Source organism: Cygnus olor, chromosome 17 (assembly GCF_009769625.2).
Source record: "Cygnus olor isolate bCygOlo1 chromosome 17, bCygOlo1.pri.v2, whole genome shotgun sequence".
Classification (NCBI taxonomy): domain Eukaryota; kingdom Metazoa; phylum Chordata; class Aves; order Anseriformes; family Anatidae; genus Cygnus; species Cygnus olor.
The window spans coordinates 9,342,472-9,486,650 of NC_049185.1; the positions used below are offsets into that span (position 1 = coordinate 9,342,472).

At 36.6% G+C, this 144,179-nt stretch overlaps 1 long non-coding RNA gene across 1 annotated transcript; it reads left to right on the forward strand.

Annotated features, from left to right (window-relative positions):
* Positions 1-9,268: 9,268 nt before the first annotated feature.
* On the forward strand, positions 9,269-53,306 carry LOC121079643. Its single transcript, XR_005825121.1, has 3 exons — positions 9,269-9,465; positions 34,571-34,687; positions 53,223-53,306. It is a non-coding gene; the product is annotated as an uncharacterized LOC121079643 (long non-coding RNA).
* Positions 53,307-144,179: the final 90,873 nt, after the last annotated feature.

The following is a 144,179-nucleotide window of genomic DNA, read 5'->3' on the forward strand; positions in this document are numbered from 1 at the left end:
ATAAAGAGTGTATAACCAATGCAATATAATGTGTATAATCTAATTAGGCTTAGGACAAAAATTAGCGTTAAAATGCCATAGACATTTTAACACATCAAGAGTAAACGAAGCTTACTAGGCATAAAGGAGTATATAAGGATAACTTAACTGAGCAGAGTGGAATTGAAGATTTTCTGATATATTTATAGATTACTGTCCTAATTTGGATTTCTCAAGGGTAAATATGAACTTCTCTTCCTGATTTGATACATATTAGAGTATTTTGGAAAAGCCTACTTATTTTCACTGTGATCAGTTCTGTGTTTGTCTAAGGAGAGGTGTTAAACACTATGCCCACGTAAAGAATCAAACTTTCTTTAAAGCTTCTTATAGCGTGAGAGCATGGTGGCTCATGAAAACCAATGCACCAGTATGACATAACTTTCCTATCTTTAAATGAAGTTTTAATTAATAGAGGAAGTTCTGTTCAGGTGATTTTGGGGGCTTTCTATTTCTCTCATTAATGTTTACTGGAAGCTTTCCTTGCCTAAAGAGGATGTCACATGTTCATTGAGTACTCCAGGACAGAAATAGTGATGAAAAGCAGCCTCTTTTTTTTTTCTTTAGTTCTCTTATTCCATTAAAAAAAGGAATAGAACTCTGTGGAAAACAAGGATATATGTGGATTCTTTCATAACGTGGAGAAAACTTGTAGAAGAAACAAGGTTAATGAGGTTAGAAATCAATTTTTCTAATATAAGAAATGCAATCTAAGCTTAATTTTAACCAAAGATTTGTTAAGCACTTGGCAAGCAAATATGGATTTTTACAAGCATTCTGTTTCAATTTTATGTGCAAATGACATTTGGCAGCAGTAATTGAACTACAGAATGACTTTCTCATATATTTCTAATTTTGGTTGCTTGTCTCCAGCTTTTGGAACTCTCTCTAGCTGTGCTTGTAAACTTTCTTGCAGACAAATTAACTCTGCAGTTGTCTCCAATTGCTGCTTCTTATTTTTCTGATTTGCAGAGATGGATATCTTGTTGGACATGCATTAATAGAACGTGAAACTTTAAAGGGGGGAAAAAAATGCTTTTGATCAGATTCCCATTTGGTGTAAGCAGAAAAACTTAAGATTGATTCCACATAGAGCTAACCCATAGGAAGCCAATACTAAACAATTCCATTGGCATCAAATAACTTTATTTTTCCTGGAAAGATGTCTACAGTAATATACAACGCAAACATTGGATAAACTTGGGTTTCAGATACAGAGGGGGACTGAAGAGTGCTGCATAAGAATGTTTTGGAAGTCAGAATTGGGCAGTGTGCCTTTGTATGGCATAGGAAAGCTGAAACTCTTACTCTCTTAACGTTCACACCATGATTCAGAGTTGCCAGAAGTGTGGCAGTTGAAATCACAGTATTACTAAATGCAGTGAAGTTCTTGCAGTTAATGATAAGCCCAGGACTTCATGCATTCTCTAAATTGGTTAAAATCACCAAAATTACCTTCCAAACAAATACGTAGACAAGAGAGAGAAAAGTGATTGTTTTGTCACTTTCTTATTTTTTTTCTGGTTTATCCTGTTTAGAAAGATGAGTGCTTAAGGGTACAGAGTCTAGGCAAAAATAGTGAAGTTAAGTCATATAGTAGTGTATAATATAAAGCTCTTTCATATTTTTTTCATAATTTTCTTCGTTTTAAAAATAAATATATATTTTTTTGTAACCCAAACAAACTTGGTGTAACCTTTTGGGGTGGGGAAGCGGTCATGGAAAATTTCTAATCTGAAAGAAAAAAAAATCTGGTGAAATTTGAGAAGATAAATGCTTGATTTTATTCACGTATAAAATAAGACATTCATAGTCTAAGTTAATTGATTGAAACTTTATGGTGACCTAGTAATGAAACTGTGTCTAATACGATCAAAGTCATACCTGAATGTATTTTTCTATCTACATGCATTCCAATAAGAAAGCAGGAACGCCTCACAATCTTGCTAATATCTTTACTTAAAAAAATATCTTAAAAGTAGACTATGTGAGCCACTTGAGAGATCACAGCCTAGAAGACTAGCCTATGGTCACTTGAATCTGTAGTGTACAGAGGAAATGATTTGGATGCTTGCATATCCCAGACTTGTACACTGGTCTCTAGACTACCTTTTTTTCTTCCCTAGGTCCTTTTCTGCCTCCTAGGTAAATCCATGTGAAAGCTCTAGCAGGCTGTTACCAGTGGTGAGTGCTTTTTAAAGTCTGAACTAAGCGTGCTCTTGAACAAGGACTGCCTTTTTCTCTGATGGCACAATGTCAGTAGTAACAAAGCCCCGAATGTCTCTTAGGCCAAACCTTAGGCACCAACCTAACAAAAATAAATAAAATACAATTTCTAAATTCGTATTACATTATTCTCTCAAACTTTCAATTTTGCTTTCTCAGCCTAATTTCAGTAAAATGACTATAGTATTTATTTTTTCATTCATTAGAGCCAATTAATAACTATGATCAAGTATCATGATGAATGTTTCCTGGGTGAGGATCAGCAAGAATAGACCAGCCTGCCTCTATCTCAGAGGGCAAAGGAAATCCTCTTTTTTCTATCATCAGTGACTTAGAAAAACAAGAGGAAATTGAAGTCAGAATTTTGGTCTGGCAGACAGTCTAGTCACGAATCAATAGAAAGATGAGATAAATATTAAAGAAATATTATTCAGCCTAAAACAAGAACCAGCTGCAGCTGTTGAAAGTGGTGATTTTATTCAGAAGCTTGTGTGGAAGAGTTGTGTGGTGAACAGCATGCAGCAGAAGATATATGATTCATTTCACTGTGAACCCCAAGTGCTAGGTATTTTATTACCTTACACAGGGAGTTACTTCCAGAGGTAGTAAATTTTTCATTTAAGCTTCCTTTGTTGGCTATAATCCCTTTGATTTCTTCCTTTAATTAAATCATACAAATTTTCTGGCTGTTTTTCCTTTGTTCTGTTTAACCACTCACAATCTTTTTAACAGTGATTGGTAGAGGGAAAATAAACACCTGACAAATATACCTTGGCTGCAAAACCAAGTACGGTAAATCCTGTGACTGAAATACCAAGTTGTACTCTGAAAGATATTTATTGCATTTAGCCACCCCAGAAGACAGATATGAATACTCTAATCTCCCTTAGAATCCCAGATTAGATACAGTAATATGATAGATACAGTGTTTGGGAATGGATTCTCTTCTACATATTGAACCTCTGCTTAGTAACCATTCTGTCAGCTTATGCAATTTGAATGTGCCAATATTTGTGTAATCGTCTCTGGGTGGAAACTTTATCTCTTGTTATATCTAGTGTACTTATCTATTGATAAGACATCTTTATTATTTCTCCTTCAATAACGCAATGTATATTATTGCTGCTTCTGTTCTTATCCGGTCCAAGTTTCTCTGACTTTAACACGTACAAGGAAAAAGGCAGTTAATGGTTAACTGATAACTGGTTTACTAGATAGGATGTTTTAAGATTTGTATTGATAGAAAGCTTTTTTTTTGGAGTTGCAATAAGTTAACTCTTCAATGAAAACAAAAGTGTGCTTTTCATAACCAGTTCAAAAAGCTTTGCTTTTGTGTTCCCAAATTATGTTTTTCTGTGATACTCCAGGAATCCAGAGTCTGTAAGACTGAACTGAGCAGAAATTACTTGTTTACCTATTAGTGAGCCTAGGATTGTGATGCTTATTAGACAAGCACTAAGCAAGGACTTCTGTAATATATTACCTGTGCTCTAGTTTGAGGAATGTTGTAATTCATTAGCAACTCATTACAACTCTTGGAGCAATACCCTACAAGAACTTCCTTCTATAACAGTGACTAAGATACAGGTTAGAAAACTTTTTTTTTTCCCACACCATTCTCTGCCATGAAAGTACATTGAAATATAAAGGTAAGGAATAGCTGCAACCAAACAGTAATGGATTCATAAAAATCTGTGAACTAAAAAGCAAGTCTTGTACTCAACTGCTGAAGGCAGTGTAGAGTAAATAGAGAATCATAACTGCATTGCTAAAATAAATGCTTCTTGAATGTTTGTTTTGATGTACGTGACTGAAAATTCATTGGATATCAATACATACTTTGAATACAGCTGCATCATAGACATCTTAACATTCACAGTCTCAGAGGATCTCTGGAGATTTCTGAAGACACATCTGAAGTCTGTCAATCTATTTCAAGACTGAGATGAAGTATTTAATTTGACTTCATACCATAAAGAATTATTCAGTAGCATGAGCATAAACAGTTGATTGTGAGTTTTTTGGAAGAGCTTCTGGCTTCAGGTGCTCTTAGAAACAAAGGTTCATAGGGAATATCTTCAGAATGTCACGTGCCTCCTTGAAAGAACGGAGACTGTAAAAACACATAGTGCCTTTTTCAATTTTTTTCACAAAACATGTTACTTTGAACCATTTCTAAAACTATCCACAGATTTTAAACTGGATTATATGATTTAAATTTATTATAGAAATCAGTGATTTCTATAATTTGGTAATTTAACAAGTAATTATAATTAGAACCTCCTCTTTATTTAATAGTAAGGTAGTAGTGGCACTACCTCCATCATACATTGCTGTGGAACAACATGTACATTTTAAAAAGAAAAACTGGTGGAAAGGAACTTTAGTGATGTAGCCATGTGGTGACCAATGATTGTTCCAGTCCTACCCTACCTTAAGGTGGTGTGAGTACGAACATACACAAACTTTCAAATCATTTCTCTTAATGTTGTCTTCTTAAGGACTTCTGGGCTCTTGTGAATCTAAAGTTACAAGCACAATTCAGTTACTTAGAGTTGTAGGGTTGAAGGCCATTTCTCCTTGTAGCTTTGGTTTTCACCAAAGATCTTCTATGATGCAGTAACCCTGATTGCATTTTTGGTCTAGTCTTTAGTTTCTTAGATGCCTATGAGATGCATAGTATTATTTTTATTTTCAGTGTTAATGAATTCCCAATTTAATTCCAAATGTACATTACATTGTTAAGCTATCTGCCCTCAAATTTCCAAATGTTAGAACTTCCTGAGGATTTACCACTTGGATGTTAGAATGGTACATTTTTTCATTTAGGCTACTCAACATTTTTATCTTGTATTGTAGGTGCATCCTGAGGGATTTCTCTGAAACCAAGAGTGCAGGTTCCGAGTTAAAATGGGATAGGATGGTGACTGCTGGGGGGGGGGGGGGGAGGGGGAGGGGAAGACTGGTGAAAGGAAGCCTGCCCGCAATTGGTCTAAAAACCCAATGCTCTCAACTGGCTTTGTATCATTTCTTAGCTGATGAAGTTTTATCTTGAAACTTTCTCTTGTATTTATTGTTACAAAAGTGCAGTGTAAGAAAATGAAGTGGAGGAAAAGCAGATCGCTCCTTCTGACAAGAAAGTAGCCATGAAAAGCAGTTGAGGTCTAGGTATATATCAAAATTTCTAGTAAAAACTGAGCTGGAGGGAAGCTTTTAGTTGAGATATTAAAATGTTTATAGTATGTAACTTCCATTTTCATTCCATATTATGTTTGACTTCCTGGGCCATTTAGCCTGTACCCTTATAATGCAAAAGGTTTTACTTTCAGTGTTTCAATGAAAACACTGGGGAAAAAAGTGATAAATCTTTTTTTTTTAATTAAAAATGTCAAACCAAAACCTCGAGAAGCTTCTGAGGCTTTTACTTTATGCCTTAGATGCCTCATCTGTAACACACACGTCAAATAATACTTGGTGTGATACTTTTTTCACCCAAACTTCTCAAAGCATTTACATGCTGATTGCTAGCAGTACTTGGAAAATTATCTCTTTATATTCAGCCCACAATGCAATTCCTTTCGTTATTGGTTTAAGTGTTCTTATCATACAATGATCCTAATTGGTCTTAAATTAATTCTGTCCTCTGGTTATGAGAGAGAGCAAAAATTTATGGATTATATGTTTTAGACTTCTATCCTTGTTTGCCTCTGAAATTGTAATAAAGTAAAGGATCCAGAGATGCTTTCTTGTCATGTTTGATAAAACTACAAGAGAAATTATTTCCCCTTCCAAAACAGCCCACTGCTTTTATTATGTATATTAAGATGAATGCCCTTAAATCAAACAGCTTTCAAGATTAATATCTAAGATTAAATAATTTGTAGTGGCATCCCTTCACTAATGACAAGGTGGTGCTGAAGAGACCATACAGTGGAGACCAGATAGCCTCTATGACTTTTTATGCAAATCTGTGTTTTGTATTGCAGTGAAAGGGTAGCTGGATGTTTTTGTTGCTCTTTCTCAGATAAGAGCTGGCAACACTTTAGAACTGCTTTACTACAAGTGCAAACAGTTGTGTATTTATGGCCTTGTTCTTTTCTGCATTGGTTAAAAAATAAAAATAAATAAATGAGAAGGGTTGAAATGGATAACAATTTCCATACATTCGATGGGTGAGGTCCTTAGATTCAGCTGGTTATCCCTAGAGGTGAACATACACAAAAGTATGTAATGTGAAAGCCCTTCTGGCCTTAAGCAGTACAAAGTCATCCTTGGTGGATAAAACTATTCCTGCAAAAGGGTTCTCTGCTGTCCAGCTTATTGCATACAGCTTCTTGAGAGTAGCGTTAAGATATTGAAAAAGCAATATATTTAACAGAATACAAGGAAACTTATTTGTTAAAACTACACTTTCTAATGTTGATAGAGCCTGTACAATATCAATTAAAGAAAGGAAATGTAGAGAAAATTGAGACTATTTATTTATGGGTCTGTTTAATGAGGGAATTGCTGCTCTTTGCAATTTCTAAAAGTAGAACATTGTTATACTGCCGAGCCAGTATCGTCTGATTTTATTGCAAATTACTGGAAACAAAACTTATTTGAAATTAGTGAGTAGTTTGAAATATCTTTACCATTTAACATAAAGAATACGTTGAGCCTGTTTACCTGTATTGTGGTGGAGGTGCAGTCCTCTGGATTGTTCTGTCTGCATCTGTGACTGACAACACATGTGATATATTGTATTTCTATACAGAATACTTCTAAGCCTTGCAGTTACAACAGCCAGGTTGAAAGCAGGCTGTATGAAGGCACTGGTGCTGTAATAGTAAGCCCTGCGTGTTTACACAGTGTCCTATTGTCTGGCATTCTGGTACTGTTTTTATAGCTGTGGGTGATGCACATTGTGGCAATGTGGGACACTGTCTGCTGTGACTGCCCTGAAAACATGGAATCTCGTAGAGATGCAGTGATGGCATGTTAGCCCTGTAGCCTACCTGCTGTTTTTCCTTTCCCTGTTTATCAGTCATTTCAGCAGAAACATAAGAAAATAAAAGTGGAAAAATGCTGCACATGCTCTGCATGTGTCTAGATGAGAGGAGTAATAAATACAGTGGTGATCGCTATTTTTATCAAAAGAAAGTCTGAGTTTTATATATATAATATATAGTTTTATCTTGGGCTGTATTTTCATTTAGAATAAAAGCTCCCTAATGCTATTCACTTCTGGTCCATATGGAAAATCATAATGCATCACTTCTCTTGACCTGTTGGTTATGCTTTTGGTAATATAGCACAGTATATAGCTTGCTCCTTTTCATGTGTTGCAGTGCATTATGCTTATTTCATGATGGATCTGAAAAGACTTTTTTTCCCTAATTTGAGAATTTATAGGAGGGAAAATATGAAGTATATTGCTGCATCTCAAGTATCTCAGTTATTTCTTCAATGGAGATTTACGTGAACTGTAAAGACTTTTGCATCTAAGAAAACACTTGTTTGCTCATTAGAAGTGGTTTATTCTACGAATCCTCAACTCTCATATTTGATCCTATAACTCAGTGTATCTATTCTGTAACTAGTCTTTCTGCACCAAATAAGGTTTGTTGCAAAAATACCAATTCTTTATTTGTATGATTTCATTAATGATATATCATCTCTGAATTAAAAGTATTTAGGATTTAAAAAAAAGGTTACATTTCTCAGATAGCATTAGCTATTTATTTTTATTATCTCCTATATTTTTAGCGTCTTCTGCTGCCAATGAGCTCTCTCCAGCCTATCATCCCAGCAGCAATTCTGAATTTCTCCTGGCTGCTTCCTATTCTACTGAATTTTCTCTGCATAAATCCTGGACAAAGTCATGGGAAAAATCTGTACTGGCTAGGTCATAGCAGAGCAGAATCCCTCTAAACAAAAGGAGTAAAGGAAATCTTGCAGTTAGGTTCAAATATTGAAAAAGAGATCGTGTATAAAGTTCTGCTTTCATGTCCACTTCCGAATGTTCTGGGAAGGTAAGAAGTGCTTGTGCAAGAATGTCTCCTGCTGGTACCAGTACCTTAAGATTTTGGTCAAAGAAATAAAACCTGCATGCTCTGAAGGCGTAGTTTCTTTTCTTTCTGGGTTTTGTAACATTAAATCTCTACAGAGACTCCAGTTTCTGGAGTAGAGTCATTTTGTTATCGTTAAAGCGTAGATTTTTTTTTGTTCTTGTTGGAGGCTTTTCATCAGCTCTCTGAGAGTAGGAAAGGAAATGAGAATAATACTGACAACATGTTTTTTCCCTTGAATTCTGTTACCCTAATCAGGAGTGTGTGGGGTAAAAAGGATTGGAAAGACTTTGAAAAACTTCATAAAGTACTATTTTTTTTAAGATGAAGAGAAGTTTTATAAATGAACATGTTGTGAGGGAATGTAGTCAGTGATATTGTTTAAGTATATTTTCTATTCATGATGAGGGATGAACAATATGCTTTAAATTCAGTGAAAAGTGGGAATGCAAATGAAGTTCTTTTGATTAAACAATGGTTTTCCGAGGCATTTGAAGCAATGTAATTTGAAACAGGACGTTGATTTAGGCAGCCTATTGAGGATATTCTGCATGGTCCTTTCTGTGTCTGCCCAGAGGGGAGGGAAAGAAAATGGATGGAAGGAGATGGCAAAAGAGTGGGAGGTTGTGAAGGGTGACCTTGACTGGCTGCCAGTCGCTCTCCCACTCCTCAGTTGCATCCCCTCCTTCCTCCTCACACCTTTCCCCTGAGCCTTTGTGGGCCCTTCCATGGGCAGCAGCTCCTTCAGGGCACATCCCCTGCTCCACCATGGCCTCTCTCCATGGGCTGCAGGTACACATTTACCCCGGCACTTACAGCATCCCCTTCCTCTTCCTCCTCTTGACATGATGCTGGCAGGGCCGTTCCTCACAGGTTTTACCTCAGCCCTGGCTACCCTGCAGCGCATGGCCCTTCCCTCATGTTGCCCCAGAACCTTCTGGAAGTGGCCCCGGCCTCGCCTCATGGGGCCCCATGGCCTGCACCTGGGCACGGGCACCTGGTACAGAGGTGGACAAAAATAAGCTATCGTTGTTGAAACCTTCTTAGCAGGTACTGCAGCAAATGCTGAAAAGACGTACAAGTAATTGTGTAGGTCATTTTGAGATAAGAATGGAGAGGAAGGTAATGATTAACTCCATATTCATTTGAGGTACGTGTTGCCTGGGGCTGCCCTGCTGGTTGCAAGCGCTTCCTCACGTTTGTCATGGATCAGAGCGTTAAGGCCCTTCTTCACTACAAATTGGAGCTGTTTAGTAGGCAGCCTCAGGGCTGATACAACTGCGTTAGGGGCCAACTCTTAAGTGTATTAGCATTAGCAACATGAATACGTTCTTGGATTCAGTCTTAGCTCCTACATCATACCTGAGGCTATAAAGATAAATATACTGCTTAAATGTTGATAAAGTTGCTTTATTTGAGATAAATGTCTTCCAGAAAACAAAGTCTAGGGAAGGATTAATTAAGATAAGCTCTGTTTACATCAAGTAAAACTGAAAATCAATTCTGTTTGCTTTCAGATTTGATAATGGAAATATACATTGTTTTATTTGTCAAATGGCACAATTAATTATAGGGAAGATTTTTTTTTCTCTAGGACTTCTTTATTACTCTGCTTACACTGCTTACAATTAATCCTAATGGAGAGATCAGACTAAAAATTCATGGTCTCTTGTAAATTTTTATAACCTGATTATTGCTTTCATGTGCCCAATGCAATGATACTTATTTCAGGAAATAGCTTTCTAAATTTCACATAGTGGAGGATAGACCAAAATTTTTGTTTTCCAGTGTCATTTACCTATACCAGCCCTGTCAAGGTATTCCAAATTCTAGACTTTGTGCTTCCCAGTGCTTGTTCCTCAGTCTCACTTGCTCCCAAGGGAATATTGAGCTTTGTACCCTTCAAGGTTAGAGCATTGAAGTTTCAACTGCAGGACCAAGCTAATAGACACCAAACTTCTGTTAGGTGTCTATTAATGTGGTCAAAACGTGTACTGTTGCTGCTTAATCCCTTATGTGTATTGCCACTTATGTATTTGATTCATGTAGACATGTAACATGAGTTCTATCTTTTAAAGTTGAGTTCAGGATGACTGAAATACTCTCAGAGAAGTTGCTTGCTTTTGCATTCACTTAGCTTCTTGAAATGCAAACAGCTAATGGCAGAGAAGGGACAGGGAAGAAAAGAAAGTTATTAGCCTTGTATTTCATCTTGTTGTTCTACAGACCTTGATGTGTCCTTCCAGTTTATTGAAGTTGTGGTTACTTTTGCAGTTATGAAGGCTGACATTTTTTGGAATATCATAATTCAGCAGTGACGCTGATGTGTTGCTAGCAAAAAGTCTTGCTATATATAGCTAAGTGCTTATATAATACCTACCTCCTGTTCCCCTGAATGAGGTGGGAGGACTTCTATGAATCTTCCAATATTTTGATTTCATTTCAGTAGAAAAGATATTCTTTATTATTTTAATGGGAAATGTCACGAATTGGGATGTCTTCTTTACCAGGACGTCTGCCAGAGAGCAGCTCTAGCTTAATGTGAGTGAACAGTAATGACCGTTGCTTACTGGGGACGATGTTAGCAAATGTTCTTAGTAGAGATATCCTTAACCAGTGCCAAGAGTTACAGCAGTGATCAGCCAGACTTAAGGAGTCAAATTAGTCAAAAGAGAGGTTGTAAACTCAGACCTACTACTATATCAAAAACACATTAAATGCAGCAAATCTTCTCTTATATATTCACTATGATATTTCATTGTATGAAATCGTGTAGGGGTTTCTCTGTTTTTGTAAAGTTCTTTCTAATTCTTTGATCCAAAAGGCTTCAATTAAGTGAGTAGTTAAAACTTAAATGATCGGAGGGATCAAGGTCAGGGCAAACTATCTACTGAAGTAATTTTAAAAATTTTAGTAGTCTCCAAGTATTTCCTATGTCATTCTCAATTTTGACATAAGGTGTGATGAGATTCAACCCAGTAAATAAAATGAATTGTCATGGACTGATCAAGGAACGCTAACTGCTTTTTTTTCTTGTTTTTACTGAGCTCATAATTGTAATATATGCAATATATTCAGGCTGGTACAGTGATCATGCAGGTCAAGGCTGTCTACTGGGGTGAACACAGCCTAACTTGGCCTGTGTCAGCATGTTGCCTTGCAACAGAAGTGAGGGGGTGTATCTGTTGCTGGGCAGTGGGAGGAAGAGAGAGGGTCTTGGGGCTCTCAGAGTCTGTCAGTGCTGGAAAACATTTGCTGATCCCAAACTAGAACTAAACCTTAAGAGTTTTTGTGTATCTTACAGACTGAATTTACAGACTGAATTTTAAAAAAATAAGTAAAGCTGCAGTTTTAGGTAAAGAGATATGAAGCTATAAGATGAAGACATAAGATGCATTGTATACAGAACTGTTGCTCCCTTTTGAACATAAGTTACAGAAAACTTCAAAAGCATGGACCAAATATGCGTAGAAAAAAGTCTGAAGGCTGTAGCTGCTCTTAACTGATTCTGAAAATGTAATGCTTACAAAGGACACAAAGTTGATTAAATTACCATTTCATTTTTCCTTAGTGAAGGTATTTTATATTACTATTAGTAATTTTCTGTTTTGACAGTTAATAGCTACAGCATGAGTAAAGGTAACTTCTGTCATATTTTTTCACAACACTAAACTTTGTAAGTCTTCCAATATATTGATGTGAAAAGCAGACCTACATTCATTTCTTCCACTCCCCAAACTTCAGCCTCTCCTCCATCAGAAAGATTTTGCAGAACTATTTGAGTTATTTGAAATAAGGGTGGAAGTGAAACAATGAGAGAATTTTTTCCTAAAGTTAGAAAGTTCAAACTACTAGTATCACAGAGCTTTGAAAAATTTTGACCACCACCACTTTATTACTTAGTACTAGTGGAGAGTATTTATAAAGACATGAAAATCAGGAAAAGTGTTTTTATAATCTTAGCTCTATATCTTTTAATGAAATCTATGATATAAACTCACTAGGAGATGCATTAGGACGCAGTATTACTGTGCTTAAATTTCTACACTGTTACAGCATAATTGAATCATCATACTTAAAGAATGAGAATCTTGGGATATTGTGTCTCATCAAATAAATTAATCTACCAGAAAGCTATACCAGCTTCAACTCAGTAAAACAACAACAACAAAAAAAAAACTAAAGTTTGGGGCTCACTATATTTTGGATAAATAATGTGAAAGAAAACATTTATTGATTTCTACCAGCCAAATGACGACTTCAAACAACATATCCTAGCAAGAATACTAAAACTTAAAGTTGCTTTTAAAATAGTTCTGTAGAACAGATCTAGAGGGGAAAAAAAAACCACAAACCTGCCAACAAGCTATAAATGACTATTTTGATGATGAAACCAGATCATTCAGTCTGTGATCACATCTCCTTTGTTATCTGTTGATTTTTGTTGGTTTTGTATTGTTTGGGAGGAGGAGGGAGGCCTACAAGTCTGGCACAGTGTTCTCATTTTTCCTTTTATAGCATAAGTAGATTTTAATCACTTTGCATACAGCATCTAGTTCACTTAGATTTATAGAGAGAAGCCATAGAGTGGTTACAGTGTATTTTGACAGAAGAAAGTGACTTCCTACTCCGCACTGTCCTGCCCTATCTTTTTCGGACTTTACTAGCAAACAGGGACAGATATTTCTGACAATGAATGAAATTGTTTTTCACTGAGTTTTTGTTATTAATAGCTGCTTTACAAGAACGTTTGCAATGCAGGAGTGTTTCTGTGTATAGTAGTGCTTTTGCATGAGAATAACTTTGCAAATTATGCTAAATAGAAATAGCAAGAAAATTCAATAGCTCTTGAATCTATTTTTATTGTAGAGTTGGAAACTGAGAGGTTTTATAAAAACCTTTAACGAAGAAAGCATATTCTGACTGGGTCTGCTGTGCTTACCCAGAAGGTAACACAGGCCAAGGTGACTTGATTCGCAGTTGTGTGTGCAGTGTTCTGCATCTGTAGACTTGTAGAGTTTCTATATAAGTCTGAGATTAAATATGAAAAGCTCTACTTTTGGGTCAAGAAAGACCACAATAAATACAGCTCTGAGCAGCTCTCTTCTGAGAGCGGTTATCTGGGAGGAATAAGTGGAAGACCATAGCTGCAGATTTTAGGAGTCGGTTACTGTATCTGTTTTCCTTTTGAATATAAAACATGGATTAGACTCAGCAGACTGCTCTGTGTTTCAGCCAGACATTTCTCAACTAGGCAGCAGATTGGCCTCTTGTTTCCCTCTGTTGTGACTGTGGATTAGTGCTAACAGATGGGCACAGGGTGAAAGAATTGCCAAGCTTGTGTTTGAGGACTGAGCTAAATGCCCAGATTCCTTTGTCATCCTGACTTACAAAACGTGAGTCCCAAGCCCTCCCTTCTGAATCCAAGATGCATGCGTGTTGTGAAGACACTGAATTTTATTTTAACAGTGATGGTAAAAGTGGATGTTGGAGGGGATATCAAAATTTCACTACCCCTTTTTTTCCCTTCCTCTGATTTGTCTCTGTCCCAAAACTTGCGTTAAGAGAACAGTTGGCTAAAGAGAAGCTGAGGGGGTGTGTGGGGCAGAAGGGCAAAGATGTCAGCCTGGAGACACTGACAGAATGGGGCCCCATCCCTGGAGGGCTGATGGAGGCCACCCACCAGACAGAAATGGCTGTACTTGAGCCAGTTCCTGAGGCAGGAGGCTCAGGCCTCTGGAGACCATTTCAAAAGGAAGAAATGAGGGTGTTGGGCTGTGCAAAAGGGTCTCCAGGACCTTGTTCTTCTGAGTGTCACTTGTTCCTGTTGGGGCAGCTCAGAAGTTTTACAAGGCATTAGCAGTGGCAAAACTCAAGCACAGAGGATGTGTACTCCTCGGCCAGGTAGTGACAGTCCTCATTTGTCCTGTGTCTGTGGAAGCTTGGGCACTGCAGCCTCTGACCCGAAATACTGGTGTGATTTATGGCTGTCTTCAGTTCTGGTGCTTATTACAGTGCAGACATGAGACAAATCAGTCATCCTTAAGGTTTTGTTACCTGATGTTGTTTCTTCCATCCTGGCAGGGAAGAGGCTCACTAATACTGAGCTGTCTCAAGGCGTGAAATGATGTAAATAAATAAATATATTTGTTAAACTAGTGAAACGGGAGGAAAGAGGACTCTTTTGAAGTGGCAGATGCATCTGTGTCTGGTATTCATGCTCATTTATTACTGTTCTTATGATCTTAAATAGGGTAATACCATATAAAAAAAGCCAAAGATTAGAAGAATCATTAGTGCTCACTTGTAATTACAGTGAATTAGCTAGATCTTGCATACTGAGAGAGCTATCACTTGTAATAAGAGTGTACCTATTAAAGAAAAAATGAAAGTCATAACTGAGGGTATCTTTTTGAAGAATACAAATATCTACAAATACTTCATAGAATAGTAGTTCTACAATAGCTTCCCAGCTATTTGGTGGTGGATATGTGCAAATCCTCCGTATAACCTGCAGCAATAACAGCTACTAGTGTGATTCTGAGAAATACCACAAAAAAAAGGCCAGAAGAATAATAAGAGAACTTTTAAGAAGGATGGCAGTGATCCAGTAGTACCATCCCTCCAGGACACCATTTACCAGTAATATGTATAATACTTAGCTGAAAATACTGTGGTTGAGATGGAATTGTATGCTGAATCCCAAATGCTTGTGTGTGTGACTTCAAAGGCCCAGATAGCTTTCTTATTCTGAGCATCAGTTGCTCCCTGAGATTCTGACTAGACTCCAGCAAATTACCACCTCAGTGCCTAACTCTTCCTCCTCACTATTTTGTTGCAAAATAGTACTGCAGTATTATTTTGCATTTGTAATTAGCTTTTTGTGTCAGGCAGAAAAGATTATCTCTCTGGTGTTTTTAATCAGTTATCCTTATGTTTCTTTAGCAAGGGACAGCCGAGTGAAATTGCTACTGTTTTGTGTGCAGGAAGGTGCCCTGTGGTCTTCCAGTAAATTAAATCACACTACGATTAATGCTCCCAGTCAACAAAAATCCAGTTCATCTAGCTGTGAATGTGCAGTGTGGAGTTAAAGGGCACCTTGTCCCTGCAGCGCTCATTGCTTTTCTTGAGGAGAAAAAACTCCTGGTTCTCTGAAGTCATCAATAGAGCCATATGTAGAGCCACATATAGAAATGAAGAGATTATTTTGATGAGTTATCATTTTTATGAGCTTAACTACTGGTGAGAATTATAATTCAGAAACTTCAATCAATGCTTTAAATAAATAGTAGAAAAATCCCCTAGAGGTCTTTTTATGGTCAGGGTAAATGGGAAAGATTTATAGCATCTAAGAACGTATCGAACAGGAAACAATTCGGTAGAAGTGCTCAAAGGACTGTGTGCAGGGAGCAATGTGCGTTAATGGGCATCACCTTCAACTTTCAAAGGAACTATATAGCTGGTTGCATAGTAGGTTGGAGTAGGTTCTGCTGACTTTTCAAAGCATCTGTGGGTGAACTAGCATGATGGCATGATGACTGAACTCTGGGAGAGAAAACAGATCTTACTAATTAATCAAAAAAAACCCCAAAAACCACTAAAGCCAATAAGTAGCAATTCCATTAAAAATGGCTCAAACTTGTAGTCTGAAACATTATCCAGGATAGTCCTTTTGCCTGTACAACAAACAAGTATCTATTGGAATTCATATGAATGTGGTAGAAATTGTCCAAAAACTTTTATCAAAAACTAAGACCCTGAATATGTGTTAAGTCTACTGTCGTTCAACACGCTCCACATGTTGTGATTAGCAATCAAGTACAGCACAAAAACACACAGAGGAAGGTGAATTTCAGGTTTAATCAGTTTAGGGTGTTGTACACTGTATTAAAAACTTGAATTCTTTTTCCCAAACTTGATTATCAAATGGAGAAGTACCGGTGGGCCTCATTAACTTAGTGAGCTCCCTTGTATGTACATGGAAGGTCCTATGACAAGTCTGTTTTGTAAGAGCCTTTAAAATAAGCAAGAACACAACAAAATACTCCCTGGAAATTGGCAGAGATGCTATGTAAACCTAAATGAAGGTTTTTTGTGTGTGTATGTGGTGTAGGAGGCTGCTCTTGAGAGATGCCTTAAAGCCTTCTGTCAATAAGGAATTTGTTGCTTATTATTGAGGAAGCTCCTGAGGAATAGGCTGACTTGCTTTGTCACACGTAGTAGGTAGAAAGTCTTGAGGGATGTAAATCAGATTAGTTCTGCAAGCCTGTCCTTGCTTATTTAAAGCTTAACATGCATTTCTCTTCTGTTGGGAATTAGTTTGCACATGGAAATAGTCAAATAAGAAGGATAATATACTCTAATATACAGACTACAACCAGGATTTTGGCATTTCAATCCTTTGGATTTACTTGAAAATGTTGGCTTTAACTCCCTTGCATTAGTTTCCCATGCATGATATTTTTTTCCTTTGTTGAACGCTTAGCCTGTCCGTAAAATTAGGTCCAACTTATGCAAGCTCAATATTTGTGACTTTTGTGAATTGGTTTACATGTGCAAACTCAAGCATATATAGGACCAGAAGAAACAGAGCTTGAGATGCGTATCTGGGGGGAAGGGAATACCAAGTATCTATTTTCAATACTGCCTGAGGAGACTGACTGGCTCGAGACAAGACCGGCAATGGTACTCAAGTTAATCTGTAAATAGCTGCTCAAGCAGAAGTGCCTGCTTTAAAATAAATAAATAAATAAAAATGCAAAAATAAAAAGCAAAAAACATTGTGAACTATGAATTCTATAGAGCTAATGTGCAAAGGAATACAAGACATAATTAAAAAAAAAAAAAGCTTGATTCATCAGGTTGTGTTGTGATAGTTATTATCAGAAATTATTAGAGGAGGATGTTTTTTCTTTTTTCTCTAAAATGAATAAATAACAGTGGCAAGCTCCGAAGATGCTTGCAAATCCGGAGCACTGAGTGGAACTCTAAGCAAAGGGTAACGGACAGCCTGTTGCGTCTTTTCCACCCAAAAGTCAACAGATTATGCCTGCTGTGAGAATGCCATGTTAATCTTCTTTTGTCTTCCCTCATATCCAAGTCATATTTAATATAGATGGTTTACTGGATCTCTAAACTTAATTGACAAGCTTGTAAATTTATGATGCAAGTTGTCCAAGAACGTAACACTGAAGAGAAATACGATGGTCTGCTTGGCTTTTGCCTGATATATTTGGCTGGTCCAAGGTTACCCTGGAGCTGGAACAGTGTTTTGAAAAAACAGTAAGAATTAAATGCTCTGAAGGGCAGGAAATGTAAGAAACAAAGTGATAGAATAAAAAGGTTCTGCTCAGTGTTTTTCTGGTGTTCCTGAAATAGTAGGCATTGTACTGGAGAGACCATAGAGCTTTGTTACAATTCTATTAGAGAAACAAAAGCAAGTGTTCTTGTAGCTTTGTGGTTGTATTACGGTCACAAATTTTTCACAAATTTGGGAACTTCTGTGGTAGATGAGTGGAGACTCCAAGCATCTTCTAGAACAGAGCAGACTTTTCTGTTTGATGTCCTGTCTGTGTTTCATCATAACTTTAGTCAAGATGTATTTAGACAATCTGGAAAAAAGGGGTTTAAAAAGTAGGTGGTTTTTTACACACCATGCTGTATATGAAGTCCAACAGATGTAAGTTCAGCTACTCGAGGAATTATTTTGGCAGCCAAAGTTACTATGCAATATGTGTTCTCTGTCAGGTCACTGCTAATTTCCTAAATGCAGTGAACTTAAGACCATTATATGTTGGAGTAGATGCTGCCAGACTTCTAGCTTTTTTTTTTTTCCTGGGGGTCTAGGTATTTTGAAACCCCAAATTCTCTTGGGTATCAGGTTTAAACTATTACGTGTAGGCTATAAAATACAAGATTGGCTGGTGTAATGATGCTGTCTGAAGAATATAAATGTTTGATTGACATAGAAGGTGGATGTAAGGAGCTGGGGGGAATGTTTACTGATTGATTGAGAATGTAATATTTAAATCTTTTTTGATTATAGTAGTCAAATACAGTATTTTCATGGGGAGCGTACTGTCCTCTAGAGACTTTGGATCCCCATTCTCTAATCAGGTTGATGAGCACATTAAAATGCAGATAGAGGAAAAATCACAGAGTTGATTATCTCATGTGAAGCAGCTGATAGAGGAACATAACTGGAGCACTTCTACAAAAGCTTCTTTGGGTCAATAGGAAGGAGTATCACATTTAAAGATGCAAAAGGAAAAACTATAGCATAACAAAAGTACAGCAGGTATTTTGAGAAAATTGGTTGACTGGCCTTGTCACAGCATTTCGTTGCAGAACATAGGTGGGAGCTTCTGTAGAAACCTGCATGGTGTTTGCACCAGTTTTGGAATGGGAGACAAAATATTATATGCTTTAAGCTTAGCTTTTCAGTATGATAGGTGAGATACTATGGTGTTTCTTTCACCTTTTTCCATTCTCCTCAAATTGTGAAAATAGGTTTGAATGTGATGTTTAAATGCACAAAAAGACATTTTCCAAGTGATCCAGGATTCACATAAAGAAAACAAAGTTCTTCTGAGGAAGGGCTTAAAAATTTATGAAAAGAAGTGCTCCAGCTCGCAGTGACTTATTTTTAAGTTCAGAGACTTAAATTAAAAACAGCCACTTTTTGATGTAGCTCACTCAACTGAAGCATTTTGTTCAGATCACAGACATCCTAGCGATCTAACAGTGAGTAGTGCTGATGTGCCCAGAGTTCCCAGTGATTACTGGAAAGACTATCTTTATTTCCTGTTAAAAACCAACACCTTAGCTACAGGTAGGAAAATGGAACATTCTGCATTTGTGTTTTGTTTAGCTGGTAATAAAGCTGCTCCTGCAAATGAGAGCTGAGAGTGCTCACACATGATGTTTGCGTTTGGTCTAGGAATGTTGAAACATAACGTTCTCAGGAAACAGTTTGACCCTTTGTATTATGGTGAGAAAATCCAATTTAATCTTCTGAAACAAGATATATTGCAGCCTCTGCCAGTCTTGCTGCATCTCCCTCTATCAGCAATTAGATCACCTGATGAATGTAAAGATCTCAGACTACTGCACTTCATACAGTAGTCCCTGCGTTGAGTCCAGGAGTTCATGTATGACCAGTGCCTACAGAGTTATCTATGGAAGGATGTCAGGATCCTTCTTCCATTCCTTTGTTCACTTTCCACCTTTACAAATCTGCAGGATTTGTACAATCAGGAGCAAGTGAATGGTTGTGAGGAAAGCGTGAGCTGAAGTCTGATCCTTGTCCTTTGTACATCAGATCTGCACAGCCCTTCCCAGCCAGATGCGAGCCCCCCGCCACGCACAACAAAAGGCTGAGGGGCCACAGCCAGCGCCGAGCTGAGTCAGACCAAAGAAAGCCTGCAGAGGAGCAGCGTGCTGCCAGGTTGAATGAGCACCTCACCGGTACATTCACATGGCTTCCAGCCAGCTCAGTCCTGTGGCAGAGCCAGCTCATCCCCGTAGCAAAAGGCTGCGTGTGGCACAGGCTCCTGTACCCACAGAAATTTTCGTAGCTTTCCTCATACTCTGAGCTAAGCTTACAGAGAGTCTCTTGAGGGACCAGCCTTGGATTTTCCAAGTTGGCCTATACATATGTGAAAAGCATGCTAGGCTTGAGCAATGGTTCTAATTAAATACCTGAATAAATATTTAACATTATGATATTAAAATTTGCCATCATGATGATTGGCTCATTTATGTAACCTGTCTGAAAGCAAATATGACTTACAATTTGCTGTGTGAGTACCAGTAACCAGCTGCTTTTAATCACTCATGCATTGAAAAGGGCATTGCACAAAAATTGCTGAATACTTTCCAATAACTAAGAAATTGGAAATAAATAGATGTTTAAAAAGTACAGAGGTTTGGTGAGTAAATTATTGTTGTTAAAAATAGAACAAATAATGACCGAAGAGCAAGAATGAACTGTCAGCATTTTGTGGAATTTCCTGACTAATGTAAGCTACAAAAAAACTTTTCTTAAAAGCGAGCAAACTGGGATAGAGTTATCATGAGTAATGAGCTCAATGAGTGAGGTAAGAGAGCAGAGATTTATTGTGGGTTGATTAAACAGAATATATTCATCCTGACCTTCTTGAATCATGAAAGTCTTGTGACAGTTTGCATTTCACTTGTTATCTAACTTGTTACTTTTCATCAGCTGCTCATACACTGTGTATGGGGGAAAATAGAAAAAATGGTGAAGTTATTAGAGTCATCAACTTCTTTAATTAGTAAAGACTAAAACAACTTGGAAGTGGATGCTAGAGGATTTCAGACTATCTTTCCATCTTTCTAATGGAACACTTTTCCTTTGAGGCAAACTCCCAATTTCCAGTAGAAAGACTTCATGGCAAAATCTCCTCCTCCCCTGTGCAATTATCTATCTGCAATTGCCACGTAAGACTGCTAGGTTTTGTTTAAAATATTTGGCACGTTCCAACCATACCATCCATTTTCACTGTTAGACTTGATTTTTGACTGAGTCCTTTTGCAAAAAGATCTTAAGGAAGAATCAGTTCTCCTTTATTTTTCCTTCCTGCTCTGAGTATGGAATGCCTGTTACAATGCCTTTTTGAAAGCTCCTTTTCACTGGCACAAATGTCTGCTGGACTGATTTGTAGCTGTATAAATGTGGATTTAAACAAAACCCACAAAACAATGATGACTTGACAGCAAAAATATAGAGCTAGATTCACAGAATCACTGAAATTTAAACTGTTTAAAATTTTATTGTGTGGAAGTCGGAATGTGCATAATTGCTCCTCTGGATAAAAGAGGATTTCCTCAATTCTTTTTACTTGCTGAAGGAAAATTCACACATGGCCATCCGTCAGTGCAGTGTCTCTACAGGTGATAGGCTGACATAACATACATTGGCCAGCTTACTCACTCTGGAAGCGGAGCCTGTTCTTGCAACTGACTCAAAGCTAGAAATAAGATACCAGCCTAAATGTCTCATGCTAATTTAGTAGTTGATGGGGAGAAAGGAGGGAGGGAAGTGTAATTTCTTTTTGTTACACATAGTACCTAACATATATTTACCTTGATGCATTTATGAAAGTAACTTTTGGGCAAAGCTCCATTAGACTCCAAAAACTATCTGCACCAAACCTATGTTATTTGTATTGTAGTACAAACTGGATATATGAACAAAGGATGCAGACATCAGTTAATGCTTTGCAAAAAAAACAAAACTAACAACAACAAAAAACCAACCACACAGCCAAACAACTGTGATAGCAGTAGCCAGTCCCTGCCTCAAATAATTTAGAGATACTCATGTCAGCTGTGATGACTAAAACTAAGCTTTCTTTAGATCAGTTGGCTTAGAGCTGCCAGAAATGCAACAGCATATGCTACAGAGTAAATCCAGGAATACTGGTAAATATTTGGCTTTGGCTGTGATGACTGAGTTTAACGATATTAGGAACTGGGTCTTCAATAAGCACAAGTACTGAGAAATGATAAAAGATAAAACTATGAAAGTTTATGCCACACAGCACTGGGGAGAAAGAAATGCTGTTATCCCTGCTTTACAGAATAGCAATGGATACGCAGAAGTTGTTCTTGCTGCAGATAACTCAAAGAGCTGCTGTAGAAGTTCAGGCAAACTTCTCTTGCTACAGTTGCTCTGTGGCTACAGATTGAAAGGGCAGCTGAGGTCCCACTGAAGGTCACAGCACACACTTAAAATATTCAAAGCTTTTGAACGCAATTTTTTCACCTAGCTCCTGTGGTAGCAAAACCTCAATTGTAACAAGGTTAGGGATTTGGCTGCTCTGTGTTTGCTGTCAGAGTGAAACAATTATTGCTATCACAATTGTAAATGAGTCAGATGGAGATGGAGATCAATTGTTGAACAAATTAGCAACAGTATTATCAAGAGAATAGAAAGGTCTGTGATAGTACACTTTGTTATCATACAGCCCTAGAACAGAAGACACAGAACACACAGATCAAAATATAATTTAGATCTCAATCAAGAGCATCATTGTCATTTAGCTACGTTCAGTGAGAGCAGAGAGTAGAGAATTCGTCTATATTTCTTTAAGCCGAAATTGTTTTCTTCCGGTATGTGACTGGAAAGTTAGTCAAGTATATTGCTTTATTGGCATATAATTCATGTGCTGACATTATTTCTATTCTAAAAAAGTTAGTAAGCAAAAATCATTCCATAAATTATTTTTTCTTAGTAACTTTTCAGCATGGGTTATTAAAAAACTTGGATTAATTGTCCAAGAAATTGGAACCTAAATGTTCATAAACGTTGATAAATGAGAGCTTTATAATTTTTTTTTAGTGGGGTTCCTAGAAGTATTCTTAACTACTCACACTGCTAATGTAATGATAAATGTTTGATATGTTGACATGCAGAGATCCATTTAGCATCTCAGGAAACGGTCAGAAGCTGAGGCCGCCCTGTCTGTGCTTGAAACTTGGCAGGTGAGGCAGGCAGTCCAAAATTAATATTTGAAGCTTCTCTCGGGGTCTTTGGGGTACAAAGGATATATCTCCCTGAGGGAGCCTGTGATGAACTGAAGTGTCTATAGGTAAGTTTGGTTGGTTTTGAAAAGTGTGTTTTTTATGTGTTTTAATAGAAAAAGATAATGTTAGAGGTAATGAACTGACACAAACTGTTTACAAAGACATTGCACAACACTGCAGGGTGTTTGGCAGGAGTTTGGAGAAGCTCCAGTGGAAACAATGGCAACTCTTGTGTTAAGTTGTGCTCCTCCTTTAACTTAAGATATGTAAATAACTTGTATCATTGTTTGGTGCTAAGGAAGAACTACAATGCAATAGAAAAGATATTCTAATCACTACATCTAATTACACTGAAATGAGAACTACTGAAAATTTCAAGTGGTAATTATTCTTTTTATTATATTTAATCCAATCAAAGCCCAAACTGCCACGTTCATAGTTTAATATAAAGAAGTCTGATGTAGGGAACATCTAAGAATATGGAACCTTCTGGAGCTTTGGTGCTCTAATATTTTTGCCATCTTCCTTTCACCCCAAAACATGTTGGACAAGCATTTTAACTTAATCAGTGGTTAATGTTTAAAAACTCACGACTTTGTACAAGGCTTCCATATCTTTTTAAATTGGCTCTGTATTTTCTCAACTTAGTTTTATGTGACTTTATGCTAGCTGCCTTTATGCTATACACAGTCTAGGTAATTGCTTACTTGGTGCTAATATGGTTGTAAGCCAGAAAATTTGCATGTTGCTCTTACAGAAAAGGTCCTGTCTGAAATGAGGACTCGGGCTAAACATTCGTGCACACAGTTATATGCAATCATTGCCTGAAAAAGCCATCTAATTATAGTTAGTGCCTTTGCTAAACATTGTTCTAAACTATTAAAACTGCTATAAAACCACACTATAATCCAAGCTAAGCACCCCACATACTGATAGAAAACTATTGTGCTGGATTCTAAAGTAAAACTCTAAAGGGATTAGTTTCTCTGCACAACTGAAGCAGATAAACTGCTGAAGCTTAAACCCTACACGGGACAGCCCTCCCTATGGTACAGATTTTTTCAGAAGAGAACTTATGCAACAGCTTTTCCCTGTCATTTGATTTCATGGAAAGAAAAATGCTGCAGGAATTTGAGAGCCTTTGCAAGTAGGCATTGAGTCAGCTGAGGCTTTAGCCTTGATAGATTTTCTGTGTGAAGAGTACAGTGCCTGCTACAAGGCACATATATATAATTCTGTTGAAATCTGAAAGCTGTTCTCTACAGACATCTTCAGAAATGTTACTGAGTGAGGGATGGGGCGAAGGACCATATTCAAATACTGTCATGGGGAAACAGCTTGAAGTCTGCAACTCCTCTCATGTGGCATGGCTGCTGTTCCCAAAATTCCTGAATACTTGTCAGACTATAGTTTTTGATTTTTTTATCCTGTTAGCCTGGAGGTTCATGTTTTTCTTCTTGTTTTTCCTTCCTACTCTACCTCAGAGCCTTAGAAGGAAAACTTCCTGAAGAACTTTCGTAGCCTTACCTCTGTTCCCATCAGGGTAGCCCTCATCTCAAGTCTGAGAATGATAGGTAACAAAATATTTGTCCTTCTGGATGTGAACACCTTGGAAGAGTCACAACTCTAACGGAAACACGTTCATCACAATACTGATTTATCTTTCACTTCTTGTCAGAGGTCTTTGAAGCACAACATTGAAAGACGTGTTTCTTGTGAAGCAGCACACTATTCCCTCTTCCTTCTCTTTTCTTTGTTTTATATCAAGGGTTTGGTACATTTATGATGATACTTTGTGGTTTTTTTGTTTGTTTGTCTTGTAAGTTCATTTGTCATATGGAAGACAAATTTTGTTGCTCAACTTTATAATAAATGTCATATTTCTTTTTTGGCCAGATTTTTATAGAGCCAGGTGTATAGCTCATTTTGGCTTTCACTGATTAAAATCTGAAAGCACCACCACACTTGGTCCTCTCTTTTCCATGATTTTCCTGTTTCAGTTTGAGCTCTTTCCTCTTCGTAGCTGATGTTTCTTGCTTTAGTCACTGTATCAGATTTATTTCAAAAACAACAAAGTTGAAGCGTTTGCTTTCACATTGTCACCTGTTAAATTCCCTTTCCCATATACTTAATTTCTGCAGGGATACCATATACTTAATTTCTGCAGGGATAGCCAGATCCTAAGGCTGTCATGGGATCTTTGAATTCATTTGAATGTATGTATTGCAAGAGTTCCTGCTCCTAAAAGCACTGAGGAAAACAAAGGGATAATAAAGATTTCTTAATCTGTGCTTGTGAAATGACTACAACTTACTTGCTCAAGTAAGAGAATCTAATTCTATAGATTTGATTTACTCTGAGACAGCCAGTAAGTGCAGCTCTGCACTACTGGTCCCTGTTGGAAAAAGGGTGGCTTTCTTTCTTTCCTTTCAAGGAGAGAACTTCTCTTTGTTTGCCTTAGCTCTGGGACAGCTTTTTCCTGGGCTATTTCAGCATCCAGTGTCAGAAGAAAACAATGTCCTTTGGTTGGACTGCAGTGGAGTTCCTCTGAACTTCCTGCTGATTTGTATGCTTTGCAACACTTGGCTTTTCAGATTTAACATGCTTAGTACTTTTCTGTTAATTTCCTTTATAATAGGATTTTAATACATAGAAAGCAAACAATCTCTTTGGAATGTTTAAAGTCCTAATCTGTCTGTGTAAATCTCTTATTATCTAAGCATTTTCTAACGTTGATAGTAATTTTCAAAGCATTTTTTATGGCTTTCATGGGAGTTCTGATTTGCATTTGGTGTCTAGGCATGTAGCCATTTAAGTCCATTATAATGTATTATTTAAGTACATGCTTATTAGCATGAGCAGTCTTGCGGTCTTTTAGTCTGGAAGATAAGACTGTTGAAGCTCATAAAATGTGGAGAGGTATGAAGATGACTAGAGATCTTACCAACTGTGAAACTGACCACAGTGAACATAATGGTGGCATGGTATGGAAACATCGGTAGGAATATTTCTTGTAATTTCAGTGGAAGAAAGGTGAGCAAATAAAAGACCGAAGTCAACTTCAGTGGAGTAATAACTTCAGCAACATATAATTTAAACTTATTTAAATCTATTTTTCAAGGTCTTTAATCAGGAATTATCACTAATGAAATCAATATTTTCCCTTTTCCTTTTTGTTGTGTTGCATTTCTCTCTGCTGCATTCTGGACAGTACAGGTGTCATTTTCTGTTGACTTCAACAAAATAATTTCTGATATTTATGGAAAAGTTCTCGTCTTTATTTTACTCCTATGTTAAATGCATATAAAGTCTTGCTTTTTTTTTCCATGCATGTGCATGCTTTGAACACAATTGTCCCTCACACAGAATGAGTTTCAAGAGTTCAAAATTTAAAGACCTTTTGAAAGATTATCTTAGGCACTGATCCGGGAGTTGACACATCACTACTTGGACCATACAATCTCTTCTGATTTCCTACAACACCAAAGAATTAGCATGTTTGTTTCAGCATGTTCTCTTCTGCAGGGATGTCTGACAGAATTGAATAGAAATTTAGATTTTTAAAGCCTTTATGAAGTTAAACTTTGTTACTAACAAGCAATTTAAACAATATAGGGATTTCTGTATAGCATTTTTCCTCAATTATTTAATAGCCCGTAAGACAGCTAAAGTGCTTTTTACTTTGCTCTTTCCATACAGAATAATAACAGCCAAATGAATTTAAAGGTCCTGCAAATAAATAAAAAAACATTCTTATGCAAAGCTTGATGCCAAGACTCGTTGCTGAAGCATATGACTGAATCTCGTTACTTAAGCACTAGAAACTACTTTATGTAACTGTAGAGAAGGTTTTGTCTAATAACGTATAAGCCTTCTGTCTTTGACATAGAGCCATGACAATGATCTTAGTGAAGGATTATGGGTGTTGTGTTAAGCAGAGGAGAAAGCTACTTTTAATACCACAGTATTAAGCGACCACAGTGTACTCTGTAACAGCACAACTTATCTTAACATGTTTAGATTTAATTAGGCTTAACAACCTGAATTTGTCCTATTTTAACAGGATTTAAAATCAACTATCCAGAGGTTACCAGTTGTGATTTGAATTTGTCTAGAGCCTGCACCAGTGGCTACGTAAGTCACTGAACAGATTACTGTGGGCTTTGGATCAGGCTGATCTGTGCACAGATGCACACCCTGACATCAGCGTAACAAATGGCAAAATACATATTTCTGCAGCCCTCCTGTTATCTGGCAGCTGTTCCATTAACATCTTTCTGAACCTACAAGACTACTACCCAGTTAATGGCTCATAATGCAGATATGTAATTGTTGACTGTTTCCTGCTAAGTAAAGTAATCTATGCTCTACTCAGTTATTTAACTCTTCACTTTGCATTTCTGGAATATAGATCAGAGCCCAAAAAGGAGGGTTCAGCATCTTCCTTTTATTCAGAGTTAAATCTGCTGGCTGAATGCATGTTTATAATCCCTCTAAAATATTTTAGAGATAATTGTTTTGGATTTGTCCTAACTGTTTTTTCACTATGCCTTAATTTGTGTTGTTGCTCTGATCAAATGTTTATTTTTCTTTTTTAAATTAGTGTAAAAACTAGGATATATATTGATGTCCGTTATGTGAGAGAAACTGTCTACCAAAAGGGAAGGTTCTGAAGGAAAGTGTCAAATAGCTATGGATAACAACATCTAGAATAGAGCAGCATTGGCAAAGGGGTTCACAAAGGAAAGGCAAACACAGAACTGGCCATGTGTCCCAAAGTTTTCATAAGCTGTGAAACTTCCCTTGCAAGTTAATCTGAAGTTTCCTGTTAGAGTGTAGGCCACAACCATCTTTTTTGTTTTTTTTTTCTCCAAGAGAAATTGTTTAAAAAAACTCACAACACTATAACTCTGCTTCCCAAGCTAAATTGTCTCCATTATTTTGGAAAAGAAAATACAGTAGTCCTTAAAGAAGCTGCAGTACAGATGAGTGCAGGTACTATTCAGCTCCCTACTGCCTTCCTTTGCTCTCCTTCACTCTGCAGCTTGTAACTCTGTGCCTTGAACTTCTCTGTCAGGAGAGGCTCTCTGTCAGGAAGAGCTTCAGAAATTAAAATCACATCCCCAGAGAGAGAACGGCATACTGAGCAATATAGTTCACTGATATACTAGTACAGAGCATAATGATCAGAAATATGGAACGCTGCTGGTGATCTTTAGTGGAATTTACTATTTATATAAGCTGAAGTTTAATCATTAATGGATGGAAGTGTGGGGTTTGAATGCAAAAGATACAATAGCTGTCCTAGTTTTTCCTCACTTTTCCTTTGTTTGTGTGTTACATTTGAATAAAATTGGAGTATATTATTCTGCAGAACATGCATGCGCACACACACAAAAAGCGTATGCATGTATGTTCTCTTCTCAGGAAGAAAACTATCCAACAATTTCAAAACCTGATACTTTTGTCTGGATTTTGTGCAGTGTCCTTTCCAATACAGCCCAGCAGAAAACTTATGTTTTAAATTTGCTATGAAAAAAGACACTTATTGGAAGTAAGGGATGACATACAGCTTTATCTGCCTGCCTAAACCTCCCCTGTTTGGACCTTGTTTAATCAGTGGCTAATTTAAAAAAAAAAAAATAAATTACTGCTATATCAGCCACAGAAAGAGTGTGCATTCAGTGAACACTTGTGAACTGTTGGATTCAAAATTGAAATTGTTGTTGTCTTTGCAATTCATGTAGCTTCTTCGAATAATTTTCCGCACAAAGCCATTCAGAAATCCCTGAAGGTTTCTGTAACAGCAGGGGTGAGTGCAGTGCTCAGAAAGTAAATGTGCTTTGAAATGATTGAAAGAAGTTTATTTCAGTTGATATATTTCCATAGTGATAAAAGTCCACAAAGTATACAAATTAAATTAAATTAGTCTAATCACCTCAGGGCAATGCCAACCATGCTAAAGTGAATGCCCGAGTTTTGTTTCCAAAAGCTCCAACTCATAGAAACGCTTGTATTGCATATACAGTTGTCTCCCTAACATCCATAACATTTATCATGTTATGATGTGCATTCTTTGCAGTGACCTCTTGACTTCCTTAAGTGCTTTGTAGTAAGACATGATGTGAAACGGTGTAAGCACTGTAATGTTAGGGGATGGTGATGAGGGGGAAAATATTAACTACCTATTTGTGCAGTGTCAGCTCTCTACCTCAGAATTCAATTTAATATATCACCATTCTCGTTGCTATGTATTAAAAAAAAAAATAATAAAAATCAATTGTCCTCATTTTCCACGAATGTTGATTTAGCTTTTAATTCAGTAAAATGATTCCGTATTCAGCAGAGCATGTGCTTACATCCTCTTGACACTCTCTATGGAGAGAGAAAAACTTGATCCAGAGATAAAGGTGCACATTTCCTTGTTCTATTTCCTTGTTCTGTCGCAATATTTTTGTGTGGCCTTGAACAAATCAGACTGTTCTGAAGAGCATTTTGGTATCCCTGCTTCACTTGCTGAATGTGTGTTTCTAAGATCTTTTTAATGTGATCTTTGCGTACCAGCACTCTTTCTTCTTATCTTCACTTACCTTTCTTCTGTTGTGGATGCAGTTGTAACTATAAGCTACTCAAATACTAGGGGAATGAGGGCTTGAAATATCTTCGTATCTTAGGCGTAAGTATGTTTTAAGTATATGCTTAGGTACTTTACTGAAAGGGAATCAAAAGCTAGAAAATCTGTAAAATCAGTACCTCCTAATTTTCAGGATAACTTCTTTAAAGTAAAATGTGCATTCCTTAAAAGCCATTTATAGTCAGATTGTCTTTTATTTTCTGAATTCAAGCTTCTGTGGACATCTAGAGCTCCGTCAGTTATCCTGTGGGGTCTGCTTTGGGGAAACAAAACCACTTGTCTCAAATTTGCTGAACAAGCCCAATAGTATTGTTTCATGTACGGTACTTAAACTGGTCTGCTGGTGAAAACGGGAAGCACATATATTATGTATTATTTTTTTCTGTTATATGAATTCAAATTTAAAGCCTCTAATATTATTGCTGACATCTTTATGTTGCAGTGTATGTGTAAAAAGTGTCAACTTCAGATTGGAATGAGTGGGGGAAAAAGCTATAGAGTTGATGATTAGAAATTTAGGGCAAAGTAAAAATTTATTGAGAATTTGGGTTAAACTTGGTAAATAGTATGTGCTAGAAAAGTCAGGTAGAAGCGTGAAAATGTAAAGCGCTTTGATTTGATATTTTGTTAATGTTTCACCTCAAACACCAAAAAGTTCCCTTTCAAAAGTGAAATTTCTGGAAGTGCCCTGTTCACTCAAAGAGTTGCATTTGATGTTTTTATACTTGAATTTGAACCATTTGCTCTGCCCTAATGTGTTCGTAAAAATGTTCTGGTACAAATGGTTTGATAATCCTACTATTCCCTTATTTCAGCATTTAAACAATGCAATTTTTTTCTAAGGGTTGAAGCATTTGAGACTTTAAAACAGTCTTTGCTTTGAAAAATAGATTTGACGTAACTTTCACTGGTGGCTTAAAATCTGTGGTGGAAGTTGAGCTTCATCTCTCTAGCTGCAGCAAGCCAGTAGCACCCAGTTTGGATGCAGGCTGTATGGTGGTGCTGAGCACTCTGTCAGACTTGTTGGTACTCTAATGTAAAACCAGATGATGCCCCCAGGGACACAAGAGCATGCAGTACGTCACTGGCGATACAAGAGAGCTTTATAAATTGCAGAATTGCAGTTACTATTTTAAGCAGCAAATTAAAGCCGCCCATTAAAAATGTTGTGAAATACGATGTTATCTTCAGGTTAGAACAGCTTTCTGATGACATGATTTTAGTTAGGTTGGAGAATTTCAGCCTATTGTTAATACTCATCATCCAGTAATTGAAGATGGATATATCATTAGATTTTAACAGTTTTTCAATAAAAATATATTTAATTCAATGTACAGTAATCAAATCCCTTCTCACTTTGAATTAAAATGATTGGTAAAGCCTTGGTTTGCAATTAAATGTAAAAAGGTTTCTGAGTTCACAAAAGGCTGATATGGAAGACACTAACTGTTTGTCTAGGTATCTTTCAACACTTTAAAAAAAAACAAACAACCAAACAAAAAACCCAAACTAACAAGCAACCAAAGCCAAAAACCCAACAGTTACAAGACTTCATTTCTGCATTCAGAAATGTATGTACTATTGGTGTTTTTCCCACAGAAAAACTGCAATGTGATGTTGTACATACAATGCTATGGTAGTTCTGTTTTCCATGTATAATTGGATGACTGATTTAAATAGCATCTCTGTGATAGGAGAAATAGGCAAACACACAATTTTCTTCTTTACTCTTGATAAGTGGATCTGTCATTGAAATGATGAGGTTTTTCTAGTGCAAAGAGAAGCAAATATTCTATTTGAGAATACGATGTGATTGTGTGAGTTTTTGGTAAATATTTGAATTGGATTACTGGTCAACTGTGACTGCACTGTGAAGAACAAGACAATATTTGAAGTGCACTCATCTTGGAGTTAATGTTGCATTAGTCAGAATCTTTCAGGATGGTAAACTGGCGTTTTGTTGCTCTTAGCTTACAAGTTTGGCTCGAGAACCTTCCTGCATACCAGTGGCTTTTGATTCCCACCTCTGGAGGCACGTTTTGTACCTTCACCACATAGCTGAGGAGCTGCAGTTTTGTTTGGGCTTGATCATTGTTGACCTACATTCTAGCTAGATTCAGAGGTGATTTGAGAAGTGTCTCATGCAGGAATGCCTGTTGCATTTTCTAGGTTTATAATCAGTGATTTGATGAATCTTCTAACACAATGACTGACCTTTCTTCTCTCACAGCTCCTCTAGAAGTAAATTTTTCAGGCTGCTAGCCTGCCATGCACGTCACTTTTTTTGTTTGTTTATCATTAAACATATGCTGAAATGTAAGGTAGGACAGATGTTTATGTGTGAGCTGGATATATGGCGAAGGTACCAGTAAAGTTGTTCTCCCTGGGCATTCCTGAGCTCTTCCACTAAAAGAGAGCTCTTAGGAAGCTTCTGTATCGTCACCATGATCAACAGCACTGGTTCAAGCCCAAGTATCCAATACTAGTTCCAAATGATAGCAGCTCTGAAGTACATCACAATTTCAATCATTATCTCTGGGACGAATCTTAATCTAACTCCTGTGGTATTCAACTGTGTGGCTAACTAAAGCCTCAAAGAAAGAAAGAAAAGCTGTGGTGTAAATATGGAAAACAATTCAACAGGTGCTCCACTATCTTTTCAGCTAAATTGTTTTGTAAATGTTTGAGTTATATAACTGCAGCAGGCTTAGCTGAAGAAGCAACACTAAATTCCTCCTCAGCTAAACTTGTCTAGGAGGCACTGGTGCCTGAGACATAAAACCATTTCTAATTAAATTTGAAAAATTCTTCCTCTGTACTTGTCTGCTGAGCAACAAATCTCACTCGTGCGGCTTCTTTCTATGTGGCTACAGTAAATCTAAGCCTTTTTTAGAAGCAAAAGTTTATCTTGTTTGCCTTTAAAGATTATAACATTTAGAAAGTAATTCAGTTCCAGCAGGTGCTGGGCTGGATTTGTCTTTTATTTTTTTAATTTTTATTGGTGGTTGTGAGGTTTATGACTTGGGAAACGTGAGAAGGAAGAAATGTGATGATTACTGTTTTTAAGTGATGATGAAGAGGAGAAAAACGTTTGTACTGTTGACCAAAAATGTTTGAGAACAAAAAGCTTCAGTTTGGATATTTCAATATGCAGGCACATTTATAAAGCATAAATTGGTTATTAAAAATCAGATCTAGGTTTTGTGAGCTAAGAGGATTCATAAGCTAATGTTTTTGACTGATACCAGCTTTATTCACCTCTCTGACTTACGATTTTCAAAGTGGTTGCATTTGTCTTTTTGAGTTAAGGTTGTGCCTCTTTTGTGTGCTTTGACTGAATCACTGTCCCAGAAAAGCATTAAAGGGATGCTGCATAGCTGGAGGATCACTTTTTGAGGAAGATGCATGGTGAGATCATTATAAAACACCCATGGCTTTTCACAAGAATAGGAGATGTTTGGAGCTCTAGTTCCACCTTGTATATTGCTTTTAGCCAATGGATATTTTTCACAGCCTGCCAGTAGTATACAGAATGTGCAGTACAGTAGCAAATTACTGCTGTGTCCCACTTTATCTTAATGCTTTCAAGGATACGAAGTGTCCATTCTCTCTATTTTTCTTTCAAGTCTTTTGCTTTCTAATAATAAAGGACCACTCTCCCTTTATTTTTAAGGGATGTCTGTACTCTGTTCTTGCTTGAATCATTCCTCAAGGCTTCAGCAGACCTGAACTAGACCTCTCCTAGACCACAGCTATTCTGACCCCTAAATACATTTGAAGGGTCCAGGCATAGTGTGCACTGAAATCAATCCAAACTACTTTTGTATGGCCAACAAAACTTCCCCAGTCTCAGAGTAAGCAAGAGAGATGTAATGTTAAAAATAAAATGCAAATGTCTGAGTTATTTGAATATAATCGCTTTATTAATTTAACTGTCTAACAGATACTGATGACAGTGTAATAATAAGGTCCAAAATGTTCTTTCTCATTAAAGGGATTAATGAACTCACATCTTAAGTATTTCATTTTAATTAATTAGGAATAACTTATACAAGAGAGAAAAGTGCCAAAAAAAATATCCTATTGAGGAGTGGAAAATTAGTCTGTGAATGAGGGATGCCAGATGCCAAGGCTTTCATGAAAGGATGCCTACAGTTCTCTGTTTCATGTGTAGAAAGCTATTGGGTGACTGGATATTTTGAAAATTTCAGCACCGAAGGCATTCCCACTCATTGCTATCCTATATGCTGAATATTATGTAATCTCTATAGCAAGCACAACAGGCACTTGCTTCAAGACAAAAATGTTATCCCTGCACATAGGTAATGTATTAAATAATGCATTAAAATGTGATATTGCAGTTTTCAGTTGATTTTTTTATCAGTGAACTGATAAGGGTTTATTAGTAATATAGCTTTAAATTTCTCCATAGTTTCAGAAAGTTGAAAAACTGAACGCAACTATTTTCCTTGAATTGTGAAGTATGGATTCCTTTCTTGAACTCTAGATCCTTCAAAAATTAAATTTCTAAAGCTGTACTTCCAAAACACTCATTTCATAACTATTTATGCTCTCAATTTCTGAAAAACAAAAAGTGCTTGCTGTCACTATTGTTTTTTTGCCTTTCAGAAGGTAACAAACAGTACAATGGAAACAGTAAGCATATTGCTCTAAGGAAGCAATTTCAGTTATGAGAGTGTTCCGATCTCTTACATCCAAACTGAACATTCATGACTGACTGAAAATGAGCATACTGTATCATTTTGTTTTATGCTTTGTTGGTTTAACTTCCTTCAGCTGTCATACCTGGAATTCAGTATGTGTTGGCTTCAGAATCTTGTTAATGTCAAAAATAACTAACTTGGAACTGCCGAAACCACGATTGATATGTAAACAGGTAAGTCTTAAATCTTCAGGAAATGCTGAGAGAAGTAAGTTAGGAGTGAGTGGTTTGCAAACAGATGGTTTATTGAATTAAGATCAGTCTGCAATGTTGTTACAGAGTTAGGATAGTGCCTAAGGAGTCCTTACTGGTACTACAACTTTTTTTTTTTAATATTGCATGCTGTAGGTGCACTTAAGGAAAGATGCTTCCAGCTGGAATTTGAATGGACAGAAGAGCAGCAGACTAACCTGAGAGAAAAGGGCAATGACTTTCCTGAAATTAAACGGCAGCTTAATGACACAGGTAGGAATAGGGTTTAAACCATCTGTTTTTTTATTCTTGTGCTGTGAGAGAGATGCCAGGCACATTTCAGACAGCTTTTTATCTTGGATAGTAGCTGTTTCAATGTTGTTTTGGGCTTCTGCCTGGTTTTCTAGACCTGGAAATTGTGCAATAACCAATATGTTGTGCAGGTGATACATGCGAGTCAGGCTGAACATGCATTTGGTAAGAATAAGCTGCCCTTCTTGGGGATGTTGCCTTTATACATCAGGAACGAATGCTATTTGGGCTGAAAATTCTTTCTCAAAACACTTTGGTTGAAATCAAAAAGAAAACTTATTGCACATAAATGGAGTTTACCCCAACAGACAATTTATAACTATTTTTATACTCTCTATAGAATGCATGGCTATATGTATATATTTTTAGAAACTAAAGCGTTCTTTGAAATATTTACAGATCACTGTAGATTTCAAAGGCTTTTAATGTCATGCTAAGGTAATACACACGTGCAAGCAAAGAAAAGTTAAATTCAGACTCATCTCAAAGAGTGACAGGATATGGTCACAAAAGTTCTGTTACGGTAAATTTGTATGTGGTCAAGAGGACAGAATAATAGACTGGAAACTGGGAGGCCTGCTTTTTCCTTCTAATCTGCTTGCTTCATAGTTCAGAAAACTGTTTTATGGATTAAAAGCTCTTCTGAGCAAAACCTCTTTTGTCCTGTGTATTTGTCTGTATAAATACACATTATGTGCTCATCACCTTTTTCTTATGGCCTGTTGGTCTGACGGTTACAATAACAACAAAAGACAGGAAGGACTGTGTAAGCTTTTAGGCAGAAGCTGTATAGTATGGGTGTAGTATAAAAGAGTAGATTTACAGCTCTAACATTCAGTCCTATGTCGTAATAACGTTCCTGGTGCAGCCTTAAAAGGAAGAAGTGCCAACAAGCCTTTATGTAGGGCTGGGGTATTTGTGCTTTCTTGTAATGTTGAGTAATCAGCATTACAATATATTTTTTCTTGTCCATTCTAAATGCCAACTAGAGGAAAACTGTGCCTTTTAGGCAGGTAAATGTAATTTTGAATATGTTGTTGAGTTCAATAACACTGGTCATTTTGACAGATAAAAGAAAATTAGAGATGGGCGACAAAGCCTAATGATAGGTGCTGAAGAAACTCTTTCACTAACATTCAGGCAGTGTTTGGGAAAAGAACATAAACTGGTGAAACCTGGGCAGTTTTTAGCAAATTGAGGGTGAGCAAAAGACAGAGCACAGTGCCACCTAGTGCCTTCGGCAAAATCAGAGTATTCTCAATCAACTTTCAGGTGGATAGGAATTTAAAATAAAAAAATAAATGAAAATATAGGAAAGTGGAATTAATGTGTTAGAGTAAAAATCAGGGGGTGGGGCCCTTCATCGGGGGCAGGTCTATTGTGACTTCCAGGGAGAACTGCCTGAGTGTAAGAAATGTTGTCAGTTTGAGTAGATCCCTCCCAAATCCCTTCTTACTGTTGAAATCTAGGGTGTCACCTGGACAAAGAGAATGGTGCTATGTATCAAATCTCAGTACAAATTTAATTTCCCAAAGAATGTTAGAAACCATGCTTACATTAAGGCAAGCCCCAGCACAGAGTTAGCCTCCTGCTGAGAGGCCAGGTCTGCAGGTCCACCTGTAAGCCACATGGCAGTCAGAACTTTGCACCCTATTTTATCAGTCTTTTTTCATGAACATGATGGAGTATATGTAAGAAATTATGTGAAGAGAGGGTGAATATTATATAAAAGTACACCGCAGTATTGTTAGTAGTGTGATGTTTGTACTGGGAATCACAGATCAAGTCTGCTCTTTGGATTGAATTGTCCTCTGGACCTCTTCCTCCCTTGACAGTGGAAAGAGGTGGAAGTGACTGTCTCCTTTTGTTTCTCAGGTGAGTGGAATGAATCCCAAACAGAGAACATATCTGGTTTTGTATACATATGTATGCATATATTATGTTAGGCTGCTTCAAATGTTCAAATTTCACATGTATTTTTGCATGTCCAAGGCAGAGGAAGCAGTAGCTAGGTGACTGCATATAGAGCAAATACAGTAGCTCAGTCCTGTGTGTTATTGTGGGATGATAATATTCATGTGGTATTATAATAAGACTGGCAGAATGACAATCTCTACACTTCTCAAATTCAAAGGAAATGAGACAAGCTTGAAGCATCTCATAAAATGCAATTCTGTTTCACTAGCAACAAAGGAGTATCTTTGTCATCTCGGTAATGCTTAAGGATTAGGAGTTACCTCTCATATTAATGGATCTCATCTCCCCAGAAATGAGCTAGTTAGAAGTGAAGTAGTGGAGGATCTCTGAATATAGTACTAAGGAGTGAATTTGCTTAGAGATGAGTTTAAAAGGAGACCTTGGCCAAAGACATCTTAGTTTGGATATTTACTCTTAGAATCTTTATAGTCAAATCCCCTTGGACCGTCTGCATTTCAGTGCTCTGAAACTTGGGAAAATAAAAAGTCATAACTCTTCTTTTTTGTGGTTAGATCTAGTTCAAGTAAAGGAGACTAATCTTTACTGTAATGCCGTGAAATTGTAAGCTGTGTGTAATATAGAGTTAAAATAAGTGAAATTCCTCTTTCTGAGGAGTCTAAAGTGGTTATGTGTTAACTACTCTGCCAAAGGTTTAATTTTAACTTTATTACTTATCAGAACAACAGAAAGGAAAAAAAAATTATAGCAGTTTACTTTCCACAAGTTATGCACTAAGTTAATTCTGTTGTGATTTGTAGAGTCCTGCTATTTGATACCTGCTATATGTATTATTCATCCAAACTATTGTAAAACTCCAAGGCTTCCATAATCTTAGCAGTGAAAGTCTTTGCTTTAAAAAAAAAAAAAACAAACAAAAACAAAAAAGAAAACACGCAAACAAAAACCCGACTTCTAGCTTTTTGTTATCCACTCACTCCTTCTGTACAAGGGCAGAAACAATATGAAGGTGGGTGATCTGTCGGACAATATGGCTAATATACAGTCCAAGGGAACAATAAATGAGTAATAAAATTATTCATTACAATTGTTCGGTATATGTTTAAAAACAATCAAAAAATCTAGGAAAAAAGTACAGTAAGGTCACAGAATAAAAGTGTGCACCCTTAGTATCAGTCCCTTTAGCTACCTCATTTAAAATAAGCAGCTTTGAAAAAGAAAAGAATAAGAGGAAAACCGCTTAAGATATTTCAGTTTCCTAAATTACCTTCCTGCCTTGATTGGTTGCACCAGTACTGAGATCAGAAGAACTTAAAAGATGTTAATTAATATATTTTTTATTACTTGATTTACTGAAATTAAATTTTTGTTCTTGTGACCTTTGTCATTCACTCTTCACCCCCATTTGCATTTATCAGAGTTCTTCAGTCAAAGTACAAAGTGAAAACTGCAGCACTAATTAAAAATGATCAGATAAAATAGATGTGCATTAAATAGGATGGATGAGTCTTTCATTTGCTCTGCCTTGAGTGCCAGAGCCCTGAAGCACTCCAAGAGTCCTCTTCGTTTCTTGTTCAGTCAGCCCACTGGGTGCTCAGACAGCCCTTGCTCATGGCATATAGCTTGTGGCCTTAATTAAATCACAGATGGTAGGTGGCTGTCCCCTTAAAGAATCAATTTGACTTCTTTTCATCTATTAGTTGGTTTGTATTTGAGGGCTTTGATACATCCTGGAGACTCACATCTACCTTATTACAAAGATCTCCTGGAATAGCTCCATTAATAGATGGGCGGTATTGCTGAAAATGATCTTGACTTTATGTAATTGAAAGTTGTAATGTGTCATTGGAGATGGTATGAGGTTTGGCAAATTAAGGGCTTTGTTGATATCACTTGTACCTCCAGACTTTGCAGAAAAATAAGTGTAAGTATGCTACTAAAGTCACCCATTACATATTCTGTTACTACAATCTTTTAAAAAGTGAAATCAAGGATTCTAGAGTCTAAAGCTGTGGATGGTATCAGTAAACCACTTCAGTTGAACCGGGGCCCTGAACTCCTGCTCGAAGGCATGTTTTATAACAAGTTAAATGCTAATGAGAGTGGGCTTGTTACATAGTAGGGTTTCACCTTCTTTTGTACTCTCTGCTATGCTGTTGCCTGACTCTGAGCCCTTGCGTTTGTGTTTTATATGGATTAAAGCTATTGCATTTATTCCTTAGGAAATACCTGGAGCATGAAAGCTGTTATATTAAATTAGTTCATTACAGTATTACATGCATAACTGCATAAACATCCATTTGGCCCTTGCTTTGATCACCTCTGATCTTGGCTTTTACTGCCACTGACTTCTACAAGCCTTTTTTTTTTCTCCCCTAGCGTGTTTTTTAATTCTAATTTGAAGTTGTCAAGAGCAGGTTCTTTTATTTCCCATGATAATGGCTTGCCTAGTTTTTTAATAGTTTTGAACTTAAATCAGTTTTACTGGGGGCATTTTTACATCAATGTTGAAAAAGGCATTGATGTACTGGCAGTGTTTTGCTGCTGCTGTGTGTGATTCACCTGGAAAAGCACCTTTGTCTGTCACTGAAGGGCACTGCATAAATGTAATATAATATTATTTATTTATTATCATAGTACCACGTTGCAAGCTACCTCCCGAATACATCAGTAACGAACCTACCTTGTCAGTTTTATCATCCCAATTTTCCTTCCTTTTTCTCCTTGTGTGTTTTCTTTACTTATGACTCCTTGTAGCATTGCTATGGTCTTACTCGTTAATTAAGTGCTAGCATCTTGTACTGAATCTACCTGTTTTAACACTTTGGGTCATTCATTTATTAGTTTATACTTTTTTAATGGATGTTTAGAACCAGTGGAAACATTTTAGTCCTGCATTTGTTAGTGTCAAGATTGTGTTTCTAATCTTAAAGATTTATTGTACTTGCTGTTAAATCCCAATAAATGTAACACTATGTGATAAATTCACTTATGGTATGCATGATTAAAGCAGATAATAGGTTATAGCAGACAACAAGCAGATTTCCCTAGTTAATGTCTGAAAACGTAGGCTAGAAAACTAGTTGTTAGTAGCATCAGACTAAAGAAATGTTAGATGCCTGGGGATTGAAAGCCAAGAGCAAACATGGTGGGGAAAACTGTAGACCTTGGGCTTGATTGACGTGGTGCCTGTATTGCTTGAAGCTGCAGGAAACACTTCTCAGATTTTCTGAGATCTTGCATATGGTAGTGAAAATGTGGCTCTTTCCATGACCAGTCCTAGGATTGTCCTTAAAATAAACTACAGGTCTACCAAATAAGTAGACATGTCAAACCTGTAAAAATGTGCTGGGAACACTCATTCATTCTAGCTGTAACAGTGATCATGAAGAAGACAGCATAATACTGCTCCAACTTCACTCCTAGCAAAGGGATCAGCAGACAATGCGGTAGTAGGTGTCTGAAGGGGAAGAGCATACATTTTAAGTTTGAGTGAACATGTTAAGCCAGTTTCAAGTGTTTATATAGGCACCACTTCAGGTGGAGGTTAAATAGGGCTGTCCTCACTTCTGTTCTGGATGGTCACTGCGGTGAGGGCAGATCTCCCTGACGGAGGGAGATAGTTCTCAGAGCCTAACTAAGTCTTTATCTCATCGTTTAGTTTAATCTCATTGCTTTTATTTTGATGTCTCTTCACCTGCTGAAGTGATTCATTTTGACAATACAAAGTGCAATGGGTTTAAAACATTTCTTAAATGAACAAGGAAACCTGCTGATATAAGCTCAGAATGCAAATATCAAAGCTTTCTTGTTGTGGCACTTCTACTGATGAGATAAAGCATCTTTTTTATTAATTTTTTAATTAAAATTTTTTTATTTTAAAATTTTATTCATTTAATAAATTTTATAAAAATCTAATAAATTTTATTAAATTTTTTATTAAAAATCTTTTTTATCTATATTCATTATTAGTCAGGTTAAGTTCAAACAAAGAATGTTATTTTTGGCTCTGAGGATTTTTTAATTTATTTTTATCCTAGTGATGTGAAATCTGAAGGAGGTTTCTTGTTTCATGTAGCATTTTCCTTTCAAATGGTAGGGAAAGGTGCCATTGCAGTAGATGACAGAGTTAATGCAGTATGGACTGAACTGTGTTACTGCGAACAAAAACATCTCATGCAGTATAATGTGATGTGTAGTTTTAGATAATTTCCTCTGGCTTTTGTAACTGCTGTGCTACAGTGCTGAAAGTATAAGTACAAATTTCCACTGGATATTGTCTGGCAAAGCTGAGACTATGGAGTGGGAAAAGAAACCTCAAACATGAAAAAAGCTTAAGAGATGAATGGCTTTAATACTTTTGTGAACCATTCTAAATCTACTCATACTAGAAATGCATGCAATTATCCATAAAATAAATTGTCTTTGTCTCATAATTGTCTTAGCTAATTACCTTTTTAGCAAATTAAAAGGTGAGAAGACTGAATACTTATGTCTACATTTCTTCAGCAGTGCTTGCTTATATTGTTCCTTTGTTCATTGATGTGAATCTCCAGTTTAAAAGTGTTAGATTTCCATTTTTTCCTGGTACCCCAAGCAAAGCCGGCCTGTGCAATCTCTGCTGCCTGTAAATAGGAGTGTTCTATAATTGATGAGATCCACAGGGCTCTCTTTCTACAGCATTCTTTCCAAATGGGAGAAAATATTCCAAATAAAAGCTGCTTACAATTAAAAATCATATCACACCTTTACAATGCTTGTAGTGCCCTCAGGGCTGGTTTTCTTTTCTACCAAAGCTGAAGACTGACTGGATTGAAAAGAAAATGTGTATTACAGGACTGGAAAGAAGCTCAGAGAAAGCTTGTTTTATCACTAAGTGAAACATATGAGAATGCCTGTAGAATTAACTTGGTTATCCTGCCTTAACATTAAACCTTTTATGCTCCAGAATTTGCACAAGTCCTGATCTATGAATAGGAAAAAAATTAACAGCTAGAAAGGTAGAGATCTAAGCTGCTTAGAATTGTTTCATCTTGTTTGGATAAGATTTATCATAACAGCATCCCAGCCGGGAGGCAGAACCATAGCAGCACGACCAATGTTCTTGCTGTTTTCCATTTCTCTGGCAAAACTTCCAGATAGATTAAAAAAAGGAGTTAGAAAATGACATGAATTTAAAAATGTGACTCTTTGTCTGCCTGTGAAATGATACAATGTGCCGTGTAGTATTCAAAAACTTACAAAACATAATTGCGTGTATCTGACTGTCAGCAACTGCTTTGTAATCATCTTGGGAACCAACACACAGAGGGGCACATTCTGCCCAAGTCTTGCTCCACTAATTAGCAATGCCTCAGAAGTTCATTTCAACAAAAGAACCCCAATTTTTTATACCCCTGAAAAGGGTCTGCACTCCAAGTGAATTAGGGAGCTTTTTCTATGCAGTTTGTTCAGTTTAAAACTTGAACAGAAGAAATATGAACATATTTTCAGGCTTGCCCCAGAGCACTCCTGTTGTTCTGGCAGTCCATGTGGGAAGCAGGGCTCTCTACCACTCACTGCCTGAAATAATATTCCTTGAAAAAGAAATCAGCATCCAAGTTAACTTACTTCTGTTGTTATTATTCCTACTTCAAAGCTGTATCAGAATTATTGTGTGATCATTTGCTCTGTACTATCTGCACAGATATATCCTCTCTGACTTCCAGAAGCAAATGCAATAAAGTAGAAAGAATCATCTTTGATCCTTTCCCACTGGATTACAGGATAATTTGTCTGGCCTTTGAACATGCATTGAATTATAGGAAGGCACGTGATAAGTAATTGCACTGAGAAAACCCCTATAATCTACTCCCCAGAAGGAAAACAGCACTCTGGTTTTCATTTATATCTCCAGACCACACAGATTAACCCAGCAGTAAAAGCCCCCTGTATTCAGTTAAGAGGTTTTTGGGCCTGGATGGGAGAGGAGTTAGAGGTTACCTGACTGGGAGCCTGGGTCAGTGCTGCAATATAGGTCACCTAAGTCAGTGTTGGTGCAATATAGATTGCATAATATGCCATAAAGATTGAGTACTGCTGTTCCGCAGATAGCACTTGTATGGTCCTTTCTCTCTTTATGTAACTTCAAGCAGAGTTTTGCCCAGGGAGCTTTGTACCAGATTGGCACTTTTTTTTCTTCCCCTGTTGTGTTTGAGACTGAAAATTTGGTCAATCCAAGGAAGGATTGAGATAAGGCAACAGAATACCCATATGAAACATAATCCACTACAGAATTCTGATACTAAAACCAACCACATAACAGTATTGAAATACTCAGTGCCCTGGAACTCCCCTTTAGCTAGAATTGTAAAAGCTGTTTGAGCTTGGAGGAAAAAATCTGCCTCCTTTGCGAGTCCCTATTCCTACTCCTTATTTAAAGAGCTTTGAGCCAGTGCGCCTAGAGGGTACAAATTAATTAAAATCAGTAGAGGTTTTAAAACATGAAGGTGATGCAAAACAATGTTAGAGGCCAGATTCTCCGGTGGTCTGAACTAATACATGTCAGTGACTTCAATTAAGCTATGCTAGTTCCCTTAACATCAAAGGATTTGGCTTTAAGACTTTGTGATCTGTCCAGGGACCTTCTGCTTAAGAAGCCGTTGAGCCAGAGAACTACTGAGGACAGAGTGAAGGTTTCTGAATTGGTATGTCAAGATTAGTGGTTTGGCCAATGTTTTTTTTTTTTTTCAGACCAAACCTTTTTTCTTTATTTTTTTTCAAGGGGGGAAAAAAGACCATTTTGGACTAAAGTGATGCTTTTTTGCATTTCTCATCTTGCTTATCTTGCAAGTCTAGCCATCTCCATTGACCCTATTAAAAGAAAAATTGGAAGCTTTTTTAAACAAAATTCTGAATAATTTAGTAGCTTTTTTTTTATATTCAGATTGTGAGCCCTTACTTCGTCCATTCTGGCTTGCTTGACAGGGGCTTATAGGAAATCTGTTTGAGATCTCCCTTATGCTGGAGTTCCCTGCCCTGAACTTACTTTGGCTGCTATTTGCCACTTCTGTCAGACTCTGTCAGTATCTCCATTGCAGGAGCAGTAGTAGTAGCTCTGTCTAAGGGTCTCTTTTTTCACCCCAATAATGCCATGCTCTTCATGTTGTTTAGTGTGGGTTAATACTGCAGTTCCAGCTGCATGCCTGGGGGGCAGGCAGAGCTGGGTGGCAGCTGCAAACTAGGTGATGTTAGATTTGATACATGCATGATCATAAGGTACGTAGGATATCCTGGTGCTTTGAGCATGTGATATTTGTTTTCTAGGAGGTATTCCTGACAAGTGTGTTTCTTTGTTTCTTTACTCTGCTGTACAGTTCAGAACACAGAGGAATTGTTGGATATAAAAGTCCAAAGGGGAGAATCAAAGAAGGTTTCCTTGGTTTGTTAGACTTCTCCTTTGCTTTCACTTTTGGCCTCCTTCTTAGCTAAGTGCTGTAAGAAAGCAATGATAAACTATAACTGAAGAAGAGAGGGGTCCTAGGTAACGCTTTAGTCTGTAAAAACATGTGCTTCTTCCAGCTCAGTGTCACCTTCGTGAGAGTATCTGCAATCAAGGAATAACAGTACATCTCTTTTGTCAGTTAGCTGTCTGCTTCAAGATAGGAGTCCAGATGTCTACCAGAAAACAGATGTACAAATTACAAAAAAGATACATCAGCTACATTATTCAGTGAGTAACAACACAAATTCTGCTATATCCCTCTATGCATTAAAACATGTCTGCTTTTTTCACTCAAGAAAGCACTTCTGTTCAGAACAATGACATACCACTTTCTGTTTTTGAAATCTCCATAATTTCCTTGGCTAATAAACATCCTAATACTTATTTGAGGATAGTTATGGTATACTCCTGTTCAGAAGCCATCTGTTTGTTTATACACAGATATTCTGTGCTATCACTTCTTGTCAGTTTTGTTATTTCAATTTCTTTTTCTTTCACTATTTACAGTCATGAGAGGCATATTACTTCTTGTCTTGCTGACCTAATGTTAATACTACATGAAGATTTTGAACCTTTAAATTTGACAAATATGAAGGCGCTGTGTCTCTTAAAGGTCTAAAAGAAAGAAATCCAGAAAGTGACAGAAATGCAGTGACAAATACTGGCTGTCTTAGAGATGCCAACAAGAAGTTATCAAGACTAATGAAAATTCAGTAACATCAAATACATTTGCATAGTACAAACGAGTAGAAAAGCCAGTGACAGAAATCTCTCGGATAGCAAAGGATGAAGAGGGGCATGAAGCTGGTGGTCCAGGCCTCACATTCATCCTAGAGAGCCTTGGACAGCCAGAAGGCCTCTATACTTCCACTGGCATATCTACATGGTGGGAATAGAAATGATATGAAGTCATGCAGTCTATCTTCCCCAAAATACTCAACCTTGGGTGCCCAAGATGTGTGGAAGCTATAGATCCAACTGGGAGGAGGGGAGAACTGATACTAACAAGTCTGTATCATGTAGCTTATTTACACTTATGGGTTTCCTTCTTCAAGCTAAAACCAAGGTCAGGATAACAGCGTTAAGCAAGTCAAATAACTTAAGCACTGTGACCGGTAGTAAGAAGCTACAGAGCGTGGGTTAGTAAGGTAAGACTGGAGTTATTAGGGACCAGTGCCTTTAATTGGCTTTTCTTACACGGTTGGTTCCCTTCTTTCTTGTTGAGACTAATGTGAGGACTGCAGTCAAGACTAACTGTTGACAAATGAAGCATAAAGTTTTCAGGTGAGCACTAGATGATCCAGTTTTCCCGAAAAGATGTGATTTTATGAAGAGGTTTTGTATTAACAAGGTTTGGTATTGTCAAGTCATTTTGTGATGATGAGTCTTTTCTTTATAACAAGACCAGAGTTGGGTCTGGTGATCAATTTATGGTTAGGCAACATATGATCTGGCATGCTTGGATTTGGGAAAGATGTGGCTTGCTGCCTTAGTTTTCGCAGATACATCTGTTATCTTGTTTCTTAGCATTTTGGCTGTGTTTATGTGAGTATTTCATCATAGTATTTCATACTATGTGAGTATTTCATCTGTCTCTATGCCATTATCATTGTTACCTAAGTAGCCCAGCTTTCTTGCTGCACACCTTTTAGATCGTGAAAGCTACCAGATTTCTGCAGTAAATGTTTCTTCAAGTTCCTTAACGCCCTCATTACCTTTTCAGTAAATAAGACTGGTAAATTTTATCATGGATCACAGTCAAAATTTGCATGCCCTTATTTTACTGTCCTTTACCATCTGCACCAGTACTTGATTGATTGGCAACAGATCCATTTGGGATCACGAACGTAGAATGTAAAAGTACCTTTTAGACTGGTAATGAAACCTTGTCTTTCCATGGTTAAAATAATTAAGCTCTTATTTATTTGTGGCTAGTCAGGTCTGCTTCTTGTTCTACTGCCTGATGAAGTTGATAAAAGTGTATTTCCTGTCTTTGACAACTAACACTACTTTGTTTCTAAGAAAAAAGTAACTCATGAAAATGTTGAATGAAATTGTTGGGTAGTAAAGGTAGAAAAAATACTTTCTGTTCCCTCTCCTCCCCCACCTCCTCCCAGTCCTTTGCATTCAAAAGAGAATGTCACACTTAATACTGGAAAATTACAAAGATACAATTACCTGTTATTAGCATATTATTAGCCTACACAGATATACTCACTGACATGGTCAAAATTTCATATACTCTGTCACCGCCTGATGGCATTGTAGCTGTGTCATGCTCTTTCAGGAACTTTTTTTGTCGTTGTTACTTTTAGCACACCCTGACTTTGAGTCTTGAAGTCCTTTATTTCCAAGTAGATGGTCAGGTGCATAATTCAAATAAAAATTTATTTGAAAAGTCCACCAAGACAGAAAGCTTATCTTCCTAAGATACTTTGTTGTATCACTTCTGACTTCTTTATATAGTATGTTGCTAGATTTTGCAAACCATTAATTTTTCTCAGTGAAATCATTGTGGAAATTTCATAACATCTGAGGATGAGATAACCAAAATAACTCTCAATTAGTAATGAGGAATTGAGGAACAATAAGATTATGGAATTCCTTTAATTTGGAATGGATAAATATGATAGGGAATTTTCAAGGGGGGAACATTCATTGACATGTGGTTTGACAACACCTTGCAGTTTATTAACTGGGAAGTGATATATGAAAAATGGAGCTCCAAAATAAATTTAACTGAGGGGAAATGGAAGAGCTAATGGTTATCTATCTTTCCCTGCCACACCTGCAAATATTGATTAGATGTAGTTCATTGAGAGTGAAAGGCGAAGATACAAGTTCAGCTGGATATTGGACAACAGGTTTTAAGGAATTATGAATTTGTCTATATTTTGAATTTCAGGAACAATTATCTGGTAAAATCTTGAGGTCTGGAAAACAAACAAACAAAACAAACACAAACAAAAACAAAAAATCAGTAGTTCCAGTAGGCTTCTACAATGTGAAGAACTAAAAGAAGACACAGGAAGGAGCTAATATGGCTTCATCCTTAGTGATATTCCTTGTCCCTGTGATCTAGACTGCTTCTCAAGATTTGCTAGAGAGAAACTGAGAAGTTCTAATACTAGTAATTTTAAGAAGTCTGGGAAGTTTCTGAAAATGTGAACTCTCAGTAATAAAGATAGTGATGAAACGAATCTCAAATGAGAAGCATGAGATTGATTTTTATACAACCTTATAATATTTTGACTTTCCATAAAGGTTTCCATATTGATCTTTAAATAGAGAAGAGATGTATTTTTACCACAAGGACAACTGAAAATTTATGGTTTGGAATAGAAAAATTTTGTTGTTTCCTATCCTTCCTGTAGAACTGAAAACTTTTAATAATGCCAGTGCTTGAGTATTGATCAATGTCTGGGATTATCGGTCTGTGCCAGCGTTTTCTGATCATCCTCATTTTCATGGAGTGCTGTTCTGCCTGAGTTTTCTCTCAGAAGTGGGATTTAATATTTCTGCATTTTTCAAATAGAAAGTCAGTGATGAGATCTACAGTCATAAGATGTTGTGCTGGCTCCAGGAGCAAAGAGCTCTTTGACATCAGCATGTGTGGTTCTATTACAGAAAGCAAACAAGCAGCTGCTGAAGGCAAGGAACGGTAGGGTAGCAACAGGGGGCTTAATTATGCCCACATTGCACAATATTTAGGTGCACCTGGCATCCTTTGGTAGGGTATGAAAGTTTTTATTACAAAGATGTCTGAAAAAGCTATTTACGATTCAGCAAACACTCTGAAAAGGCATTTTATCACTCTAAATTCTAATTCAGTGAGTCTTTTTTTTAAGTGCACCCAATAGGTGTCAGGTGATGCTTCTGGAAATAACAGACCTGACACACTGGAACTTTAGGTAAAAAGCAAGGTTACCTAATTACCTGCAGGAATTATATTCAGCTATGGTGCATTGTTCATGTGGAACTTATCTCAGGCAGAATGTGTGAGGTGAGTATACAGTATCAGACAGGGAAAGTGGGAAGGAAAAACACATCAGTTTGGTGCTGATAGCATTCCCGGAGAGACAGGGTGATCTTCCCCCTCTTGTTTGGAGCTGTGCATCCTCTACTGGAGCACCTTTCTTCTGCATCTGACGTAACTGTCCTGTTTGAGGGTGTGTGTGGTTGGTTTGCTTTTTTGTTTGCTTGCTTCTGTTTAATCTGACTTCTGTTCCTTCTTATTGCAAGCAGTCATACACTTGTTTGCCTCTTGTGCCCTGAATGAGCTCAGCATTCAGACTAAGCAGATCTTTTGTACTCCTGGTGCTGTCGTTTCCTGATCCTAAACCTCTGAGTCAATGGAAGGATTGCATTCGTTGACTTTTGGTAGTCCTGTCAGGAAGCTGGACAGCTGAGGAATGAGTGTTACAGGATTATGTTCAGTCTTCTATCAGTTTAGGATTAAACAAGACAGCAATATTTCAATGTGTATGTGTACAGACTCAGTGATATCTTCATGTTTTTTTCTGTCCCATTTTAAAAATGAGTAAAATAAATAAAAAAAATATAATAATTAAAAACAAACAAAAACCTCCAATAATCTCCTTATCTCTGTCCATCATATTTCAGATTGGTTCAAGAAAATTTGGGCATTCTGAGCAAATGTAAATTTTTTTTTTAGTTTACATAGCCTTATTGAAATTTATCTGAAAAATCATTTCCCATTTGATTAGAAAAAAACATGGCTACTTGTATAGAATGCAACATAGATTTTAAGCCAGGAAACATGGGCAGGGTGACAAGCAAATGCTTATTTCCTTTTGCTGCAGTCTTACCATATCTAAGAAGAATTTCTAAAATTGTCAGTCATCACTGAGAGGGATATTAGTATTCATAAATGATCTTTAGCATTTTTATGGTATTTCTGTAAAGGTGAACTTTATTTTGGATTTTTGTTCATTAATGTCAAGAGTTTTCCCCCAAGCCTGACATGTCTTTTGCTTACTCAGCACATTAAAATGCCTGGCTTTGAGTCTACAATGTGTTAAAACTCTGCTTTATATTTTTCCAGGGCATAAGGTGTAAGTTTTTTAAGAAGGTATAGGAGTTTAAGGAAACTTAATGCATTCTTACCTTCCAAACCCTTGAGGAGAAAATAGTGTGCCTGTGTAAATGAATTTAAGTTTTCCTACCTCTTATTTTGAGAAAGCAATAATATTCTGAGAAGTTCTCACAATAGCAGACAATCCTGAGTAACATCAAGAGAAAATGTGACCTACCAATAACTTCTGAGGGGGGTGTGTGTGTGTCTACATATATCTATATTTATATAAATATAAAATATAAAGCACTTTTTCACAGAAGTAGGAGGAAAGGAATCTTACATTAACCAAACACTTCTTAATTTCTTCAGTATGCTCAAAGCATCTCAGTTTTGAGCTGCTAAAGTTGATCCAGTACTCTATACTGTCCTATCATTTCTCTGGAGAATTACAGTACTTAGAAAAAAGATGACTGTGGCAGAATTCTAACATGATAAAATGTATTAAGCTCAAAAGGTAAGAGCTCTTCATTTAAAAAAAAAAAAAAGTTTTAAAGTGAGTAATGAAAAGCATCATTCCTACACAGGTCATTATTTTACATGTGAAGTTCTCATCACCTGAATGGCTTAATTTATCAACCTAGTGGAAAGAGATCTTGTTCTACATCAGACTTTTATATTCTGAATTTGTTGGTGGAACAACATCTGAGATTTTAAGGACTTAATAGTTAAAATTCTGAGTTGTCGGGTTTTTCTTTGTGCTTTTTTAATAGCCTGGCATACTTTCCATAGCATAAAACTAAATATCTTAATAGAGTATTGTTAAATGACATCATCTCCAATTATTTTTTTCCTTTCATTTCAAACTGAAAGATATAAATTTTACTCTGATAGTCTATGTAATCTTGCTCCACCTTGCATAATTTTGAGTCTATCCAATTGTATTACACTTTAAATGGAGCTTGAAACATGTCTAATTTAGAAAATATTTACATATAATCAAGGAAACATGACAGGGAAATCTATTTAGTAGCAATGCAATCAGCACTGTAATTGATATTGGAAATCTTTCTAGGAGGACACAGTTAGTTTAGCAAAACAGTTATGGCTTCATATATTGCACACAGAGGAAACCAGCAAATTGCACTGCTCATTTATTTACCACCTTCATTATTATAAATAATATTATTGTGTGGATGCTGTTTTTATCCATTTAGCAAATTTGCTTTGTCATGACTCAGTAGACCAAACTGCATTTCTGCATTTAGTGTTTATGATACTCTTTTCATCACTCACGTGATGTGGGGGGTGACATGGGACATAATCAAAAGGGGGAAAAAAAAAAAAAAACAAACCACCAAAACCAGAAAAAGTAACTGTTTTGCTTTACAGTTGAGTGTGCACAAAGAACTCATGCAAAGGACAAGTTGCACTTGAGATCCTCACACTATCACACTTGATTCAAAATTGTATACTATCCTGGATTTTGCCAATGATTGAAACGTTATAAGTGTTTAGGATATGGAGTCAACCTTTCCCCTACCAATTATTGGGAAATCACTCTGGTTTCTTACTATGATCCTCAATGCCCTATAATACTTTAAAATAACTGGGGAGAAATGGTCTATTTTTGCATCCTGTGTTGTTTTGCTGGCAATGTTGGGAGCTAACTGTGGTTGAGGGGCACAGCTCAGCTGCTAAGTGAGCACGCTGATAAGAAGGATGACAAAGAAGAGATTTAGAGCTGGTTACTTCTAGGGTTTTCCTACTGAAGGAATTTCTTTCTTCCCTTTCCACCTTCCTCAAAGACATCCATCAGTGTTGTGTGAGTAGAACTTTGCCTACACTTTTCCCTTAATTCCTCAGTGTTAAATTTGTAGTCAGTTATATGGCAAGTATAATTTTCTTCTCACTTTCTATAGTGTACAAATAATAATGTACAAATATTGACGAAGCTAATTTACTTGTAGGTGATGTTTTATTAAACACATTTATATCATTCATGTATCTAGCAGTACACTGATTCTTGGATAACAGCCATGTTTTTAAAAGCTAGCACTAGGCTGATGCATTATGTGATTTGTGAATCAGTGCCCAGGAGATGAGGGTTGTCACTTATTGAAACTATCTGTGAAAATAATAGATATGTCTCTAGGCTTGCGATGGATATTGTTTATTTCATTTTGTATTTTAGATATTTCAGTTCACTTCTTAAGCACACAACTATCCATTGTCTACTAAAGGAAGTAGAATATAAATCAAATCATTCTGGCTTCTGGGTTCAGCAAGAACTCATAACTCTTCTTTTCATTTGATTGTTTTTCACTTTAAACATTGACACGTGCAGCACTTCTTGAGCCAACTGCTTAAAAGTTTCTTTCACGTAACTTAGTGACAGGCTAAGTAGCTGTACTAGTGTAGACGAATACATCTTCCCTTTTTTTTTTCATTGCTATGGTTGTGTGAATTTAATATAAAGTTACAAATATGTTGGAGGTGAAAGCAGCCGGAGTTAGATTTAAAAAGCAATGAATCTTAATACTGGTCCAAACAGAAAATATAATATGCAATACTCACTGCTCTAGTGAGACATTGAGCAAAACATAAAATGATGATAAAGGCATAAAGGGGAGGCTTAATTTTGCCGGGGGGAAAAAAAAAGGTGGGATTCTCCTTGTCTAGGAGTACTTCAGGAGCTGGTGAATCAAGTTAGAAAAGACTCTTGTTCACCATTAGTTAATGAGCTGTGACGAGGGTTAGGGTGTTAAAAACACAGATAATTTGAGAGAAGTGATCTGTACTACTTAAGCAAAGTGTAATGTATTTTTGTAGAAATTGCTACAAAGATTTAAAAATATTTAGCATTAAATATTCTAGGAAAAAACTCTAACTTCTATAGGATAGTTTTTAACCAATTATAATAGTGTCATTTTCTAGTCAGTTTTCTTTATATGAAAATAATTGGTAAAAATTATTTTAAAACAACTAAGAATCTTTTCAGGGTCATTACACAATAACTAAATTAAAAAAGAAAATCATTGGATTGGCTCAGAAATGTTTGAGTCAAATCTAGTACAGCACAAGGATTAAGAGAATATTTTGCATAAAGAAAATGGGTATGTTAGTTCACTCATTAGTCATGGTTCTTTTCATGTTTTAATTATCATATCTGACTAGTTGTTTCACAACAGGCAAAGGTCAGTGCCATGAAATGGCAATCTGCAACGCTGGCTACCTTTGGATAAATGCGTACTATCATTCTGATGCATGTTGTTCAAGGAGGAGAGTCATTTTTGAATGATACCAATGCTATTCTATTTAAAATGTCCAGAATAGGTGTTCTGAACTTTATTTTTTGGTTCTCACCTATAATTTTTTTCAGCTATTTTTGTTTCTATAGTACTCAGGCTTTCTTAACTAAATACTTCTGGACCAAAAGAGTCCTGATATTACAAAATACAGTCATAGCCTCATACAAATTTTTCATTTACTGTATGCATGGAGGATTACTGTTAGAGTTTCAGAATGATTTAAAGATGCACTTCTTTGGACCCATACTGGAAACTTTTTTGGTTTGCAGAAACTGGAATTCTAACTTTGATCCAGTCTGCATTGCTGTGGTTGTTATAATCCTATATACTTTTGTGGGAATGAGAAAACACTTCCAGCATCTTAAATGTCCACATGATTTATGTGCCCAACTCACAAGATTGTGTGTGTTTTTTGGTTTGTTTTGTCTTTTTCTACTGGTAGACACATATTATATACAAGCTTTCCTCACAGTTAGAAGTTTCCCTATGGAAAGTATATTGAGTTTTATGTAGCAGTGAGGTCATAATTCAAGTTGCACCCTTGTACTCAGAATCCTCAGCCCATATCTTTTGAGTTTATCTCAGCATCTCACTTAGAACAATCATGCTCTTAGCCAGGATGTCAAAGCTAAGAAGGAAGCATTTTCCTTTTTATTGTGTAGATCTCATTTAGATGAATTACAGAAGGGTCACAGCTTTTCATTACAGATAATCACTTTTATTAAATTGCAGACACCATTGTTTCTTCCTTCATACATATTGACAGCCAGACTGGAAGTAATCCAAGCAGCTTCATTTTTGCCTGAAGTAGCAAAAGAAGTAAGAAATTGCCTCTTTTAAACTCTATTTCAAGCTACTATTGTTTAAGATTCCTAAGAAAAGTACAGAGGGTAAAGTCAGTTAGTAAATTATTTTAAGAATCTAAGAGAGAATCTAAGAGATACAACTATAAAGAAAGCTTTAAAGACACTTCCTTACAGCCTGTCTCAACATCATAAAACTACTTAAGCATTCTGGGTGTATTATCTTCTCCTGAACCAGAATAGGATGTTGATGTGTTCATCAGTTCTCTCCAGAAGACAATATTACATCAGTTCTACCAACTGTTTCTTATATCACTTAAGGTAAAATATGTATGCTGAACTACTGTAAGAGACCTTTTAGGAGCTCTTTAGCAATGGTAGGGTAGGATTCCTCATACCCTTTCATTTTCTTCATACCTCATTTAACAACTATAGTTTTTCCAAATTTTTCATCCTTTCTTTGGAAATATATTTGTTATTGAGTTAACTGGACAACAGAAATATATTTCCATTGATCCCCCTGACTGAGAAAACAGGTTTATGGTATTTTATTGAAGGGTTTTATTTAATACATGTATACACAACAGAAATAATGGATTAAAAACTTCCTTAAAATGCTTCAGGAAAAAAAATCATGCAGAAAGAGCACCATTACAGAAGTCCCATGACTTCTAGTTTTCACATAAAAAAGCTCTTCCTTTAAGCATGTAATGGATTGTGAAGTACGAGCAACCAAACACAAAGATTATAGTACCAGAAAGTCAATATGAGTGTTTTATGAATCCAGATGGATATGAAACAAGAATTGATCTCACTCTATAGAGTCCCTTTCTGACCATGTTACATGCCATAACTCAAACTTCTGTTTATTCTGTTTGAACTCAACATGGAAAAAAATCCATAAAATGAAATGCAACAGTAAATAAAGAATGTTAGTGCTTGGAAGAAACATCAAAACTGTCAGCACCTGTAGAAGAGTTACTTTGGGAAAACTGTTTATCTTTATGTCTCTTTTTATCTTTCTGCCTCTTATTGTCAATTTTGAGTGTATGGAAGCTGCAAAAACTTCAGTTAGTTTCTCTTCAATGTGATACATGTTATTTTCTGCTCATATACAGTCAATGTTTCGGTAATAGCTCACCACCTGCACAAAAGGTGATTTCTGTAGTAAATTACTCCAAAATTATATAGCCATAGGGAGGTAACGATAGTGGCTGCGGCAGCAAGCATTCTTTAAAGCGTTTTTAGTACTTGATGTCATTAAAAATGATGTTGGTAGTGCACATAAAAGAACTGTACTTTGTTTTTTGAAAGTGAGCAACAAACTATTGTTTATTCACTGAGCTTCTGCAGTTCCTATACACTTCAAAAATACAGCCTTATGTTTTGATAGTGTCAGGAAAATGTAGGCATAAAGGCCTACGTTGTCCAGGAGTGTGAAGTGGTTTTGCTTCATACATTTCAACTGAATTGAGCCAGGCTTATAAGCTAAAAATAAAAGCCAGAGCTGAAATGAAAAGATGGCTCAGCAACCAAGAGTCATGGATTAAGTGCCTAACTCACTTCACATGACACGAATTACCTTTAACAAATTGCACTCAGATTTTTAAAAGCATTTAACTTAAACATGTAGTTATAGAAAGTTTGAGACTGCCAGAGCCCTAGAGAAACCAGAAATATACAGAAGTTGTAGCACAAGCCACAGTTTACTTTGTCATAATCCCACACCCAACAACAAAATATTTTAAAATGTTATAATTACTCATAGGAATCCCATTGTTGGCAAGTTTGTTCAGTTTTATTACTGCAATGCAAGAACCACTTCTAAAGATATCAAGTAACTTTCCTTTTTGGCTTGGGTGCTAAATTAGGTAGGTTCTGTAACTTCAAATTCAGATTAAAAAATTAGTTTAGGAGAGGTCAGAACCTGGTGGAAATTGAGGAGTGCGAGTGAAAAGGAGGGAAATGAAGTTATAGTTCACTATCAAATTCTTAGGATACATGAAGGAATATATTTGGATCAAATCTGCATTGCACGTGCTCAGGTAGAAAGTAATTTCTAGTTCTGGATCAAGTTTTGTTAAATGGCTTGATTAAACAATTAATAATTGTCCTTAATCATTTTGCTGATTTAGCTGTGAATGATAAGTTCTTATGGTATGGTTTTCTCCAAAATCCTTTGAATACGTTTAGTATTTCAGTTGTCTCAACATGCATGTTATACAGCTGTATAGTCATATGAGCATCACAACACTGATCCCTGTGATCCCTGAAAACCTGCAAGGTGTGAATGTCTCATGATTTCAGTGCCCTGTCCCATTACACATACTTGAGCAAAGCAGGTGCATGCATGACCCTGCAAACCTCTTAAAGACAAAGATGTCATGCACACTATGACGGTCAGTGCTTCCCTGTAGGAGCAGAATGACTTCCTGCTGTTTATCAACTGATGGTATCTGAATTATAACTTGTTTTTAATTAACAAGCTTCAGCTTCTTTACCTTGATGATAGATGCATTGTTTCTTTTTTTCTCAGAAAATATATGAAGTATTACAGATACAAGTTCTTTTTTAAAAAGATATTGAGAACCAGATGTGCAATGAGGTGCTCATTAAACATAGGAATGTATGCACCAACATGAAGACTTCACAACCATGATTCTCCTGCTGTTCTTAAAAGATAGCTATTGGCGAGAGCTAGTTACTGCTGTACTTTCTGTTAATTACATGCATTTTTCTTCCTTTGTCTCCTAATGAATAAAGAGTAATTTTCATATTCCTTTATATGAAATCTTTCTCTCAGTGGAGATGTTTGTTAGTATAATTGAGGTGTCGTTTATCCAAGGTAGTATCACTGCTGCTCAGTGACTGTTATGTGCATATATTTCTTTTTGCAGGATGGTAGAGCAAACCAAAGAACACTGGTAATTTTGCAAAATGAAAGAGAAGCCCTCTCTCTGATGGGAATTTGTCAAGATATTGCAATTACCAATGAGCACAGGGATGAGCCATAGTACAGCAAACCCTTCCCAGAGAAAGGGATTTGATTGGCAGCATAGTCAGGTTTCTATCAGGAACAAGCTCCCATGTACCAGTAGTGTACTTTTTTGCTTGTAGAAATTTTTCATGCTGTATCTGCAAGGATGATGGCTAAATAGGCACTGGAAAGAATATATTTTCTTTTCACAATATGAATTCACAGTGATAGTTTCTGTTTTTTCTTTAGTGTGTCAGTGACATGAGCAGCAGGTTTGCTGACGGCTTTGTGTTTTTCTCCTAGCCAGTCCACAAAGGAATGGAATTACAAAGCCAATTATTAAAAGTAACAGATCTTTGTGTCACTTCAATAGCTTACTGTAATTTTCAACAAGAGAGAAGAAACTTCTGTGCTTCTCTCTTTCCTTTGTGTTTCTCATTAAATATCCTTCAAGGCTAGCAGACCAAGAGAAAATAACTATCTAATATATTATACACCGATCTGACAGCTATACAACAAATTGCCTCAGTGCCTGTGTTACTTGAGTAGTAGCTCAATTCCTTGGAATTAACCTCAACTTTAAAAATCCCTGAGAGTCTCCAAATGGCTGATGCTCAAAAACCAGAGCAGCAGCAAGAAAACTGTTAAGGAGATGATCTTCCTTCCCCTTCTCCAAAGGCTTACATTGCTGTCCTGGAGATCCCTAATGTAACTATGTGTGAGGTGATGATTCTAAGGTAAAATCCAAATAAATTGTATTTTGGATGGCTCTATAGGTATTCTATACTGGAGGTTCAGCTACAGATGATGGGAGGGGGAGCGGTGGGAGTGAAGGGGGTGGAATTATTGGAGCTCTTTCTTTCCATGCTCATTCTGAAGTTTCTGAAACACTAACCTAGATTTTGTAGACAAAAATAATCTGCATTAAACTTCCTTTTCCAGTTTATTGATGCTCTTAAACAGGTGTATTCCATCCTTTTCCTAATACAAAATGTTTATGATGAAGATTTTCTATTCCTGGAGATCATGGGGAGCTGGAACCAATTCTGTCCAGCCACCGATTTTCACATTTAGGAAGCATCCTTTGTGTGAGATGTCTATTTCTCTGTCAGATTCAGCTGAATTTAGCCAACTATCAATAAAAATTTCTCATAATGAGAAACAGGTAGCAGATGCTGTAATTTAGACCTCATTTTCTCAGGAAAAGTGGGTCAACAGTGGCTTAATCCTTTCTTTAATTTTTCAGATAAACTATTACAGATTACAGGACGTAGTACAAAGAGGCAAGATGCAAATAAAACTTCTGTTTCCCTGCATATACTTTGTGATGGATAGTGATGGGCATTGCAAAGTTCTTTTTTGTGGGGCTGTAGACTTTTATCCAAATATATATGCTTGTATATATATAATATATATAACTTCTTGACTTGAGCTGCTATTCTCCTGTTTACTGCACAGTGTGAATCACTTTGGAGTATATTAAAATGTATGACTCCAGACACATGGAAACTGAAATGCTAGCAAAAGCATATTAAAGTACTGCAAATACCAAACACTTGACCCAGAACAGTCAGGCTGGGAATCCTTTCTGTACATATTGTTCCCTTCAAAATCTGGATTGAAATAAATCTTTTCTTCAGCTATGCAATAAATGGAATTCTGTGTATTATACACACAAACTAATTTGTAGCAGGTAACATTATTCTGGGGGCATCCATAACAGCTATGTGGCCTTTGTTCTTGAACAAATAGATTTTTCTATGTGTAAACTTTATTTTAGGTAGTGGATTACTCTCCTAATGCAATCTAATATTCTGCTGCTGATGCTCATAAATCCAGGACTGGTCATTTGAACATGGTAGCCAAAGTTACTGTCTGGTGGGGTTCCTGTTAAAATAGTTCTTGCAGTTTTGGTCTGGTACACATAATTGTTTTTAAAACAGTAATGAATATCAGTTGGTAAGAAATAAATGACAACTTTTCTCCGGTTTGGGGCCTATAGGGTCAGGGTCCTGTGTGCTTTTCTTTTTGTTTAAGATTACATATCTGAAGTGTTGGGTCCATGCTGTCTGAGTAGTCATGAATATTAATTTATATTAAGCACAAAAGTGCATTTCTGTAATCCAGACCACTTTGGTTCAAATCTAAATAAAAGTTTTGCAAAAAAACTTTTATGAACTTAAACTGCTGGTCTTATCAGAGGTCCAGTTAAAATTATAGAAATGAGAGCTGGAGGCTCAAAAGTCTCTAGCGTATAGTCAAGCAGTTAGTCCATATGCATTTCTGTGCTATGTCCTTTGATTGCATAATGGTGAAATAACAAATATAGAACATATAACCTGTACAAGAAACATTAATGGGGTAAGAGAGCTTCTAATCATTCCAGCATGCCTCTTCCTTCTCTAAAAGAGATTTAAAGCTTCTCTTTTAAAATGGAGGGTGTAAGGGTCAAACAGGGAGTAGCTCTGTAGGAAAGGAATGTGTTCCACTATAAGATATTCTGTTCTTCTAGTTTGAAGGAGAGTAGTGTGTTTTGAAGCTTTTTGTCTCACACACCCCTTTTTGTGGGTGTGTGTACAGCCTTTCCTGAGCTTCTCCATTTGATTTTGATGCAAAACAAAATATGGTTTGGAATTCTAAAAGTAAACTTTTGTAGCATTTGCTGAGTTGCCTGGCAGCGTGTGTAGCTGTTGTTTGGGCTACTGGAGGCTGCCCTGAAGATTTTCTAAATATATCAAGCTGGTTTATGCCAATGAAGCTCTACTGTTGTGAGTGTAGCTGTACAATAGCTATCATGAGCTATAAAGCTTAGCCCAATCTGACTTTATTTTTCTTCCATCTTTGTTTGAGGTGCAACACAGTACCACTGCAGGAGAAATCTAGAAAATTTTTAGTTTGGGAAATTGAAGTTGGAAATTTCCAACTTCATGCGTATGAGAGTGATTAAAATTGCAGCCAGCAGAAAGCCATTATAACATCCTTCTGAAAGCCGTAGTTGATTGCAGCATGCTTTTTAATATATATGGTGATTGGGACCAATACAGATTTTATTACTTTTGCTGTAAAGCAGAAGATTAAACTATTCTAAATTGCTTTGTTTAAATGTCAGGTTGACCACAAAACAACTAGCTTTATGTATATACTATAGACTAAATGTAATTTATGTGATAAAGTCCCTGTTGAATTCTTGTGTTTGTACAAGGGAATGATCTATTCAACGCTGTGTTGTATTTTGATGAATCTTCATGTGTCAATACGAAACAAGATCAGAAGGTAATCTTAAAGGTACCTTATCACTCTAAAATTCTTCTGAATTTTAATTATTTATGGACCATGACAACTATCTTTGCAGTTTAATCCAATTGCTTGTTAATGAGGGAATATTGTAAATCATGCAAGACACCTTTGAGATTACGAACATTACAGTGTAGTGGAGAATACAACCACTATGAAAGAAAAAGGACATCCACACTTTTGATGAGTTATGACTACACATAAACACTTTCAGAATATGTAGTATACTTGCTGGCACTTTTCCTAAACTACAATTCTGTATATTCACAAATTGCTGCTGAGGAGGTTAGGCCTGAGTTACAAGAAGTTGCAGTTAGGAGGTTTTCTGGGTTCAGTTAAGCAAAGCTGTGGCTCTCCCTGGTATTGGCGATAATATTGTATCAAGTAGGAGCTTGGGCTACAGATATCCAGACTGTACTCAGTGCTAACATTTCTGTGATTCATCACTCTGTAGGGATGATGCTTTTCTGTACTTTCTTTCCTTAAATTAAATATTTCCTTGCATTGAGGCAAATCTGAAAGAAAATTTCAGTAAACTTTTGTGTATTAGAAGGGCGTTCTTATCATTACATAATCAGTTACTACAGTGGAAATGTCAGAGTCCATGATCCCCAAGTCTGTGCATTCAGAATCTAGTGAAATTCAGAAGTAAAAGTTGCACTAGAGTTTTATATAAATTCTTTTCAGAATGAAGAATTCATCTTTTCCCTTGAAGAGTCTCAGAATAAGATAAGGGGATTTTGATAATTTTCTTTTCTTTATAGCTCTCCCAAGCAAATTAATCCAAAGAAAGAATAGCTGACAGCATGACAAATTAAATTATCCACAGATGATATATCTGACAAGTGTGTGAACATTGTCACAATAGGCTAATAATGGTAAAATATTAGCACTCAGCCAAAGGCAGAGTGACCTGTGCTCCTTTTTTGGCTACAGACTGCATTTGAAGTTGGATAGTCTTCTGCATAGCTTATTTTATCAGACAATAATTGAACAGACCACTTATGAAATCATTATTTTGAAAATAGATTGTGAAATTTTTCAGACACTACAGATTCAGAAAACTTAATATATGAGAAGTATCCTATGTGTTTTTAAAATAGTATTTCTCTACCTAATTAAAAAGAGGGAAGAAGGTGGATAGTGCCATGTAACATGGTCTACCACCTTGCTATAGCCGATCTGTGTGATTCCACAGTATTTAGTTTCAAAAGCTTTGACCTTCGATATTGAGGGCAGTTTTTATGCTCCTACGTTGTCTTCTATTTTACTAGATTCTCATAAGCATGTGCTCTGTGACATGTATATTTCTAGCTCTAACAATCAACTTCTGAAATTTAGGGACTCATTTTGATTTATATCCACGTTTTACTTTATAAGATGGAAGGTGATAAGTTAGCAAATGTAGGTTGGAAGTACAAGGTGGTAGTTTGGAAACTCTAGGTTTTGGGTGATGCTCACAAATTCGTGCAAATAAGAGGAACACAAGCTATAGGTGTACAAGGAAGAAAAGCAACAATATAACAACTATTTAATTTATCAACACAAACCAAATTTTGGTTCAGTTAAAAACTTCTGTTCAAATTATTTTGCCTCCAACTTTTTGAAAGAACAGCTGTTTAGTCCATACAGCTAAGCCTCCTATGTGCTGTTCAAAGTCTGTAAATATGACAGATTAAGATTTTTTTTGGTAGTCTTTATAGAAATCATGAAAATGTACTTAATCTAAAATGCAGCAAGATCCAGGAAAGGAATTTGGGTAAATTAATTCAACCCTCATCAGATTTTAGAATTTTTTTCTTAACCTTCCACTGTATGGAACTAAAAAAAAAAATATTTTCTTGTCTGTGTTAAAATCTACACTTGGTTTCTTTTGAGTTTGCTGTAAGGTGCATGTAAATTTCTTGAAGACAAGGAAGTGAAAGTTATTTCTTTGCCATGTAGAAGTAGCAAGACGAAGGGAAATCTTGAGATAAGACCTACCACTTTTCATAACTCTACAGTGAGTAACATATCTTGGCCACAAGTCTGTTTCTCATCTCGCACCTAACAAGTCATCTGTTGATTGTGTCAATACAATTAATTGGAAAACAAGCTGCAGTTTCTAGATCAGACAACTGACACAGTCTGGAAAAAGAAAAGACTGTCCTTTTAATAACTTTCATTAACCTGATAGCCATCCTATTTCATGTCTTAATGTTCGTTTTTAAAGTGACTCTGTATGTCCTGAAACTTACTTGAAAGAATTGAATTATTTTAGCATTATAAAGGCAAAAGTCCAGAACCACCATGCCAGCTACTCTTTATTATCAGACGGAAAAAACAGTCATTAATCATCATTATAGTAAAATCACACTTTAAATATAGTGTGCACATTAATCTAAGCACCAAATTAAAAAGCCTGTATTGCCAAGTGAAAACCAAGAATTTAATCTTCTGTTCTTTATATAGCAAACAGATCTTCTATATCAGAGAAATTCCTGTGTATGAACTAGCTGATGAGAAAAGAACCTACAAAACCCCCATGTTTAATGGGGCAGACTGCAAATTAAGAAGTTAATGATTCCAGGTCGCTTAAATGAGGACGATGCTATTTGGCTCCAGTGTTCTCAATGCTTATTTCAACTTTCCTGTGCTGTTGCAGGTTTGCTTGCTTTAAACAATAAGCTGTATTTCATTTCATTTCAGCAGTGTAGAGGAAAAGAAGATGAACGGTCCTTACTGCAGAGCTGTTCTGAACAATACTAACCCATAATTACTTGGAAGTCCTTGGTAGATTGGCATTCTTTCTCCTTCTTGAATTTGTTTTTCTTTTCTTTGAAAATTGTTTTTCTACACGAATAGCAAAGAAGCTACTCTAACTAGAGGTGCAAAAAGTATATTATAAGTCTTTTTGTCTACCTAGAATTGTTTGCTAATTTCCCATCCAGTTTTGCTTTCATCTTGTTTTGCACTAATTTGGCCAGATATTTTTCTGATAATATTTTTGGCTGAATTTCTGTGGAGCAAGCTCAAACATCTTTGTCTCTCCTTTTCCTTCTCTTATGGACAAAAAAAAAAAAAAAAAAACAACACTTCTGAAACCTTTGGGTTTATAAGCTACTGAATTCCTAATTTTTTTCTGATAATATGACAATAGAAACATCCATGGCATTAGTCCCCAGCCTCTCAGTTCAGCTGCATTTTGATTCAGGCCCTTAATGCTGCCAAAGTTTATCTCTATTCGGTCAGGCCAGGAGAATATTGAGTTACTGTTGACTCTGTCCTCATGATGCTGGAGGGGATGAGGTGTCCTTCCATACGGTGTAGCAACGCTTCAGCATGCCTGAAAATCTACTCCTAGAGTTTGCCTATCTTCTTTGAACAGGCAGGTGGGCGGTATGCTATGTAAGCAAGGATGAGAATTATGACAAGGATGACATCTTGACAGAGGAACTAGCCTTTCTTCCAGAGAGACAAAGCACATCTATTTCTAAGCTTTTACTGGGTATGTTTCTTTCAACTGCATGAGTTCATATTCAGTGAAAGGTTTATTGTACTACCAGTTCATTATGTTCTGATTTTATCGTACAGTAAGATGATGACTAAGGTGATGAAAAGGCAGGTAAATTCAATGTAAAATTTTGTTGGATATTATGTCTATAGGCATTTCTTATCCAGTGACTGAAGACCATGTTAATAAAACGATATACAACATAGATAAAGAGTACAATGTGCAGCACAATGGTACTGACTGTGATTGAAACATAAGCAAGATCACTAGCTACGTCAGTGTCACATCGAATTATCATGCTGATTTAGGTTTTAATATTTGCTAAATTTGATGGATGTAGATAGTGTTTTGTGAGGCGATAATATGGAGATTTTTTATATACATATTTAACAGTAAAGATAAAAACAATAAGCAGGCACAACTGAAAAATATTTTCTTTCAATTTTTTTGGGCATGTTTCACAAGAATGTCTTTGACTCTTTGTAGATGCTACATTTTAGGTGTCTGAACATCACATTTTTCTTAGCTTTGAAAACAACGGAATGTTCCCTCATTATGAACATTTCCTGGATTCTAGAATAGACAACAAAAAAATGATCTGTGAATAATAGTGGAGGTAGTTTATGCATTTATATATGTAGTTAATAATAAATTAGTTTATAATAAATTCTTCCTTGTTGCTTTTGGAGAGTGTAGAGGTAGTTGGACTGACCAGTCTACCACACACGCACATGCACCTCCAAATGAGAAACGTATCAGATTTAAAACTTTTTTTTTCTGGCCAAAAACAAGTATGAGAGTTCAAAAGGTAATTTCCTTTTAAATTGCAAGAAAGAAAAGGACATCAAAAACAGATCAAAAAAGAGATGACTACAAAAAGATGTCCTGATAAATGTGAATCACTGGCAAAGTTGTATTGATTTTTCTGTTAGAACTAGCTGCCTCTGATGCCTGATAACGAGTAATATGTAACCTTAAAAACAAAATATTTATACGTTGTATGACTGTTAAGGGATAAATCACAGTTACACATTTAATGCACACATTTAAAGCGATTCCGTGTTTACATAGTACAGTTTGTCTTTTTAATGCCCAGTCTCTGACTTGAGACTTTCTTTTGTAACTTTTAACTCCTAGACCCTTTCCTTCTTTGTTTGGTTATTATGGGAGTTCATTTTGCCTTTTTTTGCCAGTTGTTTCAACATGGGAATGATTTATAGTGGGCAAATTTTTTTTTTCTTATAGTATTATTAAGAATATAAATCAATAGTATTATTAAGGATATAAGTCTTTGGATGTGCTTTCCGGAACTATTCATAAAAAAAAAAAAGTCATAGACAATCCTAGCACGACAGCAAGCAGTTTTCAGACTCAGTAAATTATACCAGAGAGATATGTTGCCACTAGTTGACGGCAAGCGCTAATAAGCATGGTAATTTACTTGGATTAGGTGATTTAACTAAATGAAGCATATGCACACTAAAAACATTCTACCAGCGTGCGTTTGCTTTATTAGCATATATGAATATGTGTTAGTATACTGATTTTTAATCTTTGTACTGTTAGTAAACTTTTTCTCATCATGCAAGCCAGGTCATAGGGGAGGATCTTCTCTTGGCAATGACACAAAGGAAATCTGGGTGTTGTACTAGATCGCAATCCTTATGGTACACCACTGCAAAACAATGGCAAATGCCATGGCCTGTCTCACAACAGACTTCTAGAGTCTGTCAAGAGACATTACATGACTCCATCCTCATCTGCTAGTTATAGTCATTAGCTTCAAGTAATCTAGTTTGGAAATCAGTATGGGTGTAGATCACTAGCATGATCAGAGGAAAAAAAAAAGTCATATTTTATAAGGAAAAGCTAGAAGATGGTGAGTTTTACATCCTGGATAGAATAAACCTAGCAAACCTTGTTTGCTACTTGAACATGCATCAGAGGCTTCATGCCATGGAGGAAGAAGGCTATTGAAGTTGAAAGACAGTGGTGGCACAATAACAACTGGACATAAATCAGTAACGAAGATATTTGGATAGGAGGTAGCAAGATATTTGTCCTCTAAATGTATACAATTGCATAAAATTCTCCAATGAATCAGAGCAGCCCTTATCAGTCAAATCTTGATTCTAAAACATGCAAGAATTCTCCAGTTACTGAGCAGAACCCCCAGATTTCTATCTCCCTTCCTTTTGAGATAATAAATATCTCTTTTGATCGAAGAAACTTTCTAGTAACTGACATTGTTGCATGGCCTGAACGTTTTACTTCTATCAGTCTCTCAGCAGGCAACGCTGAAACAGGGCTGACAGAAAACCTTGAAGGTGGTAGAAGCTACACAAAAAATCATCTTGGTATTTTTTTTATTTTCTCCCAGTAATAATGACAGACAAATGATGAATCTCTGTATCTACTGCTCTGTGGAATTCTAAAATTTTTGCTAAGAATACGTTTGAGAAAATGTGACTATTTTAAAGCTGATCCTGGGATTTTGTAGGTACCTCAGGAGCTTCTTACACAAGATCAAATCCTTCGAAGGGATTTGTCCAGGAATACAGAGGTAGGTGGTAACCTGTTTATAAACAGTATCACAAACCCTGAGGAAGAGCTCCAAGAGTTGTACAGCTTTGGTTTTCCACTGAAATGCCAGAAAACTCCCAAAGCACTGCTGAGGACTTATCTAACTGCAAGGGAGTAAACCACTTGGTAGCCCATGGGCAAACAAAGCAGAGCAAAATAATAATTGGTTTGAGTGGCAGATCGATTGCATTATTATACTGTACTTGTGGCACTGAAAAACAGATCAAAAAGACAATTGTAAACAGCTATTTTATTTCAAGGGTTTCCACGCTGATGTTACCAACAAGGCGAAACACAATGTGTAAAGAATGACAGCATTGTTCTATTTCATAAATAACTTTAGTGTATGACTCCAATACTTAGAGAAGAATTGGTACGAGTTCATTCTATATATTAATGTTGAAAATGGGAGTTTGATTTTGAAGCATAAGTTCTCCTAAGATTTTTTTTTTCTTTTTAATAAAACAGAAAGCTCAATAAGCTGTTGCAAATCCTGCAGAGTTTTAGGAGACCAGGGTGACATATCTACACTAATTCTTGAGAGAGGCTTCTTAATCTCTCAGGCGTTATTCCTTGAGAACAGAATGCCCTGATAAAATAATTTATAATTTTCCCTTAGAAATCTAAGCAGCAGAACATTCTGTTCCCTTACTTCTGTAAGCTGAAATGGTAATATTAATCAGAAAACTAGTTTTCCTGAGCACAGACCAGATTTTTCCATAGATGAGGTGATTTTCAGGCCTGTGCTGTGATGGCTCTGATCTGCTCTACAGTAGATCCTGCAGAGCTAGCATTAAGTACTTATGTGCAGAGTCAGATTGTGAAATACAAGGACACTTTTAGTCATTTTGGATGTGAAAAAGGCCAAATAATCAAGGCAAGTATCTAAAATTTGTCATCGACGTTTACAGACTTTATTATTAAAGGATCAGCATTACAAAATGAATGTTGACAGCTCTTGGCCTGGTGCAGCACTGGATTAAATGGGGTTGACTAAGCTCCTCATACAGGACATGTGGAGTGCTCCGAGTTTCAGCCTTCCTATATCTGTTTCCAGAAAAATAGCTGTTGTTAACATGCTAGATTGAACAGCTAGATAGCTAGATTGAAACCATTAGGTTATATATTCTCCATTAAAATTTTCTGATGGTCTAACCTCCCTCACAATTTCATGTTTTACATATAATAGTCTGTAAATTCAACTTTTCACAATTGTCTTATCTCAAAGGCAGAAGTGCCTGGAAAGTGCCAGATATATAGAAATTATCTTGTGATATTCTTCTGCTAATGCTGAAAGGTGAACTATAAAAAGTTCAAAATACTCTGTGATGTTCTATGGTTGCTACAGCCCTCACCTTCAACTCTTATTAAGAAAGCTTCTAGTATATTTTGGAAAAAAAATAAATCAGTCACATAAAAGAGCAGTTTAGCTAAACTTCTTAATGTAAGATGTTGATGTTTGTTTTACAGTTTAGCACGGGCTTAAAAGTGCTTTACCTTATTACTATATGAACAGATTTTTATAATATTTATTAGTGTAAAGTAGCCTGAAAGTACAGCAGTAGCTATAACAGTAAAGAGCCTCTTTGTCCATTATCTTTTCTGGCTTCATGTTCTGTGGCTTTTAAGTTCTTTTAAGTGTGACTATACAACTCTAGAAATATTCAGCATCACTATTTTTAGAGGGAAACAACTGCTCTTATCTTTCATTGTTTTGTGGATTGGGCATTTTAATTCTTCACCTCATTCAGCTTTCGGGGAACAATTCTGATTTACTCTTTCATATGGACAGCTAGACTGAAACCAGTTTTAAGTGATAGCATTGCCTTGTCGCAAGAAGACACACAGCGTAATAGAACTGCTGATACAAGAAATATTATGAATTTTTCTGGAGGCCACATTCATGAAAGTGTAATTTGAAAGACAGCAAAATTGAAACTCCAGAATTTCAAATTGATGGGAATTTGATGGGAATTTCAGTGTCTTTCAAAGATGATATTTCTCTAAATCCAGAGATTTGAGTAGGAATTAGGCCTCAACCAAAGGGGTCTAAAGTATCTTTTATTTTCAGGAGAGATTAGTCTCTGTTTTAGAAAGTTATACTCCAGCATGAGAACTCTATGGAAAAGATCATTCTCTATTACAAAAGGAGCAACTTGGTTTATCTTCCCTGCTAAATAAGAAAATCTTCCCCGCTGAATTCCCTGAGCTTTTCTTTGAGAGCAGCTACGTGGTGGTTCTCAATGTCTTCCAGCCCTGGTCTACTTGGAATGCATAGCATAAGTTCCAAAAAGCTGAAGTTTATTAAAGGGATGAGCACAAGCAACCTTTAACCCCAGCAGAGTAACTTCAAACCTTTAATGCTCAAATCTGCATTTAGTTTTAGCAGTCAAGGCTCATCTGTAGTTTGCAATTCAAATTCTGACATTTGCTGTTATTGCTTTTTGTTGCTGTTGCTGTGGAGTTTGACTTTCTCTCCTGTGCTATGGGAAATAGGTAGAAGCTTTCAAGCGGCATCACAGAAGCATAGGTGGATAGGGCTCTCTGCGCAGCAACTATCTTGTATGGTAATTATACAAGTGATGCATGATTTTTGGTTTTGAGTGTTAGCTTGATGAATTCTGCTACTTTTTCCAGTTTACAATATTTTGTGTTTATGGTAACTTGTGGGGCCCTTCTCTTCTAACCACAAGATTCTCTCCAAATTAATGTCTTTTTTGTTTGTTTGTTTTGCTCATCCCACTGATTGTCACCGTGCATATTGGTCTCTTAGAAGAACTCTTAAAATCACCTTGATGTACTTGGAAGTCATTGTTTGTATTGCCGTTTGCCTCACATCTTACTTAAACTTCTCACATTCTTGATCTATCAGATCTTAGCTATTCCTTTGTGCTTGGAATCTGTTGGTAAGTAGTAGTTTCACAAAACAGCCCAAGATAGCCTGCAGCCAAAAGCTGATGTTCCCAGGCAGCCTACACCTGCTGTCAAGAGCTGTTCTCCACCGCAACTAGTCAGAAAAATAAATGCACATAACTGCCTGCTTATTGTACGCCAGTCCCTAAATTATAATTATTATAGTGCTCACATAGTCACTACACCAGTTAGAGCTAAGCCTAGGATGAGCAACAGAGTAACCGAAGTTATCTGACGGTGCTAGACACTTCCTCATTTAGCACTTTTTTTGCTCCTGTTTTTCTGTTTCATTGATTAGTATTATTTTCAAAACACTAGTGCCACATGCAAAAATTTTTTGATGATTTATAATTTTTATCATAGTTCACTAACATTTAATGTCTTTCAGGCTCTTAGATGAAAAGCAATAGGTGTCAATATTGGTCAGTATTTCATATTGTGTGCAATATTCCGGGCTAAACCGAGGAGTGAGCAGTTACTGGTGATTTCTGCAAACGGTTCAGGCAATATTGCAGGCAACTGAATTTGAAAATTATCACTCATGTAAAACTATTTAAAGCTAGAAAGAAACTGAAAAATGTCATTTGCATCTGACTGTCTAAGTTCTAGCCAAATCTATCTTATGGAAAACCTGCCAGAACCAATATTAAAATATTGTTTGACAATATATGTAAACTCTGTAGGATACACAACAGAATGAAAGATAAAAATCAGAACTAAAAGTATCCTACAACAATCGTGGTCTGTAAGATATTTTTCTTATCAGATGTTATACATGTGCGGTTAATAGTCTGAAACTTTATGAATACTAATCTTCAGACATCAAAGTAAGACTACTGTGTAGAACAGCGAGCTAATCTCTGAATTCAATATACACAGTGTACTTTTAATTTAGATAATGAAAGGCGTAGGGTTTTAACCAGTATAAATTTTGCATAGAAGTAAAAGAATTGATAGTTTTACTATCCTGATTTACTCTGATGGAAATGCTGCAGCACCACATTCTTTCTCTTTAACCCTAAAGCTTTTAATCTTTTTATAACGTCTATTTTATAAATGGATCACTGATGCTTTTAAGCTGATGTTTTAGGGTGCCACTGCCAGACACATCACTCCTGGAAATTTTACTTATTTCAGTGTATATTTTACTTAAGAAGGACAACTAGAAACTGTCATGTTCTAAAGCATCCAAGCCTTGTTTTCTAACGTGATTTAAAGCTTTGTGTTAGGAATTGATTCTCCAGTCTAAGACCTCTCTTTCAAGAAACGAGTAAGACCTATTTTTCAAGGAGTAGATGCTCTTAAAGATGTTTCAGACTCTGCTTTTTTGAAAATCCTTTCACTGAACACAAATGAAAGCTGAGTAGCACTTTGGAGAAGCTTGTTTACTTTGGCATCTTTATTTGAACCTGTGCTGCTCTTGATACTGCTGCTGCTCCAGCCTTGGCGTGCTCCCGGTGATCTTTGTCTCTTACAGTAGATGAAGAACAGATCTATATTCTTGCTAGTGGTATAGGAACACTGGGTTTGTTTGCTGCAGCTCACTTTATGTAATTGAGAAGACAAGATGTACACAAAGTAAAATGAAGATTTCAGCAAAACATTACAGGGATTGAGTTTATATTTGATAGCCAAAAGATTCTTTTCTGTCCATAGGTAGCTGGTAATTAAACAGGAAGACAGTAAATAAGCAATAAGACAACTATTTGATGTTTTGTAAGGATTAATTTGTAATTTTAAAATTTAAATTAAAATTTTTTGTATTTTAAAACATAATTTCTACATTATTCTTGGCAGATTAGTTGTTAATAGAAATGTATTTTCAAAGCTGGGCATGTTTTCATATCAAAATTTACAAAATATGGAAAATGCTCCAATTAGGCATTTTCTTTCTCAAAAATAACATATGGTACATACGTGATTTTGTTGGTTTAAATGTTCAATTACAGTGCACTATGTCGTGTGAAGTCTACATACTAAGAGTGGAAAGAACTGTTAAGAAAAAGAAGAAGAGCAACCAACCCCCTGGAAACATAAGCACGTCTGCTTTTTTTTTCCTTCAGAAGAGTTTATCTTTTTAAATATATATAAATGCTGGATAAAATTGGACTAAAATAGGTTGAAGACATTGCACACGTGGCTGTAAGTAGAGATTTGATTAATGATCTCCATAGACAAAAAAAAAAAAAAAAGAAAGAGACATACCTCACAGCCATTGAACAGCTTAGTCTTAGAGAATGGAAAATAAAAGTGAGTTCCACCTGGCAGTGCTCTCATGCACAATGTAATGAACCAGTGAGTAATTAAATGGGAGAAGAATGGATGCAGGACATTTTTGGGAAATAGTTGAAAAATCAGTAATTCTTTTCAAGCAACTTGGACAAAAAAGTTGAGCTAATTGCCTTTTGGAATAAGCTGGCATAATTTCAGCAGTTTTTGAATGGCAATAATGGAGTTGTTATTAATTAACCATATGAAAGAATCTGGCCTTTGGAATCTGTTGATAAAGATATAATTGAATCATTATGACTTTTAATTCTAAAGTGTGTAATGCCATGTACCACCCCCAAAAAAAAAGTAAAAATAAAAGTAATATAGATGTTTCATACCAAATTAAACAGTTCACAGTCCTGCAGATATATGTGCAAAGGTACCACGAGCATGGCAAGAAAGCTTTACTTGCATTATTGGCTGAGTTATACATTCCTGCTGTAATGGCATCGCGTAAAGTAAATTGTCTCTAGCAAACAACGGTCAGACTGGATGAGAGACTTACAGCTATTTTTATGATCAAAATTACAGCTGAAGATGAGAAGTTATATTCTTTTGTCAGTGTAGATACCTAGTGTTTCCCAGAGCTTGAAAGCAAATGTGCCTTTCCTGGTCCAGAGTTTTAATACACCACTTGAATCTTGTCATCTGTCACTTATAAAACTCACTCTCAAACCTGGAAGCGTGGAAAGGACCAACTTGTAAAGCATTATGTGATGCATCATTAAGGTATGTGAAAACTGCCAGGTGTTGCTGAACACCCTCTGCTCATGCTGTCCTTAGTGGGATGCAAGCGTGTGCTACCTCTCAAGATCAAATTTAATTTCTCTAGTTTTCCATCTTACACCGATGAGATTATAAAATACCAGGGCAGAGTTTATTATCAAGTTGGCTGTTAACTAGCAGATGTTCCATAACGATAACAAAGACTGCAGATTATAAATTGTCTGACTATTAACATATATCTCAGTATTTACAATAATGCATTGGAGTTAACTGCTGTCTCTCTGCAACATCTTTAGCCTAAAGGTTCCATATGTAAGAAAGAGGGAGCCAGGGCAGTGTTTGGTAAATTGTAGTCATGTAGGCATTCAGCTTTACTAGAGAACATAACAGCAGTTGTTCCACAACATCAACCAACTGAAATAATTGTATGTCGTCTTATACAACAAAACGGCAAATTTCTAAAGCCAGCGTTATCTCTCTTCATTTCTGTAGTACTTTTTTCCATTGTGAAATCTGCCTCAGTTACTAGGAAATGTGCTTTTCTCTGAGCGTAAAACAAATTGAAGAGAGAGCCCACAGAAGACAATTTTGGAGTTCATAACCCAAGCTGTAGCATAAAAAGTAATTTATAGATAACAAACCATTAACCTTGAAGAGGGGAAGGTCAGCAAACTGGCAGTACTTTTATTAAAAAGCTGTGTGGGAAGAGAAGAGCAATATCTCAAACCCATCACAAACACGTGAAATGCTATGATCGTTTTACACCTCAGTAAGCAGTGCTCCTTAAAGAATTCACCTTATGAAATAAATTAGATTGAATTGTATAGGAACATACCAAAGGCTCATGACTGTAAACTTCTGCTAATAATATCCTGAAAATTGTGACGAGTGCAAGTGTGTGTGTAAGCATTTTAAACCAATTAAAAATAGAGTACATAGGTACTGCTACTTGACTGCTAATAGAAATACTCTTGTCGATTTTCTTGCATGTACTGCCATCTAAGCACTGCCGGCTTCAGGAATTTAACTATTTATAATGATCTGCTTACAATCAGTTAATGTAAAACTCTTCTGAGTCCTGTTTCTTCCCTGTGGCTCTAGAGCACTTAAATTGCATACATTCCACCAGGTGATACCATTGGCTTCTCAGCGTTTTGGCAGCATCTGCCAGTAAATTTTCACAACAATTGGGCGACTACTGTTCAAGTAAGACTATATTTCAGATAAAATTCAAGTATTGATATTCTGAATAATTCAAAATTCCAGTAAATTTGACAAGAGTCAAAGTTACATGAAACTTACAAGGAAACATTTAGAAATAAATGTCCCCTCTAATATTGTTCTTTGGACACTCTGTATGTTCTGTTCATTTAGATTACAAACTAGGATGAGAGTCCTATTCTTTCTACTTGTCAGCTCAGTCTCAGTTAACAAACAAATTTAGAGAATCCAGAAGCAAACTACTCTATCTTAGTTAGCAAGCTGGTGAATTGTCTTTCCTACTTTTCTAGTATGTCTTTTTCTGCTGTCTGAATGCTTGAAAACACATAAAAAGGTGAAGTTCCTCAAAGATAGCCCTGCTTGGGGAAAAAAAAAAAAAACGGGTTTTAAATGGAAATGTCGGTAATACTGCTTCCACCTTCATTCTCTTCAGATAGCTGTCACTATCTGGGCAACTATAAGCTTTTCTTAGCCATACAGTTGCTGTGATTTTGCAACTATATATTTTGCAAAAGGAGGGAGAAAAAATAAAGCAGAGGCCCAAAATCTCAGCACAACTGCCACAGACAGAATTAACTTTCTACATGAAGATTATGTACTGCTCTCCTAAATATAACATATTACAAAATGTTTATATTAATTCCTTGTAATTGTGACATAACTGCAATCCAAATAACAATATTCATTATTTAATATTATTTAAGTAGATTTGCAACAAATGTTAAGGTAGATAAATAATGACAGTAACTCAGATAAAGTTGCATATAGGAAACGCACCACAGCTTAACCACTTGTGTACAATCCAAGAGATTCCTACAGTCTTTAGTGAGGGCTTTACCCCAGCAGTAACTGAGAGACTTAACCAGGGACACAGGACTGCCCTGGATGGTGACATAAGAGTTAACTGGTCAGGATACCCATAGCATTGACCCCAGAAAAAGCCATCTATGCCCCAGTCAGCAGGTGTAACGCAGGAGGATGCAGAGCACAGAGGCAGGGAAGGTGTTGTTGCTTGGGCTGGACTGAATGGAGAATCTGGAAGCAGGAAAGGAGCTGCCTTAGTGCCATTCACAGAATTCCCTCATCCATCAGGTTACTGCCAGGGCATAGGAACTCAACAGAGTTTATAATCCTCTGTTGGAGAAGCGAAATGTTTCACTCAATTGTTGTCTTTTCTATTTAGGTAGATCATAATTTGTAACTGATTTTACACCCTGGTTAGAGGTGATGAATAGAGGATTACAGCATGGAAGTAATGCCTTATCGGATATTCAGCAATAAGAACTACAAGCCTCTTAGTTTGATCTTGATTCTGTGCAGCGTATCAGAACAGATTTTAAGAAAAGAGAAAAATCAAGAGATAAATGCAATTTGTGGCTGACAGAAAGCTAAGGGAGTTTGCCAGTCATGCAGACAGCTATATTACCCTATGGTAAGGATAAAATTCCTTGTTGCCTGTAGTAGTAGAAGAGGGTTTCAGTTTAATAACTGCAAAGTCATGCCTTAGGGCCTAACAATGAGGATGTCTATCTACAAGAGAAAAGGAAAAGGTCCTGAATTGCATTGATGGATGATAATATAACTGTCAGTGAGAGCTGAGCAAGAGAAAGGACCTTTGTATGCATTAAGTGAATTAGTGTCCCCAGGGACACGAATCCTTGCTTTAAAGCACAGAATACAGTTAACATCCTGGAAAAGTCCAGAACTAATGTTTAAAAATAAATAAATAAAAATGGCACTTAACATTTTCTGATACTGAAAGATTCAAGAACAGTGGTAATAACTCTGGTTTTCTCTTTTTCTAAGTGTATTGTATGTTTTGAATCTTTTGCTATTTTGTATACAACTGTTCTAAGATAATGAGTTTTTCTGTGGCTGGTGATGTATGTATCTAATGCCATTCATGTCAATGGCTGATTTTGTGGGGGTTTGGCACAGTGACCTGGCAGAGTCCCCTGCTGTTCTTGTCTTTTAAGTTGGTAGCACTACACTGATATTCATCGACATAGGATTTGGACCAATGAACAATACAGCTGATGCATAAGTCATCTTTTTACACAACAACATTTTAAAGCAGAATGGTACTGAATACACAGAAAGTGTGAAAAAACAGACTAATAGTTGCCATCAATCTCCATTAATCCTGGATGACAAGTGCATTATAAAACATAGGCAATGACAATAATCTAGTGGAGATAATAGATAACTACTGTTTAGAAAGTCATCTTTTTGTTCTTAACTACCTCAACTGATAAGTATATTCAATACTTACATAGTATACTACATAAGTATATTCAATGCTTCCCCCCATCCTTTTAAATAGGTGAAAGTCTAGATATTCCGTAGTGCATGCTCAAGAGGTAGTGATCATAGGTACTGTTATACTGTTATGCTGTTGCTGCTAAATATATAGCCCATGGGACAGTAGGTAACATTTTTATTTTCGTCTTCCCTAAACAGTTATACACACAAAATACCATAATCAAGCCTGTGATACGCTATGCTTGTGTATTGCATAGGAGTTAGCAGTAATAAGAACTTCATCAAATACCACAAGAACTGTTGGTCTTTAAGGGAGAATATCAGCATTATATACTCCTCATTTATGATCTGCTTGGAAATGCATTATTCCATTATGATATAATGATTAATAAGCATGTAAAAGTAATTACACTAGTTGGGTTTGTGGTTGGTTTAATAATGGAGAGATGTTCATCCTATACTATCAGCAGAAGATGGACATGAGAATTTAATTAAGCAGATCTGACTTAAAACAAATGACAAAGCTACTGTGTGCCATCTGAGCCAATGTACCTAAACATGTGCATGTTTACAGGCTACTTTGATTGTGAATATTTTACTATACAGTGCAGTTTCACTAATACTGGCTATGGTAATTTATTAATCATATGGATATGCCTAGCAGGAATCTTATTGCACTGATTTAAACATAAAATCATTCTCATTCTTAAAGAGAAAAGTGGCTTCAACAACCAAATGATTATTGCAAATCATTTTCTACAGCATTTCGATATTTCTTGCAAAAGGAAGAAAAGGGAAAAATGGTCTACTGGAAGCTTTTCAAAGCCTTAAATATCTGGAAACCATACTCCCCTATGGGTGGGAAGCTTATTTCCAGCTCATGTGACAGTGCTGCTGCTCATATTCAGCTCAGATGACATCTTGATGCAGTTATAGACAGCATGAAAGCTTTGTGATACATGGAAAAGGTAGTAGTCTAGCTCAGTAGCCTGTACAACATTGGTAATAAGCAGGTAATTATGGAAGAAGAAAAACCATGGGCAAATGTGCAATATCCCTCAGATACTCCTCCAGCCTTCTATTATTTTGTCCCAGGAAGTAAAATAAATAAATATCATTTCTATGGATTTATCTGGTTATCAGACTGAAATTATCATTTTCTTTCTTTCTTTCTTTTTTTCCTGTTGTCTGTTGACAGGGCTCTTGCCTTCAGCTATCTAGAAATTTAAAAGACTGGCAACTTTCCAGTTTCAATCTGCTTTTCTCTTTTTTTTTTTTTTTTTTTTTTAATGCTACTGTTGGCTATCTCATCGGTGTTTGTAATTTCACAGATGCTCTGAATTGTCTTCTATGTTGTCTGGTCTACAGATTTTGGCTTGTGAAAATCCTGTAGTCTTTCAGAAAACCTACCATCTTTAGAATAGCATTCTTTTATTTCACATTGTTGTCACTTGTTGTTTTCCATGCTTTAGGAACAGCTTTCGGTTCAGAAAAAGGGTTGGAAATAATTATACTACTTGCATAATTTAGTTGAAATTAGTGTTGGTGAATAAAATATACATATGCCTGCATTAAGAAGGAAATTAAGGAAATAGATATCCTTTTAAATTGGAGAGAGAAATAATCACATTTCAGTATTGCATAAATTGTTTTTGACATTAAATATTTTAGACTATCTACATGCTACAACAATAATTTATTAAAAAGAAAAAAAAAAAAAAAGAAATCCTAACATGGGCTAAAACTACACGTTTCCTTCTGATTGACTTGGATGTTCCTTGAAAAAGTGTCTTATTTTCTGGGCTTTCCTCTTCTAGAAAATGTGGTAAAAGTTACATACCTTTTAAAAATGTTGGAGGGATATCCAAGTAGAAAATGTTCTATAATTGTCACAAAGGTAATTTGTTGTTACTTCTTATATTTCATTTGATTTTCAGCCTCAGCTGGCTACTTTCTGGGCATGTTGTATTAAGATGGCAAAAATTTGGCAGATGGCACAGTGAATAGTTTTGTGATTCTAGTGTCTTTAAGTCGTCTATTCAGGAATAGGAAAGAATTCTTTCTGGGCATGGTGGTTGAAGGTAAATGTAATTTATGGTCTAATGACAGAAAATTCAGATATTTGAAATAATGTTTTGGACCTTACACTTAAATTCTAATTAGATTTGTAGGTGTTCCATGTGAAAGCTAGCATATTAGTTTGTTTTTTTGCAATCCCAGTAACAAATGGTAGAAATAATATTAAGCAAGCAGCAATAGCACTGTAAAAAAAAAAAAATCCCTCATGTCCGTGGGAATACTCATTTGCAGACTCTGTACTGTAAGGTTCCAGATGAGAGCTTATGAAATGCTCCTGTTTCACGGGCAAGGTCATTCTAAAATCTGAAATAAATACATCTTAGAACCAGGTCTATAGTTAGAGGATACAGCCAAGCTATTTGATTTGCACCTTGCCACCATTTATTTGTTAAAATGGTAAAACCAGAGGTAAACAAACAGGCACATCTGACTGAGGAGATTGAACATGTTATTGCAGTCAGGTATCCTGTCAGTTGGGAAGAAACCATAGGCACAGATAAAATTAAATAAATAAATAAAGCCACTGTAATTGCTTCTGTCCAGACTTTGACTGTGTACACAGAATGAATCCAGGCATTGAAAAGACAACCTGCTGCCTTTTTGTTTTCTTTTTCTTTTTTTTTTTTTTCTCCCCCAAGCATGTAACACATTAGCTTTCTAAGGGAAGGTTGAAAACATTATCTGCATCCTAGGTTTTCCTAGGGTCAGAACCATTTTTTTCCTTCACTGTTTCTTACCCCTCACACGGCATCTAGTGAACAGGCAACTAATGGTCTTTGCCAGTATTAGAGAAGAATCTAGTGACTTTAATCAAAGACGATGGGGACTGTAAAGAGGACATATGTTTAAAAAATAAAAACAAATTAGGAATTGAAAAAGAGAAAAGTATGTACTATGAAGTATTACGTGTTTTCTTTCACATAGCTCTTTCCGTTTTTATAGAAGATTCCATGGGTTGCTCACAGAGTCAGAGAGAATGAGGTTTGGTATTTTACTTAAATATTCAGCCCCGACAAGGCTGAGGGTGACTTGTTATTCTGAGTGAAACTGGAGGAAAACAAAATACCATGTGAAGCCTGACTTGGTCATGACTGCTTTCAGTGAATACATTTATGCACTTATTCTTTCCAGAGCAAAGCTATGTGAAGGCTGCTCTCCCCTGGACTTGCTTTTCTGCAGCTCTCTCTCTAATCCTTCACCTTCAGGAGCACAGGACAAAGTTGATTAATAAATAGAAAATAAGGTAAAAAATGAATACAGAGGAGAAAGCACTTGAATTAATGCATTGCAGTGCTGTCTAAATGCACATAAATAAAGCAATAGAATGTTTTCTGATCTTTTCTAGTTTAAATAGCATTCTACTTACCAATATGTATTTTCTTAATTGCTTCAAATGAAAAATTCATATAGGGAATTCACAGGGGAGAAGTGAACTAAAAGTAAATCCTAGGTTTTTGTTTCCAACTGTGAACAGTGCTACTTTCATAAAAATGAGATATCTGCCTCTGGAGACTATCCCAGTGATCAAAAAAGTAAACAAATATTAAGGCATAAAGAAGGATTGGTGACATGAATGCTGTTGTCAAAACTTTCTGATTTATTCCCAGAGAGAATAATGATGGTTTCATCTCTCACTACATTAGAGCTTGTCAAAGCTACTCATTGATTTTTTAGAGTTAAACTCCCTAAGCCTAGAAGTAGCACATGCATTTGTTTCTTTGTTTTCTTGCTTACTTTCTGAGTCCTGATTTACCCCAACCTTCAGGAAAGAGTGTAATAGAGTGATAGTCGTTTAACAAAATTTCAAAAATTATAATTATAATAAAGGCAGTGTGGCCAGCACTATGCCTCATTAAACACTACCTTGAACATTTTAATTTAGTCAGTTTAAAATTCTATTAAAATGTCATTTATCTCTTATTGTGAAGTTGGTGAAAAATGCTGTGAGAAGAAACAGGATGAAAATGATTTTTTTATTACAAATATGATAGGTCAAATATTGTCCAGTGTAGTGTGTGTGATAGAGTCCTCCCGGTACTGCCTTTGTCTAGAGAATAAAATAAGAAGGCAGCTTTCAGAGTAATGAGCTTTTTATGGTTCAGACAACTGAAACTAACAATAAAAAAGTCTGCCACTCCCCTATAACTGTAACTAATAGGGACTGTCATTTCTGTAGCTGACGGGCTCTGAATTATCACAGAAATCTCCCAGTTCATATCACTGCTGGCATTATCCCACAAATGGGAGCAAAGATGGGTTCACAGCCTAAATGCAGGTGAAATATTTCTTAACGTTTTACTTTTCGGTATCACTTAGGTATTTTTGTCAAACTCACCAAGCCTTCTGATTCTTTACCAAATTGGTATCAAATATGATATTTACCTGAGATGTTATGATATAGCACAGTATCTCTCCTTATAGATGCGTTCTGAAATATTTATAATGTGGATGTCCTGCTCCTTAATTCTTTCTCCTGTTTAAGGGACATAAATTTTTCATGCTAAAATTTCCTGGTTCATTTTCCATTTTTATAAAAGCTGGATAAGGATTTAAAAATTCAAAGGAGGACTTCCTTGTTTAATGTTTAAAGTAAATGCTTGTTATTTAATGTTCTAGTTGTTCCTGATTGTTATACTTCAGTAAATGACATCAGCAACTGTTTGCTGCAGGTGGCCATGGTAAAACCACTTTCAGCTAGATCTGTAGATATATGAATAATTGTGGTGGTTGTGTGCACAAGGACCAGTTCCTGCTCAACACTGGAAGGAAAGGTTAAGTGCTCTTTGAAGGACTTAGTGTTGCCCAGCAGGGCTTTCACTGACTTGTATGCTGGAGAGAAGAGAAAGATAAGAGAAGATAATGAAGTGTTGAAGGGTTCCCTTTCTGGGGGAATCTGGTACGTACCCTGGCTCAAACATGGGATGGAGGCAAAGCAGTGAAGGAATGTTTAAGATATATAATTAATTTTATTATTATTATTTTATTAATATTTTTTATTTTTTATATTATTATTTATTATTTTAATATTTTTATTATTATTTTATTAAAATAATTAACATGTTGCCAGGCACAGGGCCTTGAAGGGCCCAGAGAACTCCATGGGGTTTACATGGTACCAACTATTTTATAACCAGGCTGTGTGGGTATAAATACTTAGCAAAAGTTTAGTCTGCAAAAATAGAGGAGAAGAGCAGAGAAGTATAATAGCTTCAAAAAAAAGTGGTAGGAAAACAAGTGCAGTTCTCTTCTACATACATTTTCTTCTTAAACCAGATTGATTTGCATCAGTATCTTAAAACCTGAAGTGATAACTTTGTGAAAAGATCACCTGCTTTTCTGTGACAATGTTGGGCTTTTCTCTTTTAAGGATAGATTTACCTCTTTGGATCTGATGTTGTGTTTTCAATCTGATCCTATTTTCATGCCAAACACAAACAATCAGTGAACTTGCTGAATGGCTTTAACCTCTAAAAATATTCAGGAAGTGCCCTGCTTCATTGCTCTAACTCTTACCAACACTTGGTTCGTTCAGGTCAACAACTGCAGTTTCCACCCAAAGATCAGCACAACTGTCAGAGAATGTAATCTTTCCAGTTCTGCATTTGTTTCTTGTTATAATGCAGCTTTTCTGGCCACGCTAACATTTCAGAGGGGGCTCCAGTCATGTCACAGGGTTGGGATAAACGTGTTTGACACTTGGTCTCCAAAACGAATGTTCAGTTATTGTTTGACATTTGGGGCTACCTGAAGTGAAGTACTCCTTGTCAGCGTTTGCTAACTGTAGGGCATTTTGGAAACTGTGTAGTGAACCACAGCTCTAAATACTTTCTACTCTTGGAATTATCCTCAAAGCTGAAATCTTTTTTTTTTTTTTTAAAAAAAAAAGAAAGAAAAAATTAATTTAAACCCAGAATGAATATCCCAAATGCAAAAGAAGAAGCTTAGCCTTAAATAGAAATTTTCTGGTGTACAGATTTTATGTCATTTTAAGACAATAATGCTTTCCATGAGGAATTGTGTACCAAACAGGCTGGAGGGCAAAAATATTTTAGTGATCTACTTTAGTGTTGATAATGTTCTATGCTAAAAGCTATAATTGATATTTGGTCTGACTTATAGTCAATCACAGTGCACACCTGCTGATAGCTGTACCTGTTGACTGACTGAAGCTTACTGGATCTGTAAACAACCATAGCCCATGGCAGCTACAGCATATACCTATTTTTCCTATTCCCCAAACAATATCTTGATATTCTCAGCACCCTTGGCACTGTGACACTTTTGCCGGTTATCAGGTAGGATATGCTTATCTAGCTCGAGCAATACCATGGTACAGATAATCGAGTGAATACAAAAGTCTATCCGGCACAGCGTGCTGCGTCGTGCGGAGCAACTAGCTTGAGCCCTAGAAACAATATTCGCCTGGGCTCAAGCCAAGGTAATTAGTTCTGCCTCTCTGAAAGGGTAATTAGTTGAAGCACCACACATAGGCAGCCCCAGTGTTTCTGGCTCCAGAGATAACTCACCACAGCCAGCTCAGGTGGCTCTGTGAGGTGCTGCTCCACCGAGCCCGGGCATAGGCATGACGTCCCTGCCGCCGTGGAATGGCTTTGCCTCCCATGAATTGCCACGTCTCTCAATCATTTCTTTGTTATCTGAAATAAGCAAAGCAGCTTTAGTTGTGTTTTCCGTTTAAAATGTTACCTTCATTTTAGCTTAAATGAAGGTCAGATCTTTCTTCTCTTCCTTAATAAGTTCTTCAAATACACTACATCTGTTATGAAACTCTAATGGTTGATCAGAGAAAAGTCATTAAAAATACATGGCATATTACAGGACATCATTTATACTTAATATGTGCGGTAGAGTGGTCATTTAAGTAGTTTATTTTAGCATGTTTGCCCCATTTAGGAAGTACAGTCACTCCTTAAATGTGTTCTCTAGAAATTACAGTGCTTAAGTAAAGTCTACTCCCTCTTCAGGCCTTCACTCCATATCACTAATAAACTGTTTGGCAAGTGTTTAATTTGCCCCTCTTACTTTTCTTCAATCTGTATTTTCAACATTTTCCTTGTACTTTGCCTCATAAGGTTTCTATTTTTAAAGCAAAGTGTAACTTGTCTTAGAACCGCCTCTGTTTTATAACGTAATATCATGTTCAGATGCTCAGACACAAACCAAAAAAAGTTGCTGCTGATTATTCCAGCCAAAACACCCAAATGGTGAAATGGCGTTCCAGTGGTGATTCTTATGTAAATGCTATAAAATGACATTATATCTGCCAGGCAGTGTTTGCAAGTACCAAAATCACAGAAGTTACTGCAGAAATGTAACAGAAGTAAATAGATAAGGTTGAAAAATGCTCCAATGATTTTATTTATTTATTTATTTTTAAGTAAACACAAGACAAGCCAAATAACTTTTAGTTATTTGAATAGTTGTCTGGCTTTGTTTTCTCTTGCTTTTTCATGCTTAGCTATAGACAGGACTGCAAATACTCAGCTGCTGTGTTTTGACTGGTCTCTGAGCTACCAAAATGTCCCTCGCCTATAGCTGAGGATTTTGTCCAAGAAATAGCAGAAAGAAACCACACCCAGATGCGCATAAGTGACTGTGAATGCACCAAAAAAAATCATCCTTTATAGGAAGCTCCTGGCACTGTCATAATTCCTTTCACTTTACGTATTCTTCAGTCTTTTTAGCACATTTTTGAAGTGTGTGTGAATGTCTTCCCTCATCTCGATGCGTCAGTGTTCAATTCCTTTGTAATGACTGCTGAGTAACTTCTTGCAGAAAGCTTTTCTATCTCTCGCCGAACTCTAGTTCCTCCTAGAATGGGAATTTGGGTGCATTTTACTGTCTCCCGTCTGTACTATATTTCTAGCCTACTCTGAGCCTCCATAATTCATTGCTCAGTAGTTATGAGGTCAGATTAATAGCTGATCTGATAAATGTATGAACACCTAGGTTGTACATCACGCTAGTAGTCAAAAGAAGGAAAACTCAGGGATATTTGGCTATGGTCTCTCTAGCTCATGAATGTGCCTTCTGCATATTGACTTGTCTCATAACTTTTAACTTAATAGACTTAATTCCCTGCTGACTGCACTCATTTATTGAGTTTGCCAAAGCCCCAAAAGGCACAGCTATATGCTTTATGCTTCTTGATGCCCCGAGTATCCCTGGGTCAAGTTATTCTTCCATTTTTTATAATAGAAGCAGATGTGATACAGTCAGGAAAACTTGGAAAACCACTATATTTGTGGTATAAATTTAACGGTGATTCTGTGTTTATAATTTGATACACTGGTTGTGCAAGTATTACCAGGTACTGTTGCAATCACTGTATGCATGAGCTGGATAAAATACAGCGGGAAAGAACTTCAAAATCATGAAACTACCTTGACACCGATGCCCCAAGATTAAAGCATAGGATAGAGATTTAGTTACTGTTTTCCCATTCCATTATACACTTCAAAATAATTACTAATCAATATTGAAAAGCAACTGAAAATGGATTTCCTGTAACCTTGTAGATTGGCTAGATTGATATTAATAGGAACAAAGAAATTAGTATGTTGGATAAGATTAGGCCTATTTATCTTGATTCTGACAGAGGAGAATATCAGCTCTTTTAGAGGAAAACTTTTGGAAAGCAAACTTTAGTTAAGGGAGTTAGATAACTATCTCCTTAGAGAGGAGCCATCTACTTTCCCATTATGGTACATCTGAGCAAACACAGTCATAAGGCAACACAATTTTTCTGTGTTACTGAAATCAGATGGAAACGTAAACACAGTACTGAAAGGCTGTTTTCTCTTGTTCGTGGGCTCATTTGTTGTTCCTTCTTTTTGCTTAGCTTTTATGATTCTTTTTTAACCTTCAGTTGTGAGAATCTCATAAAATGCTGTATGGTGTGCTTCCAGACCTGTGCAGTACAGTTTGCAGCAAAGCACTGCTTCATGTCCCCTTTGTCTCGGAGCTGCACTTAGAGCTCAAGAGTACGTGTTTTACTGTTGCAGTGCAAAGGGGAAATGTAGCTCACAATAATTACAGCACTATCCAAAGACTGATCAAATCATAATAATTGTCCTTACATCTCCCGGGTAACAGGTTTTGCTGTCAATTTTTAACATTTCTGTAGTAGTATCTCTAAAAAAATCTTTTTTTTTTAACGAAAAAAAACACATTGAATTAAGATTATTCGTAAAACATTTTCATCACTGACGAAATACTACTTTATTTGGGTGAAAGTTCAAATTGAGGTATCATCCAAAGAAGACAATGCATTTCCAATTTGAACCCAACTGCTGACAGACGGAGTGACTTCAGTCTTGCAAAAAAGAAAAAGTAAGTGGCAGCCCTGCGCAGGCGGCTGTGGGAAGCACTATTGACCTTGACCTTTTAAGAGGTGGGAGGCAATTTAGTGGAGTGTTAGTATTTTCCTGACCCCTTGATTCAGCTAGAGAAGCAGTACAGCTTCAATAGCATCTAAATTGACTTCTGTAAAAATCTACAGTGCTATAAAGAGGGAAAAACTATGCAACCTAGTAAACCTGTCAGCAGCACAAACTGACTACTTGTGTAAGCAACTTGTCTGAACATTTTTTTGTCAGTTGTAGGCTTGAAATTCATCCTAAGAATCAGCACAAGTCTTAATACGCCAAAGTTTTCTGTGCCAAAATTACTTTTCCAGAAAATAGGTGGCTTACAGAGAGCGTTTCAGACCTTTGCATGGGGCAAAAATCAAGCTTCAGAATCACATGTGTAACCAATGGATGTGAGGAACAAAGCAGAACTTAAAGACCTATTCTCTAATCAAAAAAGTGTTTCATGTAACATGATTTTCATGGCATATAAGATGTCAAAATCTTCATTTAAAATCCTCAAAACACCAAATTATAGCTGTTTATTGTAACATGGTAGAAAACACCAACAAAAATTGATGTCAGTTATTTTCAAGACTAAGACAAACCTTTAGTAGTCCTGAGAAGTATGATTCAAAAAGTATGGCTTGAAATGCAAGGTGGTCTTTTAATTTTTTTTTCTTTCTTCCAAAGAGCGCATGTGAAAAATACTTAGCATGGATTTCAAAAACCACTTCATATCTTCTAGTGTGAATAAAACTCTCTACAAACTGAAAGTATAGTCACAGCTGTTCATGTGATATTTAGGAGAAAAATAAGCATTTAAAAAATAATGTAATGGGTTATATAAGGTCAGCAGGGGTGCCTTGTACGTATTCTTTCCCCGTTTTCGGGATGAAAAGATACTGTTTTAGTCATTTCTGTTTCTGTATCCTACAACAGACTAAGAATTCATCAACTGACAGGTTTATGATGGATTTCAAAGTCTGTTCACAAAATAGGTTGAGTAATACGAGTCCAGCCCCTGTAGGATTGGGGTGACAGGAAGGAAAGGCAAGATAATACTCTGAGGAAAATCCATTATCAATCACTCTCTATATTCAGTGGAAAAATGTGCCATTCCCCAAAAGATTGCAACATAGTGGGTGGTATTTTGGCAAAATATTTGTGCATAGGCATTCAAATGACTGTTATTGCATCGCGTGGTATATGGCTTTGTTACATGTAATTTTGCTAACAGTTCTTATGCAGGATAGAAAACATTTGTTATTGAACAGAAGATAATGACTCTGGTAAAGCAGGTGCTTGAGGGCTAGGCTTTGATCTGGTCCTCTCTCTGCAGTGACTCCCTCAACATAAAATAAGTATAAGAGGATTCCATTATTTATCAATTTTAGAAAGTTCTCTTGAAAAAAAAATATTTTTATTTTTTTTTTAGCAATTGATTTGAAAACAGAATTCCTAAACAATATCACAGTCTTCTTATATTTTAATGTAAATGTAAGTATAGGGCCTTTCTCCATACAGCTCATTAGTATTACCACACACATTTATTTTAAAGATGTGCTCTTTTTGCACTAGTAGTTCAGTTGTACTGTTGGTGAACAGTAGATTTTTCCAAAACCTTGGAAGGATTTGGAGTGGTGAAGCAGCACACAGCTGCATGTCCTGCACTGCTCTTCCTAAAAATCTCAACGGCAACCCTGGTTCAGGCACACACATAGACTTGAATTGAACCATATCTGGAACTGAAGCTGTGTGGCAGTGTTTGGCTGAATCTGAACTGCCAAGAACAACTTGCAATACTGACACAAGATTTATTATCCTGGTCATAGACCATTTACAACAAATGCTTCATATTTCAACTTAATCGAATGTTGGCAGGTGTACCTGGCAAGACATAGATTAAGAAAATGAAGTAATGGTAGGGTAGGAGTGAGTGCAGATGCGGTGTGAAAGGTATGGGGAAGAAGACTGTTTAACCATAAACACTGCAACGTGCAGTGCTGTTAAACCACCCAGACCTGTGTAAATTCAAATCTGCCTTCAGAAAGCCATTCCAGGGCCCACCAGAGTCAAGGACAAATATTTTTATTGATGTGAACTTGGTAGACCACCTTTGTGCGATATCGAAGAAGGAAGAATATACACTGGTTTCATTGGCAACAAAACTGGTTACACAATTCAAACCCTTTAATTTTCCCTGTTATTAAAATAAAGTTATGAATAGCATTTGTTCCCTTTCTCCATTTAAACTAATTCTACTTTAATAACAATTCAGCCTTAATGTCTTTCATATTTCATAAAAATAAATAAAATATAAATGGGATATATGTGATATTTTAATTTTTATTTATATAATAAAAAAATATATATGATAGATATTCTATACAAAGTAGAAATGTGGAAATCAACATGGATTTTGCCTTATGCCCCTCCTTTGCCCAGAGCCATGACTACTAAGGGAACTAGCACATGAGATTTATGTATAGGGTTTTGAAATATTCATAAAAAAAATCAGAGAACTTCTGGCATGAAGCTGAACAGCTCTTAATTGTGAAAGAGAAAAAAAATTTAATCACTTCATTTGTGTTCTGACAGCTTATTTCAGGGAGGGAGAATTTTCCCAGAAATACAGAAATCTTATCACAGAAGTTGTCATGACGAACTCACAGTTGAGCCCCATATTCTTTAATTTTTATTTCAGATGTTCAGATAGAAATATAAAGGATATGGCTATAGTTGAATCTTGATTTGGGAATGTTTGAAATGTACACATCTTTTTATTAGGTAGTATCAAGAAAATAAAAGTTGTACAACTATGAAAAAAGTTCGTTAGCAACTTGAGGAATTTTAAAGATGTGAGAGATCCGGAAAACTTAATATCTAAAAAATTATTCAAGGTATTTTGTATTAATTAGGAACAATTGTCGTTTCTTGCATTGAAACAAAATGAGATGATCACTGTCTTTGCCTAGTAATGAGAAATGAAATCTAAAAAAAGTGTGAAATCAATTACTTCTCTGATTGTTGTGCTAAGCATTATGCAATCAGAGGCTGCTTTGCATTCGTAACACATCCACACCCTCCTATCTGAATCAGCTCAATTATTCTAGCTGTTTCTGTAAACCTTTGTTTCTTCTGAAACTAAAATCTGATTGCAATAATAGTGCAATTTACTGCAAAGTTCTTTTTCATCCTATGCTATAAATTGGCAGCATCAATATGTAATAATATTTTGAAGGTCATACATTTCAATTACACTCGAACTTATGCATAGGTTACAAATTACTTTAATCATCAATGTGTGAGGCAAATGCTTAGTTTCTGGAAAACAGTTTCAGATATTGAGTTATTCTTGTCGCTTCTTTATTTCTTAATAAATGTTTCTAAGAACAATGAAATTGTTTTGCCTGAGATGGCAGGATAGAAAACATGGACATTTCCTGTAGTGAAAAATATTGATCAATTCCCATGATGTGAATATAATAATTGGAATGATAAGATCAAATAGTCCTATCAACTTGCCATGTAAATCCATAAACCAGCATTTTGTTGAATGAGAACTATATTTTCGAATTTTCTGATTCATGTCATGCAGTGGATTTCTGAAAGTTTTGGAGTATATGCAATGCTACATTCCTTCATATTACAAGTTCACAAATAGGACAATAGACAAGCATCATTTTCTAGTTACTTTAAATTATATATATTTTGAATAGTGATATATATTTTTTACAGAATCAACCTACCTGAACTATGATTCTTAAAACACTGAAACATTCAATTTTTTCAGCATTGTAAATATAGCAACCTCTTTAAAGTTGTAATTGATGGGTGCATATAAATTGGAGTTCTTTTGGTTTAAATGGGAATGGGGTCTTGCAGTCTTGACCCCCTTCAAGTTCTCTGGATTATTAATTTCCTGGAGGACTGTGAGAATTGCATGACCGTGTTTGGTGGAGTCATAGTCTCAAGAACAGAGCTAATTAAAAGAACAAGTCAAAAAATAACAGTGACTTCTCTATTATGAACATGTTCTTTTTCTGAACCTGAGAAAGTTTCACAGAAATGTTTTGAACTACGTACAAATTTTAATAGGTGGAGTGTCTGAGGTCCAGGATAAAAAGTTGAGACAAAAAATGTTCTTTCTATAGCTAATAATGTTCTAGTGCACTCAGATGGCGATGGGGAAACATGGTCAGGTTCCAGTTCTGCTTCATTTGCTTTGTCTTTCAGTTGTCTTGCAGGAGCTCTTTGCTCTTCTGTGCATATTAGTTAGCTGTGGCAGAGACGGACAGAATTCAAAGCAGGGTGTTTGGCACTCTGTGACTTACGGTCCCCAGGATGCTAGGCTGAGCTCACTGCTGCCTGGGCCACATCTCTGCAGAGTCACCAGAAAATTAAGCTGACTAAAAAGTTTTCTGCAAATGGTTCATTCTTTATAAGATTAGTTTTCCACTGCCTTAGCATATTGGGATCTGACCAACACTGGTATGAGAACACAGGTGGGAGCAAGAAGAATGTGTGGGTAGGGAAGAGGACAGTTTAATATTCAGTAAATGCATAGTGCTTGACTTCTTTTCATAAACCAAAATACCTATGGTTTCACCTGTACCTGTTTGTGTGCACCTAAAACAATCATAGTTTTCTATCTTAGATTAAGGTCAATTTTCTTAATATTTTCAGAAATGTTTAATTAATTTTTACCTATGTTAAACAGAGCCATTTGTTTTATCCCCCTTGTCTTAAGGAGCTACAGCAAGATCTTTTGCCTTAACTAGTAGTTCACCAGTATATACATATGCATCAAAACCTTTTGATGCAATATGCATTCTGCTTACAGTATGACGGCATAACAATATCTCAGATTAATTTTGGAATTTGGGGTATATCTGAATCATGAAAAATTGAATGTATAAGGCTTTATATGTATTCCCCAAAATGAACAATAATATTTATTAAATTGACTACTATAAATCATGTTGTCATTCTTACTGGCTGGCAGCGCCGCACTTAAATATTGCCAAACCACAAACTTTTCCAACTTTGTATAAATGCATTTTGGGAGATGCTTAGCAAAGCATCATGAAAACTGTTTTGTACAGGGAAACTGAGGTGTTGGAAAGGATTATGCTTTAAGCCTTATTCCTGCTTACCAACCTCTTTCAAAATCTCTTTTCTACTTCCTTATACACATCACATGAATAACACAATGTTCATGGTGTGACTGTGCTTCTTCCAGCATTCCGATTGTCCTGAAATCATCATTTCTCCCTTTTGGCTAGCAAACTTTTGCTTTCCCTTATGAATATGAAGTTGGACTATTCTTGTAGAATACATATTTAGATATCATTAAATACTGATTTAACACTAGAAACTTTTATCTGCCAAGTGGACTTGATTTGAGGTGCAGGGAGCTCAGTGGAACAATTCCTACTGGTTGTGTATGAAGTTCAGCTGAGGCTGACAAATGCTAGATGGTCCGGTTGTCTAACCATTGAGGGGCATAGAGAATGGAAACCTCACTGACAGCTATATAAAGTCAATCAATACAGTAAGAATATCTTTGTCTATTTCAAGTGGATTCCTTCACAGAGATCAAACACTACTTATAGGTATTCCTAAGATGGAGGCAAAGCTCAATAAATCATTCCACTGTTTACTAAGTGGAAATTTGGACACAACGATATTTTACCTTCCTTCTATTCTGCCTTTTAAAGTTAAGATACCTGCCAAGTTAGGAACCTTTAGAAATTTATTATTGTTCTTGCTGAAGTTTTATTTTTTGTTTAAAGACTTTGATTTAGCTGCTAAGTAGTTTAGTTTCCTTTTGTTTTTCATAAAGGTCTCTCTTTTTATTTTATTTTACCTATAAAAACTAGGGATCAGAGCATTTGCATTCATAAAGGCTACTTATTATGCTGAAATCTAACACATGTAATAGTAAATTGCACACCAAAATTAACAATAGCAGTCTAAAGTCCTTGGATTTGAACTGTTTAAAGTCAGAACAAGCCAGAATTGCTAAAGACTTAATGATGCATTATGCTTTCTTCCGAGGTCTTAGGAGACTGATATTGAGCATGACAGGCATTTTCTCCAAGATTAAAAGGGCTTGAACCCTTTTTGGCATACCAAAGACTGCAAGACCTTTAAGCACTGTTCTTTTAAGAACAGTTTTCATTTCATTGATATCTAGTGAATCATAGAGTACGTGATTTCTTAATGAACTGGCATTTTTCATTGTGGCAACCACTCCAAATCATAACCAAATGAGAATTTAGCAGTCTCATGCTAAAGTTGACAAAGTTGATATCAAGTGCACTTGTGCGCTTGGAAAACCCAACTGGTAATGTCTCAATTGTTTGTCAAATTTTTCACACACACGTGTGTGCTCTCACACAAAAACAACTCTTATTTCCTCGCTAAATGAAATTTGAGCAGATGCAGATGAGTCACTGCCAGTTGTAAGCCAAGAGGCTTCTGTGCATCATCCCTATTTCATCAAGTATGAATAATTTCCAGGGGAGTCAAAGGGATTTTATCTACAGTGCCTCTGAATGTGTTGGGGCTCTTACAGTGTCATTGATATCAAAAATACACTTTTCCTCTGCACCATTTACAAGGTATTCCGAAAGGTTAAGGATAACCAGATTGTCAAGTGGCCACCGTAGTCATTTGCCACCTTTTTGTAGGTGGGAAAATTTGAGGCAGAGAAAGGTTAAGACACCTGCTGTGGCTGTGCTGTGAGTGATAATCCAGAGTTGAAATCACTGCTCCTCTGAATGGGAACATCTGCTGATTTCAGGGGAACTAGCAGTCTCACTAGGGTCTGACTTTGAATCTCATTTTGGACTCTTCTATAGTCCCTACATACAGTGAAGAAAGAAGAACCCACTTTGTATCCTGAATTACAAAAGCAACAGAACTCTCCTTGCTCTACAAGGAAATGCATAGTTCGTTTTTTTTCGTTATGTAGCAAAAACTATACTTTAAAAATGTGGTATTATCAAATCATGTCTGTAAGAGAGAGAAGAACAATAATGATACTTCATCTTAACTCCTTTAGAGGCCCATTAAGCATGGTGAAATAATCCAACCTTTTAAAAACACACAAAAAGGATAGTATGGCATAGGAAGGCACATGTCCAAACAGTTAAAATACCATACTGATAAGATAGAAACAAGGTATATATTTTCCTTTAAAACAAATGTACGAATGTGATCTAATGGTCACAGTGTAAATGTGGGAGTGAGAAGACCCTGCCACTGAAGACTTCTGAATTTCTTATAATGTTTAATATTTCACTGGAAAAGATTCTTAAGAAAAATAATACTGTATTTGGCATGATTTTCCCTTGTATGTAGATATACATTTTCTTTTGGGTAAAATTCTCAAATGTGTTTCGTGCAGCCCCAAAATATCCTTTCCCAAGCCTGAATACCTTTTACTTCAGCAGTTTATTTGACTGTAGTCATCATTTACATTGGTGTCTATTAAATAGTAAAAATATCCATGACTGGAAGGGGTAGCTGTGATTTCACTCCCTCTGACCATTTTCAACTGAAATGAAATGTGTCATGTAAAATAGTAATGAAAGTTCACTGGCATTTCTTTCCTGTGCTCCAAGCTAGATGCCTAAGGCACACTGAAAGATGATGAAGAACCTCTTTTTCTTGCCCAAAGGCATACCATCAATAACGTCATCTTTCCTCATTGCTGATGTCTATTTCCTTGGTCAGTGATTTTCTCTTTCTCAGAACTTTTTGAGGTAAATGTAACACATACATACAACTCTTGGATGCTGCGATTTGTAAACAGTTTTCTGCTTTTTTGAATGATAGTTTTGGGCCATCTCGTTTGTGCACATAGGAACAGTTAGAGCTAGATTCATGAATATACTTAGGTATTTGATTGCAGTTAAAAATTCAGTGAGAATTTGGTGCTGAAAAGGCATTGTTACACATAGCTTTAGCCCGTTTGTTGTGTGTCTGTGTACACCAGGAGCAAAGTTCTATAGAACACCCAACTCTTGATTTTAATGGAGGTATTCACTCGAAGCTACCCAATCCTCTTTTTCAAACAGGAACCAATTGGATCTCACAGTACCGTTGGGTTAGTATGAAACCTAATGTATTATTACCAACGAAAAACCTCAGGCAGAGAATATATTAATTTGTCCAGTTCCATTATTTTGAGAAATAGATCTATAAATAATACATATTTTTTTTTTCAGATGTATGATTTCTTTAAAGGCTAGTAGGACAACATCACAAAACAGTATAACCCTAGGAAATATAATCAAAATGATTTTTAAATCTTGACCTTGTAATGTCAGCTTCTGCAATTCTGAATGGTGTTTGGCAGTGTGACATTGGGTTTGCTTAGCAGTTGCCCTGTAATTTGGCACTTTGCACTCCCTGCTGGGCTTCAAATACCTAAACTTAATATTCTCTTTATGACAAGCATTTTAATATGCATGTTATACTTTGGGATTCCAAATCTGAATTGTCCTGCAGCTCTCTTCAGTTTTCATTGTTGAACTTTGCCTCTTCCCTGCCTCTTCCTCACCAAAACTAGTATTTGCTGCTAAACACAATAAGGTATCAGGTTTGGTAATACCTGAAGCTGGTTTCATCCCAGGAAGGCAGGTGATTCTTTTTCACTGGGTGTGAAAGATTTTGAAGGAATCCTCAGAGCCGATGGCCCTCTGAGGGGGGGCCATTCTATTATAATTTGTACTAAATTTTTATCGAGCTTTTGCCACTCTAACGACACATGAAACGTGTTTGCATGTGAAGTAACCCACTGCAATGGGTGCTCATGATGAGCTAATAGCAGACTGCAGCAGAAATCTGGACATATTATTACCATTATTTGCAAAAGAAATGTTGTGGCATATTTCATGGTGAGGCCTATTCATAAAAGGTTTTCATTTTGTTTACTTCTGAAACTTTAGTTTATGGGACTGATTTTCTAACAGAAATTTAAAAGATTGTTTGCTGTTTAGATTGATTGCTCTTTTGGTATTTAGGGTAGTGGATATGTGGATGCTATTAGAAGGGCAGTGGAATGACAGATCTTCATGGCTACAAAGTTAATAACTTGACTGATCAAACATCAAACCACAGAAGCCATTTTTTAAAATGATGGATATAGAGTCAATACTGCTGGCTATATGAAAATTGCTCTTGCAGAATCAAAGTGATTCATTGCTAGTTAATATATGCTAGAGCTTGGCATAGTAACAGCAGGTATATACCTGGGAGTTTCTTCTGTGTCCATCATAGGAGTAAGAGTGGGGAATATTTTCCCTATGCTACTGTAAAAATCTCTTTCTCACTTTCTCTTTAAGCATCGATTTTACACTAGTTTGTGGTGTTTTTTGTTTGTTTGTTTGTTTAATTGAATATGAATTTAAAATCAGAGTTTATCTGGAAAAAAAATATTCTAATGTACATCAGGAAAAAAAGTACAGCAAGTTTGTACCCCAGAGCTTACAATAAATTAAAACAAACAAAACCAAAACAAATCCAACCAACTTCCCAAAAAAACAAAACCAAAATAAAACAAAAAACACTAAAACAGCCCATTTAATTTTTTGTCTAATGATATTCTATCTGTCTTCACCAGGAACTTTGCCGAGGAGTTGCAAGAATTATTTCTTTGCATGAATTACCAGTATGCTTATGCCTAATGCTGATTAGAGTATGTTCAGAAAAACAATGAACAAAACATTTTCAGACTATTAGGCATTAATTCATTCTAACCCATACATTTAGGAAAGGAGAGATTGCGTAAAATGTTTCACACAGAAATTAAGAAACATACATAATATATGCAATTTGTCCTTCACAAGCATTTGGCACAGGGAGAAGACACTGCATGAAAAGGAAGCTTCTATTAAAACAGTAATTCCTTCAGTTCATTTTCAAACCCAATTTGTTTTGAATTTTTGATGAAAACCTTTTCTGGTGTTTACTTATTTACATTTGTCTATTTATGCAATTATTTATTTGAATGCAGACTTGATAATTCAAATAAATGCTTGCTGTCCATCACAGAGTCATTTTAGAAGGATTTATCAGTATCGCTAGCAGTTAGAAATTGTATTATTATTTTTTTTCTTCCCAAACTAGTGCTTTTGAATGAGTCACATTCCAAACAATCAGCCTGCTGCCTAATCAAAGTGAGTTGTCAGAGAACAATTGCTAGGAGCTTCCTGAAAAAATCAGACCTTTCAAAATTGCGTGCTAAAATCATTAGAAGCTTTTGAAAACCGTGTCCTCTTTTTTCCTTCAGTATCTTTGACTGAAGTCAAACATGGGAGAGTCATTATGTTAGCTACCTCTCAGGTAAGTAGCGATGATTTGTTAAGAAATTAGTACAAGCAAGTTAGGTAAATAGTGATTTGAAGGAGAAAGAACCTTCTTGATATATGGAAAGTGATAAACTGTGGTACAGGTAAAGGCTGGCAATAAATTCCCACAGGGAAGTAACAGACTTACTGTTTAGGATGCAAATAAGTGTAGGGGGGCATCTTAAATCTGATTTAAAGGCAAAGAACAGTTTCCAGGAGATGGGCAGGTATCACTACAAGGCCATATAAAGAAGATGCCAATCCAGAAAAGAGTTAAATCGATCTATCAAAATTATCACCATGCTAATGTCCTTTATATACAAAAAAAAAAACAGAACCTATATAGAATAAAAATGGTGCAGGGTTCCTTATAGCATGAGCGACATGGCAGAGACTAAATATGGAGTACTTAATGGCATGTGGCAGACTGAGAGGAAGGACTCAAAATTTCTCAGTTTCTTCTTTTTAAAAACTTTTTCTGTATTCTTACAAAATGCTTTGTGACTTTTAATATTTTTGTTTATTGGTTGTGTTTGGAGATACAGTTTTTTGAATAGTATTCCTGTACTTCTGTACAACTTCTAGAAAACATGTCATTCTGCTCATACGGAGTCAAAAGGAAATGTCATCCTTTGTATTGTAAAGGGTTGTGTTTCAATTATATTTTAGTTTCAAGTATCTTTGTTCAATCAAACTCCTAAGCAGTAGAGGCACTCTCGCACTTAGCTTATATTCATTCCACTGGGGATTTGGCTTTAAGCCTCGTTTAAAGCCCCTTGGAATCAAGGATTCATTGCTATAGATGGCCATGGAAGAACACACTGAATTGCTTCTTCAGCTGGAGTTGAGAAGCTCCCCTGTCTCCAACTCTGTGACCACAGGCTATGCTAGCCTCCTCAAATCACTGCTGGCAGAGTGGCTGCAGCCCTAAGAGAACAGCAAATATGCTCTCTGTCCACAGCTGTGGAATAATTTGTCTTATCCAAGCGCAGTCTTCTCACCCAGTGCTTCTGCTCTGGGACTTGAAACCGGTGGATAAAAACTGTGTAGCAGGAAGGAAAAACTCAGACTCGAATCAAAACCATCTCTTGTCTCCGCAGAGATACCAGTGAAGCTACCTTAACTGTGAAGGATTCTTTGCCTTTAAAAAGAGACTGAAAGCAACCAACTTACTATGTATAGATGTTAAGCTACACGTACATGTTTCCTTGGCTTGGAAAATTAAATTGAATCAGTGGAATAATTTAAAGCTTTTTATTTATTTAAACTACTAATACGTTAGGTTGTAGAATTTAATTAAATGGCATCCTTTGAAAGCTAGGTATTAATTAAATACTCACTAAATGAAAAAAAGGAATCAGGGTTAAATTCAAAACTATGATGTTTACTGAGTGTTTATTATTGGTACAAGGTGACCAAAGAACTATAATCCATCTATTATTATATTTGGTTGAACTGTTGATTAATGAAACTGTTGATGAAGCAGAAAGGAAGATTACTCCACAGAGCCTGATCAGGAAACAGATGAGATGGAAAATGAGGTTCTTGTGTCTAACATCTGTATTATGACTCCTGATAAGAAGAGAACAAAATGCCCTGGCTCCACAGAGACCTCAGCACAGCCTGACACAGGTGTTACTTCACTAACTGTTACCCATGAACTGAAAGGAGATAAATTTACCTCCATAGTTACATGCTTTGCTTTAGTTCCTTGTTGATTGACAAATCATTTTATTTCTGGACATAAGGAAATTCTGGCTGGTGGAACTGCTTCCATTCTGAGACTTCCCCTGGCAAAGAAGGCAACTCTCTCAGTTCTGCTAATTTTTATTTATTATTTTTTTTTAACCAAATTGTAACCATTTTTAACATTTCCTTTTCTTTGGCCACCTGTAAGACAAACCTAATATTAAGGACTTCTGTGCCACTTTGGCATCTTCTGGAGAAACTGCTGCACATTGCTCAGAAATAGGAAGGTCCCCCGAATGTTAGGAATAGCAATAGACAATCCAATTCCAGGTATGCCTATCTGAAGTGGGAAGAGGCAATGTCTGAGACAGACTGGGATCCTTTTTGTGGAAACAATGGAAGTGCAGCTGATTATAGCCCATGATTTGACCCTTTCTGTTTTCTAAATAAACTTTTTTTGTTTTTAATGTATGAGCTTGGATAATGAAATAAAATTTGAACCTTTTCTTTAGTTCTCTAGCAAGAGAAAAGGAAGTGCTAGCCCTTTCCCTTTCCCTCTTTTCCCTTTCCCTTTTCCTCTTTTTCTTTTCCCTTTCCCTCTTTTCCCTTTCCCTTTCTCCTCCAAATTGCATGTAAGAGTAAGAGTTTTCTTTTAGGTACCAAGACATTGCAGGACTTCCTTTAACATAGTCAATTTTACATGTAACTGAAAAATTAGTGCTTTATTTTTCACCAGGATGTTGTTATTGCACGTGCCATGATCACAGCAGCTTTAGCTCACTCCCATTACCTGCCAGGTATCTCATTGAGGTGCTGTGTCCTTCAGAGTGACAACCGAGCAACCCTATTAGACACCAAGAGTGACATAAATGTTCTCAGAATGCTTATGAAGGAATTTTTTTCTTTCTGCAGACTTTTAACACTGTTTAGTACAAAAGGTTAATTGTGAGATAAGCTCCTATCTTCCTGTTTTGACTTTGCAGCTCTTGTAAAAATAGATGATGGGAAATAATTGTGATGATCTTTAGACCTCAATTTTAAAGATTTCATTAAACTTTAGACAATGCAATTTCTTCTAAGCTTGTTCTTAACATACATTTGTCAAACAGGTATTTATCTGCTTGTAGAGCGATGCATCTGAGAGAAGGTGGCTGTATTACATCCCTGACACACTAAAGGCAGAATTTATCCAATTAATAGTTTTCATGAAAACTGTGTGGTTGAAATAACCTGCTGAATAATTAATATCCAGATATAAATTATTAAATAAAGGTTTAAAAGTGTATATAATAAAAGACTGTCATCAAGTGATTTAAAATGTTCTTACAGAATAATCTTTCTAAAATATGGTACATAACTGGCAGCAATCCAACAGTAAAATAATTTACAGGAAGATTTATAACATATAGTTAAAATCTCATTGGGAGAATTTGATTAATCACGTTATCTTGGTTGCTCGTTTTAGGTACATGCTTTTTAATAGTCAAGAAAAACAAGGGAAATAGTAAGACAGTTTTAAAGAAAGCAACACAATCATGAGTTATGAGAACTAGGACTGCTGGACAAAAGGAAGACTGAGAGCAGATCTGATAACATCTATTGCAAATTAGGAAGCTGTGAAAAAGAATGGCAGTTGTTTTTCTCCATGTTTTTCTAATCATATAAGAGGAAGGAATTGGTCTCATTTACAGGGATGTAATTTTGAAAAGATTTTCAAAACATAAGACTTGCTGAGAGAAGATGTATAGTCAAGATGTGGAGCGTTCAACGCTGACTACTGCCATTGCTGAATGTTTGTCAGGGTCATGGAGCTGACCAGATGAAGGGCAGAATAGGAATAAAAAAGCTAGGCTGGATGATATTTTGAGCTACCTTTTAGCTCTGTATTTGAATGATGTACCCTCAAAATCCAGATTTTCTAATTAATACTATTTGACTTGGTCTTTCTCTTCTGTGTTCTTTGAAAGAAGCCTGTTTAGTAATCTGTATGTTTCCTTTCTGGTGCAGACCTGTCTTCCATTTCTTATTGCTTATTTTTTTCTCAGGGAGCAATTACTTCTCTAGTCTAAGAATTTATTAAATCATTAACATATACATTAAAAATAAACAATTTCCAAAATGAATTCTGATGTTTTAAAGTTCAAAAATTAATATAATTGGGATTAATTTCTTTCAGTAATAGAGTTTTTCATAAAAGGGTAACTGATTGTCAGATTATAACAGAAATTGATTGATTGTGTCACCATACAGCAAAAACTGCATTTCTTAATAGAAGTGTCTGACCTCGGTACAGAGGGAAGAGCAAGATATAATAAATGTATTTGTTACTTTATTTATTTCCTTTGGCAAAGAAAATTAAATGTCCTTAAAATTAATATATTTTCCTTCTGTTTTAAATTGACATTAAAACTGCATGTCTCAAGAAAAATACACTGAGTACACCACTTTAATAATTGTATCGATCAGGCTGTCCTGCTAGACAATAGAATTGTCTTGTACTGATGCCCCTTAGTACCGTAATTTTGCTACCCTTTCTATTAGAAAATGGTTTTAGCTCAAAGTTTAGAATACACTTAAAATACTTTGTCAAGGAGTTAAGGGATTAAAAACTGTCAAGGCATTTGAAACACTAGGATTCAACAAAAGCCCCTGCAACAATAGTTCTTCATTGAAGTAAGAACGTATAATAAAAATTTTATTTTGGACGACAGAAGAGAAGACTCAGTACTGGTTTGCTTCAGTATCATTTAAATGTACCACCTAGTTTGGTGCTGCTGATTGTCACTATTTAAAAAAGCAGGACTGACCACCAGAAATGTGTAATTCTTAGACAATCAGTAAGAAAAAGCCATTGTACTGCTTCACCTGGACATTCACAGAAGTGTTGCTTGGCAGAGCATTTCTTCCTTCTCAATGAATACTTCAGACAAAGAAATGCTTAACACAGTTCCACCTGGCAACAAACAGAAGTAGAGTTAGCACTGTAACATGTGGCAAAAAGCTCTCCTTGTGGGAATAATACATGTTCTCTCCGATTTTCAGCACATAAAGCATTAAAGTTTCTTCAGGTAAAGAGAATAAAATACTGTGAAACTGCATTCTCTGAAACTCATCTGTCACATTTAAAATAATGCACTTACAGCATAATTTATTTAGCTTATTTTTTTTTTTTTTCCTGCATGTGGCCTTTGTTCCTCTGAATGTTTATATTAAATTGTTTTTCCCTTCTGTTTGTTATACTCCACTATTCAATTCTTCTGAATGCTTGTTTACAAACAAAGCCAGAAAATAATTGATATTAAAATGCAAATACAATATAAGCAACCTTCCCTCACTACATAAAGATACATAGAAAAGAAGCATATTACACCATTCTGAACCCTGAATGTGCACCCAAAATAAATACAATCTATCGCTAAATACTTCTTTCATCTCGTAATGGGCCATTAGTGAGCTGTCTGTGTATGCCAAATAGCAGCTGAAAACAAACAGCTAGAACCAGCTAGGAGTAAACATGCCACATTTGGAAGTAGACAGGAGGCAAAGTTTAGGCTGTCTTCACACTTTCTCTATATTCACCGGCTCCTGGAGAGTCATTATGTAATATGTAGCAAATAAAAGAGAAGAAAATCAGACTAAAATATAGTTTCAGGCAACATTATAATGGAATATACAATATAAATAGAATAGGACACGCTGCAAATGCTGTTACATGAAAGGCTTAACAGCTGTGCAATGCTTAAGCTTAAAGCTTGATGAAATTTTTTTGAAGAGGTCAGTCTTTCATTGGAAAGTGCTTATTCAGAATAAGCTTTATAAGAATTTATAAGAACATTTAAAAGAAATTATATAAGAAGTATTCACAACTCTTTGTTTATGTTTTCTCAACTTGTTTCATCTCCCCTTCTGTGGAAAACTTCTTATTGTTGAGATTTGGTTCTGATAGAGACCAAAAAGCAGATTTGCTCTTTCGTCCTTCTCTTGTTGCAACAGATGAGACGTTTCTGCAGGATGGAAATTTTGGCTTAGTAAACGTCTGTCCTTTCACAAAACTACCATGAGTTTTGACAGAGTAATCAGCAGGCTATGAGTGGAGCTGTGGATTTGAACATTGGGTTGGCAGAGTAATTCTAAGAGAGAGAAGTGCATTGAAGTCTAGCTTGAAACTGGGAATTGGCATTAAAATCAGAGCAAGGGGGCATTGGCAGAACTACGTAGTAGGAGCACGATCTGGTTGTTTATACCTCTAAACAAGTAAAACCTCCCTAAACTTTCCTTGAATGATTCAGTCTAGTAGATGTACTGTGCTCGGAGCCCAAGATAGAAATTATTGACTGTATTTTCCATCTAATTTGTGATGCTTGATGGTGATTTGTATCTTGCATTGGAATCCTTATGGATTGCACAGGAACAAGAAGCAGAGCACAGTACAGAGTTATACAGAATACATTAGTTTTTGACCATATGATTAAAGCCATTAACAGTTTCCTTTAAATCACCAGTACTGAACTGTTCATTCTTTTTGTGTTTTCAGAAGTAATGCAATATTTGGATTTCAATCTTGTTTGACAGTCTCCAGGCATTATTATAATAGACTGTTCCCTGGCTGAGCTAGTAAACAACTTGCCAAAAATATTTTCTCAGCTAAACACAGACTTTCTCTCATTCACTTATTGGTATAATTTTTCATCTTTAGCCTTTTCTTGCTACATTTACAACAGGCTGGGAATCACTTAATTAAACCTCAAATTGCTTGCGTGTTTGTTTGGAGGAAAAAGAAACTTGCATTTATGTATATCAAACTGTAAAAGGATCAAGAAGCTTGACAACTGTACAGCAAAGTTTTGAGATGGTGTCTAAAAACTATCACGTAGCAGCATGTTAGAAGGTAGCTTTGCAGACACCCAAACTTTTCTATTCAAGCTACCAAAAAAAAGTCAACTCAGCATCCAGCAAGTTATTGATAAATAAAACTGGCTCTCTAGGGAAGTAGAATAAATATTAACACAGAGTGTGCTTTAATTCATATTCTGGTAAGTCCAGCCTTTTGGTGTGGAAGGGGGATTGTACTGCTGCTTTCCAGTTATATCTTTTCTATTTTTTTGAATTTTTGCCTGCATAAAAAGCAGAAGAATTTTTCTGAGATTTATTGAATTCTGAGATTTATTCAATTTATTGAATAAATATATTGAATAAATTACTGTGTTTTTTTTGTTGTTTGTTTTTTGTTTTTTTTAAAAACGGTATCAACTCCTGTGTATTTACAAACCTTGCTATTTGTCATTACTTGCTATATTGGCATTCAGGAGGCAGATGCCTAAGCAGACAGACCATAAAATTTGATTTCCCTCAATATAGCACTTTCTGATATGAAATATCTGCTGTTTATGTGTACATCTATGTGTGTGTATGTATATATCTGTATATGTGGCTATCATACATTACTGTTAGCCTCCAGACACATCGTTAAATTCTCATATTGCTGAGAAGTTGGAATATGTTGGTTTCCCAAGAGATCCTGTTTTCATGGCCTACTGTATTATTGACTCAGTGAGAGCCTGAAATAGGCTTACCTGCTGTTCTCCATGAAAAAAGTAGGAGCCAGGCTCTTGCTGATTCAAAACAAGAGATCTAGCATGGAGATCAGGAAGGGATTAACATGGTATATGTTCTTCCCACTACTCAGCCTCCTAAAATTACTTGTTTGTGAGCCCTCTTGGGTAGGAGCTACAGTTAGCTTCAGTTTACACTGGTAGTTAAGTATTTTTCCATAAAAGCTCATTGCAACAGTGAAAATGGGAGATGGGTCAAATTTTAGGCCAATAAATTTTGATTTTTTTTTTTTACATTAACACTAAAGTACATTTGTTCTTAATTTTTAAAACTGTAAGGACAAGATAAAAATTCTGAAATACTTGAGATTTCATTATGTATTGATATATATTCATATGCACACAGGAGGTCAAATTTTAAATTTGTGTCGTAGCCTTACTGACATTTCTGGAGCTATACTTATTTAGCTGAGCTGACAGCCTAGGACTGTTGCAATAGATTTCAGGTAGCTGACAGAGGCTTATTTAATTATCTCTTGCCTTTATCAGTGCTTAATGAAAGTAGCATTTGCCTTAAAAATTCACCTCTTTTAACAAAAGCTATGGATAATTTTATCTAAAATGTAAACTATGGAGACCATCCCTTGAAGGGAATCATAAGAATAGTTTGATCCCGATGTATAAACTTCTTAAGTTCTTTCCTCTCTTCTGTTTTGTAAAGAGAAAAAAACAATATCTATTTATTCCCTAATCTCTTAAACCAGCTATAAAGTCTCAGACCTTGGACCAGAACAAGTTCTAATGAATCACTACAAAAATGTTGTTTTTTAGAGTCTGACACTGGTAGCGATTTGTAACATAAAGTCATAAGCCTACTTCTCACACTAAGTGCAGTTTAAACAGTCAAGATGGACATGAACTGGGAAGGAAGCTAGATTATTCAGGATTTGAAAATGCAGATAGAGAATGACTGCCCAAGGTCAGTGGCTTGGCACGTGTGCCTCTGCCTTCTTTTCTTTTCAGGTTGCCTCTATTGTAGTTCATTGCTTGTCTGCTAGAGCAGCCTTCTTTCTTGTAGAGCAGTCTTTCTCATTTTACTTTCTCACTCTGTGGTTTCCTTGGTAATTGGGAAGCATTCTAATTAAATGTTGTTAATTTGAAGAGAAAGGACCATTATATACCTTGGGTGAGAAATGCTATACAAAGGTTGATTATTACAATGATGATGATGATTAAGTATTGCAGACTATCTGCTCTATTGACAACCTATTTGCAATCTTTATTTTTATATGAATATTCATAAAGCCTGTACAGATATAAAGTACGACACTTGGCAACATTTATGCAATTAACCACACATTTAAATTCTGCGGGTAGTAGTGGAAATTAAAATCTTCAGACTGATTAGAAGAAGGTTAGGGTCTATTAATCCCCATCCCCACCATCTATACGTCTATCCTTGTAGCTATCTGTCCTCTCTAGATGTTTCAGTGGTGTTCATCTGCGCCTTTGAATTACAAAATAGTTTAACCTTTTATCATAGTGTAAAATGATAAAACTTCTTTAAAAAGTAATATGCATTAATAAGCATTATTTACATAAATATCCACAGTGATGTCTTAATCTCTCAAATGTAGAAGTGTTTTTTTCCATGCAATCACAAAAGTTAATAGCTTTTCACTGTGAAGAAAAGTATCCCATTTGAACAAACTAAAAGGAGTAAAGCGAGATGAGACCTCCGCTTGTTTGACAGAAATTTCATTTCAAGATCATTAATTGTTCCTTAGTTCCTGAAAGATCCCAAAGTTAGGTTTTTCTAGAGTTACCTTCTGGCTATTTGGCACATTTCTCGTTCTCAACCTTTGCTCAGAGCTGCAGTGGGTGGTGGTTGTTACTGGTCTTTCTACATCATGAAAAAAGTAATCAGAACTAACATTCGTTTCCTGATTGTCTGTGTGCTCCATTTCTGAATCTTTCCCACTTTACATCTCAAGGAAATGACATATTTGCATTAGAATTTTTGCCCAAATTAAATATTGTATTTGTTGAGGTTCTGTTTGTGTTTTTCATCCATTGTCTTTCTTGAAAGAGAAAAGAAGGGTAGTGGTAAAAGCTGGCTTAAAATGTTCCTGTCTATTGTATTTGAACAAACAATGCTACTGCATTCATGTGAAGTATCCTTCAGAGTGACTGTTCACCCTTTGGTATGGCCCTGAGAGTCCATTTATTTCACACATCAATTACACACTTGACATTTTAACACTGTCTCTCTGATTTTAATGGGTTTTAGGAACTGCATTATGATTTGAGAGAAATGTTTCATTCAGGAAAGGAGACACCAATCACTTACATTAAGAACAGAAACATAAATGGTAAAATGTTAAAATTAACCCAACTGGAACTCAAGAAAAAGACAAAATATCTGTAGAATTTCTATCTGTAAATCTGTTTCTTCTGTGTAAGTCCAGAAAGTACACTGCTAGTGTAATACTTAAAAATTTCCCCCACAGTTATTGTATGTCATTGCCTTTAGCATTGTTTCATTGAGCATTCAGTGGAATTAGAACGAGACTGAAATCACTACAAATGATGTTCCGAGGGAAATTCCCAAGTAGTAACTTGGTGTTTACAGTTTTTTTCTTCCTAAGAAGCATTATTTAGTCTGAACATCAACTACATGTGGTTGAAATTGTTTTTAACTCTTGCTTCTCAGAGTCATTGTTTGTTTATTTCTTTTAATAAAATATTTCTCACTAATAGCAATTAGTCCAAAGCAAATATACTTTTTTCAGTATGACACTTTTGAGAGCTGTATTAGATTGCCTCAGTCAGAAAAAAAAAATAAAAATCTACAAGTCATTTTACAACAAATTTGCTTTTATTTTACTAGCAGCTGTGTATCAAAAACTTTTGTGTTAATGGAACTTGATAACTGGACTTTGACCTTCTGCTGAGTTTATTAATTTAGTGTTTAAACTTAATGTAGGTTCCTGACTTTGCAGAAATTGGAGATGGGAACGCTTGACAAAAGAAAATGGTTTCAGTTACTACGTGAAAATAAGGAAAAGTATATGAAAAAAAAAAAAAAGATCCAGAAAAATAGGAGTCAGATTTTATCCTATTTATTCTTCCTTCTTCAGGTTGTGCTTTAGCTACTTTAGGAAGCTCTTGAACTAAGAGATTTTTCAGCCTATATAAGCATCCATATCAAGAATACTTAACTCATGTTAAACGAGACAGATTTTTCCCAGAAAAAAAAAAAAAAAGAGGTGAAAAGCAGTCTATTCAAATTCTGGGCTCTATAGTCCAGCCAAATATTTTCTTTTTGCCATTAATATTAAAAACAGAGTACATGTAAATTTACTTTTAACTGAAACCAATTTACATGTGGGAGTGAGCAAAACTTCCTCCCTTTAGAAAGTCTATCTGTAGACTCTATGACATGAGCCTGTGAGTAAGGCTGATGTCATGTATCAGCTTCAGTAACTCTGGGCAGAAGGGAATGAGTTTTCAAAGAATAATTCCATTTAATCTATGTGCATATGTCATCCCTTATTCAAGATATTTTGCAAATTCCCCTCAAAGTGTCCATAGAACAGAAGAACCCATTACCATTTCAATCCAGGAAAATTATGCCTAGGTTTTTAAGAGTGTCTTATGCCAGACTGGAATTCATAATATTGCATTTGGTTGAATCTACGTAACGTGGCACTTAGTCTGCATTAGGACTGTAAACCTTGACCTGGGAGGCTACCGACAGATATCTGAGAACCTCACTGCAAATCAAATCATTTGGTAGAAGGAGACCATTAGGACTCAGATCTGACAGCCTAATTCTGACCTCTCTACATGACTGGGAAGAAGGTAAAGCAAAGCTCCACTCTGGAACCTTATCATTAAGAAACTGCTTAGAAAGCAGCTCCCCAGCACCAACAAGCTGTTGCTCCTAGGATCTGTCTGAGTGAGTGATCCCAGTACTTCTGAAGGCAGAGTGTATAGGGCAAGCTTTCTGATAATTTAAATTAATCTATTTGGCTGAGAGTTAATGAGGTGAAAGCATGCTTGACGATTAGTTCAGATGAGTTTGCATCTCATTACGCATGGTGCTAATTTATTGTGCTGCCCAGGGAGATAGGCCAGGAGGCCCACAGGTAATGTCCTATGTTGCTGCCTTGCTGCCCACCAGGATCTCTAAAGAAAGGTGCAGAAGGGTAGATAGATAGGCTGTCACTGTTGCAGCTCTCAATGAGAAGAGAATTGTTGCAGAAGATGAGAAAGATGAGAACCTGTTTCTGATGTGAATTTTTTTTTTCCTGCTGGAATTATTTCTGTCTTATAAATGAAAATGAGAAGTTTTATGATGTTGCTGTTTAATGTACTTAAATTCTGATCTGACAGACTATGTTATCACTACCTGAGGTAAATTAAAACTTCATCAAAGAGTTATGCAGAGCTTGTGGGCTAGAGTAGGTAGGACATAATGCATAAATTGTAGCACTTGGCCGAAGGCACTATCAATCATGTACACTTCCAGGTACAATTTCCTCTCTATTTTCCCTAGTTCCAGTGTGCAAATACAGAAGGTGAACAGAAAGTTATTGGTTTATGCAGTGTTGGCCTCAAGACTCAAACCAGCATGTGATTCACTTAGAAATCACACGGAAATTTGTAAATAAAAATTGGGTAAGGTATATTCAAATCAGCTTTTCAAGAGTTATAAACATACAGAAAACAAAAGTTGTGCTTCTCTAAAATTCACTTGCAGGAGTGGGATCATCAAGGAGAACAGTATACCAGATCTCATGGTCAAAGAGCAATTGTTGTCTACAGGTGCTATATTAGAGGCAAAATAGGACACAAGCTGCACAACACAAACTTCTAGTCATCTCCTGCCATACCCCTCCCATGTGGCTCGAGCTGTGGGTAGCGATAGGTGCACAGCAATTGCTGTTTGTAATATCTGCAACATGGCAATTGCATTAGACTTCTAACGGATGCTTATATTTTCTTCCAATATGCAGCATGTAGATTAAATTATATTTAGGCGCATACATGGAAATATTGGGGAAGGCTGGGTGGCTATAAATTCATAGGGTCAAATATTGATCTTTTGACTTAGTTATATACTGCTTTATTGAGTAAATGCCCCAGCAGGAAGCTACAGGAGTAAACTATTATCTTTATTAGTGAAGATACCTGACACTTGGTACTGTGTTGTTAAAACGTTTATTTATTTATTTATTTTTCCAGAGAAAGAGTGTTGAGTTGTAATAAGATACTGAGTTACTTTTTTTTTTTTTAAAGAAAGAAATCAAACAAGAAATGTGCCCACAAAATGAATTAGCAATGTCCATGAAAAAGGAACACCTTTTAATGAGCAACTTATTTCTTCAATAAGAAATAAAATCTGCTTTAACTGTTTCAAGGAAAACCATGGAGCTGTTAGTATGTTAAGTTATTCATACAGAGCAGATTTTTTTCTGCTAAGTCTAGATAATCATTCTCCCTTGTGATAAATCTAATTGAGATCACAATTACACCAAGTATTCATTTGACTTCAATTACACTGATATTTAGAAAATGTACCAAAGTGTAAATGTGAAGGTTTACAGACACAAGTAAAAATATAATACACAAGCAGGGGAAATAAAGGAATAAACATTTGTGGTGAAATTTACTGTTTTTTTACAGTTTTCATCTCCAAAACCACATTCAGTACTCCCCGTGCTGTTTCATCTGTGATGTGTTAAGCTGCTGTGTCCATGGCTCAGGAAGTAAGACATAGACACTGTCCAGACCGCTGTTGTTTCTGTAACAATAATTTTGACCATCAGTTCTTTCAGTGACCATAGGTTACGCCCTCAGAGATGCAGCCTAAGTCAGAATCAAGAGAAAGTTTTATTAACAGGTGCACAAATCTGCATGCACTCAAAACATAAGATGTGATGATGTCTTTCTGTACTGATAGATTTTGGTTTTAATCATTTATAAATTACTTGTGGGTCTGACTCAGGAGGCTGCAGCATTGCCAGATTCCATCTGCAGCTATGAGTGCAAACATCTTATTGATTATGATGTCAATTTTCTCTGATGAAAGAATTAGAAGTCAATAGGAAAGGTGTGTTTTGAAGACAAATTGGTCTATAGTTTATTAACTGGTAACTCTCAGATTATTAGAACAGATAATGAAGGAGAGAAACAGCACTATGCTTTTATCACTTCATGTAATTACACAGTTTCCTGGTGCATGTTTCTTGCCCCGAGTGGCTGCAAAGCTGACAGACATACTTTGGTACTGTCTTGTAGCAGAAATTACTCCCCTGACTAATACTTTGAAGGAACCGATGTACCACTGAATTACTGACTGTCCAGTATGTTCAGATTGGACAGTGGCCATTGTCAAGCATGATCTTGAGTGGTTCCACAAGATAAACTAAGGAGAGAACAGCCTCACTGGAGTAAATATGAACCAATCGTTTAATTTAGCAAGCACTTAGCATCTTTAAGCATGTATGTAGTCCTTCTGTTTTAAGAGAAGTAAGCTGAAGTTAAAGTTATATATGTCTTCTGTCTTATTCCATTACAGCCTTGAGGAAAAAATGGGTAAAACCTCTTATCCCTTGATGTTTACTGATGCTACAGCTAACTAGACATTTTTAGAAAGTCTGCCTTTTCAAATGCCTGAGCCCTAAAAAAAAGTAAAGTAAAACATCTGTGGCCAAAACCAACCCATCAAGATTCCAAGTAAAGCAATGAATATACATATTAAAAAACCAACCAACAAAACAAACAAAACAATAAATGACCTAAGCCTAGGACTTTTGCTCATTGTCTGTTTCAATTATGACTTCCTGTGTATCTGCCCTGATGGTGAGTGGCTTCTACTGTTTGATCAAAAAATCAAGACATCTTGCAAAGCATTTATCATTTGTCAGTGTAGATTTCAAATGATTCAACCACACCAGAATGGCCGGAGAGTATTTGATCTCCAGGGCTGTGTCAAGAGAGGTTGTAATTTCCATCTGCAAGCAGTTGCACACAATCAGAGTTTTGTGAGGTATTGAAGAAAATCTAATTTTAGGCAGCCAGACTTCAAAGACTAGTTTCCATATGTTCCTTACACAGAGACAGACTCCTGCTGAGTTAAGCTCCTGCCTCTGACTCATTGTCTACAGACAAAATCAGGAGTCCAGGGAGCTAAGCTTTCTAAAATTCAATTTGTACTTAAAAATAGATGGTAGAAACATTTCTGTGTTTTAAATAACAGGTAGGCCAGGCTTGATAAATAATAATTCATCCACACACTGAAGTGACTCAAAACTTATCTTATTTTTCTAAGCTAGATTCCTTAACAAACTGCATGATACAGGCTCATAATGGGGAGAAGAAACATGTCTTACAATCCAATATTGTTACAATCTATTTGTTTTATGCTGGGGTCCATAGAAAAGGCTTAGTGCCAGCTTATTTTAGGTAGAAGATCAGATGCTGTCGGGCCTCCAAAGGCAATGTTTAATGTAAACGTAAAATACCAAATATTTTGTTTAACTTCAAATGTATGATCAAGTGTTCAGCTGGAGTGCCAGTCCAACTGAATGGTACAAATTGATTTTGAAGTATTTCTTATATGACCATTTGAAGATGTATGTTGCCCAGTTGCTTTGTTTTTGCTTTGTTATTGATATCCCCTATGTTTCCTTTCATAAGCATTATCAAGCAGGAACATTGTTTTGAGGTGTAGAGAAAGCTAAGCTTTATCTCCTGATGCTGTATTTTTGGGTCAGGTTTTGATGCTTTTAATTAGAAAATTAGTATCACTTTATACCTCAGGTAGTCCCACTTACTAGCTTCACACCCAAACATGAAATGAGGACTATTTAACTGAACTTCCATGTGTCAGCAAATACGTTCTGTATTTATGGTTCTTCAGTTTTTTAGGAACTTAATTGCCCTTCACAAGTTCCCCAAAATATTTAGTGCTCTAGGATGAATTTCCTCAGGTTCTAAGTGTATCTGAATATGAGTACTGTTCCTTATTCTGGTATGCAAGCCTGTCTTTTTGTTGAAATCAGCATATAATATATCTGGGTCTGCAGTGGAAGACTGAGGTAGTAAATACACAGAATAATTGAAATTTCTCTGTCATCTCATATTTGCTCTTTTTCCCCTGTTAAATAATCTGTACCTTTTGCCAACTCCTCACTGAAATAATCTTTTCCCACAATGTCTGATACTCCTCACTAGTAACTGCCCTTTAACTTTGGTTTTTCTGATTGTGTATCTATCTAGTATAATACCTTTCTTCTCCTCACTTATGATGTGTTCATTTTTGATTTTTAAGTTCTTTAAAGAGTCATGACAGTTTCTTTCCTCTACGGTAGGATCTTTTGACTTTCAGTTTTTAATATAGTCTATTTTAATAACTGCCAGTCCTCAAGAACTTCATTTTCATTTAGAATTTTTTCCCAGAAGATCCAACCTGCTATTTCCCTTAATCAATTGGGTTTCACTGTTCTTATGCACTGCTCTTTGCAACAGATAACTCAATTTCTTGATATTTTTTCACCAAATTGCTTCGTTCTTTCAAATTCTTACTTAGCTTCTCCTTATGAATCAGAATCAAACTCATGGCACCAGTTCCCTGAATAACTTCCTCTGCCATCTGGACAAATGAAACTGTCCCTGAAACATAGCAAGTGGTTTTTGGGCAGCCTGCATTTTCCAGATTTTTTCAATGTATAGTTTGGTAATAACATGTGGCTTTACAATTTTGTCCTTTGAATTTGTTTAATAACTCTAATTGCACATGATTCTCCTCTTTTTCTACTGACTGGTAACTTGCTGTATACAAGATATTTTAAATGTTACCATTCTTTAATTTTTTGGAGAAAGAGGAAAATACTTAGGGCGAGATTTCCAAAGGATGTCATCTCTCACTTGGTGTTCTTACAATTAAGCAGACAAGACAGCCTTGAACCAGAAGAGAGGCAATATTATTGCCCTCCCTATTTTATAAAGGGGATCTGAAACTTACTGGTTTTCCAAAGGTCATTTTTGTTGTCCATGGAGGATGTGAGATCTGCTTTAAAACTCATTAAGTCCAGTCCAGTCTCTAAGTGACGGGTAGTTTTTCCTCACATTCATCTAAATCTAGTTTACTTTGTAACAGTTATTCAGGTTCTTTGTCATCAAAATTTGATATCATTTAATTAGTTGCTTCACACTTAGGAATTTTTAATCCTTGCTGAAGAATAAATTGACTTTTTAAAGGTTTCTTTGGACCAACAGATTGTGATGAAAAAGTGGGGGCAATGTTTAAATGAATCAGAAATGTTATTTCTGTTTCACATATTTACATGACTGATTTTCCTGTCCACAAATGTTTTACACATGTATTTATGTACGTATTTAGTTTTATGCTATTGACTGTTGGTTTTCTACCAACAGTTTAGATAACAGCGGTATGTGCTGTTTATCCAGTTACTGAGTAGTCTTAGATGTGAATAATGTATTCCTAGCCTTGCTTCTCACAGTTACCAGTGATTGGAAAGAGGGAAGAGACGGCAGGGCCACAGCTGACAGGGTCAGGTCTTTGCTCCTTTAGAAAGGAGGGAAAGCATCACACATCTCTGCTCACGGAGCTGCTGTTCACACTGTTAGATCCTACACAGCCCTCAGTCGGCTGCACCCTCTGCTCCTACATTTATCCCTGGAAGGAGCTGCGTTGCATTCATACCTACTCAACATACTTTTCTTTTCTTTTCTGGTAATTTTTTTGTTTTAAACATTTTACACACAATTCTACCCTGCCTTTTTCAAATTCAAATTCCTCTGGTTCTCCCCTCAAGCTTCTTAAACGTAGAGCAGCCACACAGCAAAGCAAGCCCAGCTGACTCCCGTACTCTGAATATCCTGTGTAGAGGGGAGCCTGATTTACTTTTGAAGTGTTGGTGGATGTGATAAAGCTATTGAACCTGTTTTCTAAAAACCCTGGAATTGGTCCCTGGAGTCACTTGGCTGGTCTCTCTGTTCACAAGTAATAATATCTGTAGTAAACACACAAAGAGCTGCCCAGAAGATGAAAACCTAAAATTTATTCCCAAGCAGCACTCAGTTTTGTTCATCCAAATAACAAAATGCAATTAATTTTAAAGGTAATCCCTTATTCGGAACTAAGAAGCAGCAGAGATGGGAAGGAAAGAGGCCAGAAAAGGAAGGAGACAAAGGTGCTCATAAAAGCTGGAGACTGATAGCAGTGGGCAAAGCAAACTGATCCAAGAGATTTGTCAGTGTTCCCGGTGCTTACAATGCCCTGGTTTTGTTTTTCCATGGCTGAATTTCTGCTGAATATTGGCCGGCAAATGTGCTCTTGGCTTGTGTAACTGCTAGTTATTATTTATCACGCAGCTTAGGAGCTGCAGATAGACCTTTTTTTGACTGGCCACGTGCCAGCTCAAAGCAGGAGATTTGCTGCCACAAAGAGGTTAAAATTACAAAAGGATAAATAACTAGCATATAGCTGAAGACAGAGATGCGTCGGTAAGCTGTTAGCCAATTCTGGATAGCAAGATGTCTTCTGGTTAGCCAGCCACTTAGCTGAAGCCAGCTATACAGAACAACACATTCTATTTAAGAAGTCAAATGTGATATCCTAAATTTGGAACCATTCGTAGCTGTGCTGGAGCAGGTCAGAGGCCAGGTAACAAAAGTAAGAAAGAAACCCTTGCCTCTTTCTTTTTTACAACAATAATTGTTTGTCTGCCCATAGTAAGGTTTCCTCCATGCTAGTTCAGCTGTACCTGGTGTGTATGAGAATCCTTTCTCAAGCCTTTTTTACTGCTCTTCCCCCCTGTAGCAACATGAAGTTCAGCTGAAGTCTAGGAGAAAAAGATCTGTAGTTTTATGGTAGGTTCATGCTGTGGTAGCTTATACCAGAAAAACTGAAACTTTGCAGGCACGGTAATTATTCAGTTCTTTTATATTACTCCCAGGGTTAGATACAGTAAAACAAGTAAGTCGAGCAATTAAATTAATGAATAACGCCAGTGTTGTTTTATACGTTGCTTTATTTAATAGGAAATGGAGAGGGGGTGATGACTGTGGAATGATTCATTTCTGATGCACGCTCATATATTAGCATTCCTTGTGCTTGCTTTTGTGTGTGTAATTCTGCACTTTGACAGAGAATTCTTAACTGTAACTGGTTCAAAACTGAACGTACAAAGATTCAGTGGCCTCCTCACTGCACGGAAAAATGTTGCTATGATATCAGCTTGCACTTCTTTATGTTCTTTAAAAGTTAGATAATCAAGGGCTAGAAGTTCTCCAGGACATTTAACTGATGGATATAGCAAGGGGGCAGTAAGGTCCAGAAGCCTGCTTGGGCTTCTGCAATGTGGTTGCTGCAATACTTGAAGACATGGGGCTTTGATTGAAACAGCACGGTACCAATTTCAGCTGTCACCTGCGAACAGCATTGCAGTGGTTATATTTGTTTTGACATTTGAAATGCTGGCAGTATGTTCTAGGCCTCGTTTGAGTGCTCCCATGGGATTTATAGAGATTTCCCATGCTGTCCCTAGATGCCAGGCCTGGGACAGTGGTAGAAACCATCTTCTGAGTCTTTGGTGTTCCGTGCAAGCATTAGTTGAACACTTATGGAACTTTTCAGTGGAATATATTGGAACTGAATCAGTTTGGAGGGAACAGATTTATCTGGTCAGTACCTGGACATTTAATGTGTGCAATTCACATCCTACGGTGAATTAACTGCCACCCGTTCCCAGATTATCTCACTCAGAAGTATGCGCAGCAGTCTTTGCTGTGACTGCAGCCTGGATATACGGCACTTCCCTGCAGGGAACGATAATGCAATGATAATGCTTCCCTCCTGAGCAAGGTCGTGGTGAGGTAAGAAACATTGTTAGGTGTGTTGGTACCCTAGCAAAGAGTAGTTGGATGGATGCTAGTGTAACATTTTGTAATATCTATGGATATTAATAATGCATTTAAATCTTAGTTCCTACTAATCTTATTTTGCTTCAAACTCTGGCACCAAGGAATATCCCAAGGTCAGGTCATATGTGGGTAAGGGGGGAGACAGTGGGACAAAAGATCTGTACAGCTGCACTCCAGACCTTTTGGCTATAGGACATAAAACTTGGGTCCACTTTGTGCACATCTATTTCCAGATCAGAAATTAAAGAATATATATATAAGTATGGCATACAGCAATATTTAGTTATCTTTTATATATTATGAAAAAGATGTTCTGCACATATGAGGTTGTCTTCAGTATTTTTAGTTTTGATGTGGCTTTCCGATTGCCTTTAGGGTGTCTGCAGGGTTTTCTTGCATTTGCAGGGAATTTACATTTTAAATTGCACATGATGTACTTTCTCTACAGTATTCTAGCTTCTAACTGTCCTTTTGATTATTAGCATTTTTTGACACAAGTCAAGGTACTTTGCTTCTTTCTAGCCACACAGCTTCTGTATTTTCCCCCAAACCATTTACTGACCAATATGCTTCTGTATCCCTTTCTACAGGCAGGTATTTGCATTTCAGTTGTACCCTTTACTTGCAGATTAGCCTAATTTGTTTTTCTTTTTAATCTTTATACTTCAAGGGTATTGGGAAGACAAATGTTACTCTGAATTTTTAGCTTTCTGAGGTTTATTTTAATTGACACAGCTCTTCGCTGAAGAACAGCCCATTCTTTTCCAGCTCTTGCTTTTCTCAAAGGTGAGCTGGAGGGGATGGAGACCATCCCCTGTCACCAGTGGAGGCCAGGGGCTGTTGCAGTCTGGCTCTGCTTCAGGGAACCCTGTTCAGCACCAGCCTCTAGCCCAACTCCCTCATCTTCTTTGGCTTCTCTAATTTGAGTTTCCGTGTAATGTTTATTCCTGGCCACCATTGCTCACAGGCACTTTGATCCTTGCAAAACCTCTTGAGAAAAAACAATTCATAGAACACCATCAGAGTCACTGTCTCTGTTTCTTAATGACATTGACCAGCGTTTCTAAAATCAAACAAGTGTTTTGTGTCGTTTAGTTAATTCAAGCAAGGTTTAAAAAGATACTGTTCATGTCAGATACTGATGGCTTGTAGCCACCTTCCTCGTTGGTGTTGCTTTCTTGCAATTTTTTGTCTACGAGCTTGGAATTTCATTTACATGAACCTTATACCACCATGGCACAGAAGTTTATGACAAGTACTTCTTGGAGGAGTTTGAGCATTTTCTCTCTTTGTCCAAGTAAACACTAAGACAAAATTCCCAGGTATTGGTATCTATTGTGTTGGATGAGAGTCGTTGTGTCTGCTACCTGTGTTCTGATGGAATAACTGTGATTACACCTTTAGGATTAATTCCTGTTTAGGGAACTTTAAAGTATAGTTTGGATCAAGTGGAAATTTTTTTAGTGCTTCAAAATGGCACTGATAGGGATGGTTTGGAGACGTTCTCTTATACACACAGTGGATTGCAGAAACTTACAGAAAATGCACTTTCTGTTGGAGAAATATACACAAAGAAGATTTTATCCTGAAAAAAATAATCTGAAAAGTCATAATTGCTACAGTAGTTATTTATTTTCTACTGAATTTAATTATTCTCTCCAGTGTAGTTAAAAAGCCCTGAGTATTTCATTCTCATAAGAGCAGCTGTTACTCTGCACAAGCTTGCATTTGTGATTGGACCACCTTTAATATTTATTTGCTATCTTTGTTGAATTTCAGTAAAAATCAGTTAGTTGAAATTATATTTATTATCCACATTGGTTTACAGCTCCATAATGCTTGCTCATAAGCTCATTCCCTTGAAAACAATACCTGCTTTCATTACGAATAAAGGAGAGAAGTGTCATATATCAAGGGCTCTCTTGTTCTGGTTTTCATTTTACATGAATCCTAGAGTTGCAAGGATGCTTAGATAAACAACTCAGCTTTATATGACATTTATATGACTAAAGAATTTAGAGACTGTTTGACTTTTAGACATGTCTATTGAATTCCTTGGTGTCTTCTCAAGCAGGGCAGCATTTAGCAAGAGAGTGAGTTTCAGAGTCTGGCTATTAAAGACAAAAGAAATTAATTTTATTTACGTGCATAAGAAGAAAGAAAGTTGTGAACTCTTGCTAAAAACGGCATTAAGGAGTACTGGCTATTTACACAATATACATTTGTACAATGTATTGGTACACATTGTGATTGTGTTCGATTAGCAGTTCCTACTTGATTTTCAGCTCCCTTTGGGGATACCCATGTTTTACCTATTATCACCACGCACTGCCAAATGAGAAAAGCAGAGCACACACCATGGGACCCAGGTCCGTTCAGCGGGGTGAGCTGGCAGAAGTGCAAGCTAACATCAGGCTGCCTGCCAGGACAGAGGCAGAAGCAGACATACAGCTCGCCTGGGCTAGCAAATAGATCACGCTGCACTGGCAGGCTGGTAACAAAACACCTGGTGTTTCTTTCCAAGGGTCAGGATCAATGTCTTCATGCATTTCAGTCAATGGTGTGTGTGTGTGTGTATGTGTGTATATATCTGTACACCATTTCATGCTTCTCATGAGAACGAGGTATATAATATATCTAACATCTCATATATATGTATGTATTCATATGCCTGTAACTACCTAGGGCACACAGATATTCTAAAGTTTGTTTTTGTGTCATGTATGAGGTGGCTGCCATCCTAATTTGAACTTCTTGCTAGAATCCCAGATTTGTTGAAGAGGTGCTTCCTCTGAAACCCTAGAGCCTGCTGTTGTTATCAGCACCACTGATGTTATTCTTTCTCGAGCGGCAGCTCGGCGTGCTGGCAGTGCTGTCCCAGAGCTGCCTAGCAACCTCTCCTGCAAAGTTGCAGTCTGGAGCTCCTGGCTAGCACCTTCTCATCTGGGTTTTCTTTATTCTCTCACCAGACCATGCATCAAAAGCTGTCCCATCCCTTTTGCCTTCAGGAATGGCAGTGAGGGTGGATTGTCACCTGTCAGGTCTGACTGTCTTTATCAGTTCATCCTAACACGTATTTTTTAGCCTCTTTATTTTTACATCTACTTTTTTTCCTTTTATTTTATTTTTTTTCTTTTATTTTGTTGTTGTTGTTGCTATACCAAGGACAGTAGAGGCTGTAGTGCTTGTGAACAGTACACTGGAGCACTGCCGGTTACCTGGTCTCTCAGGAACTAATGAAAAGACAGGATGGGCTTACATGGTTGACTTGTACAAACAGCCATTGCAGGGATTTCACTAGAAAACAGAGAAAAAGGAGAGAATAAACACGAAGCAGTTCTCTTCGTCTATTAATATGCATAACAGGAGCTACTTCCTGAGGCGTCTCTATTTTAATAGAGTAATTTGGAGTATTTTTGAAAGCAAATGCAATTAGCATTGATTCTTTTTTTCAGAATGACACTACTTAAGGTACCCAAATGCGAGCCCAAGATGTCCTTTTCTTACATCCTCTGAGAGAATACTCCAACACATGCACTTCACTTTCTGTCAGGTGGAAAGGGCTTTGTCTGACATCTCTCTGCAAACTCACACAAATGGCTCCTTTCTCTCAGTTTACCTCAGTGGTGATTAATGGACTTTCTGCACCAGTGAAACACATTTCTAGGAAAACCTTTTTATTACTGTTTCTTGTATCAGGTCTCAGTGCCCCATTGTGCTAGGCATTGCACAGACACGTGGTATCAACTTTTCAAATTGCTCAGTGTTGGCTTTAGCGTGTACAATTAGGCTGGAGAGTCCCTGGGTTCTCAGAGGCCAGCAATGAATTATGGCCAGAGTTTGGATCTCAGGAAGCTGTTTTTCTCTGGCTACTGTCCGAAACACAATAGCTGATCACCCCAGCACCTCCTTACAGGTCCTATGACTCCCCAGTTTGTGTCTGTGTGGGAGGCAGCACCCGTCCCCCTGGAGCTGCTCCCGGGCTCTCCCCACAGCGAGGGGCGCTGGACCATGCCTCCCCACTCCTGTGAGACTGGAAAGCAGTACGGGCACGCAGCCACACCGAGGAACTGGAAAGACCTGTGTTCCCTATTTCAGATGTAATCCAAGCACCTGTACTTTCCAAATGGTTCTCCAGAGTTGACCCCAAGTAAGAAATAGCTGACAGTCCAAGCAGTTTAGATACCACACTTGCCAGATGTGCAAAGAGCATGCTTAGAGCTGTGCCATTGCAATCCACCAGGTGAGAAACTGAGGCACAGCAGGATTATCCTATCTGCTCAAGGCCTAAGTGCGCTTATTGCAAGGCTGGCAACACTAGCAGTTTTGTCCAGATTTCCCCAGTTTCTATCAATAATTTAATTCGTAATCATCTTCCTTCTTTTTCATTCATAAAATGCTATGAATAAATCATAGGCTGAATTTACTTCGGAGGTATGTCTCTCATGTATTTATTTATTTCTGGACAACTGCTGTGGCATTAAACAGTAGACAGCCCTGGCGACTAGTTGTCCTAGCAGGTGAGCTGGCAGTAATCGCAGGAGCTTCCAGGGCTGATACTTGTTTTATGATCTCCTCTCTTACCCTACCCTCTCCAGTACCAGAAGTGTTTGTTCCTCTTTTCATTACCGCGACATCTCACTGAGGGCAGAAGTGTGACATTGCCACTAATGCTGCTGTGAGGATTAGCTGGCAGCTGACAGACTGATGGCCTCACTGCTCTCTTCCTAGGTGGAACAAGCTTCCGGAACTGCAGCAGAAAAAGTATCTCACATGTACCTGAGAGGAGGTGGGAGGTCTGCTCTCCTGTTTGTACCCAGAAATGCCACCAGCAGCTTCTGGCGGGGAGAGAGGAGGGAGAAGAGAGTGTAGCTTTGAAATATGCTACCCAGGTGCAAAATGAATGGGATAAACTTGGAATACAAAATGAATTTTCTCATAACAGCTAAGGAAAAAAATGCAGCAGTTGATAAACGCTCTTGTTTTGTAAGTGCAACATTCTTTGTCAGTTCCATGTTTTCAGTTCTCCAAAGCTCAGGAGAACTGCTGTGAATGATGTGCTCAGGATTTTTAGGAGCTATGCGCTTCCTTACATTTGTTTCTCTTCCTTATCTTATTTATGTGAGGTTAGACGCACACATTATTTCAGCCCCAAGAGAAATAGGCCAGCTCATTTCAGCTTTTCAAAACTATATGAAAAAGAGACTCTGTAGTCTAGATACTATTTTAAGGCTCACAAACATAGTCTCACACATTAAAGATTCTCCTGAGATAACGAATCCATCATTGTTTTCAGAGTGGGATGCAGAAAATTATTTTTGTACCAGAAACTTTCAAAAGAAAACCAGAACTGACTTCTTAAAATTGAAACAAAACCGTTGACTGCGATTACACAGAGGGCCCTTTTTTTCACTCTAAATCATAGACTGTTAGAATCTGTACAGCTTGATTGCTCCCAGCATAGCACAGCCTCAGCCTGACAACCGTCTTTCCCAGAGTTTCAAAGGCAGTAACCAGAGGCAATGCAGCCAGCAGAGGGATGGCTGGTCACTGCTGCCTTTGGTGGGGTGAAGCTTGGAACACGTGGGGAATTCCTCAGTTCCATCACTTGGTGAATAAGCAAAAGAGAAGCCCAGCTTCAGCCCGGAGCAAAGCAGGCCGAGGGGAGGCCTCAGGGCGGCCTGCAACTCCCTCACGAGGACACTGGGGGACAGCTGTCCCTGGGGACAGCGACAGGACCCGAGGGAACGGCATGGAGCTGGGACAGGGGAGGGTCAGGCTGGGTGTTAGGGAAAGGTTCTGCACCCAGAGGGTGGTCGGGCACTGGGACAGGCTCCCCAGGGACGTGGTCATGGCCCTGAGCCTGCCGGAGTTCAAGAAGCATTCAGACAACGCTCTCAGACATAGGGTCTGGGTTTTGGGTGGCCCTGTGCAGACCTAGGAGTTGGACTTGATGATCCTTGTGGGTCCCTTCCAACTCAAAATATTCTATGATTCTAAAGAAAGTGAAGCTTTAAAGTTTTAGGAGATTGAGGGGATTACATACATGGGCCATAATGTGCCTTACAGAGCAGGATATTCAACGGTTCTATGATTCTATGAGCTACACTCAAAGACTGCAGGTGGAGAATGAAAAGTGCGGAGTTTTTTTTTTTTTTTTTTTTTTTTTTTTTTTTTTTTTTTTTTTTTTTTTTTTTACTGGGGATCATTCTATCGAAACATGAAAAAAATGTTGGTGTTCTCTTAAACACAAACATCCAAATTCTGCCTCTGGTGAGGAGTCACTCTGACCTCGCTCTGCAGTCTGCACTGCTGAGATAAAGAAGCTTGTGGCAAAGAGTTTACATTTCTTAAATCTTTTTGAAATGAAACAGAAAGTCTATATTTTGTGGATGTGAGTTCGTGAGAAGCCTGGGCTCCTGAGCCCTTTCTCAAGCACTTGAGCTCCCTACTCTAGTAGCAGCAGTGAAGATTGGCAGGGCACCATAACACAGAAAGCATGGTTAGTGGGATCAATTGTTTAAAAACATTAATATTAGCCTTTTTAAAAAAAATATATATATTATTTTGCAGGATATTAGAACTTTTTCCATTTGGAAAATCTCTGGAAAATGGAAGTCTGAACTTGGAGTGCATGTAGGAAAAATTGGCATTGTCAAGGGATCTTGCTTAGCTACAATGTTAGCAAGGGAAACATCAAGTCTGTGTTTTCCAAGCAGATTTAAAAAATCCTGGTGCTTGTGTAATTTTGATCATTGGAGAATAGGGTATAATCTTGCACTGGGAATTTTGCTGGCAAGATTAACTAAATTATTTGTTTTACTAAATTTACATAACTACAAAATTGTGCAGTGTTAGCTTGCCTTATTCAGGAACTAAAAGTATATAAGGTCACTCCTGATTAAAGTCAATGGATAGGCAGGGTGCATTAGTTCTAAGTATTGTTGTCTTTGGTTTATAAAGATTATTAATGACCAATATGCAGGCATACTCGACTGCATGCTTGTCTTGCTCTTCAGTCTATATCAAACACATTTTCCATGTGTTGAGATACCATGGCTGAGAGCTGGATCCCTATGCTGTGGCCTTTGTTTGTTCCCTGAATTGGTATGAGTTACCTAGCAGTGCAGTGGGAGCACCTTCAGGGACCTGTCTGTGTATTTTCAGAAGATAACAGTATATCAAGAATAGCTAAAGAGAAATTCTTCTGTTTAACCAATAAACTGATAACAGGGAAAGTTGTACCTGTCTGACTGAATATATGAAAAATAGGTGAATACGTATTACAGCTCTGCCTGGTTTAAGAAGTGTGAGCATCATGACACTAAGATCAAGATCCTTTCTTAATTAAACATTAACCTTCCTTTCACTGATGTTCATTTTTAGAGTATGTTGTGGTACGTCAAAATCATGAAAGTCAGGCTCAAGTGACCATTTTATTGATAGTTTAGATGCGTGATGTTCAGTTCCAGGGGAATTGCCTACCCAAATGCACTGCTCCCTGCACTGCTTTGCCAGTTACTGGCAAACAAAGTAACAAAGTTACTTTGCCATTACTACTGGTAATGGACATGGCTATAGAGCAGGAACACCTCTAAAGTTGCAAACACATTTAGAAAGGAATTTGTATACCCAGCGTTCATTTACTTTTAATGGGATGTACACACACAAATTTGTAGATGTCTCTGGGAAGCTCATCCTCGTTCATTTGTGAAATCTGCCAAAAAGGATGGCAATTACTTGAGCTGGAATTAATGTCATTGTTTTTTGTTTGGAGGTGGAAGGAAGGGTATTGATTTTTCCAAACACCTGGCAAACCGGATTGACCTAGACCAGCCATCCGCTGAAAAATTAAATTCTCGGGAATTTGTTTTAAAAGATTTTGGCTGTAACACAAAGTTTTTCTGAAGACTGTGAACTTGTAAATCATGTAGTGTCACCTTGGAGTGGTATTTGACACTGTGGTATTCATTTATATTAAAGCTTTCTCAGTATCTGTATCAATTGCTTTTGTAAACAAAAATGTATTCTATATATGAGATGTTGCTCTCTTGATTTTGCCCCTTTGTCACTCCCCTTAACTCCTCCCCAAAACAGATGTTCCTATAAAATGGTATGTCATTTGTTCCTGAACTTTTCTTAATGATTGTGGTGGCATTTCTAATATTTCTCGGAGGCAAGTGCAGCAGCTGCCACAGTAATTGTTTCACTAAGTGAATGGAATATGTTTTACCACCAAAAAAATCCAGCGATGATTTCATAATTATTGCTTCCCTTGATCAGTTCCAGAGCTAGGCACTCACTCTGATAAGTCTGAATATTCCCCATTCCTAAATCCCAGGAGTGTACAAAACTCAGTGCTGTATGCCGTTTGTTGTGCATGTTTAACAAATATTTTATAGATTTGAAAGATTTTGCTGGACAAACCTGGCAGGAGACATTTTGACTTAATTTCTTTGTCCTGTTCTAAGCTCTCCACCTTGACTGGCCCTTATGCAGACCCATCATATATAACACAGGTGGATTTCCTATGAGGCATATTTGGTCTTCCTTTCTAGAATCTTCCGTACTGCTTTTATTTCTTTTTCTGATTCTTCTTGATCAGATTCACAGGAAAGGATTCAGGTAAATTTCTCAGCTATTCTGTGGGGCTTTGTTTTCTTTTGTTTTCTACCCAAATAATTAAAGGAAATTAAAATGTCTTATGCTTTCTGCTATAGACAAAGATCATGTAAAATATAAGACAGTACATGCTCTCTTTGACCTTGGTTCTCCCCTTTCTCCACTCTTCACATCTTATGCAAATGCTATGCTCCAAGGCAATAATGAACTTATTTCATTAATCACAACAATAATTTATGCAAAGTTTGTTTTTAATATCCCAGCCTATCTTACCAGTACTTTTACTAATGCTTCTAAAAAGTTGAAATTGCTCATATCAGTCTCCATTTTTACACAATTAGCTGCTGTGAAAATAGTTTTTAGTTATCTATTAAAAACAAACAAACAAAACCAAAATGAACTAACAGCTCTGTCTCTGCAGAACACTCATAGATATTCCAAGCTTGTGATTCTGCCTTGATGTGCTGAATTGGTCACAGTTCATTAGATCACGATTTGAAGGGCTGCAGATGTTTGGACGTAGAGATTTAATTTGATCTATTATACTTATTTAGGTCAGATATGAAACTGTGATCTAGGTCCGTATCTAAATTCTGAAAATGTTACAGTTCCATCAGTCCTAAAATGATTACATGATACATATTTAGGGTATCTGGGACTGCTGTCTTGTACACTGTCAGTTGCAACTGCCCCTACAAAACATTAATGTCATGATATCTTTTCTGTTAGCCATTTATAAAATGCCCACAGCTGTAAGCATAATTCTCAGGGACAACCAGAAAACCAGTCATCGTACAGTATTTAAGAGCAATGTGTTTAATCCTAAATACTAGTTAACACAAAAGCATTGCTGAAATTAATGCCTCTTCCTAATTGAAACTTCTAGAAGTTGTGGAGTTTAAACTCTGATTTTAGAAAGCTTGGCAGTAACCTGTGAGGAAGGGAGGAGCTATAACTGAAGGTTTTTTTTTTTTTTTTTTTTTTTCCAATTTTTTGGAAGGGACCTCTGTAGACTTAAGGATATGACTTTGTTGTATTTGAGAAAAAATAAGTACGATGAGCAATGATTATTTCCACATTTGTTCTGGCATACTTGCAAAGCATCCAGTCTGTACAATCATCTATATTTTTCCACATTCAGTCAGATAATAAAATGTCTGGATTCAGAAAAGACCCTTGCTTATTACAGTGTCTCCGGGGAAAGGAGTATCTGGTAGAAGATGTTTACTTCATTTGACTGCTGTTGGCTCATCCAGCTGATGTTATTTGAATTTACAGTAGAAGTGAACCTGGTACTAAAATGTTTATTTTTATTTATTTATTTTTATTTTTTAAAAGGAGAAAGCAATAGTCTGTGGAATATTCTGTTCTATAACAATGAGAAAAATGCTTGTAAACTGAAATTGTTGCATAAAATGTAGTTTTTTTTTAGAAAAGAAAACAGGAGAGAATGAACTGGATCTTGAATCTTCTAGGCTTAAAATTCTAAAAAATAATCCAGAGAATTTATGACTGCATCATTTTGCATATCTCAAACCACCATTTTCTGGTCCCACAAACAGAGATTTTTTTTCTGTTATTGATTAGCCTTTTCTGGTTCTCAGTGACACAGATTCCTCATTTATATCTACCTCTATCTAGCTGTCTCAAGAAAGTTTCATTCTCAAAAGTGTATATACATTCTCTTGCAAATATCACAGTGGAATTTAGAAGGTGGTGTTTACCTATTTCAGCTAAGCAAAAGCACTCCGAACTGGCTATCTCTATGTTCACTGAAGATCTCACAAAATACGTTTTATAATATCTTGATGTGCTTATAATGTGTGTCCATATATGATTTCTTTATTGATGAATTTATGGATGTCAGAAAATTTGGATAACCTCAGGTATATAATTTATCCAATGGGCAGCTAATTCATGATAAGTGCAACAGGAACAAGGAAAGGAAATGGCAAGGTATTGTCTTTGTTAGCAAATTAGTGCTGCTATTTTGTCTTTTCAGTTTTTTCAATTATCTTAATTTAATTTTGACAATTGAATTAATCAAAGAAAATTGTCCTTTTTAAAATTTGCTGTTCAGCCTACTATTCACTGATAATATTAAAAAGAAAATATATTAACTGTCGCATTCAATTTTCAGCATTAAAAACATTAATGTCTGGTTTGGGGTTTGATCCAAATTGTGGTGTAGAGAATGCCAGTCTTCTATTTCTCATGTATTTCTTGCTGTCTGACAAATGAAGCTTTACGTTTAACTTTACATTAAAAAAAAAAGAATTTAGGACTGTTGCGTATCCCTATATATAGTGAAATGCATAGATGTTCTTTTATCAGCCTTTCCATATCAAACCTAGACAAAACAGTAGAAAGCTAACTGTCCCTTTCCTGCTACAGATCTTTCTAACTTCGCCTGAAAGCCCAGCTTTGCCTATCTTTTTCTGAGGATTTATATACTGACAGATTTGATTGAATTGTCCCTGCCAGAGTATTCAGATAACCTTAAAAAAAAAAAAAAAAAAAAAGGATTTGGACTGCTTTCATAATTTCAGAAGACACCTGATGAGGCAGATATTGATCCAGTTCAGTCAGAAAGAAACAAAAAGACAATGGGACGCAAAGAAGCCATAAAATATACATATATATATATATATATTCTCCAGTATACCCTTCAAGTCAGAATAAGAAGTAAGACTTTTTTATCCTTAAATCAACTTTTAAATCATCTTCCACCCCAGTTAAATTGGCTCTTAGGAATGCCATCAGTAATATACAGCAGTATCTCTACTTTAGAGATATTAACAAATCCATACAACCAAAATACTTTCAAAGTTTAAAAATTTAAAAAGAAAAAATATTACTTAAAAATTATTTTCTACATGTTATGAAAGGAAAACACCAGTTTTGCATGTCTCAAATCTTTAATTGGTCAAAAGGCAATACTGATGAACTGTGTGCGTGCAGAAGAGGTGAGGGGGCTATACAGTAATGGCTAGTAAAAATGAAAAATAAACCTTGTAAAAGCCACAGAGTGCATAATTTCACATTTAAATAATTAGTTCTGAGGCAGGCACTCTGCAGAAGTAACTGTTTCATCCAGCTCTCCATGATCTGATTGCATGTGATCATAAATCAGCCTTCCCACTTGCCATTGCCTTTTTCCCAGATAACAATTGGTTACAAAGAGATCAATCTTTTGCTGCAAATATTTTCATTTAAATGATTCATCGGATCATGTTTGTTATGAGGAAAAGTGTACATGATTTTGTACAATTCATTTTGATTCATTGACTTTCGTTCAGATTCAGAATAAAAATAAATGTTGGAATTAGATGTGGAGGAGACATTCTAGTTTCTGTCCAGCCCTCGGTTGCCATCAATTATTCACAATAATCCTTTATAACTTCTATAATTTTTTCTTACAACAACACTGCAAATTTGATGGAGGTATCTATAATAAATAGAAGGGGACTGAGGACATGCTGTTTGATTTGCTCAGGGACAACAGAAGAATAAGCTGCAAACAGAACAGCCTTGGACTCAGTTGACACATGACGTGACCTCAGCTGAGAGAGAGCTGTTAATGTGAGATTTCTTATTGGAAGAATAAGTCTTGATAACTCCAGCTGGGTAGCTGGGTTGTTCTGTCAAAAATGATAGTGGATTTATAGTCACCAGTGGGCTGGCAGGGGAAGGGATTCAGTATATGCTGGCATACAGATAACAATCATAGATATAGGCACCCAAGTGCCTATAGAACAGAACAATTAAGAATAATTTCCCAGAGCATGTAGCACTGGACCAGCATAAAATTGTAGTCCAGTTGTTTGTTTTTAGGCCTTTATCTTGTCTATTGTTAAATATTCATGGAGGATTCAGGCTCATCAGGTCAGACATTATGGCCTTTTTAGGGAAGAGGAGGGCTTCCTTATGCAAAATAACCTGGTAGTAATGGCATTTGTAAGGGATTAGCATTTTCTTAGGTTTGACACTGCTGCAGTATTTTAAGGTCTGAGTTTTCCACCAGCTGATCTGATACCCATGATGTAGTTGCAGCCCCTAGCTGAAGTTCTAGAAGATGTTGTTCAGCAGGGCTTCCTGGGCTTGTGCTGCAGACTCCCTCCTTGCTTATTTACATGGATCCTTGGACTGTGCCTTTTCAAAATGGGGTCAAATATACAGAAGGACACATGGAAATTAGAGAAAAATAAACATTAAAGTTTTCTCATAGTCTAAATATGAGTTGCTTCATTTTTCCAGTAACATCATAGTTCTTGAAATGAAATTGTCAGAATGAGGACCATAAGGGAGATTTAAAGGCATTTAGGCACTTTACTCCTATTGAGATAGTCACCTGAATATCCTAAAAAAAAAAAAAAAAAAAAAAAAAAAGCTGACCTGCTCTCTTCAAAAAAGAGCTTAATTAAGCTCTAAATGCAATATGCAAATTGCCTTTATAACCTCTTCCTTTTTACTATCTGCTTTTGCATAATGTAACAACAGGGCTTTGAGATTCATGCTGTGCTCTGTTTCTGCTGGGCGATCAATATACATACTGACATTGCAGAACAGTGATATAAAGATTGCTCTTTCCTCCTGTAACACCAGACCATTTAACAGCAGCTGTCTTTCTTATGAGGGAAAAAGGCAGAGTAGTTATAATTTTGAATAAAAACCTAGTCAGATTTTTTTCTTCCACCCACTATATGCCAACTAGAACGTATCAAGTAAAAGACTCTCTTGGGAGAAAGACTTAATAGCCCTTTTCTAACAAAATCAAGTTTAAGATTTAATGATGTTAGGAAAAAAAAAAGTTTATTTTAACATAAACATTTAAAAATAAAACTTCGAGCAGATAAATGATCCTTTGGCTGAGATTCATTTTAAGGAGCCTTTCTGCTCTTTCAAAGCTAATAAATTGCTGCCGATAAAAAATAACACGCAGAAATAAAAAGGCATTACAGATTCCATATCAGGCTTTCCAAAGTGCACTGAAGACAGGGGAGAGCTTTTGCCCAACTTCAGTAAGCAGCATTTCACATTTGAAGTGAGACTGTTTTCAGAAAACGTGTTACCTCCTTCTTTAGAGGGGAAAAATTAGAACCCTTCCTGCCCCTCTTCTTGCTTTAGACAAGCCAACTGACCTAAACCCCAAATAGTTTTGTCTTCCCTGAAGTAGGCTGTGGAGTGATGCATGAGTTACTCCTAAGAGGAAATCACACTGCTTTTAATATCTTCTCAACCCAGTAGTAGAGGATCATTTCGGTACATTGTGGTTCCCCATTCTTGCATCTAGTTTGTGCTCGGCTGACAGCTGTTATCTCCATCGCTGTTTGGAAACACGGTTCTACGCAGGTGAATTAAATCAGTGTATTTTTGAACAACTGGGATTTCAGCTCAGCTGACTGTATGAGCTGGTACAAAAAGATAATTACTTGCTTGGTTATTGTTTACATCAGCTATCATATTTCAGAGAAATGGGATATAAATATTCAAGGTTGGTGTCATATGGTTCCTACTGTATTTTCTTACAATATAACCAGGCAAACAGCAGGTGGATTATGCAGAACAGCCTCTACCGGAATAAAGCTGTAATTGAAATGGACATTGATGTCACTGAACAAATTATCTTCCTTAAAAGGGTTTTGCTTTACAAAAGAAGCTAATTTAGTCTGGGAAATTAAATTGATAGCCATGTGGGAGCATTTGTCTAATTCACTTACAGAGTTGTATCATTAACCATGTTTGTTTGATCAATATTTACAAAACAGTAGAATTTACTCAGTTGACAGATGTCAGAGTTACTCTCCTCATTACTGAAAGTAGATTCTTTGTGGGTAACCTGCAACAACATCCACCTCCTCAGGGACTCAAAATGTTAATACGGTACTAATAATGGATTTTTAAATACACAGTACAGTCTTCTACAGTGTTTCAGTAGGTAGCTAAAACCAGGAAAAACTTTTCTAAATCTATAACATTAACGTACACCAGATAAAGAAGTTTTGTAGTGACCTTACATAATTGGATTAAACCTGAAGGATCATGGACATACTACACCAAAGAACTAGAAGAATAATTATTTCTTTCATGTGGATATAAGTAAAGAGGGTGCTTCAAAGAAGGAAATGTTTCTACAATTACATATGTGCTGCTAGGATTACCAATTCTCCCTCTTTAATCTTAATTTTCTTGTCTCCGTTTTACTCTATTTCCATCATGTCCATTTTACTTATCTCTGTAGAATCTTATGTGAAAGGCCTGTGGAAGTTGAACTTATGCCAAATGTTTTTTAGACTGCTACTAGAAATTATGCTGAAAAATATTCTATATGTTCCTACTTAAATAATGCAGAGAATTAGAGTATTCATTCACTTCATTAAAGCTTTCATTCATTCCTATGATTCATATCATCATGTATTCAACTCTACATTGTGTGAAACATGATTATAGACCACTTCAAATGGCTTATCTGATCTTAGATCATCGTTGTCCTATTTTGGGGAGAATATTTTATCAAGAGGCTAAAATATAAGGAAACTCTCTCTTCCTCCCTTCTCAATTAACTTCACTTAATAAGACCTCTTCCTTTTGTCACAGCTTTAGTGAGTTCTTGATGATTTATCACTAGCAACACTTCAGAGTCTGGATGCTGCTAAGAGATACAGAACACTATATATTCAGAGCAAATTGTAATCTCATATTTTGTCAAATAATTTTATATAAAGGAATTTGGAATATTCCTTACTAAAAGTCTCAATATTTACAGGGGAATCTGAGCTGAGAAAATTGCTATGTAGATTTGGATGTGGGATTTCAGAGCAAGGAGCTTCATTCCCTTCTGTTGCACACAAGGAGGCTGTTTCTGTCCCGGGAAAAAGTGTTGTTCCACTGAAGCCATTAGAGCAATGGTGACTTCTGAGCAGAAAGCAACTCTGAATTACATCTATTCAGGAAAGCTGGCTACAAATGGAAGCCCAGCTTCTCTCTGCACACACAGGGACACAGTGAGAAAATGATAAAGGCAGGAAAGGATCAGATTCTTTCTCCTTTGTTTTAACTTCGTATTTTCCCATTTTAGTACGTCTTTCAAAGTTAGTAGACATCATAACCTTTGAGATATTACATGACGTATTCTAATTATAGTTCTGTTTATCAGTCTCTCCTAGAAAAGAGAGCCCTGATTATGATTATTTGTCTGTGAATCCTGACTTCATCACTTTCATAGTTTTTAACTTCATTTCTGTGGCTCACATTTTCACTGAAGTAGCATGAATGTTAAACTGGAGGAGTTTCTTTTGAAGTAAATGGAAATTATTCCTGATTTGCCCTGGCTACAGTGACATCAGATTTTCATTCCTTATTGTTTCTTACTAATTTTGGTGCCCCTTTTTCTGCTTCTCCCCTCTTTCCTTTTAATGATTTTTTTTTTTCTTAGAAGCTTCTCTGCATCTTGGCCTGGTTTTAAAAATAGTGCAGTTACTTCTGAATGACAAACAACACAGGAGCAGTTTCCTCTGGTTTCTTTCTTTTTTTCTTTTTTTTTTTTTTTCCACTTGACTTGCCTTCTGCAGTTAAAATAATATATTTTCCACTTACAGAATTTTATGTTCTTAAACCAACATGCACAATACATAAAACACAAGTAACTTGGCTGGCTCTCATTGACATTTAAAACCAGAAGCATGAATGTGTTATGTAAAATATGTCTTTCTTTTCACTGCATTTCCATTTTATTACTTTTCTCATTTTGTAAACACTTTAAAAAATATATACTAAGCTATTAACCAAATATCATGGTGCTTTGAGATGCCCAACCATCAGTACATGTAGCAGATCACGACTCTTACAAGGAGCTACACATCTGTTTGGGGGGATAGATCATGCCTTTGAATAATATAAAGCAATTTCACTGACACCTGATCCTTGCGTCGGCATTTACCGAGTATTTATCACATAGGCACTAAATGTCACTTCTACAGAAGTATTCCACTGTGTGCAGCATATGGGGGAGAGGTATATGACCTCTTATCTGGCTCCCTCTTTCTAATCAGTAAATGTGAAAGTGAAATGAAGCTAGGCTTCTCCCTCTTACTCATACTTTCATGTTCAGCTGTTTCAGCCCAGGAGTTGAAAGCATAACTCCTCTCTGCGACCTGTTTGAATCCAAGGCCAGGATAACACACATAACATGAAAGTGAGTTTTTAATTCTCTTGAGTATGAAGTCAACGCCATCTGATATCTAGTCTTTCATATTTTATGGGTTAAGTCATTCAGATTTCTTGACTTGGTAGTTATGTAAGAATACAAATGCTTCGTGCAATCCTATACTCAAATTCAATTTCTTTAGGTCAGTGTACCATGAAAAATCAACTCTAGGTTTTCCAGGTAATGGAGTGCCATATGCTTGAACTTGTGACTTTAATTAAAATTGTCAAATCGGTACTTTAGAGAATTGTATTTCTTGGATTTCCTCCTACTCTCTCTGGTCCTGGATTGAAAGTAGGAAAATAGAGACAGACATGGTGATAGATTTGACAGCTGACCTATTACTCTCCAAGAAAATGATACCATGATGGACCCTCACTAATAAGAATTCCAAAGGTATTAATGTCACTTTCAATCCAACAAATGTTTGACCTTTATTATGGTATTACAGAAACGATAGCTGCTCACACTCACTCTTCAATTTTAAATGCATACTGAAAAATGTTTAAATGTGGAAAGCCCACATATTCTAGGCAAGTTCAAGAAATTGCTTCTGACTTCAGGCATTTTCATTAATTTATGAATGACAGAATAAGTGGGCTGAAGTTGAAGGTGGCAATCTGAGGAACTAACAATCCTGCTCATCAAACTCCATAGGAGGTTTTTCCTTCTTTGGGAAGCTCTGTGATATGACTCTGCAGATTTTCTTGGGTGTAGCGACATTCCATCTTCTGGGAAGAAAGCCAGAAGTTTAATCCCATTTTATAAGTGACTGGGGCCAAATTCTATTCCCAGAAAATTAAATGAGCGTTCTGTAATGGAGTTCAAAAGGATTGGGAATTGACCACTATCTAATAACTTTCAGAATAATTTATTAAAACTATTTCACTTTTTCCACTATTGTATTGTGGATGCAAATTTGTACATTGGATTTCAGACTCAGGCAGAAGGAAAAGCAGCTAAATAAAGATTGAAATTCCAATTATGTTAGCTTTATGCCTAATTTATATTTCTCCTAAAAACAATACAATGCACAAGTTCATGACTTTATTGAAAAATGTTCCAGGAAGACGCATATCTGCAAAGAGGTGCTAAATAAAAGAAACAGCTTGAAAAGCATAATGCCCTGATCTCATTGTGTCAATGTACACGACTACATCCAGACAAATACTGTCAGACCAGGGCTACAGAGGGAATTGAAAGTCACTCTTATATTAGAAAATGAAGTACAAGAAAGCTGTAAAGTATGGAGCTAGTTTAATGTTAAACAGCCATTTTTATAATACATCATGTAAGTGATTAATCCTTGCTTTCCTCTATAAACTCTCCTTGAGTAACTTCTTAAGCTTATTAGAGCTCACTGCTTTATTGAACTTCTGCGATAAAGTATTTCCTATGATTAGCCTTTTGTCTGGAATACTCTCCATGGCAGAGTATAGTTGTTCTACCTAAACAGCTTTGCCTGTGACACTCGTTTGAAAATCTCATTGATGCGTATGGAGTCATTCATATTTAGAAGATAACTACGTATTTAACAAATTCCAACTGAATGTAAGTATATGGATTAAGTTAATGCACAGTCAATATTGTCATAATGAATGGATCCTTTAATGAATAGGCAACTCTCGTTTTTTTAGATTAGGACTTCCAAAGTAGTTTTGAGGGATTAACATACTAAATCCCAACAGTGCTTTTAAGATAACCTAACTTGATTAACATACTAAATCCCAACAGTGCTTTTAAGATAACCTAACTTACTTGTGTACACACACAAAAAAAAAAATCCTCACCAAGTTTGGTCTCTTAGATTTATGTGCAAAGGAGAGAGAAGAGAGAAATAAGGTGGGGTTTTGCCAAGCTTTATTTCATTGTGTTGAAGAATTGCTAACCCTAAGTCAATTAAACGGTACTTTAACTAATGGTTAAATTGCTTCAGCTGTCTCTCTTGGCTTGTCACTTAAAGAAAAGTATGAGACAATGTAGTTTAGGAAGAAAGTTGTTACGAGGAAATTCTTCACTCAGAGGGTGGTGAGGCACTGGAACAAGTTGCCCAAAGAAGCTGTGGATGCCCCATCCTTGGAGGTGTTGAAGACCAGGCTGGATGGGACCCTGGGCAACCTGGTCTAGTCGGTGGTTTGTCTGCCCATAGCACGGGGTTGGAACTGGATAGTCTTTAATGCCCCTTCCAACCCAAGCTGTTCTATGGCATGATTCTATGATATAATGTGAAAGCGGAATTTCCAACATTGCATCTTCTAAAATAATTCCTTAGAAAACCTGTGTCAATGAATGGTTCAGTTTTTTTTTTTTTTTTTTTTTTTGGGGGGGGGGGAAGGGGGATAGACTGTAACCTGATGGCATTTCCAGGCCTATTTTCCAGTTTTATATTTATATTTTATAATATTTCATTATTATATTTCAAGTTCTCAATAGAATCCATTAATATAAATGCATCAATTTCTGGAAAAAAAAAATCTAGAGAGAAAAGTGACAGCAGAGAGTAATCCGATTTCTAAGATAGCTGTCTAATGTTGTGGAATGGCAGCCTCTATTCCTTGACCACAGAGGGATGAGAAAAATCCACTCTTAATAGCCCTGCATCCTTCAGGAACAACAACAACCTCCTTCAGTTTTGGCAGTGGTCCTTATGATGGAAGTAATCCTAACTGTGGGGCCTATGGAAGTCTTTTGGAGTTTTCATTGAAGATTTTAGAACGGAACACATTATAATTTGTCTTAACATCCACAGAGAAACTAAACAATATAGGATAAGATTTTTTTTTTCTTTTTTAAAAGCAATTGAGAGAAAAAGCCAAGGGAAAAAATATATACATATATTTTTTCTTAGGCTTCCCAGTATCCGTCTACTGATATAATGTGGATTTTGTTATTTGTTTGCTTGTTTGTTTTACAGAAGCAAGTGCCATTTCACTGCTATGTTTAATTAATTAAACACCCCTCAGTGGTCTGTGGACAAAGTCTGTATGAGTTTATGAAACTCACTGTGTTTTTCAGTCACAAAAAAATCCTCATGAGATACCAATGCTGCTGATTGTTTTTCTGTCTTTCAGTGCACCAGCTGTCACAAGCTGTGCATAAAGCAGTGATGCTCTGCTTCAGAATTATTCCTGGATTCATCCTAATGATTAGATCCCTTAAATCAGCATGTGCTAATTTATGAAAATAACACATATCATTTAAGTGAGTTCATATCATCCCTTCCTCCTAATGTTCCCCACTGAGGAGATAAAATTCTGCAGATACCCACTGGATGCTTACAGACTGATTTCAGCACGTTTGAACAGTGCAATGACTATTCCAGTTCTTTCTTCCACAGTCTTTTAAAGACTTTTTAAAGGGTGTTTCTTTCTGTCTCTGAGTGTTGCTTCAGATACAAGGTTATACAGCTTTGAAGTAAGCTATGTCTTGGCTAAGAAACTGGCCATGATCCATCATATTTCCATTTGTCACACTTTCTTTTTGTAAGTAAATAATCTGTCTGGATTATTTCTAGTCTACTGATATCTATGATTTTTTACGTGCAGTGCTAAGAGATGTCCACAGTACATCACGTGGAGAGGTGTGAAGGCTGTGTAAGGTCCCAGAGGCATTCATTCATTACTCCTCTTCTCCTAGAAGTAATGAAAAATTAAACACCTGGGCCTTGCACTGTGTTTAGTATCTAGTTTCACTGCTTACTCATGGCAACACTGGAGCACAGAGCATTCCTGCTGTCTCCTGTAAAGCCCTGAACTAAGATTTATTTAAATAGTTTCACATGAACAGTTGTGTTTCAGTTACATTATTAGGGATTAAAAAAAAAAAAAAAAAAAAAGCAAGCAGCAGCAACAACAAAACCACCTATTAATCTGATACCAACTGTAATGATATAAAGCTGTAATTGTTTGTTATCAAGGAAGTCTGAGAAGAAACTTATTAATATACAGCTTATCTGTCCATATCTCCAGTGTTTCTTGCAGCCTGCACTCTGAAACAAGAGGTGCAGGTGGTTTTCAGAAAGACTATGACCCCCCCCCCCCAGTAATTCTTCTGTTCCCACTTCGCCAACTTTGTAATCTGTTTATTTCATACTTCCAGGGACTGGGAAGTTTTTAAGTTCTCAGTTTTGGGAACATACACATATTCTTAAAGCTTTCATTCAAAGTGGTATTTCTGTTCAAGGATGGAATTTCTTGTGAAAACCAGAGAGATCTTTGCCAAATTGATAGAAAATCAGAGGCCGATGTGGACAGCCTGTATTTGAGGAAAACAGTCTGAAATCAGAGACAGCATAACATTAAAACTTGAGTACTCATTTCTCACATTGGCTTTTCCTTCCCTCTATCCTTTAATCTACCCATCCACAAAAACCTTTGAAAGACCTTGATTTTGTTGTAATGTTCAAAAAAACAACAAAAAAAAGTTTTTTAAAAACTTAATTTTGTGAGAATGGAACCATTTGCCAATTAACACTGCTCATGCTGAATAATGAGGACCTCACTAAAGGCTGAGGTAAAGTCCTGCTCAGTGCCAAGAAGCCATCCTAATTGGGTGTGCAGTAAGGAACGGAGCGCGTGCGTGGTGTTCAGCTTCAAGCACTGCTTGCGTCCTCACTGAAGTTAGTGCTTCTGCTAATATGGCTCTCTCTTTAATCATGTTTAATTGCTTTGCTGAATCACACCATGTTTTCTAGGCACGGAATAATTGAAGATAATCACTTTGACCTATTGCAACCTTGGGAAAAGATTTTTGGAACTAGACTGGAAAATGTATTGAAAAATAAAGAGGGGGGGAGGTGAGTTTTGAAAAACTTTTTGCTCTGTTTTGAATCATCTGCCTATAAACATGAAAAGCATTAGTTTTCACTCTCAAGTAGTTTTGTGTATGTGACCAGTGGCTGTTCTAACTGCAATAAAGTGGGACACATCTCATTCTTGTCACCATCCTGAGTGAGTTTATTAAAGTTAGGCTAAACAGCTAAATCCCAGTAAAGCTGTTTTCTGTGAGGAAAACTCTTCTGCCAAGTTGAAATGGGTAGTAAAATAGCAGAAAAGTATTTTTTTCAAAACTAAATTTCAACAATATCTTATTTTCATAGTTCATTATGAACTTTTAGTATGTTAAATTTGAAATACACTTTATTTTGCAATATACATTTGATATTTTATAAACAAAATTCCAGTAACTCTGTAACAGGAGGAACTTTACTTGTTTTGAGTTAAACATTTTTAATCTCCATCTTCTACACAAAAAGAATTTCATCATAGTTCTTGTGTTTTGTTTTTTGTTGTTGTTCGTTTTCTTTTCTTTTTTTTTTTTTTTTTCAGTTTTTGATCCCACTATGAATCATAAATCTTCAGTAACTTTTTTTTTTTTTTTTCAATCAGGTTTTCAATATACTTAAAAAAAGGTCAGAATAACATAATTTAGTAGTGTGACTGAACACAGTAATGGCAGCTCCAGGACAGCTCTACAAATTAATGTTATTTTCAGAAAAAGTAGAGTGACCACATCTTCCAATAGTGAAGCGTTCCAGGACCTTGTCATTGCGTTAAGTGGAATGATAACCAGTTGTGAACAAACATGCCTGTATACAAAATTCTCTGTTTCATTTTCATCTGTTTGGTGGAGACTGTCAAGAGAATTGTATAATTCCAAATGACTCATAATTACATTTTGGGCTCAGGCAATATGTACGTATAAATCCTGACAGGACATTACTCAAATCCTTCATGTACTGCTGTCTCTGTGTGACTGCTGGATGCTGTTTATGCATTGATTCTTAATATACTCTGCTTATAACTTCCAATTTCTAAACATACTCAGCTGTAGCATAAAGCTCAAACAAACCTTGTTACTGCTCAGTATATATTAGGACAGCAAACACAGTCTTCAGAATTATACCGAGACTGAGAAACGATTTGCCCTTCATTCTTTGAATTAGCCTATTTAGGGTACTGAATGTGCTCTGTCTTCTTAAAGTTTTCTTAGATGAAAAATCTTTGTATTTCCTTACTGACATTTGGAGCGAAGCAGTTAATGCTGCCTGCTTAGCAGCATATATTGTCATTGATTATAAGTGCTGGCTGACACTTTACAAAGGCATTGCTTTGTGCTGCCATTTTCAAGAGCATATCAGCAGGGTCGTGTGAGTTCATCTGTTTGTCTGTGTATTGACATATATATTTGGACATAGTTTTTAAGAAGGTACTTAATTTAACAACAGTAAAAAACAAATCACTTAGAACTGAATTTGATGTGCTTCCAAGCATAATGTGTAAAACTCAGCTTGTGTAAAGTCTTTGGAGGAAAGCATGAATATATCCAAAGCTTTTCTGGCTTCATTGCAAACCTGAAATTATTCTGATGTTTTTTCAAGTTTGCATGGTTTCTCTGAGTAAAACAGAACCTAATTGTAAATGACCCTGAGCTTAATTACAGTTGATTATTTCAGTGTTAGAAATCATGTGCCTGCATGTCGCACCAAATTTCAAACAACCCCATAAAGAAACAACCCTTATTTACTATAACTTCTGCAAAGCATAAAGATTCAGATAAAATGGGACCTATTTTTCCCTGAAAATAGGAATGAAAAAAGAGCTCTTTGTGCTAAAACAATAAGAACTTAAGAGATTACTACTATCTTGCAATTTAGAAGGCCGTAATTTATCAAAACATCTGTCTCTTTTGGAACCAGGAGAGTTTGACCAAGGATATTTTCCTTTAGTTAGTTCAAAGGAAACTTCATTTTAATTAAAGGTCAAATGACTTTCTCTTTGACTTAAACAGTGGAGGAGGAAGATTGTAAGAACAAAAAAAAATTGACAGCTCTGTTTTCTTCAGTGTGTGCAAGTAATCTTGATTCTGCCATCTTTAATCTTGCCCCATAGCAGGTATACAGTTAAATATCAAAGGAATAGGAGAAAGTGTGGACTTTTATTTTTCTTGCTTGGAGTAAACTCTTGACCTTCAATGTCTGCTTCAGTTAAAGCCATAAGAATCAAAAGAGAATAACAGAAGCCTATGTGAATGGCTTGCATGTTGGGGCAGTTCCAAAGCAACCAAATTTAACCTAAAATGTCCCAAGTAGCCACACTATCCTTTGAGGTTCAGAACTGAATATTTATTCAATGGGACAGCAGTTGCCTACAGTTGACATCTCTCAGGAGCAGGTGAGGTATTTGCCAAGCGCACGTCCTCTGCCCCCAAGGTGCTGAGCCTTCTGGCTCGTGTTGCCTCACAAGAAGTTCAGGTCTCCTCGGGAGCAAGGAGACACCAAAGGCTCTAGTCACTTACATATTCTCTAAAAGAGAACAGGTCACCTAGCCCTAACTCCTACATAGGAAAGTCAGATTTTGCCTCTTATTTGACAATTTCTTCTTTCTTTATTTCTTGAACGTCATCTGGCAGTCCTGATTGATACTACTCCATTGAAACTGCCTTGAGGGTTTTCACTTGGGGAAAACAGAACGCAAACCTCAGGTAAGAGGAGTTACAGCCAGGGTCGGATGAATGCCTGAGTCCTTTTGGGGGATCTGGAGGCATTCAGATCCTGCAGATGTTGATACAGTGATCCCAACTAAAACAGAAGTGGATGAAGGCAAGGAGAGAAAAGGCCAGGATGAATGTATTTTTGTTGGTGGTGGAGAAGAAAATCTGACTTTTAAAGCAGATTTAAAACAGATCACTTAGAAAGTGGACTCACAGCAACAGAAAGAATCTCTGCTAAATTTAACAACTTAAAATGCTTTGTGACTTTTGAGTGTGTGCCAGTCTTCTTGTTAGTCTTACGATGACATTCACTGCTTTGTTTAGTACCTTAGCACTTAGAAGGGAAAAAAAATCAGAATATTTGTATGTTGAGGGAGAGGAAATGACCCTTAAAAGTTACCATAACCATAATAACTTCAGCAGAGCTGTGAAAATTGTAAACAATAATGTGAAGTGCTTTCCCTCTTGATCGTCTAAAGGACTTGTATGATTTCAACACTATTCTACTTTCCTTTCGTCTTGGACTTCTCAGTTTTGGAGTAGTCTTGATTCGTGGAGTGGATTAAAATGTACAGCGAGATATGCCATACTCACACTTGGATCATAGGAAGCCATAGAGGTCACTTTTTGATAATGCTTGCTTTGCTTTCAGAGTGTGAAGTACAAATGGTTGATTAATACAGTAATTTTCAATCAATTGATAAATTAGTCATAATCTCTAGGTGGAGAAAATGCCAAGTAGTGCAGTCTCGTTTCCTCTAATTCATCCTGTGCTCCCAGCAACACGCTGAGGGGATGTGTAGTCTTGCAGTCATGGTAGTTTTTCTGACTGCAGACAGAGCTGTCAAACCACATGAAAGGCTGCTCATGAGAAAGTAGAAGTGAAGGCATAATGACATAATGGACATTTTCCACCAAGGAAGAAGTCACTATCAGCATGGAATTGGAAATAAGCATTATTTTTTTTTTGTTTTGAATTTGCATTCTATTTTGGTGCTAAATAAAATTTAGTAGAAAAGTAATATTTCATTTAATTTATTCAAGTCTTACTCCTTCAAAATGTATTAGTTTTCAAAGGTTCTGTAGCAATAACACTGACTACTTTTTGTATACTCCATGTAAGAGTTATCTGTGTGTGAGATCAACATTCGAAGCATATCCAACATTTTAACCTTTCCCTTTTTATATACAAACAGAAATTTCTGTGCTGTAGAAAATGATGATACATACACCAAAAGAGCATGCTTAAGTGAAAAGTTTTGCAATGTCTTCACTGTTGGAGATGATACCTGTTATGTAAGCTCAGGCTGTGTGTTATACATTAGGGAATGACAACTTTTGACACGATGCCATCAAAACAATTTCTGAAGAATATTCCAGGCCCTTCCACTTAATATTCTGAACCTGTTTAACATAAAGTGTTCTTCCAGTTCCACTAGAAAACAATATTTCACATTGCATCTGAAGTATATGGTTATTGTTGTGATTTTATATTCTCTGATTTTATTTTTACTGCTCTTTTTGTTATTGCATGTTGCTGTAAAATGTATATTTGTTAATACTGTTGCTTTTGTCAGGGGTATGAAGATGTGAGATCTCTAACATCAGAGCAACACACTGGGCGAGTAGCTTACTATCAGAATCATTGAATACAGACTGTCATAAAAAGCACACACTATATGGGAATTTAAGCCCAGTATGTTTATGCATGACTTGTCAGATGTATTTAATTATTTAACTGCACATCAATTTAACCTATTAGGTACCAAAATCAGCAAGGGATAATCCCAGCTTCCAGTTTTCAACCTAAGAGTTTTTTCTTCCTTATAGGCAGTCACCAGTATGGATTGGTCTTCTTGGACATCCAAGAAGCCAGTAGTAGAACTTGGAAAGCATTTAACCAGCATTTAATGCTTAAACTATATGACAACCACATCAAAGAATAGGAATACACAGAATGTGTCTCTAGTGGACCAGTCTGATCTAATCTACCCATCTGCAGAACGCTAGTCCTGCCTGCATTAGGTTTTAGAATATAAATGCTTCCTCTATACGTGGCTTAGGTGGGCAGCCCCAAAGCAGTGGAAGAAAGCTAGGTATATTAACATACACCGGAGTGCGGTACAGTCAGACTGGTAAGTGATATATCTGGACAATACTAAATTCCAAGTGCTTGCTCATTTAACCAGTAAAATTGCATCCACACTAGAAAGGTTTCACAGCTTTAATTGTGTTTTGGATTAATTAAAGCAGTAAAACTTTCTAATGTAGATGAGCTCTTGCTCATCTCATTGCTCTGCTTCCAGCACTCAGTCTGTCGGATTTGGAGTGGAATTGAGATGCCCTTATTGTGTCATTGTGCATACATCTAGCAGGGTTCCTAATGGCTTCACCCACTCTTGTGTTAACATTCGCCTTACCATTTTCACTTGATGACTGCACACTCATTACAAACCAGCTCACACTACGGCTTTTTTGGGAAGCATATTTTCTTAGGCCCTGTGGCTTTCAGGCATGGTGGGGTTTTATTAGCAAATTTGGTACAGTACAATCAGTATTACATCTGAAATGGTCTTATTTATTTTGTGATTATAACCCCTGGTTGTCTGGTATGCAAACAGGTGCCCTGATACTTTCTTCCACTGGTACAGAATTTGCATTCTGTCCACACCAGCAATTTTACTGAGGCAATGAATATGATAAATTGTCCTGACATCTAGATCCAGTGGTGTCAGCATATTTATAATGGCTTCTGTTTTTCAGCCTTTTTTTTCCCCCTTTTGGCCCAAATATGGAGGTTTTGTAAAAGATAACAATGATTAGATGGGTCGATAAAAGAGAGAGAAAGTTAGAGAGAAAATCATGGCAATGTATACGTAAGAGGAGGTACTAGAAGAGCTATACAAAGTGGTGGCATATTATGTGCTAGTTCAGCTTCAGTGGGCAGCTGTTTTCTATGCTTGTGCTCCTACCTAAGTGCCCTGTCCAGTTAGGAGCATGTGAAATAGCATATTCACTGCTCCCTGTTGTATCAGTTGAATGACATAAAATAATGTTTCAGGTCATGGCTCGGTACTGAAGCAGGCTCTGTGTCTCTGGATAGGCTTCCTATTTCCATGCAAGACAGACTTTGAACGGCAAGAGCAACCCCAGGAGTTCCAACTTTATGATTAAGGTCCACAAATCATGAAACTGGATTAAAATCAGAAAATTTTAAAATGAATAATTCTCTTTCACTTGGACCTTTGGGACATACATTTTGATCATTTTAAATATTTTCTCTACCATCATGAAAGCTTTCATCTTTCCTCTCACTTCTTTAAAAAGTAAAGTTAATATTTTCACAAAATACCCTATTTGGATACTTAATAAATTGCAAGAAACTTCCTTTTAAATCACTTAACTGTGCAAAAATATTGAAGCATTAAAACAGTCTTAAAAATTTTAACAGTAGAACTTGTACTATGAAGTAATACCAATCAAAATAAGTATTTCTACAATTTAATGGTACAAACCAAGCTAGTCTGAAACCTGAAATTATGGCCCTAATTATACGCTTGCTTTTGTGCTGTGTGAAAATGAGAAAGTCAAACAGAACTCTGCCCTCTGGTACTGTGTGGCTGGTGAAAACCTGGACTTCTTGGTAAGAAGTTGTAAAACTTCCGCATGTGTTGGTTTGTGGTATGGTTCCTAAGGCTGTACTGGATCAGTGAAGTGCTTAATGTATGTATTTGTCAGTCTAATTTAATAACAATCTGCTGAGAAATAAATAAGGTGAGACCCTGGATGGGTATAGACCTTCACAGGGAAGTACAGTTGGATTAACAATTTACTGGCCTTAGTTTAGTCACAGTTGCTGACTGTGTGACTGTCACTCACTGAAAACGCAAAGGAAAATGTGATTTAAATCATTCATTGATTATTAAACGTGCAAACAACAACAACAAAATAAAAACCAATCAAACCCCAAACACTGATCTACTCGCCGGTAAATATATTTGTATTTAGGAGGCAGTGCATTAAATATCCACGTCTGTGCCACACCAGACCCAGGAGAACCGTAACTGGTTTGCAGGACACAGCAGCTCAGGCCGCCTTGGGGAGCACCCCAGATTCCTCCCTAAGAAATCACAGAAAGCACTCAGAGGCAAAGTTAACCCTGTGAGCAGCTGAGTGAGCCCCTACCATGGTCAGGCTGTTGTTACAAGCACTTTCTCTCCCTTACAACCGTATGTGGTTGGTGTAGCTGGCAGGACTTAAGGGTACAACAATATTGCAATTTCAGCTAACAAAACATGAGGAGCATCTCTAGCCAAGTCAATTCCGTGAGATCTGCACAAACATGCAATAATTGTTTTTTATTTTTGAACAGCGACGTCCCCAGTACTGGTGATGCCCAGGATTAAAATATAGGATATCTTTCTGATTACAAGAAGCTGGACAGTCTTGTACCAGCATTAAATTGATTTTAAGGGGAATGAGTACTATTTTTAGGCTTGAGTTCATAAACAGAATTGGACAAAAGGTCAGTCTGATAGGTATGGCTCATTTACTGCTAAGCAGGACAAAGAACCTTGTAATGGCTGGGTTTTATAATAACTGAAAAACTAATGGATGAGTGGGTATGGAGAATTAACTCCCTAATTTAAATGTTGCATTTGAATGTTATTGAAGACAATTATAATTATTTGAATCACTTAACTATATTTACATGTTTTGAGTTTCCCTTTGGGGTAGCTCCCTGGTTTCCTAACACACATCACTGACTGGCAGATATTAGGCTGCAGTTAATAGCTTTGCATTACATGGTGATATTATTTCGAGTACCTGAATGTAGCAGCAGCAAAACACATCATGGGTTGTAGTTATGGTCAAATCAATACATTCATGCAAAATGAGGGAAAAATTAATGTTGTGCAGTGGATAGCTCTAGTTAGAAAAATGCCTGTTGTAAGAAGGAGCAGACTTAACGGTCTGCAGGGGGAAAAAAAAAAAAAAAGGAAAAAAGAAGAAAGCACAGGACTAAAGAGCATTGTGACACTATAGGATACGTAAGGAAGCTTAGGTACTCTATCAAAATTCCCTGTATCCCTCTAAGGAGAAACAGGACTTCATTATTTGTTCTTAAGGAAATAGAGTAACACCTCTAAATAGATAAACGTCCCGGGGAGAACCAGCCAAGTGACAAAACCTGGCTTGGAGTCAGCCTTTATGTAATCATCTCTCTGCCTCCTGCATGGGAACTAAGCCCAGCAGGGAGAAGCGAGAAGGGAGGCAGGCTGCCTGCCCTCACCAGCCCCGAGGTCTGGCTGCAGGGAGCTTGCCAGAGGCTGGCAGAGCTCAGAGTCTCTGCGGAAAGGCCTGTCCATCGCCAGTCCCTTTAAGTACAAGGGATGTTTTGGATTTCTAGGCTCATGTTCTCCAGGTGGAGAGGGTGTAGCAAGCTACAGGATGGACAGATGGACCAGGCAGGCCAGGAAAGGCAGACTGAGAGGTTAGCAGAATCAACCCAAGAAATGGAAATGCCACCTGAAAGATGGGGGGCTAATGATACCACTTAAATATCTAAACATGCATGAACTGAAGGGTGAAATGGTGTGCAGCAGTGCTCGCTGTCAGGGGACAAACTGCTACAAGTCTATCCATTTCTGCCTTGCCTTTTGCTGACGTGCGAAGATAATGTCTTTTAACATACATATTTTTGTGTTTGATATTTTTATTTTAAGTTTCATGCAGTTTTTTATCACTGGAAACAGAATTTCTCCTGCTGCAAACTGAAAGAAGGCTGTGTTGAGCTCAGGTGTGATAACAGGCTGCT